Genomic DNA, 103,455 nt, shown 5'->3' with positions numbered 1-103,455 from the left:
AGCACTGTTCTGAGCGCTGGGAGGGGATACAATGTGATCAAGTTGTCCCACGGGGGGCTCAAAGTCTTAATCCCCATTTTTACAGATGAGGGAACTGAGGCTCAGAGAAGTGAAGTGACTTGCCCAAGGTCACACAGCAGACTTGTGGTGGGGCCAGGATTCAAACCCACATCCTCTGACTCCAATAAATGCCATCATTAAGTGGTGGAGCCAGAATTAGAACCCAGGTCCTCCTGATTCCCAGCCTCCTTGAGGGCTGGGATCATGTCTACCAAGTCTGGCTCAGTGGAAAGAGCATGGGCTTGGGAGTCAGAGGTCATGGGTTCGAATCCCGGCTCTGCTACTCGTCAGCTGTGTGACTTTGGGCAAGTCACTTCACTTCTCTGGGCCTCAGTTACCTCATCTGTAAAATGGGGATGAAGACTGTGAGCCCCCCATGGGACAACCTGATCACCTTGTATCCTCTCCAGCGCTTAGAACAGTGCTTTGCACATAGTAAGCGCTTAACAAATGCCATTATTATCCAGCGCTTAGAACAGTACTTTGCAAGTAGTAAGCGCGTAATAAATGCCATTATTATTATATAGTACTCCCCCAAGCACTTACTGATAATTGTGGCATTTGTCAAGCGCTTACTCTGTGCCAGGCACTGTACTAAGCGCTGGGGTGGATACAAGCAAATTGGGTTGGACGCGGTCCCTGCCCTACACTGAGAAAGCGCTCAATAAATATTGATTGATTAAAGTCAAGTGACTTGCCCAAAGTCACACAGCAGGAAGTGGCGGAGCTGGATTAGAACCCAAGCCTCCCGACTCCCATCCCTGTGCTCAGCTCGTGGGCAGGGAATGTGTCTGTTTACTGTCAATAAATACGATTGATTGATTGATTGATTGATTGTTATACCGTACTCTCCCGAGCGCTTGGTCCAGCGCTCTGCACACAGTAAGCGCTCGGTAAATTCATTCATTCATTCATTCATTCATTCAATCGTATTTATTGAGCGCTTACTGTGTGCACAGCGCTGTACTAAGCGCTTGGGAAGTCCAAGTTGGCAACATCTAGAGACGGTCCCTACCCAACAGCGGGCTCACAGTCTAGAAGGGGGAGACAGAGAACGAAACAAAACGTATTAACAAAAGAAAATAAGTGGAATAAATATGTACAAGTAAAATAAATAGAGTAATAAATACGTATAAACATATATCAATCCATCAATCAATCAATCAATCGTATTTATTGAGCGCTTACTGTGTGCAGAGCACTGTACTAAGCGCTTGGGAAGTACAAGTTGGCAACATATAGAGACGGTCCCTACCCAACAGTGGGCTCACAGTCTAAAATATATACATATTTACGATTAACTGACTGACTGACGCTTTCTACTAGGCCATGCTGCCTCTCATGGGAGCCGGGTGACCCCAAGGCTTGTTGGTCAGAGGCGGGAAGTCTTCCGTGTGGACCCAGGCGGGAAGCCCTGACGGGAAAAAACAGAAGATCAATCAATCGTATTTATTGAGCGCTTACTGTGTGCAGAGCACTGTACTAAGCGCTTGGGAAGTACAAGCTGGCAACAAGAAGATGAAACGGCGGCTTCCAAATTCCTCCTCTCGAGCACCAAGGAGCGAGTTCAGGCCCAGAATTTCTTCCGCTCCCCGAGACCTCAGCTCCGGTCAATCAATCAATCGTATTTATTGAGCGCTTACTGCGTGCAGAGCACTGTACTGAGCGCTTGGGAAGTACAAGCTGGCAACAAGAAGATGAAACGTCGGCTTCCGAATTCCTCCTCTCGAGCGCCAAGGAGCGAGTTCAGGCCCAGAATTTCTTCCGCTCCCCGAGACCTCAGCTCCGGTCAATCAATCAATCGTATTTATTGAGCGCTTACTGCGTGCAGAGCACTGTACTAAGCGCTTGGGAAGTCCAAGTTGGCAACATATAGAGACGGTCCCTACCCAACAGTGGGCTCACTGTCTAAATCAATCAATCAATCAATTGGCTCCGGCGGCTGTTGGCTCCGGTGCCAACAGCCGCCTTCCTCCGGGAGCCGGAGGGGACCGGCGGTGACACGAAAAGGGAAAAATATCCCAGGAAAGGATGTGCCAGATTTTATCCCCAAGCCAAAAGTGTGCTGCCCTGGGGTGTGAGATCGACAGTGGTCGAAGTGCGGAGATAATAATAATAATTATGGTATTTGTTAAGCGCTTACTTAGAACAGTGCTCGGCACATAGTAAGCGCTTAACAAATGCCATCATCATTATTATTATGATTACTATGTGCCGGGCACTGTGCTAGCTGCTGGACTGTGAGCCCGTTGTTGTGTACGGACCGTCTCTCTATGTTGCCGATTTGTACTTCCCAAGCGCTTAGTCCAGTGCTCTGCACACAGTAAGCGCTCAATAAATACGATTGAATAATAATAATAATGTTGGCATTTGTTAAGCGCTTACTATGTGCAAAGCACTGTTCTAAGCGCTGGGGGGGATACAAAGTGATCAGGTGGTCCCACGTGGGGTTCACAGTCTTAATCCCCATTTTACAGATGAGGTAACTGAGGCTCAGAGAAGTTAAGTGACTTGCCCAAGGTCACACAGCAGACATGTGGCGGAGCCGGGATTTGAACCCATGACCTCTGACTCCAAAGCCCGGGCTCTTTCCACTGAGCCACGCTGCTTCTGGAATGGATACAAGCAAATTGTGGGGCTCACAGTCTTAATCCCCATTCTACAGATGAGGTAACCGAGGCACAGAGGGTGTGCGTGGATGTGTGCACTGTCAATGTGGCTCAGTGGAAATCAATCAATCAATCAATCAATCAATCGTATTTATTGAGCGCTTACTGTGTGCAGAGCACTGTACTAAGCGCTTGGGAAGTACAAGTTGGCAACATATAGAGACGGTCCCTACCTAACAGTGGGCTCTAGAAGGGGGAAAGAGCCTGGGCTTTGGAGTCAGAGGTCATGGGTTCAAATCCCAGCTCTGCCAATTGTCAGCTGTGTGACTTTGGGCGGGTCACTTTACTTCTCTGTGCCTCAGTTCCCTCAACTGTAAAATGGGGATGAAGACTGTGAGACCCCCGTGGGACCACCTGATCACCTTGTGACCTCCCCAGCGCTTAGAACAGCGCTTTGCACCTAGTAAGCGCTTAATAAATGCCATCATTATTATCCAGGCCCGGGTAGAATTCATTCATTCATTCATTCAATCATATTTATTGAGCGTTTACTATGTGCAGAGCACTGTACTAAGCACTTGGGCAGACACATTCCCTGCCCGCAATGAGCTTACAGTCTGGATGGGGAGACAGACATGATTATAAATGAATAAAATGACAGAAACGGATAAAAAGTGCCGAGGGGCTGGGAAGGGGGAGGAAGAAAGGGAGGAAGTCAGGGTGATGCAGAAGGGAGTGGGAGAAGAGGAAAGGAGGGCTTAGTCAGGGAAGGCCTCCTGGAGGAGATGAGCCTTCAATAAGGCTTTGATGGTCGTATTTATTGAGCTCTTACTGTGTGCAGAGCACTGTACTAAGCACTTGGGCGTGGACAATATAACAATAAACACATTCCCTGCCACAACAAGCATCTCCTTTCCTCTCCTCCCTCTCCTTTCTGCATTGCTCCGACTCGTTCCCTTCATTCAGCCCCCCTTCCCAGTCCCACGGCACTTAGTCCTTCATTCGTTCAATCGTATTTATTGAGCGCTTACTGTGTGCAGAGCACTGGACTAAGCGCTTGGGAAGTACAAGTCGGCAACATATGGAGACGGTCCCTCTCCGACAACGGGCTCACAGTCTAGAAGGGGGAGGCAGACAACAAAACAAAACAGGTAGGCAGGTGTCAAGTCATCAGAACAAAGCCGTCAGAACGCTTATAATAATAATAATAATAATAATAATGGCATTTGTTAAGCGCTTACTATGTACAGAGCACTGTTCTAAGCGCTGGGTACCAGGTGATCAAGTTGTCCCACATGGGGCTCACAGTCTTAATCCCCATTTTACAGATGAGGTAACTGAGGCTCAGAGAAGTTTAGTGAGTTGCCCAAGGTCACACAGCAGACATGTGGCAGAGCCGGGATTCGAACCCATGCCCTCTGACTCCAAAGCCCGTGCTCTTCTCCACTGAGCCACGCTGCTCCTCTATGCCCATATCTGTCATTCATTTTATTGATTTCTATTAATGTCTGTCTCCCCCCCTCTAGACTGTAAGCTCAGTATGGACAGGGAATACATCTGTTTATTAGTCAATCAATCAATCAATCGTATTTATTGAGCGCTTACTGTGTGCAGAGCACCGTACTAAGCGCTTGGGAAGTCCAAGTTGGCAAACATATCATCATCATCATCAATCGTATTCGTTGAGCGCTTACTGTGTGCAGAGCACCGTACTAAGCGCTTGGGAAGTCCAAGTTGGCAGCATATCATCATCATCATTAATCGTATTTATTGGGCGCTTACTGTGTGCAGAGCACTGTACTAAGCGCTTGGGAAGTACAAGTTGGCAACATATCATCATCATCATTAATCGTATTTATTGAGCGCTTACTGTGTGCAGAGCACTGTACTAAGCGCTTGGGAAGTCCAAGTTGGCAACACATCATCATCATCATCAATTGTATTCATTAAGCGCTTACTGTGTGCAGAGCACTGTACTAAGCGCTTGGGAAGTCCAAGTTGGCAACACATAGAGACAGTCCCTACCCAACAGCGGGCTCACAGTCTAAAAGGGGGAGACAGAGCACAAAACCAAGCATACTAACAAAATAAAATAAATAGAATAGATATGTACAGTGCTCTGCACATAGTAAGTGCTCAATAAATACAATTGATGATATGTACAAATAAAATAAGTAAATAAATAGAGTAATAAATCTGTACAAACATATATACATATATACAGGTGCTGTGGGGAAGGGAAGGAGGTAAGATGAGGGCGATGGAGAGGGGGACGAGGGGGACATATAGAGACAGTCCCTTATTATTGTATTGCGCTGAGGCACAGAGAAGTGACTTGTCCAAGGTCACACGGCAGACAAACGGCGGAGCTGGGATTCGAAATCCTGACCTCTGACTCCCAAGCCCGGGCTCTTTCCACTGAGCCACGTTGTATTGCACTCTCTCAACCGCTTAGTCCAGTGCTCTGCACACAGTAAGCGCCCAATAAATACGACTGAATGAATGAGGGATTGGATCTCCTTTGCCGGCCGGCCTGACTCCCTCTTCCCTCTTTTAAGACGTGAGCGTCGAGAAGCGGCGTGGCTCAGTGGGAGGAGCCCGGGCTTTGGAGTCAGAGGTCATGGGTTCGAATCCCGGCTCTGCCAATTGTCAGCCGTGCGACTTTGGGCGAGTCACTTCACTTCTCTGAGCCTCAGCGACCTCATCTGGAAAATGGGGATGAAGACTGTGAGCCCCACGTGGGACAACCTGATCCCCTTGTAACCTCCCCAGCGCTTAGAACAGTGCTTTGCACATAGTAAGCGCTCAATAAATACGATTGAATGAATGAATTTAGGGGCCTGTGTTTTTCCATGTGCACCATGAACATAGACAACACCCTTAAACAGCATCTTCACCCTGTCCCACCCCGTGAAGCGGGATGGCGAAGAGCCTTGGCTCAGTGGTGAGGAGCTGACTTTATTTCAGGACCTCACTGCTGCTCACTCTCTCTTGCTACTTAATCATTCTTCTTGATATAAATGCCATATATATATATATATATATACATATATACATATAAGTCCCACTGAGATGGAATCAGTGCTATATATATATATATATAGCACTGATAGCACTGATTCCATCTCAGTGGGACTTATATAAAGAGTGTTTGGAAAAGAGATCATCATCAATCGTATTTATTGAGCGCTTACTACGTGCAGAGCACTGTACTAAGCGCTCGGGAAGTACAAATTGGCAACATACAGAGACGGTCCCTACCCAACAGCGGGCTCACAGTCTAAAAGGGGGAGACGGAGAACAAAACCGAACATACTAACAAAATAAAAGAAATAGAATAGATATGTACAAGTAAAATAAATAAATAAATAAATAAATAAATAGAGTAATAAATATGTACAAATATATATACATATATATAGATAGATATACATACATATAGATGCTTCAAGGCTCTGCTGAGAGCTCACCTCCTCCAGGAGGCCTTCCCAGACTGAGCCCCTTCCTTCCTCTCCCCCTCGTCTCCCTCTCCATCCCCCCCATCTTACCTCCTTCCCTTCCCCACAGCACCTGTATATATGGATATATGTTTATACAGATTTATTACTCTATTTATTCATTTATTAATTTTACTTGTACATATCTATCCTATTTATTTTATTTTGTTAGTATGTTTGGTTTTGTTCTCTGTCTCCCCCTTTTAGACTGTGAGCCCACTGTTGGGTAGGGACTGTCTCTAATATGTGGCCAACTTGTACTTCCCAAGCGCTTAGTACAGTGCTCTGCACATCGTAAGCGCTCAATAAATCCGATTGATGATGATGATGATGATGATGATGCTTAAGAATAAAATAGTAGGACTTCTCTTTTTTTTTCCCCCCATCCTTACCTGGATACTGAAGCTCCTGCAGATCAATGTGGATGTTTTCAAACACCCTTCTTCTGCTCCCCGCTTCCTCTCATTCCCCAGCTTCACCGACCTGCTCAACTCTACGTCATCCACTCATCAACTGTTGCCGAGTTGTACTTTCCAAGCGCTTAGTACAGTGCTCTGCACACAGTAAGCGCTCAATAAGGCCTCAGAAGGCCTCAGGAGGCCTTCCCAGGCTGAGCCCCTTCCTTCCTCTCCCCCTCGTCTCCCTCTCCATCCCCCCCATCTTACCTCCTTCCCTTCCCCACAGCACCTGTATATATGTATATATGTTTGTACATATTTATTACTCTATTTATTTATTTTATTTGTACATATCTATCCTATTTATTTTATTTTGTTAGTATGTTTGGTTTTATTCTCTGTCTCCCCCCTTTTAGACTGCGAGCCCACTGTTGGGTAGGGGCTGTCTCTATATGTTGCCAACTTGGACTTCCCAAGCACTTAGTCCAGTGCTCTGCACATCGTAAGCGCTCAATAAATACGATTGATGATGATGATGATAATAAATACGATTGAATGAATGAATGAGCTTACTAGGCGGAGAACCCTGCACTAAGCGCTGGGGAGAATACAATACGACAGAAGTCAGTAGACAAGCTCTCCGCCTACAAGAAGTTTTCAGCGGAGATTAACTTGCATCTATGTCAACGCTTAGTGCTATGCCTGCCACTGGAGCGTTTAACAAATACCATTAAAAAAAGAGTAAGTGCTCAATAATAATAATAATAATAATGATGACATTTGTTAAGCGCTTGCTATGTGCAAAAGCACTGTTCTAAGCGCTGGGGAGGATACAAGGTGATCAGGTTGTCCCACGGGGGGCTCACCGTCTTCATCCCCATCTTACAGATGCGGTAACTGAGGCCCAGAAAAGTTGAAAGTGACTTGCCCGAAGTCACACAGCTGACGGGTGGCAGAGCTGGGATTCTATGTGCAGAGCACTGTACTAAGCACTTAGGAGAGTACAGTGCAACAGACGTGTTTCCTGCCTTCAGGGAGCTTATAGTCTAGACGGGGAGACAGACATTAATATACATTTATTTATTTTATTTATTTCTTTATTTTACTTGTACATATCTATTCTATTTATTTTATTTTGTTAGTATGTTTGGTTTTGTTCTCTTGTCTTCCCCTTTTAGACTGTGAGCCCGCTGTTGGGTAGGGACTGTCTCTCTATGTTGCCAATTTGTACTTCCCAAGCGCTTAGTACAGTGCTCTGCACATAGTAAGCACTCAATAAATACGATTGATGATGATGATGATTCGAACCCATGACCTCTGACTCTTAAGCCCAGGCTCTTTCCACTGAGCCACGCAATAAACACCTCCGATGGATGGATCCATTTACAGCCGATGTGAGCCCAGCGTTTGTCCTGGCCAGGCTCATGGAACTCTATTTATGTATTTATTATATTTGCACGTATTTATTCTATTTATTTTATTTTGTTAATATGTTTTGTTTTGTTGTCCGTCTCCCCCTTCTAGACTGTGAGCCCGCTGTTGGGTAGGGACCGTCTCTAGATGTTGCCGACTTGTACTTCCCAAGCGCTTAGTACAGTGCTCTGCACACAGTAAGCGCTCAATAAATACAATTGAATGAATGAATGAACTGCAGTCCAGCAGGTGAAAGCTCTGGAAAAACCGCTGAAGCATTTGCTGTCCCTGTGAGGGAGACAAAAAGGTAGGAAATTCATTGATTGGTAACGATATTTATTATGTGCTGCGTGGCTCAGTGGGAAAAGCCCGGGCTTTGGAGTCAGAGGTCATGGGTTCGAATCCCAGCTCTGCCACGTGTCTGCTGTGTGACCTTGGGCAAGTCACTTCGCTTCTCTGAGCCTCAGTTCCCTCATCTGGAAAATGGGGATGAAGACTGTGAGCCCCTCGTGGGACAATCTGATGAGCTTGTGTCTACCCCAGCGCTTAGAACAGTGCTTTGCACATAGTAAGCGCTTAACAAATACCAACATTATTATTATTATTATTCTCTGAGCCTCAGTTCCCTCATCTGGAAAATGGGGATGAAGACTGTGAGCCCCTCGTGGGACAATCTGATGAGCTTGTGTCTACCCCAGCGCTTAGAACAGTGCTTTGCACATAGTAAGCGCTTAACAAATACCAACATTATTATTATTATTAGTCTCTGAGCCTCAGTTCCCTCATCTGTAAAATGGGGATTAAGACTGCGAGTCTCACGTGGGACAACCTGATCACCTTGTATCCCCCTCAGCGCTTAGAACAGTGCTTTGCACATAGTAAGCGCTTAACAAATACCAATATTATTATTATTATTATTCTCTGAGCCTCAGTTCCCTCATCTGTAAAATGGGGATTAAGACTGCGAGTCTCACGTGGGACAACCTGATCACCTTGTATCCCCCTCAGCGCTTAGAACAGTGCTTTGCACATAGTAAGCGCTTAACAAATGCCATCATCATCATCATCATCACTGTATTAAGCACTGGAGTAGATACAAGATAATCAGGCTGGACGGAATCCCTGTCCAACAGAGGGCTCACAATCTTAATGCCCATTTTACAGATGACTTCACTGAGCCTTAGAAAAGTGAAGTGACTTGCCCAGGGTCACACAGCAGACAAGAGGAGGACCGGGATTAGAACCCAGGTCCTTCTGATTCCCAGGCCTGGGCTCTAGCCACTAAGTCACGCTGCTTCGTGTCGACCATTACTGGACAGCCAACAAATAGAAGCAGCGTGGCTCAGTGGAAAGAGCCCGGGCTTTGGAGTCAGAGGTCATGGGTTCAAATCCTGGCTCTGCCAATTGTCAGCTGGGTGACCTTGGGCAAGTCACTTCACTTCTCTGGGCCTCAGTTCCCTCATCTGGAAAATGGGGGTTGACTGTGAGCCCCCCGTGGGACAACCTGATCACCTTGTAACCCCCCAGCGCTTAGGACAGTGCTTTGCACATAGTAAGTGCTTAATAAATGCCATCATTATTATTATTATTATTCTCTGGGCCTCAGTTCCCTCATCTGTAAAATGGGGATGAAGACTGTGAGCCCCACGCGGAACAACCTGATCACCCTGTATCCTCCCCAGCACCTAGAACAGTGCTTTGCACACAGTAAGCGCTTAACAAATGCCATCATCGTTATTATGTTGCCGAACTGTACTTTCCAAGCGCTTAGTACAGTGCTCTGCACACAGTGAGTGCTCAATAAATACGATCGAATGAACAAATGAATAACTAATACTGCCTAGCTAGCAGAATCTTTTTTAAATAGTATTTGTTAGGTGTTATGTTGTGCTAGACATTGTAATAAGAGGTAAGTTAGGTAACTTGCCCAAAGTCACTTCTGAGTTTGTCAACAAAAATTTTGGTTGAAGACAGGGTCCCCTAAAGCAGACCGTTCATAATAATCTTGGCCTTTTGTGGCAATAATAATAATAATAATAATAATAATAATAATAATAATAATGGCATTTGTTAGACTGTAAGCCCACTGTTGGGTAGGGACTGTCTCTATATGTTACCAGCTTGTACTTCCCAAGTGCTTAGTCCAGTGCTCTGCACACAGTAAGTGCTCAATAAATACGATTGATTGATTGATTTGTTAAGCACTTATCATATGCGAAGCCACTGCGCCGTACTGTCATATGTATCCGTTTGTTGAAATACTTTTGGAAAGTGATTCACAATCCTTTATATAGCCTCTTGTGTGTGACTCAAGGACTTTCAAAGATGCTCCCAGCCCCTTGAGTGTTTTTCCAAGGAAGTCAGAATCACATCCTGACACCAGCTTTAAGATCCTTTGTGGTGATTTCACAAAGGGCAGCGTAAAATAGATTTTTAAAACGGGTATCTAGGATACACTCCTGTCTTGGTTGGTGAAAGGGAAAGAGTCAGCAGGAAGGAAGGGATGATGGATTTCCTTTCAGTCCCGGGGTGATGTATAAGCATCTATCTTTGTTGCTGCATTGGTAGTCTCCGAGGTGCTTAGCACAGTGCTCTGCACACAGTAAGCGCTCAATAAATACCACTGACTGACTGGCTGACTTTGCCACTGTCCTGTGAATCCTGTGAGTAGTGTAGCTGTGGTGAATGGCATTCGCACATTCATTCATTCATTCAATCATATTTATTGAGCACTTACTGTGTGCAGAGCACTGTACTAAGTGCTAGGGAAGTACAAGTTGGACATAGTAAGCGCTTAATAAATGCCATTATTTATTATTATTATTATTATTCCATGGTCCCTTTCCCTTTTACCTATCCACTCTCTTCTCCCACACACCCCAGCTAGTGCTCTTCATTTCTCTCAACCTAATCAATCAATCAGTGGTATTTATTGAGGGCTCACTATGTGCAGAGCGCTGTATGAGCACTTAATAATAATAATCATGATGGCATTTGTTAAGAGCTTACGGTGTGTCAAGCACTGTTCATCATCATCATCATCATCAATCGTATTTATTGAGCGCTTACTATGTGCAGAGCACTGTACTAAGCGCTTGGGAAGTACAAATTGGCAACATCTAGAGACAGTCCCTACCCTACAGTGGGCTCACAGTCTAAAAGGGGGAGACAGAGAACAAAACCAAACATACTGACAAAATAAAATAGAATAGATATGTACAAATAAAATAATAGAGTAAAAAATATGTACAAACATATATACATATATACAGGTATATATACATATATACAGGTGTTCATCGTGCTGTTCTAAGCACAAACTAATCAGGTTGGACACGGTCCCTGTCCCACATGGGACTCACAGTCTTAATCCCTATTTTACAGATGAAGGAACTGAGGCCCAGAGAAATGAAGTGACTTGTCCAAGGTCACACAGCAAACAAGTAGCTTTCTTCCTCCCTTCAAAGCCCTACTGAGAGCTCACCTCCTCCAGGAGGCCTTCCCACACTGAGCCCCCTTTTTCCTCAGCCTCCCCATCGCCCTAACCCTTTCTCTATCCCCCCCGCCTTCCCACAACACTTGTGTACATATGTATATATCTGTAATTCTATTTATTTATACTGAGGCCTGTTAACTTGTTTTGATGTGTCTATATCTATAATTTAATTTCTAATGATGCTATTGATGCCCGTTGACTTGTTTTGTTGTCTGCCTCCCCCCTTCTAGACTGTGAGCCCGTTGTGGGCAGGGATTATCTCCCTTTGTTGCCGAACTGTACTTCCCAAGGGCTTAGTCCAGTGCTCTGCACACAGTAAGTGCTCAATAAATACGATTTATTGAAAGAATGAATGATCATGAAGAGAGCAGAGAATGGATAAATGTAATTTTGTCTCTGACAACCAAATAGACGGAATTCTGCTGCCACCTCGTGGTGCAACGAAGCCACCACTCATTGAGCGCAAGCCTGTCCAATTTATTATTAGTAGTAGTATTACTAGCTTAATAATTAATTGATTAATCATTATATCTTACATTATAATATCTAATATAGCACATTATAATAGAATATACACTATATAGAAAATAATATTATAATATACTATATTAGATATTATATCTCACATTATAATAGCTAATATAGTATATTATAATGAAATCATCATCATCATCATCATCAATCGTATTTATTGAGCGCTTACTACGTGCAGAGCACTGTACTAAGCGCTTGGGAAGTACAAATTGGCAACATATAGAGACAGTCCCTACCCAACAGTGGGCTCACTATACACACAAATACACACTATATAATATATAATATTATTATACAATATATTAGATATTATATCTTACGTCATAATATCCAATATAGCATATTATAATATAATATGCACTATATAATATTATAATATACTATATTATATATTATATTGGATAATATATTAGATATTATAATGTAATATATAATTAATCATTATATATTATACAATATAAAGTATATTGGGGCGCGGTGACGGGCGGTGATTATCTGGTGGCCGTGGAGACGGAGTTTGATTGGCTTGGGGCGTGGGGGCGGGCAGTGATTGTCATTGGGCGTGAGGGGGGCGGTGATTGGCTGGGTGTCCTGGGGGCGGGCGGTGATTGGCTGGAGCGTGGGCGGCGGGCGGTGATTGGCTGGGGGCGCGGGGACGGGCGGTGATAATCTGTGGGAGAGGCCGTTGATTGGCTGGGGCCTTGGGGACGGGCAGTGATTGGCTGGGTGTTTTGGAGGCGGGCGTTGATTGGCTGGGGGCGCGTGGACGGGAGGTGATTATCAGGGGGGCGTGGGGGCGGGCGGTGATTGGCTGGGGCGAGGGGACGGGCGGTGATTGGCTGGGGGCGCGAGGACGGGCGGTTATTATCTAGGGAGCGTGGAGGCGGGCGGTGATTATCGGGGGGCGTGGCGGCGGGCGGTGATTGGCTGGGGGCGCGGGGACGGGAGGTGATTATCGGGGGGGTGGGGGCGGGCGGTGATTGGCTGGGGCGAGCAGACGGGCGGTGATTGGCTGGGGGCGCGGGGACGGGAGGTGTCTGGGGCGTGGGGGCGGGCGGTGATTGGCTGAAGGCGCGGGGACGGGAGGTGATTATCTGTGGGGGCGGGCGTTGATTGGCTGGGGCCGTGGGGGCGGGCAGTGATTGGCTGGGTGTTTTGGACAGGCGTTGATTGGCTGGGGGCGCGTGGACGGGAGGTGATTATCGTGGGGGCGTGGGGGCGGGCGGTGATTGGCTGGGGGCGCGGGGACGGGCGGTTATTATCTAGGGGGCGTGGGGGGCGCGCGGTGATTATCTGGGGGGCGTGGCGGCGGGTGGTGATTGGCTGGGGGCGCGAGGACGGGCGGTTATTACCTCGGGGGCGTGGCTCTGGCGGTGATTGGCTGGTGTCTGGAGGGGCAGGCGCTGATTGGCTGGGGCTGTGTGGGCGGGCGGTGACCGTCGCGGGGCGAGACGGGCGCTGATTGGCTGGGTGTGTCGGGGGCGGGCGCCGATTGGGCGGGGGGCGCGGGGGCGGGCGCTGATTGGGCGGGGGTTCCCGCGCGTTCCCGGCGGCGCGGGGAGGAGGTGTCGGGCGCCATGGCGGAGCAGCTCTACCTGGACAACATCGACGAGTTCGTCGTGGACCAGAACAGGATCGTGAGCACTCGGGGACGGACGGACTTCTATAATAATAATAATAATAATAATAATAATAATAATAATAATTATGATGGCATTTATTAAGCGCCTGCTATGTGCAAAGCACTGTTCTGTATATATATATATATATACATATATATATATACATATATATATATGTTTGTACATATTTTTCACTCTATTTATTTATTTATTTTATTTGTACCTATCTATTCTATTTATTTTATTTTGTTAGTATGTTTGGTTTCGTTCTCTGTCTCCCCCTTTTAGACTTGAGCCCCCTGTTGGGTAGGGACCGTCTCTAGATGTTGCCAACTTGTACTTCCCAAGCGCTTAGTCCAGTGCTCTGCACACAGTAAGCGCTCAATAAATACGATTGATGATGATGATGATGATGTTCTAAGCGCTGGGGAAGTCATCATCATCATCATCAATCGTATTTATTGAGCGCTTACTGTGTGCAGAGCACTGTGCTAAGCGCTGGGGAAGTCCAAGTTGGCAACATCTAGAGACGGTCCCCACCCAACAGCGGGCTCCCAGTCTAGAAGGGGGAGACAGACAACAAAACACGTTAACCAAATGAAATAGATTAAATATGTACAAATAAAATATTGTTCTATTTATATTATAATTATAATTTATAATGTTATCACTATTATTCTCTGGGCCTCAGTTCGCTCATCTGTACTAGGGGAAGGAAGACTGTGAGCCCTGGTTCCCTTGTATTTCCCCCCCCCCAGCGCTTAGTACAGTGCTTGGCACATAGAATCTAGACTGTGAGCCCGCTGTTGGGTAGGGACTGTCTCTACATGTTGCCAACTTGTACTTCCCAAGCGCTTAGTCCAGTGCTCTGCACACAGTAAGCGCTCAATAAATACGATTGACTGATGGACGGGCAGAGGGAGACAGACACACCCGGCAGCCGCCGCCTCCTCCTCCTTCCCAGCCATTTACTCCTATTAATTGAGCGCTTACTATAATAATAACAATAATGATGATGATGACGGTATTTGTTAAGCGCTTACTATGTGCAAAGCACTGTTCTAAGCGCTGGGGAGGTTACAAGGTGATAAGGCCTTACTGAGAGCTCACCTCCTCCAGGAGGCCTTCCCAGACTGAGCCCCCTCCTTCCTCTCCCCCTCCTCCCCCTCTCCATCCCCCCCATCTTACCTCCTTCCCTTCCCCACAGCACCTGTATATATGTTTGCACATATTTATTACTCTATTTATTTTACTTGTACATATCTATTCTATTTATTTTCTTTTGTTAGTACGTTTGGTTTTGTTCTCTGTCTCCCCCTTTTAGACTGTGAGCCCACTGTTGGGTAGGGACTGTCTCTATATGTTGCCAGTTTGTACTTCCCAAGCGCTTAGTACAGTGCTCTGCACACAGTAAGCGCTCAATAAATACGATTGATGATGACGATGATGACTGTCTCTCTATGTTGCCAACTTGTACTTCCCAAGCGCTTAGTACAGTGCTCTGCACACAGTAAGCGCTCAATAAATGCGATTGATGATGATGATGATGAAGGTGATCAGGTTGTCCCACGGGGGGCTCACAGTCTTCATCCCCATTTTGCAGATGAGGTCACTGAGGCCCAGAGAAGTGAAGCGACTTGCCCCAAGTCACACAGCTGACAGTTGGCGGAGCCGGGATTTGAGCCCATGACCTCTGACCCCAAAGCCTCTGTTCTTTCCACTGAACCATGCTGCTTCTCCAATCAATCAATCAATCAATCGTATTTATTAAGCGCTTACTGTGTGCAGAGCACTGGACTAAGCGCTTGGGAAGTACAAGTTGGCAACATATAGAGACGGTCCCTACCCAACGGTGGGCTCACAGTCTAGATTCTACTATGTGCCAAGCACTGTACTAAGCGCTGGGGGGGGGGGGGGAAATACAAGGGAACCAGGTTGTCCCCCGTGGGGCTCACAGTCTTCCTTCCCCTCGTACAGATAAGCGAACTGAGGCCCAGAGAATAATAGTAATAATATTATAAATTATAATTATAATATTATAAATATAATAATATTTTATTTGTACATATTTAATCTATTTACTTTATTTTGTTGATGTGTTTTGTTGTCTTTCTGCCCCTTCTAGACTGTGAGCCCGCTGTTGGGTAGGGACCGTCTCTAGATGTTGCCAACTTGGACTTCCCAAGCGCTTAGTACAGTGCTCTGCACATGGTAAGCGCTCAATAAATACGATTGATGGACGGAAGGACGGACGGACAGAGAGACAGACACCCACACACACACCTGGCAGCCTCCTCCTCCTCCTTCCCAGTCATTCACTCCTATTAATTGAGCGCTTACTATAATAATAACAATAATAATGGCATTTGTTTAGCGCTTACTATGTGCAAAGCACTGTTCTAAGCGCTGGGGAGGTTACAAGGTGATCAGGTTGTCCCACGGGGGAGCTCACAGTCTTAATCCCCATTTTACAGACGAGGGAACTGAGGCACAGAGAAGTGAAGTGATTTGCCCAGGGTCACACAGCTGACAGCTGGCGGAGCAGGGATTTGAACCCATGACTCCAAAGCCCAGGCTCTTTCCACTGAGCCACACTGCTTCTCCTACAATGCTCTGCATACAGTAAGCGCTCAATAAGTACGATTGAATGAATGAATAATGGTAGTGAGCGCTTACTGTAATAATGATGGCATTTATTAAGCGCTTACTGTGTGCCAAGCACTGTTCTAAGCGCTGGGGGGATACAAGGTGATCAGGTTGTCCCACGGGGGGCTCACAGTCTTCATCCCCATTTTACAGATGAGGGAACTGAGGCTCAGAGAAGTCAAGTGACTTGCCCAGAGTCACACATCTGACACGTGGCGGAGCCGGGATTTGAACCCATGACCTCTGACTCCAAAGCCCGGGCTCTTTCCACTGAGCCACGCTGCTTCTCTATGTGCCAAGCACTGTTCCAAGCGCTGGGGGAAATACAGGGTAACCAGGTTGTCCCACGTGGGGCCCACAGTCTTAATCCCCATTTTACAGATGAGGGAACTGAGGCCCAGAGAATAATCATAATAATAATGGCATTAAACGCTTACTATGTGCCAAACACTGTACTAAGCGCTTGGGGTGGGCACTCACAGTCTCCATCTCCGTTTGACAGGTGAGGGAACTGAGGCACAGAGAATAATAATGAGGATGGTTTTTGTTAAGCGCCTATGATGTGCGAAGCACTGTTCTAAGCGCTGGGGGAGATACAGGGTAATCAGGTTGCCCCACGTGAGGCTCACAGTCTTAATCCCCATTTTGCAGATGAGGTAACTGAGGCACAGAGAAGTTAATAATTTTGGTATTTGTTAATCAATCAATCGTATTTATTGAGCGCTTACTATGTGCAGAGCACTGTACTAAGCGCTTGGGAAGTCCAAGTTGGCAACATAGAGAGACAGTCCCTACCCAACAGTGGGCTCACAGTCTAGAACAGCGCTAGTTCAGCGCTTACTACGTGCCAAGCACTGTTCTAAGCGCTGGATAGATACAAGGTAATCAAGTTGTCCCACGAGGGGCTCACCGTCTCCATCCCCATTTGACAGATGAGCGAACTGAGGCACAGGGAATAATAATAATATAATAATGATGGTATTTGTTAAGCGCTTACTACGTGCCAAGCACTGTTCTAAGCGCTGGGGGAGATACAAGGTGATCAGGTTGTCCCCCGTGGGGCTCACAGGCTTAATCCCCATTTTGCAGATGAGATAACTGAGGCACGGGGAAGTTAAGCGACTTGCATTCATTGCCATCATTATTATTATCTCTGGTGTTTATTGAGGGCTTGCTGGGTGCGGGACACTGTGCTAAGCGTTGGGAAAAGTCCAGCACAACCGTTCTGCCCGCCGGGAATTTAGCGGAGAGGCTAGTGGGGGCGAGGCAGGGTAACATTTCCCTTCTAATCAATCATATTTATTGGGCGCCTACCGTGTGCAGAGCACTGAACTAAGCGCTGGGGAGAGCGTACGCTGTATCCAAGTTGGCGGCGTGCCTCAATGGAAAGAGCCCGGGCTTTGGAGCCAGAGGTCATGGGTTCAAATCCCGGCTCCGCCAATTGTCAGCTGGGTGACTTTGGGCAAGCCACTTCACTTCTCTGGGCCTCAGTTCCCTCGTCTGTAAAATGGGGATGAAGACTGTGAGCCCCCCGTGGGACAACCTGGTCACCTTGTAACCTCCCCAGCGCTTAGAGCAGTGCTTGGCACATAGTAAGCGCTTAATAAATGCCGCCATTATTATTATTATTATTCCCTGCCCACAAAGAGCTTACAATCTCTGGTATTTATGGAGCACTTATCAATCAGTCAGTCGTATTTATTGAGCGCTTACTGTGTGCAGAGCACTGTACTAAGCGCTTGGGAAGTCCAAGTTGGCAACATATAGAGATGGTCCCTACCCAACAGTGGGCTCACAGTCTAAAAGATCGGGGTGCAGAGCGCTGTACTAAGCGCTTGGGAGACAGTACAATATAGCGGAGTCGGTAGACGCGTTTCCTACCCACAACGAGCTTACGTGACTCAGTGGAAAGAGCCCGGGCTTCAGAGGTCATGGGTTCTAATCCCACCTCCGCTGCTTGCCAGCTGTGTGACCTTGGGCAAGTCACTTGGCTTCTCTGTGCCTCAGTGACCTCACCTGTAAAATGGGGATTAAGACTGTGAGCCCCACGTGGGACAACTTGATTACCTTATATGTACCCCAGCGCTTAGAAGTGCTTAATACATACCAACGTTATTATTAATCTCTGGCGTTTATTGATTTAGTGATTTTTGCCAGTGAAAAATTAATTTTAATAATTAAATTCTGGTATTCTGACTTGGTTTATCATTGCCCAATGTTTGGTTTTGATCAGCAGCTGCATGGCTCAGTGGAAAGAGCCCGGGCTTTGGAGTCAGAGGTCATGGGTTCAAATCCCGGCTCCGCCAATCGTCTGCTGTGTGACTTTGGGCAAGTCACTTCACTTCCCCCTTCTAGACTGTGAACCCACTGTTGGGTAGGGACCGTCTCTATATGTGGCCAACTTGGACTTCCCAAGCGCTTAGTACAGTACTCTGCACACAGTAAGCGCTCAATAAATATGAATGATTGATTCTCTGGGCCTCAGTTACTGCGCTCACCTGTAAAATGGGGATGAACACTGTGAGCCCCCCGTGGGACAACTTGATCACCTTGTAACCTCCCCAGAGCTTAGAACAGTGCTTTGCACATAGTAAGCGCTTAATAAATGCTATTATCCCAGCGCTTAGAACAGTGCTTTGCAAATAGTAAGCACTTAACAAATGCCATTATTATTATTATTTATTATTATTTTTTAATGGCATTTATTAAGCGCTTTATTACATCCCATGTGGGATGTAGATTGTGTCCAACCTGACTAGCTTGTATCTACCCCTTAATAATCATAATAACGATGGCATTTATTCAGCGCTTACTATGTGCAAAGCACTGTTCTAAGCGCAGGGGAGGTTACAAGGTGATCAGGTTGTCCCGCGGGGGGCTCCCAGTCTTCATCCCCATTTTCCAGATGAGGGAACCGAGGCCCAGAGAAGTGAAGTGACTTGCCCAAGGTCACCCAGCTGACAAGTGGCGGAGCCGGGATTTGAACCCATGGCCTCCGACTCCAAAGCCTGGGCCCTTTTCCACTGAGCCACGCTGCTTCTCTAATTCTTCTAATGCTTCTCTGATAATTATTATTATCGAGCACTTATCGTGGTGCCCAGCACTGTAGTAAAAGCTTGGGAGAGAGTTCAGAAAGCAGAATCAATCAATCAATCAGTCAATCGTATTTATTGAGCGCTTACTGTGTGCAGAGCACTGGACTAAGCGCTTGGGAAGTCCAAGCTGGCAACATCTAGAGACGGTCCCTACCCAACAGTGGGCTCACAGTCTAGAAGGGGGAGACAGACAACAAAACCAAACATACTAACAAAATAAAATAAATAGAATAGATAGGTACAAGTAAAATAAATAAATCAGTAGAAGTGGTAGCCGTTTCCTGCCCACCGCCAGCTTACAACCAATCTCTGGTGTTTCTGGAACCCTTCCTGTGGTGCCGAGCACTGTACTAAGCGCTTGGGAGGGTGCAATATAACAGATTTAAGTAGATAAGTTCCCCGCCAACAACGAGCTTACGGTCTAGAGGGAGAAATTCAGCCAGAAACCAAAGAAGAGAGTGGCACCCCTTGTCTGGAGGCGGAACGTGCCCCTTGGCGAGTTTCCGGGAAGGCTAGTTGGTGCCCACGAGGTTGGCAAACCACGCGATTTTGAAAAATTGTCTTTTGCCGCAGGTGACGTACAAATGGCTGAGCCACACGTTGGGGGTGCACGTCAACCAGGCCAAGCAGTAAGTAATCCCCCAACCCGCTGTTTCCTTTACTCTTGGATAATAATTCTATTTATTTATTTATCTTACTTGTACCTATCTATTCTCTTTATTTTACTTTGTTAATATGTTTGGTTTTGTTCTCTGTCTCCCCTTTCTAGACTGTGAGCCCGCTGTTGGGTAGGGACTGTCTCTAGGTGTTGCCAACTTGAACTTCCCAATCAATCAATCAATCAATCAATTGTATTTATTGAGCGCTTACTGTGTGCAGAGCACTGGACTAAGCGCTTGGGAAGTACAAGTTGGCAACATCTAGAGACGGTCCCTACCCAACAGTGGGCTCACAGTCTAAAAGGGGGAGACGGAGAACAAAACCAAACATACTAACAAAATAAAATAAATAGAATAGATAGGTACAATTAAAAGAAATAAATAAATAGAGTAATAAATATGTACAAACATATATACCGGTGCTGTGGGGAAGGGAAGGAGGTAAGATGGGAGGGATGGAGAGGGGGATGAAGGGGAGAGGAAGGAAGGGGCTCAGTCTCTGCACACAGTAAGCGCTCAATAAATACGATTGATTGATTGATTAATAATTCTGGTCCTTGTTAAGCGCTTACTGTGTGCACCGTTCTTAGCGCTGGGGTAGATACACAATAATTGGATTGGACACAGCCCCTGTCATTCATTCATTCATTCATTCGTATTTATTGAGCGCTTACTGTGTGCAGAGCACTGGACTAAGCGCTTGGGAAGTCCAAGTTGGCAACATATAGAGACGGTCCCTACCCAACAGCGGGCTTACAGTCAATTATTGATTGATTGATTGATTTTATTTTTTATTATTTATTTATTTTGTTTGTAATATTTATTCTATTTATTTTATTTTGTTAATATGTTTTGTTATGTTGTCTGTCTCCCCCTTCTAGACTGTGAGCCCACCGTTGGGTAGGGATAGTCTCTATATGTTGCCAACTTGTACTTTCCAAGTGCTTAGTCCAGTGCTCTGCACACAGTAAGCGCTCAATAAATACGATTGTTTGATTGATTGTTTTACAGAGGAGGGAACTGAGGCCCAGAGAAGTCCCCCCCGCCTTACCTCCTTCCCTTCCCCACAGTACCTGTATATATGTTTTTACGTATTTATTACTCTATTTATTTTACTTGTACATATTCTATTTTGTTAATATGTTTTGTTTTGTTCTCTGTCTCCCCCTTCTAGACTGTGAGCCCGCTGTTGGGTAGGGACCGTCTCTATATGTTGCCAGCTTGTACTTCCGAAGCGCTTAGTACAGTGCTCTGCACACAGTAAGCGCTCAATAAATACGATTGAATGAATGAATGAATGGAAGTGACTTACCCAAGATCACACAGTGGACAAGTGACCTTCTGATTCCCAGGGCCGGGCTCTATCCACTAGGCCGTGCCACTTCTCCGAAATGAACTCCCACATCCCTTTCTTGCCAAGAAATAAGTTTTGGGCATAGGGCAAGTAACAGCTTATTTGGATCAAGTGGAAAAGAATATCCGTCCGATAAAGCGGGCTGCATCAATTTTGTCGTAGGTGGTGGAAGATTGGGAAAAGAGAGACTTTTTTTAGACTGTGAGCCCACTGTTGGGTAGGGACTTTCTCTATATGTTGCCAATTTGTACTTCCCAAGCGCTTAGTACAGTGCTCTGCACATAGTAAGCGCGCAATAAATGCGATTGATGATGATGAAGAGAGACAGAAGCCAGTGATTATTTTGGACACATTTGCCGCGTTGTCCTAAGTGGGTCCTGGAGTATTCTGGTGGGAAGCAGCTTGGCCTGTCGGGAAGAGCACAGGCTCGGGAGTCAGAAGATCTGGGTTCTAATCCCCGCTCCGCCACTTGTCTGCTGTGTGACCTTGGGCAAATGTCGCCCGTCGTCCGGGGACGGGCTTGTTTGGGAATCGGCATGGTGAGAGAGAGAGGCCGGGAACAGAAAGCCTGAGTTTTATTTAAAACTTATTTCGCGAGGTGAATTGAATTATTTAATTGCAATGGTTTAATTGCAATTATTTAATTGCAATTGGTTTAGGTGCAATGAATTGAACCCCTGTCAGGAGGAATGTGATCGATTAGTAATGTTAGAGCTTCCGAAACGGGAGGAACACACTTTTTAGGTCCCACCCAGGCCGAATTACCTGACAGTTTGCACGCGGTGGGGCGGCCCCCCCATAGCTCTCACCCACGTGCAGTTCATTCATTCATTCATTCAGTCGTATTCATTGAGCGCTTACTGTGTGCAGAGCACTGTACTAAGCGCTCGGGAAGTCCAAGTCGGCAACATATAGAGACGGTCCCTACCCATCAACGGGCTCACAGTCTAGAAGGGGGAGGCAATCAATCAATCAATCAATCGTATTTGTTGAGCGCTTACTATGTGCAGAGCACTGTACTAAGCGCTTGGGAAGTACAAATTGGCATCACATAGAGACAGTCCCTACCCGATAGTGGGCTCACAGTCTAAAAGGGGGAGACAGAGAACAGAACCAAACATACCAACAAAATAAAATAAGTAGGATAGAAATGTACAAGTAAAATAAATAAATAAATAAATAAACAGAGTAATAAATATGTACAACCATATATACATATATACAGGTGCTGTGGGGAGGGGAAGGCGGTAAGGCGGGGGGGATGGAGAGGGGGACGAGGGGGAGAGGAAAGAAGGGGCTCAATCCGAGAAGGCCTCCTGGAGGCAGACAACAAAACATGTGGACAGGTGTCAAGTCTGAACAAATAGATGGTCTATCCTTAACGGTTGGAGATAGAGCAAGGAAACCAACCATCACACACTTTCATTCAATCGTATTTATTGAGCGCTTACTGTGTGCAGAGCACTGTACTAAGCGCTTGGGAAGTCCAAGTCGGCAGCATATAGAGACGGTCCCTACCCTACAGTGGGCTCACAGTCTAGAAGGGGGAGACAGACAGCAAAACAAAACATGTGGACAGGTGTCAAGTCTGAACAAATAGATGGTCTATCCTTAACGGTTGGAGATAGAGCAATCAATCAATCAATTGTATTTATTGAGCGCTTACTGTGTGCAGAGCACTGTACTAAGCACTTGGGAAGTCCAAGTTGGCAACATATAGAGACAGTCCCTACCCAACAGCGGGCTCACAGTCTAAAAGGGGGAGACAGAGAACAAAACCAAACATACTAACAAAATAAAATAAATAGAATAGATAGGTACAAGTAAAATAAATAAATAAATAGAGTAATAAATATGTACAAACATATATACAGGTATATAAAGCACTGTTCTAAGCACTGGGGAGGTTACAAGGTGAAGGTGAAGCTAGTTTGGGGCAAAGGGGGTAACAACACATGGTGTAACGGCTAGAGCCCGGGCCTGGGAGTTAGAAGGTCATGGGTTCTAATCCTGGCTCCGCCACTTGTCAGCTGCGTCACCATGTGCGAGTCACTTCACTTCTCTGGGCTTCAGTTCCCTCATCTGGAAAGTGGAGGTTAACACTGAGCTCCACAGGTGACAGAGACTGTCCAACCGCTTGGATCCACCCCAGTGCCTGGCACAAAATAAGCACCTAACCAATATTATTATTATTATTATTATTATCATCATCATTATTATTATCATCATTATCATCATCACCATCATCATCATCATTATTATTATTATTATTATTTCATTATCATTATCATCATTATTATTATTATTATTATATTGGGGGCACCTGTATAAGTCAGGGGGTGTCTGGCAAAGACTCCAATTTGGGTGATGGGGATATTTTTTAAATGGTATTTATTAAGCGCTTACTATTCGTTCATTCATTCAGTCGTATTTATTGAGCGCTTACTGTGTGCAGAGCACTGGGCTAAGCGCTTGGGAAGTCCAAGTTGGCAACATAGAAAGACGGTCCCTACCCAACAGTGGGCTCACAGTCTAGAAGGGGGAGACAGAGAACAAAACAAAACATATTAACAAAATTAAATAGAATAAATATGTACATGTAAAATAAATAGAGTAATAAATATGTACAAACATATATACAGGTATATACTATGTGCCGGGACTGTACTGAGCACTGGGGTGGATACAAACAAATCAGACTGGACACAGTCCCTATCCCACGTGGGGCTCACAGTCTTAATCCCCATTTGACAGATGAGGTAACTGAGGCCTAGTGGAGTGAATAATAACAATGATAGCATTTATTAAGCGCTTACTATGTGCAAAGCACTGTTCTAGGTGCTGGGGAGGTTACAAGGTGATCAGGTTGTCCCACGGTGGGTGGGGGGGGGGCTCAGAGTCTTAATCCCCATTTGACAGATGAGATAACTGAGGCGCAGAGAAGGTAAGTGACTTGTGCGGTAACTCAGGCCCAGTGGAGTGAAGTGACCTGCCCAAGGTCACACAGAAGAAAAGTGGCAGAGCCCAGGATTAGAACCCGGGTCCTTCTGACTCCCAGGCCAGGCTGCTTCTCTGCTTAGTGGACTCTGCTTCCAGTCTATCCCCTCTTCAGTGTATTCATTCATTCAGTCGCATTTATTGAGCGCTTACTATGTGCCAAGCACTGTACTAAGCGCTTGGGAGAGTACGGTACAACAATAAACAGGCCACATTACCCGCCCACAACGAGTTTACAGTGTATAATAATAATGATGGTATTTGTTAAGCGCTTCCTATGTGCCAAGCACTGTTCTAAGCACTGGGGTAGATAGAAGGTGATCAGGTGGTCCCACGTGGGGCTCACAGTCTTAATCCCCATTTGACAGATGAGGGAACTGAGGCCCAGTGGAGTGAAGTGACTTGTGAGGTCGCTCAGTCCCAGTGGGGTGAAGTGACTTGCCCAAGGTCACACAGAAGAAAAGTGGCAGAGCCCGGGATTAGAACCCAGGTCCTTCCGACTGCCAGGCCATGCTGCTTCTCTGCCTAGTGGACTCTGCCTCCAGTCTATCCCCTCCTCAGTGTATTCAATCAATCAATCAATCAATTGTATTTATTGAGCGCCTACTGTGTGCAGAGCACTGTACTAAGCGCTTGGGAAGTCCAAGTTGGCAACATACAGAGACGGTCCCTACCCAACAGTGGGTCAATCAATCAATTGTATTTATTGAGTGCTTACTGTGTGCAGAGCACTGTACTAAGCGCTTGGGAAGTCCAAGTTGGCAACATATAGAGACGGTCCCTACCCAACAGTGGGCTCACAGTCTAGGAGGGGGAGACAGGGATCAAAACCAAACATATTAACAAAATAAAATAAATAGAATAGATATGTACAAGTAACATAAATAAAGTAATAAATACGTACAGGCATATATACATATATACAGGTGCTGTGGGGAAGGGAAGGAGGTAAGACGGGGGGATGGAGAGGGGGACAAGGGACATTGTCACATTTATTGAGCACTTACTGTGTACTAAGCACTTGGGAGAGTACAGTACAACAATAAACAGGCCACATTACCCGCCCACAACGAGTTTACAGTGTATTATAATAATGATGGCATTTGTTAAGCGCTTCCTATGCGCCAAACACTGTTCTAAGCACTGGAGTAGATACAAGGTCATCAGTTTGTCCCTCGTGGGGCTCACAGTCTTAATCCCCATTTTCCCGATGAGGGAACTGAGGCCCAGAGCAGTGAAGTGACTTGCCCGGGGTCATACAGCGGACAGGCGGCGGAGCTGGGATTAGAACCCGCGACTTCCGACTGCCAAGCCAGAGCTCTTGCCACTAAGAGAAGCGGCGTGGCTCAGTGGAAAGAGCCCGAGCTTTGGAGTCAGAGGTCATGGGTTCAAATCCCAGCTCCGCCCGTTGTCAGCTGTGTGACTTGGGGCAAGTCACTTCACTTCACGTCATCTGTAAAATGGGGATTGACTGTGAGCCCCCCCGTGGGACAACCTGATCACCTGGTAACCTCCCCAGCGCTTAGAACAGTGCTTGGCACATAGTAAGCGCTTAATAAATGCTATTATTATTATTATTATTATTATTATTACTACTAAGCCACACTGCTTCTCACTGCGTGCAGAGCTCTGGACTAAGCGCTTGGGAGAGGACAGTGCAACAGAGTTGGTAGCCCCGTTCCTCATTCAATCGTATTTATTGAGCGCTTACTGTGTGCAGAGCACTGTGAGCTGATAGTCTAGAGGAGGAGCTCTCTTTCTCCCTTCAAAGCCCTACTGAGAGGTCACCTCCTCCAGGAGGCCTTCCCAGACTGAGCCCCCTCCTCCCCCTCCCCATCCCCCCCGCCTTACCCCCTTCCCCTCCCCACAGCACCTGTATATCTGTTTGTACAGATTGATTACTCCAGTTTACTTGTACATATTTACTATTCTATTTATTTTATTTTGTTAATGTGTTTTGTTGTCCGTCTCCTCCTTCTAGACTGTGAGCCCGCTGTTGGGTAGGGACCGTCTCTATATGTTGCCAACTTGGACTTCCCAAGCGCTCAGTACAGTGCTGTGCCCACAGTAAGCGCTCAATAAATACCATTGAATGAATGAATGAATGAATGAATGAATGAATGAGGAGATAATAGCTGGCCATAAGTGGACGGTAACAAAGAGACGTGGCCGAATAAAATCCAGATCTTCTGAACACCGGTCTAACCGCTCAGGGAGGGCCGGGATGAACTGGACTCCTAACCAGATGATCGGCCGCCTCGGCAAGTTGTCACTCACGACGATGACGGTTTTTGTCCCGTGTGCCGAGCACTGTACTGAGCGTGAGGACGATAGAAGACCCTCAGGTCAGATGTGACCTCGGCCCCTCAGCCGGCGCACGGTCTTAGGGAGAGCGCGTGCTGAATCCCCGTTTGGCAGTTGAGGAAACCGAGGCCCAGAGAAGTGAAGTGACTTGCCCGAGGTCACACAGCCGGCAGTTGGCGGAGCCGGGGCGAGGAACCAGGTCCCCTGACCCCCGGGCCGGGCGAATAACCATCAGTTGGCAAAAGGCATCTGAAAAAATCACTTTGAAGTGGTGGGGGAGATCGTTCATTCAGTCAGTCTTATTTATTGAGCGCTTACTGGGTGCAGAGCACTGTACTAAGCGCTTGGGAAGTAAAGAGTTGGCAACATATAAGGACGGTCCCTACCCAACCACAGGCTCACAGTCTAGAAAGGTGTTTAGCGTAATAATAACTATAATGATAATAATAAAAATGCTAATTGTGGCATTTGTTAAGCACTCTCTGTATGCCACCCGCTGTATTAAGCTCTGGGGTAATAATAATAAATAACAACAATTGTATTTATTAAGCACTTACTATGTGCCAAGCACTGTTGGGGTTTAGTATAATAACAACAATAATGATAATAATAAAAATGCTAATTGTGGCATTTGTTAAGCACTCTTTATATGCCATCCGCTGTATTAAGCTCTGGGGTAATAATAATAAATAACAACAATTGTATTTATTAAGCACTTACTATGTGCCAAGCACTGTTGGGGTTTAGTATAATAACAACAATAATGATAATAATAAAAATGCTAATTGTGGCATTTGTTAAGCACTCTTTATATGCCATCCGCTGTATTAAGCTCTGGGGTAATAATAATAAATAACAACAATTGTATTTATTAAGCACTTACTATGTGCCAAGCACTGTTGGGGTTTAGTATAATAACAACAATAATGATAATAATAAAAATGCTAATTGTGGCATTTGTTAAGCACTCTTTATATGCCATCCGCTGTATTAAGCTCTGGGGTAATAATAATAAATAACAATAATTGTATTTATTAAGCGCTTACTATGTGCCAAGCACTGTTGGGGTTTAGTATAATAACAACAATAATGATAATAATAAAAATGCTAATTGTGGCATTTGTTGAGCACTCTCTATATGCCATCCGCTGTATTAAGCTCTGGGGTAATAATAACAAATAACAATAATTGTATTTATTAAGCGCTTACTATGTGCCAAGCACTGTTGGGGTTTAGTATAATAACAACAATAATGATAATAATAAAAATGCTAATTGTGGCATTTGTTAAGCACTCTCTATGTGCCATCCGCTGTATTAAGCTCTGGGGTAATAATGATAAATAACAATAATTGTATTTATTAAGCACTTACTATGTGCCAAGCACTGTTGGGGTTTAGTATAATAATAACAGTAATGATAATAATAAAAATGCTAATTGTGGCATTTGTTAAGCACTCTCTATATGCCATCCACTGTATTAAGCTCTGGGGTAATAATGATAAATAACAATAATTGTATTTATTAAGCACTTACTATGTGCCAAGCACTGTTGGGGTTTAGTATAATAATAACAATAATGATAATAATAAAAATGCTAATTGTGGCATTTGTTAAGCACTCTCTATATGCCACCCGCTGTATTAAGCTCTGGGGTAATAAGAATAAATAACAATAATTGTATTTATTAAGCACTTACTATGTGCCAAGCACTGTTGGGGTTTAGTATAATAATAACAATAATGATAATAATAAAAATGCTAATTGTGGCATTTGTTGAGCACTCTCTATATGCCATCCGCTGTATTAAGCTCTGGGGTAATAAGAATAAATAACAATAATTGTGTTTATTAAGCACTTACTATGTGCCAAGCACTGTTGGGGCTTAGTATAATAATAACAATGATAATAAAAATGCTAATTGTGGCATTTGTTAAGCACTCTCTATATGCCACCCGCTGTATTAAGCTCTGGGGTAATAAGAATAAATAACAATAATTGTATTTATTAAGCACTTACTATGTGCCAAGCACTGTTGGGGTTTAGTATAATAATAACAATAATGATAATAATAAAAATGCTAATTGTGGCATTTGTTGAGCACTCTCTATATGCCATCCGCTGTATTAAGCTCTGGGGTAATAAGAATAAATAACAATAATTGTGTTTATTAAGCACTTACTATGTGCCAAGCACTGTTGGGGCTTAGTATAATAATAACAATGATAATAAAAATGCTAATTGTGGCATTTGTTAAGCACTCTCTATATGCTATCCGCTGTATTAAGCTCTGGGGTAATAATAATAAATAACAATAATTGTATTAAGCGCTTACTGTGTGCCAAGCACTGTTGGGGTTTAGTATAATAACAACAATAATGATAATAATAAAAATGCTAATTGTGGCATTTGTTAAGCACTCTCTGTATGCCATCCGCTGTATTAAGCTCTGGGGTAATAATAACAAATAACAATAATTGTATTTATTAAGCGCTTACTATGTGCCAAGCACTGTTGGGGTTTAGTATAATAACAACAATAATGATAATAATAAAAATGCTAATTGTGGCATTTGTTAAGCACTCTCTATGTGCCATCCGCTGTATTAAGCTCTGGGGTAATAATGATAAATAACAATAATTGTATTTATTAAGCACTTACTATGTGCCAAGCACTGTTGGGGTTTAGTATAATAATAACAATAATGATAATAATAAAAATGCTAATTGTGGCATTTGTTAAGCACTCTCTGTATGCCATCTGCTGTATTAAGCTCTGGGGTAATAATAATAATAAATAACAATAATTGTATTTATTAAGCACTTACTATGTGCCAAGCACTGTTGGGGTTTAGTATAATAATGACAATAATGATAATAATAAAAATGCTAATTGTGGCATTTGTTAAGCACTCTCTGTATGCCATCCGTTGTATTAAGCTCTGGGGTAATAATAATAAATAACAATAATTGTATTTATTAGGCGCTTACTATGGGCCAAGCACTGTTCTAAGCACTGGGCTAGATACAAGGTAATCAGGTCGTCCCACATGGGGCTCACAGTCTTAATCCCCATTTTCCAGATGAGGTAACTGAGGCCCAGAGAAGTGAAGCGGCTTGCCCAAGGTCACACAGCAGACAAGTGGTGGAGCCGGGATTAGAACCCACGACCTCTGACTCCCAAGCCCGGGCTCTGTCCAAGATAATCAGGCCTCCCATGGGGCTCACAGTCTAAGCAGGAGGGGGACCAGGTTGGAATCCCCATTTTGCAGATGAGGGAACTGAGGGCCAGAGAAGTGAAGTGACTCGCCCAAGGTCACCCAACAGGTAAGTGGTGGAGCCGGGATTAGAACCCAGGCCCGGGCTGTTTCCAATAGGCCACGCTGCGAGGTAACAAGGAAATCGGAAAAATCATCCATTTGGACTCCCGTTAGTGACGGAGCGTTGGCCTTGCAATGGGAAATGGTGAGGGAAATGGGTTGTGTGTCTCCCTGCTCCCTTGTAATTAAAAATAATAATAATTAATAGCATTTGTTAAGCGCTTACTATGTGCCAGAACACTGTACTGAGTGCTGGGGCGGATACCCGCAAATCAGGCTGAACATAGTCCCTGTCCCATGTGGGGCTCACAGTCTCAATCCCCATTTTACAGTTGAGGTAACTGAGGCCCCGAGAAGTGAAGTGAGCCCGCTGTTGGGTAGGGACCGTCTCTATATGTTGCCAACTTGTAGTAATAATAATAATGAGGGCATTTATTAAGCGCTTACTCTGTGCAAAGCACTGTTCTAAGCGCTGGGGTAGATGCAAGGTAATCAAGTTGTCCCACTTGGGGCTCACAGACTTAATCCCCATTTTCCAGATGAGGGAACTGAGTCCCAGAGAAGTGAAGTGGCTTGCCCAAAGTCACCCAGCTGACAAGTGGCGGAGCTGGGATTTGAACCCATGACTTCGGACTCCAAAGCCCGAGCTCTTTCCACTGAGCCACGCTGCTTCTCTGCTTGTACTTCCCAAGCGCTTAGCGCAGTGCTCTGCACACAGTAAGCGCTCGATAAATACGATTTTATGAATGACAGTGACTTGCCCAAGGTCCCACAGCGGGGCTGGGGTTAGAACCCCTTTACCTTCTGACTCCCAAACCCGGGCTGTATCCACCAGGCCATGCTATTTCTCTAATCTAGTCTTGGTTTTCTTGTTCGGAACGGGATGTTGTATCCACAGGCCATGCCACTTCTCTAAATTTACTGTTGTTATGTTCAGGGAAAGAACTTGGTTTTGTAAAACTCACTTTTTACGTCACTGGCACCGGTGCAATTTCACATTATTTAACTGTTGAGTCCCAGTAGGCGAGCTGGTGTGTGTCGGGTTGCGAAGAGGCATTTTCTCTCTGAGAATGCCCAAGTCCAAGAGCCCGGTGGGAAAAGGAGTGAGAGATCTAGTCTTGGTTTTCTTTTTCGGAACGGGATGTTGTATCCACCAGGCCATGCCACTTCTCTAATCTAGTCTTGGTTTTCTTGTTCGGGAACAGGATGTTGTATCCACCAGGCCATGCCACTTCTCTAATCTAGTCTTGGTTTTCTTGTTCGGAACAGGATGTTGTATCCACCAGGCCATGCCACTTCCCTAATCTAGTCTTGGTTTTCTTGTTCGGAACAGGATGCTGTATCCACCAGGCCATGCCACTTCTCTAATCTAGTCTTTGTTTTCTTGTTTAGAACGGGATGTTGTATCCACCAGGCCATGCCACTTCTCTAATCTAGTCTTGGTTTTCTTGTTCGGGAACAGGATGTTGTATCCACCAGGCCATGCCACTTCTCTAATCTAGTCTTGGTTTTCTTGTTCGGAACAGGATGTTGTATCCACCAGGCCATGCTACTTCTCTAAATTTACTGTTATTTTGTTCAGGGAAAGAACTTGGTTTTGTAAAACTCACTTTTTATTTCACTGGCACAGGTGCAATTTCACATTATTTATCTGTTAAGTCCCAATAGCCGAGCTGGTGTGTGTCGGGTTGCGAAGAGGCATTTTCTCTCTGAGAATGCCCAAGTCCAAGAGCCCGGTCGAAAAAGGAGTGAGAGATCTAGTCTTGGTTTTCTTGTTCGGAACAGGATGTTGTATCCACCAGGCCATTCCACTTCTCTAGTCTAGTCTTGGTTTTCTTGTTCGGAACGGGATGTTGTATCCACCAGGCCATGCCACTTCTCTAATCTGGTCTTGGTTTTCTTGTTCGGAACGGGATGTTGTATCCACCAGGCCATGCCACTTCTCTAAATTTACTGTTTATTATGTTCAGGGAAAGAACTTGGTTTTGTAAAACTCACTTTTTACGTCACTGGCACCGGTGCAATTTCACATTCTTTAACTGTTGAGTCCCAATAGCCGAGCTGGTGTGTGTCGGGTTGCGAAGAGGCATTTTCTCTCTGAGAATGCCCAAGTCCAAGAGCTCGGTGGGAAGAGGAGTGAGAGATCTAGTCTTGGTTTTCTTGTTTGGAACGGGATGTTGTATCCACCAGGCCATACCACTTCTCTAATCTAGTCTTGGTTTTCTTGTTCGGGAGCAGGATGTTGTATCCACCAGGCCATGCTACTTCTCTAATCTAGTCTTGGTTTTCTTGTTCAGAAGCAGGATGTTGTATCCACCAGGCCATGCCACTTCTCTAATCTAGGTTTTCTTGTTCGGGAACAGGATGTTGTATCCACCAGGCCATGCTACTTCTCTAATCTAGTCTTGGTTTTCTTGTTCAGAACAGGACGTTGTATCCACCAGGCCATGCCACTTCTCTAATCTAGTCTCTGTTTTCTTGTTCAGGAACAGGATGTTGTATCCACCAGGCCATGCCACTTCTCTAAATTTACTGTTATTATGTTCAGGGAAAGAACTTGGATTTGTAAAACTCACTTTTTACGTCACTGGCACCAGTGCAATTTCACTTTATTTAACTGTTGAGTCCCAATAGCCGAGCTGGTGTGTGTCGGGTTGCAAAGAGGCATTTTCTCTCTGAGAATGGCCAAGTCCAAGAGCCCGGTGGGAAAAGGAGTGAGAGATCTAGTCTTGGTTTTCTTGTTCGGAACGGGATGTTGTATCCACCAGGCCATGCCACTTCTCTAATCTAGTCTTGGTTTTCTTGTTCGGGAACAGGATGTTGTATCCACCAGGCCGTGCCACTTCTCTAATCTAGTCTTGGTTTTCTTGTTCGGAACAGGATGTTCTATCCACCAGGCCATGCTACTTCTCTAATCTAGTCTTGGTTTTCTTGTTCGGAACAGGATGGTATATCCACCAGGCCATGCCACTTCTCTAATCTAGTCTTGGTTTTCTTGTTTGGAACAGGATGTTGTAACCACCAGGCCATGCCACTTCTCTAATCTAGTCTTGGTTTTCTTGTACGGGAACAGGATGTTGTATCCACCAGGCCATGCCACTTCTCTAATCTAGTCTTGGTTTTTTGTTCAGAACAGGGTGTCATATCCACCAGGCCATGCCACTTCTCTAATCTAGTCTTGGTTTTCTTGTTCGGAACAGGATGTTGTATCCACAGGCCATGCCACTTCTCTAAATTTACTGTTGTTATGTTCAGGGAAAGAACTTGGTTTTGTAAAACTCACTTTTTATGTCATTGGCACTGGTGCAATTTCACATTATTTAACTGTTAAGTCCCAATAGCCGAGCTGGTGTGTGTCGGGTTGCGAAGAGGCATTTTCTCTCTGAGAATGGCCAAGTCCAAGAGCCCGGTGGGAAAAGGAGTGAGAGATCTAGTCTTGGTTTTCTTGTAAGGGAACAGGATGTTGTATCCACCAGGCCATGCCACTTCTCTATCTAGTCTTGGTTTTCTTGTTCGGAACGGGATGTTGTATCCACCAGGCCATGCCACTTCTCTAACCTAGTCTTGGTTTTCTTGTTCAGGAACAGCATGTTGTATCCACCAGGCCATGCCACTTCTCTAATCTAGTCTTGGTTTACTTGTTCAGAACAGGATGTCGTATCCACCAGGCCATGCTACTTCTCTAATCTAGTCTTGGTTTTCTTGTTTTTAACAGGATGTTATATCCACCAGGCCATGCCACTTCTCTTATCTAGTCTTGGTTTTCTTGTTCGGAACTGGATGCTGTATCCACCAGGCCATGCCACTTCTCTAATCTAGTCTTGGTTTTCTTGTTCGGGAACAGGATGTTGTATCCACCAGGCCATGCCACTTCTCTAATCTAGGCTTTCTTGTTCGGGAACAGGATGTTGTATCCACCAGGCCATGCTACTTCTCTAATCTAGTCTTGGTTTTCTTGTTCGGGAACAGGATGTCGTATCCACCAGGCCATGCCACTTCTCTAAATTTACTGTTTATTATGTTCAGGGAAAGAACTTGGTTTTGTAAAACTCACTTTTTACGTCACTGGCACCGGTGCAATTTCACATTCTTTAACTGCTAAGTCCCAATAGCCGAGCTGGTGTGTGTCGGGTTGTGAAGAGGCATTTTCTCTCTGAGAATGCCCAAGTCCAAGAGCTCGGTGGGAAAAGGAGTGAGAGATCTAGTCTTGGTTTTCTTGTAAGGGAACAGGATGTTGTATCCACCAGACCATGCCACTTCTCTAATCTAGTCTTAGTTTTCTTGTTCGGGAACAGGATGTTGTATCCACCAGGCCATGCCACTTCTCTAATCTAGTCTTGGTTTCCTTGTTCGGAACGGGATGTTGTATCCACCAGGCCATGCCACTTCTCTAATCTAGTCTTAGTTTTCTTGTTCGGGAACAGGCTGTTGTATCCACCAGGCCATGCTACTTCTCTAATCTAGTCTTGGTTTTCTTATTTGTAACAGCATGTTGTATCCACCAGGCCATGCTACTTCTCTAATCTAGTCTTGGTTTTCTTGTTTGGAACAGGATGTTGTATCCACCAGGCCATGCCACTTCTCTAATCTAGTCTTGGTTTTCTTGTTCGGAACAGGATGTATCCACCAGGCCATGCTACTTCTCTAATCTAGTCTTGGTTTTCTTGTTCGGGAGCAGGACGTTGTATCCACCAGGCCGTGCCACTTCTCTAATCTAGTCTTGGTTTTCTTTTTCGGAACAGGATGTTGTATCCACCAGGCCATGCCACTTCTCTAATCTAGTCTTGGTTTTCTTTTTCGGAACGGGATGTTGTATCCACCAGGCCATGCTACTTCTCTAATCTAGTCTTGGTTTTCTTGTTCGGAATAGGATGTTGTATCCACCAGGCCATGCTACTTCTCTAATCTAGTCTTGGTTTTCTTGTTCAAAACAGGATGTTGTATCCACCAGGCCATGCCACTTCTCTAATCTAGTCTTGGTTTTCTTGTTCGGAACAGGATGTTGTATCCACCAGGCCATGCCACTTCTCTAATCTAGTCTTGGTTTTCTTGTTTGGAACAGGATGTTGTATCCACCAGGCCATGCCACTTCTCTAATCTAGTCTTGGTTTTTTGTTCGGAACAGGATGTTGTATCCACCAGGCCATGCCACTTCTCTAATCTAGTCTTGGTTTTTTGTTCGGAACAGGATGTCGTATCCACCAGGCCATGCCACTTCTCTAATCTAGTTTTGGTTTTCTTGTTCAGAACAGGGTGTTGTATCCACCAGGCCATGCCACTTCTCTAATCTAGTCTTGGTTTTCTTGTTCGGAACAGGATGTTGTATCCACCAGGCCATGCTACTTCTCTAATCTAGTCTTGGTTTTCTTGTACCGGAACAGGATGTTGTATCCACTAGGCCATGCCACTTCTCTTATCTAGTCTTGGTTTTCTTGTTCGGAACAGGATGTCGTATCCACCAGGCCATGCCACTTCTCTTATCTAGTCTTAGTTTTCTTGTTCGGAACAGGATGTTGTATCCACCAGGCCATGCTACTTCTCTAATCTAGTCTTGGTTTTCTTGTTCGGAACAGGGTGTTGTATCCACCAGGCCATGCCACTTCTCTAATCTAGTCTTGGTTTTCTTGTACGGGAACAGGATGTTGTATCCACCAGGCCATGCCACTTCTCTTATCTAGTCTTGGTTTTCTTGTTCGGAACAGGATGTTGTATCCACCAGGCCATGCTACTTCTCTAAATTTACTGTTATTATGTTCAGGAAAAGAACTTGGTTTTGTAAAACTCACTTTTTACGTCACTGGCACCGGTGCAATTTCACATTGTTTAACTGTTGAGTCCCAATAGCCGAGCTGGTGTGTGTCGGGTTGCGAAGAAGCATTTTCTCTCTGAGAATGCCCAAGTCCAAGAGCCCGGTGGGAAAAGGAGTGAGAGATCTAGTCTTGGTTTTCTTGTTTGGAACAGGATGTTGTATCCACCAGGCCATGCCACTTCTCTAATCTAGTCTTGGTTTTCTTGTTCGGAGCAGGATGTTCTATCCACCAGGCCATGCCACTTCTCTAACCTAGTCTTGGTTTTCTTGTTCGGAACAGGATGTTATATCCACCAGGCCATGCTACTTCTCTAATCTAGTCTTGGTTTTTCTTGTTCGGGAACAGGATGTTGTATCCAGCAGGCCAATGCTACTTCTCTAATCTAGTCTTGGTTTTCTTGTTCGGAGCAGGATGTTGCATCCACCAGGCCATGCCACTTCTCTAATCTAGTCTTGGTTTTCTTGTTCGGAACAGGATGTTGTATCCACCAGGCCATGCTACTTCTCTAATCTAGTCTTGGTTTTCTTGTTCGGGAACAGGATGTCGTATCCACCAGGCCATGCTACTTCTCTAATCTAGTCTTGGTTTTCTTGTTCGGAACAGGATGTCGTATCCACCAGGCCATGCCACTTCTCTAATCTAGTCCTGGTTTTCTTGTTAGGAACAGGATGTTGTATCCACTGGGCCATGCTACTTCTCTAATCTAGTCTTGGTTTTCTTGTTCGGGACAGGATGTTGTATCCACCAGGCCATGCCACTTCTCTAATCTAGTCTTGGTTTTCTTGTTCGGGACAGGATGTTGTATCTACCAGGCCATGCCACTTCTCTAATCTAGTCTTGGTTTTCTTGTTCGGAACAGGATGTTGTATCCACCAGGCCATGCCACTTCTCTAATCTAGTCTTGGTTTTCTTGTTCGGAACGGGATGTCGTATCCACCAGGCCATGCTACTTTTCTAATCTAGTCTTGGTTTTCTTGTTCGGGAACAGGATGTTGTATCCACCAGGCCATGCCACTTCTCTAATCTAGTCTTGGTTTTCTTTTTCGGAACAGGATGTCGTATCCACCAGGCCATGCTACTTCTCTAATCTAGTCTTAGTTTTGTCGTTCGGAACAGGATGTCATATCCACCAGGCCATGCCACTTCTCTAATCTAGTCTTGGTTTTCTTGTTCGGAACAGGATGTTGTACGAGTACGTTGAAAGGAAACGGAAGGAGAATTCAGGAGCCCAGCTACACGTCACGTATTTGGTGTCCGGCAATCTCATTCAGAACGGGAGCGCTGTAAGTCTTCCTGTTTGCCGCTTGGCAGGGATTGAAGTCAGGTCTGTGGATACTCTTCACCCCGTGGGGGGGTGAATTCATTCATTCATTCAATCGTATTTATTGAGCGCTTACTGTGGGCAGAGCACTGGACTAAGCACCTGGGAAGTCCAAGTCGGCAACATATAGAGACGGTCCTGACCCAAGAGCGGGCTCACAGTCTAGAGGGGGGAGACAGAGAACAAAACATGTGGACAGGTGTAAACATGTGGACAGGTGTTCATTCATTCAGTCGTATTTATTGAGCACTTACTGTGTGCAGGGCGCTGTACTAAGCGCTTGGGAAGTCCAAGTTGGCAACATATAGAGACGGTCCCTACCCAACAACGGGCTCACAGTCTGGGGGGGAGACAGACAACAAAACAAAACGTGGACAGGTGTAAACATGTGGACAGGTGTTCATTCATTCAGTCGTATTTATTGACCGCTTATTGTGTGCACAGCACTGTACTAAGCGCTTGGGAAGTACAAGTCGGCAACATATAGAGACGGTCCCGACCCAACAGCGGGCTCACAGTCTAGAGGGGGGAGACAGACAACAAAAGAAAACATGTGGACAGGTGTTCATTCATTCAATCGTATTTATTGAGCGCTTACTGTGTGCAGAGCACTGTACTAAGCACTTGGGAAGTACAAGTTGGGAACATATAGAGACAGTCCCGACCCAACAACGGGCTCACAGTCTAGAAGGGGGAGACAGACAACAAAACAAAACATGTGGACAGATGTTAACATGTGGACAGGTGTTCATTCATTCAGTCGTATTTACTGAGCACTTACCGTGTGCAGAGCACTGTACTAAGTGCTTGGGAAGTACAAGTCGGCAACATATAATAATAATAATGATGGCATTTGTTAAGCCCTTACTATGTGCAGAGCACTGTTCTAAGCGCTGGGGGGGATACAAGGTGATCAAGTTGTCCCATGTGGGGCTCACAGTCTTAATCCCCATTTTACAGATGAGGTAACTGAGGCTCAGAGAAGTGACTTGCCCAGGGTCCCACAGCAGACTTGTGGTGGAGTCGGGATCCGAACCCATGACCTCTGACTCCAAAGCCCATGCTCCTTCCACTGAGCCACGCTGCGGGCGGTCCCTACCCAGCAACGGGCTCACAGTCTAGAGGGGGGAGACAGACAACAAAACAGAACATGTGGACAGGTGTTCATTCCTTCAGTCGTATTTATTGAGCGCTCGCTGTGTGCAGAGCACTGTACTAAGCACTTGGGAAGTCCAAGTTGGGAACATCTAGAGACGGTCCCGACCCAACAACGGGCTCACAGTCTAGAAGGGGGAGACGGACAACAAAACCGAACACGTGAATGAGTCCGGGGGCGGCGGGAAACCCATTCAGATCCTCCGCTTTGGAGATGCAGCGGAAATGATTCCGGATTGTCACCGTGACAGACCGGCCAAAGTTTGTAGAAGGTAGAAAACTCCCCGGATCCGCTACCGGAAGAATGGTGGAGGTGGAGTGTTCTGGGAGAGGGATACCCGCGGCTGAGGGATAGTCACCGTCTCCCGGCCTTTGCCACCAGTGGGTCATTTACCCCCGTCATAAAATCAATCAATCGTATTTATCGAGCGCTTACTGTGCGCAGAGCACTGGACTAAGCGCTTGGGAAGCACAAGTCGGCAACATAGAGAGACGGTCCCTACCCAACGTAAAACCCTACGTTGCACCGATTGTTCCGGGAAGGAGAAGCAGCCTGGCTCAGTGGAACGAGCTCGGGCTTTGGAGTCAGAGGTCATGGGTTCAAATCCCGGCTCCGCCAACTGTCAGCTGGGTGACTCTGGGCAAGTCACTTCACTTCTCTGGGCCTCAGTTACCTCATCTGGAAAATGGGGATTAAAACTGTGAGCCCCCCATGGGACAACCTGATCACCTTGTAACCTCCCCAGCGCTTAGAACAGTGCCTTGCACATAGTAAGCGCTTAACAAATACCATCATCATCATTTACTGAGCACTTGCTGCGTGCAGAGCACTGTACTAAGCGCTTGGAAAGTACAATTCGGCAACAGATAGAGACGGTCCCTACCCAACAACGGGCTCACAGTCTAGAGAAGCAGCGTGGCTCGGTAGAAAGAGCCCGGGCTTTGGAGTCAGAGGTCATGGGTTCAAATCCCGACTCTGCCAATTGTCAGCTGGGTGACTGTGGGCAAGTCACTTCACTTCTCTGCGCCTCAGTTCCCTCATCTGTAAAATGGGGATGAAGACTGTGAGCCCCCCGGGGGACAACCTGATCACCTTGTAACCTCCCCAGCGCTTAGAACAGTGCTTTGCACATAGTAAACGCTTAATAAATGCCATCATTATTATTACTAGTAGAGAGATGCGTCTACGGAGTCGCTGTGGGTCGGTTACGACTCGACGGCAAAAGACAGATTCTTTCTAGACTGTGAGCCCGCTGTTGGGTAAGGACTGTCTCTCTGTGTTGCCGACTTGTACTTCCCAAGCGCTTAGTACAGTGCTCTGCACACAGTAAGCGCTCAATAATACGATTGATTAATTGATTGATTGATTCTAGCTCTTCCTTTGCCATTTTATCTGCTAGAGAAGGTGGTCAAACAGCTGCCTCTCTTAGTTTCCGCTTGTCTCTGCCCAGCCAGGGCTACTCTCCTAAGCTAACACAATTGTGGTGAAGCAAAGGGTGGTTCGTCCATGTGTCAGAAGGGAAGCAATAATAATTGTCGTATTGGTTAAGCGCTTATTATGTGGCAGGCACTGTATTACGTGCCGGGGTAGACACAAGCAAATCGGGTTGGACCCGATCCCCGTCCCACATGGAGCTCCCAGCGTGGTTCAGTGGAAAAGAGCCCGGGCTTTGGAGTCAGAGGTCATGGGTTCAAATCCCGGCTCCTCCAGCTGTCAGCTGTGTGACTTTGGGCAAGTCGCTTCCCTTCCCCGGGCCTCAGTTCCCTCACCTGTAAAATGGGGATCAATCAATCGTATTTATTGAGCGCTTACTGTGTGCAGAGCACTGGACTAAGCGCTTGGGAAGTCCAAATTGGCAACATATAGCGACGGTCCCGACCCAACAGCGGGCTCACAGTCTAGAAGGGGGAGACGGACAACAAAACAAAACACGTGAATGAGTACGGGGGCGGTGGGAAACCCATTCAGATCCTCCGTTTTGGAGATGCAGCTGAAATGATTCCGGGACGAAAACTGAGGGATGAAAACTGTGAGCCCCCCGTGGGACAACCGGATCACCTTGTAACCTCCCCAGCGCTTAGAACAGTGCTTTGCACATAATAAGCGCTTAATAAATGCCATTATTTTGATTAATAATAATCCCCATTTTATAGATGAGGTAACTGCAGCCCAGATAAGTGAAGCGACTTGCCCAAAGTCACGCAGCAGACAAGTGGCAGAGCCGGGATTAGAACCCAGGTCCTTTCGACTCCCGGGCTCGGACTCTAGCCTCTAGGCCATGCTGCTTCTCAAGTTTGGGTTTGTACCAGCACACGGATCTATTTCTTCACAGTCCTGTAGGAATCGGGTTCAGTTTGTACCTTACAAGCGCTCAGTACAGTGCTCTGCATGTAGCAAGTGCTCAATAAATGTGATTGAATGAATGAATAATAATAATAATAATAGCGTGGCTCAGTGGAAAGAGCCCGGGCTTTGGAGTCAGTGGTCATGGGTTCGAATCTTGGCTCCGCCACATGTCTGCTGTGTGACCTTGGGCAGGTCACTTAACTTCTCTGAGCCTCAGTTACCTCATCTGTAAAATGGGGATTAAGACCGTGAGCCCCAACGTGGGATGACTTGATCACCTTGTATCCCCCCCAGTGCTTAGAACAGTGCTCTGCACATAGTAAGCGCTTAATAAATGCCATTATTATTATTATTATTATTATAATGGCATTTATTAAGCGCTTACTATGCGCTTAATATATGTCATAGTATGTCATATATGTATATATATGCGTACTAATGCTATATTACATAGTATATACACATCAATCAATCAATCGTATTTATTGAGCGCTTACTGTGTGCAGAGCACTGTACTAAGCGCTTGGGAAGTACAAGTTGGCAACATATAGAGACAGTCTCTACCCAGCAGTGGGCTCACAGTCTAAAAGACTGCATAGTATATACAGTATAGTACAGTATTAGTATAATAATAATAATGGCATTTATTAAGCGCTTACTATGTGCAAAGCACTGTTCTAAGTGCTGGGGAGGTTACAAGGTGATCAGGTTGTCCCACGGGGGGCTCACAGTCTTAATCCCCATTTTACAGATGAGGTAACTGAGGCACAGAGAACTTAAGTGACTTGCCCAAAGTCACACAGCTGACAATTGGCGGAGCTGGGATTTGAACCCATGACCTCTGACTTCAAAGCCCGGGCTCTTTCCACTGAGACACGCTGCTTCTCTACCTACTCTGTGCAGTAGTATGTCTAATATATATGTGTGTATATATGAGACTTACTAATACTATACTATATAGTGTATATATACATACACCCCCCCATATATATACATACACACACACATGATAATAATAATAATGATGGCATTTGTTAAGCGCTTACTATGTGCAAAGCACTGTTCTAAGCGCTGGGGGGGATACAGTGTGATCAAGTTGTCCCACCTGGGGCTCCCAGTCTTAATCCCCATTTTTACAGATGAGGGAACTGAGGCTCAGAGAAGTGAAGTGACTTGCCCAAGGTCACACAGCCGACTTGTGGTGGAGCCGGGATTCGAACCCATGACCCCCTGACTCCAGAGCCCGGGCTGTTTCCACCGAGCCACGCTGCTTCTCTGACAATTGGCGGAGCCAGGATTTGAACCCCTGACCTCTGACTGACCTCTGGGTTGGACCCTCTCCCTCTCCCCCGTGGGGCTCACGGTCTCCACCCCCATTTTGCAGGTGAGGAAACTGAGGCACAGAGGAGTGAAGTGACTGGCCCAAGGTCACGCAGCGGACAAATGGCAGCAAACCTCGTGACTCCGAGGCCCCTGCCCCAACCCCATGCCATACCGCTTCTCTATCCACGGTTATCGATTGATCTCTGCTATGTACTGAGCGCTCGCTCGCTCTGCGGAGAGCCCCGTACCAAACGCTCGGGAGGGTACACCCCAACAGAGCCGGTCGATGGGACCCCTGCCCGCAAGGAGTTTCGAGGAGGAGTTGGGCCTTAAAAACAGATTATTGGATCGGTTTCATCCCACCCCACAGACAAACGTTTGAAGTCAATGCTTGCCGATGACAGAGGAAGAAACCAATCAATCAATCAATCATATTTATTGAGCGCTTACTGTGTGCAGAGCACTGTACTAAGCGCTTGGGAAATACCAGTTGGCAACATATAGACATGGCAACATGTCTCCCCCTTTTAGACTGTGAGCCCGCTGTTGGGTAGGGACTGTCTCTATAGGTTGCCAACTTGTACTTCCCAAGCGCTTAGTACAGTGCTCTGCACACAGTAAGCGCTCAATAAATATGATTGATGATGATGATGATATAGACACAGTCCCAACCCAACGGTGGGCTCACAGTCTAGAAGGGGAAGACAGACAACAAAACAAAACATATTAACAAAATAAAATAAATAGAATATGTACAAGTAAAATAAATATATAGAGTAATAAATACATAAAAAGATATATACAGATATACAGGTGCTGTGGGGAAGGGAAGGAGGTAAGGCGGGGGGGACTTCTCTGGGCCTCAGTTCCCTCCTCTGTAAAACAATCAATCAATCAATCGTATTTATTGAGCACTTACTGTGTGCAGAGCACTGTACTAAGCGCTTGGGAAATACAGGTTGGCAACATATAGACACGGTCCCTACCAAGCGGTGGGCTCACCGTCTAGAAGGGGGAGACAGACAACAAAACATATTAACAAAATAAAATAAATGGAATATGTACAAGTAAAATAAATATATAGAGTAATAAATACGTAAAAAGATATATACATATTTACAGGTGCTGTGGGGAAGGGAAGGAGGTAAGGCGGCGGGGGACTGCTCTGGGCCTCAGTTCCCTACTCTGTAAATCAATCAATCGATCAATCAATCGTATTTATTGAGCACTTACTGTGTGCAGAGCACTGCACCAAGCGCTTGATCTTTAGGAGGCGTGAAGATGGAGCCATCTAGTCTCGGCTGGCTACTGCTTCAGCAGAACCCTGTAACTTTGGCCTCATGAAGCAGCTTCTCCCCCTCGTCCCCCTCTCCATCCCCCTCACCTTACCTCCTTCCCTTCCCCACGGCACCTGTATAGATGGATATATGTTGGTACCTATTTATTACTCTGTTTATTTTACTTGTACATATCTATTCTATTTATTTTATTTTGTTAGTATGTTTGGTTTTGTTCTCTGTCACCCCCTTGACAGAGAACTTGATCACATTGTATCCCCCCAGCGCTTAGAACAGTGCTTTGCACATAGTAAGCGCTTAACAAATGCCATCACTATTATTATTATTATTATTATTACAAGTTGGCAACATATAGAGACGGTCCCTACCCAACAGCGGGCTCACAGTCTAGGAGGGGGAGACAGACAACAAAACAAAACATGTGGACAGGTGTCAAGTCGTCAGAACAAATAGAATAAAGCTAAATGCAACGTGGGTTAATGGAAAGAGCCCAGGCTTCGGAGTCAGAGGACATGAGTTCCAATCCCGGCTCCACCACTTGTCTGCTGTTGATCCTGGGCGGGTCACTTAACTGCTTTGTGCCTCAGTTATGTCATCTGTCAATTGGGGAGTAGACTGTGAGCCCACTGTTGGGTAGGGACCATCTCTATATGTTGCCAACTTGCCCCAAGCGCTTAGTACAGTGCCCTGCACACAGTGAGTGCTCAATAAATACGATTGAGTGAATGAATGAAAAGTAAGACTGTGAGCCCCACGTGGGGCAACCTGATTACCCCAGTGCTTAGAACAGTGCTTGACACACAGTAAGCGCTTAACGGATACCATCATTGTCATTCTATCTGTATATCTATCTGTCTTTAAGACTGTGAGCCCACTGATGGGTAGGGACCGTCTTTATATGTTACCAACTTGCCCCAAGCGCTTAGTACAGTGCCCTGCACACAGTGAGCGCTCAATAAATACAATTGAATGAAAAGTAAGACTGTGAACCCCACGTGGGGCAACCTGATTACCCCAGCGCTTAGAACAGTGCTTGACACACAGTAAGCGCTTAACGGATACCATCTTTGTCATTCTATCTGTATATATATCTGTGTTTTAGACTGTGAGCCCACTGTTGGGTAGGGACCGTCTCTAGATGTTGCCAATTTGTACTTCCCAAGCGCTTAGTCCAGCGCTCTGCACACAGTAAGTGCTCAATAAATACGATTGATGATATGTCTGCGGGGGTCCAGCGAACTAATGTCAGCGAACTAATCCGAAGAGTTCGATGAAGACGGCCCACTGTTGGGTAGGGGACCGTCTCTATACGTTGCCGACTTGGACTTCCCAAGCGCTTAATACAGTGCTCTGCACACAGTAAGCGCTCAATAAATACGATTGATTGATTGATTGATTGACGGCAGGTCCGTCGTTAAGCGTTCTAATGAAAATCTACTGCTGTTTCCTTCCAGTGCCACAAGGTCGCAGTCGTTAGAGAAGATAAATTGGAGGGTAAGTATCTCCCTCTTGGCGGATTTTTCTCCCTCTTAAGGCCCTGAAACGTAGCCGCCGCTCGCAGTCATCATCATCATCATCATCAATCGTATTTATTGAGCGCTTACTATGTGCAGAGCACTGTACTAAGCGCTTGGGAAGTACAAATTGGCAACATATAGAGACAGTCCCTACCCAACAGTGGGCTCACAGTCTAAAAGGGGGAGACAGAGAACAAAGCCAAACATACTAACAAAATAAAATAAATAGAATAGATATGTACAAGTAAAATAAATAGATAAATAAATAGAGAAATAGAGTCTCTATTTTTAACTATAAATAGTTTTATATGCAGTCGCATATAAAACACCGAGCTCTTTAACCGGAGCGTTTTCCTTTTAATGAGCATTGCTCAAACCCTTTAAAAACCCGCCCCCGCCGCCCCCCCCAGATTTACAACCGTGGAAGCGAGCGACAGCCGGCCGCTAATTACGCGGCATCGGATCCCCAACTACCGTTGGCTTTTGGAGGCCTTTTAGGAGATGTGGGAAGCCGGCTGCCGTTTGACCGAACGCCGCGTTACGGAGTAGTTCACGCAGGGAGGAAGTGTCCAGACTTCTTTTGGTTAAGGAACCGTCAGCCAACCGGTGGTGTTTATCGAGGGTTTACCGTGTACGGAACAGCACGTCCCAAGTCCGTCGGAGAGGGTACAACCGAGTCAGTTGGCAGACACAATTTCCACCCTCTAGGTCGCTCTCATTCAACCCACACGTTCAGCTGCGAGCCCACTGTTGGGTAGGGACCGTCTCTATATGTTGCCAACTTGGACTTCCCAAGCGCTTAGTACAGTGCTCTGCACACAGTAAGCGCTCAATAAATACGACTGATTGATTGATTGATAGCACCTGTATATATGTATATATGGTTGTACATATTTATTACTCTATTTATTTATTTTACTTGTACATTTCTATCCTATTTATTTTATTTTGTTGGTATGTTTGGTTCTGTTCTCTGTCTCCCCCTTTTAGACTGTGAGCCCACTGTTGGTTAGGGACTGTCTCTATGTGTTGCCAATTTGTACTTCCCAAGCGCTTAGTACAGTGCTCTGCACATAGTAAGCGCTCAATAAATACGATTGATTGATTGATTGATCCTGTCGGCTCAACCGTCCCAACGTGGCTACAACCCGCCCTTTCCTCTCCCTGCAGACTGCCCCCACTTCAGAGAAGCAGCGTGGCTCAGTGGAAAGAGCCCGGGCTTTGGAGTCAGAGGTCATGGGTTCAAATCCCAGCTCCGCCACATGCCTGCTGGGTGACCTTGGGCAAGTCACTTCACTTCTCTGACCCTCAGTTCCCTCATCTGTAAAATGGGGATTAAGTCTGTGAGCCCCAGGTGGGACAACCTGATCACCCTGTATCCTCCCCAGCGCTTAGAACAGTGCTTTGCACATAGTAAGCGCTTAACAAATACCGTTAAAAAAAAAGAAGTCACTTAACTTCTCTGAGCCTCAGTTCCCTCATCTGTAAAATGGGGATTAAGACTGTGAGCCCCAGGTGGGACAACCTGATTACCCTGTATCCTCCCCAGCGCTTAGAACAGTGCTTTGCACATAGTAAGTACTTAACAAATGCCAATTATTATTGTTATTATTATTTAATCGAAGCACTGCTCCTCTCCCGCCTTGATTACTGTTTCAGGCTCCCTGCCTCCTGTCTCTCCCCACTCCAGTCCGTACTTCATTTTCCCGCCGGGATCATTTCTCTACAAAAAACCCTTCGGTCCGTGTTTCCCATCTCCTCAAAACCCTCCAGTGGTTGCCCATCCACCTCCGCATCAAACAGAAACTCCTCACCGTTGGCTTGAAAAGAGTCAATTCCCCTTGCCCCCTCTGACCTCACCTCGCTACTCTCCTACTCCAACGCAGCCCACACGCCAACCTTCTCGCTGTATGTCCGTCTCATCTGTCTCGCCTCTGACTTGTCTCCCACATCCTGCTTCTGGCCTGGAAAGCCGTCTCTCCTCCTAACCGACAGACAGTTACCCTCTCCATCTTCGAAGCCTCCAAGAGGTCTTCCCTGACTAAGCCCTCCTTTCCTCTTCTCCCCCTCCCCTTCCACATCACCCCAATTTGCTGCCATTATTCACTCCTCCCTCAGCCCCACAGCACTTACATCCAGAACCATTATTTATTTATAATCATTCACCCCGATTGGCTCCCATTATTCACCCCTCCCTCAACCCCACAGCATTTACATACAGAACCATTATTTATTTATAATCATTCACCCCGATTTGCTGCCATTATTCACCCCTTCCTCAGCCCCGCAGCACTTACATCCAGAACCATTATTTATTTATAATCATTCACCCCGATTGGCTCCCATTATTCACCCCTCCCTCAGCCCCACAGCACTTGCATACAGAACCATTATGTATTTATAATCATTCACCCCGATTTGCTGCCATTATTCACTCCTCCCTCAGCCCCACAGCACTTACATACGGAACTATTATTTATTTATAATCATTCACCCCGATTGGCTCCCATTATTCACCGCTCCCTCAGCCCCACAGCACTTACATACAGAACCATTATGTATTTATAATCATTCACCCTGATTTGCTCCCATTATTCACCCCTCCCTCAGCCCCGCAGCACTTACATACAGAACCGTTATTTATTTATAATCATTCACCCCGATTTGCTGCCATTATTCACCCCTCCCTCAACCCCACAGCACTTACATACAGAACCATTATTTATAATCATTCACCCCAATTTGCTGCCATTATTCACCCCTCCCTCAGCCCCGCAGCACTTGCATTCAGAACCATTATTTATTTATAATCATTCACCCCGATTGGCTGCCATTATTCACCCCCCCTCAGCCCCACAGCACTTACATACAGAACCATTATTTATTTATAATCATTCACCCCGATTTGCTGCCATTATTCACCCCCCCCCCCAGCCCCGCAGCACTTACATCCAGAACCATTATTTATTTATAATCATTCACCCCGATTTGCTGCCATTATTCACCCCTCCTTCAGCCCTATAGTGCATACATACAGAACCATTATTTATTTATAATCATTCACCCCGATTGGCTCCCATTATTCACCCCTCCTTCAGCCCCGCAGCACTTACATACTGAACCATTATTTATTTATAATCATTCACCCCGATTTGCTGCCATTATTCACCCCTCCCTCAACCCCGCAGCACTTACATACAGAACCATTATTTATTTATAATCATTCACCCCAATTTGCTGCCATTATTCACCCCTCCCTCAGCCCCATAGCACTTACATACAGAACCATTATTTATTTATAATCATTCACCCCGATTGGCTCCCATTATTCACCCCTCCTTCAGCCCCACAGCACTTACATACAGAACCATTATTTATTTATAATCATTTACCCCGATTTGCTGCCATTATTCACCCCTCCCTCAGCCCCACAGCACTTACATACAGAACCATTATTTATTTATAATCACTCACCCTGATTTGCTGCCATTATTCACCCCGCCCTCAGCCCCACAGCACTTACATACAGAACCATTATTTATTTATAATCATTCCCATCTCCACCTCTAGAATGTAAACTCATGGGCTGGGAACATTTCTACCAACTCCATTCTATTATAATAATAATAATGATGATGGCATTCATTCATTCAGTCGTATTTATTGAGCGCCTACTGTGTGCAGAGCACTGTACTAAGCGCTTGGGAAGTACAAGTTGGCAACATATAGAGACGGTCCCGACCCAACAGTGGGCTCACAGTCTAGAATTTATTAAGCGCTTACTATGTGCAAAGCACTGTTCTAAGCGCTATTGTACCCTCCCAAGCGTTAGTACAGAGCTCTGCACACAGTAAGCGCTCAACAAATGCAATCGATTGGTTGATTAATAATAATGATGATGGTATTTGTGAAGCGCTTACTATGTGCAAAGCACTGTTCTAAGTGCTGGGGGGGATACGGAGCGATTAGGTTGTCCCACGTGGGGCTCACAGTCTTAATCCCCATTTTACAGATGAGGGAACTGAGGCACAGAGAAGTTAAGTGACTTGCCTAAAGTCACACAGCTGACATGGTGGAGCCAGGATTAGAACCCAGGACCTCTGACTCCCAAGCCCGGGCTCTTTCCACTGAGCCACGCTGCTTACTTGGGGGAGACAGACATTAAAATACATTCCGGATCGGGGGATGAAAAGTAGAATGAAAAATGGCGAAGCGGTGTGGCGTAAGGTTTGGGAGTCACAGGACAGAGCTCTAATCCCCGCTCTGCTGTGTGACTTTGGGCAAGTCACTTGACTTCTCTGGGCCTCAGTTTCCTCACCTGTAAAATGTGGATTCCATAGCTGTTTCCCCTCCTTCGATTATGAGCCCCCTGTGGGAACAGGGCCCGTTGTTGGGTAGGGACCGTCTCTATATGTTGCCGATTTGTACTTCCCAAGCGCTTAGTACAGTGCTCTGCACACAGTAAGCGCTAAATAAGTGCAATTGATTGATTGAATGAATGAACGAACAGGGACTGTGTCCGACCTGATTAACTCATATCTTCCTCGGCGCTTAGAACAGCGCCCGACTTAACAGGTACAATAATAACAATCATTTTTTAAAAAGTCCAATTTAAACTCAGCCGCCATATAAAGGCCATATGTTAAGTGACTGTAGAAATTCAAGAACACCTTTTTATTCCCAAGAACAGTTGAGGGTGTTTACATCCGTGTTCCTTCAGAAAGCGTGCCGGCCGGGATGTGCTTCGTATTTAAAAACACCTGCCGCTCCTGGCAATGTTTTCCACGGCACAGTTCCAATCAGTGGATCGTGGTATTTACTGAGCGCTTACGTGCAGAGCCCTGTACTAAGCGCTTGGGAGAGTACAGTCCAACAGGGTTGGTAGTCATATCCCCTGCCCACAACGAGAGGGGAAGACAGACGTTAAATAAATAAATTATGGGTATATCATCATCATCAATCGTATTTATTGAGCGCTTACTATGTGCAGAGCACTGTACTAAGCGCTTGGGAAGTACAAATTGGCAACATATAGAGACAGTCCCTACCCAACAGTGGGCTCACAGTCTAAAACCGTGTATATGTATGTAAGCGTTGGGGATGGGGCGAATATCAAATGTTCAAAGGTCACAGATCTACGTGACATCATTATTTCCCATCACTGTCATCAGCAACAGCGCTTAGTGGTGTTTTCTTCAGTGATAAATGCATCGCCTGGATACTTGGGCCTGATTAATCAGTCAATCAGTGGTATTTATTGAGCACACACGATGTGCAGAGCACTGTACTGAGCACTGGAGAGAGTACGATGCAACAGAATAAGCCCTTGAACCTCACCCAACCCTCAGCCCCACAGAAGTTATAATAATAATAATGATAATAATAATGGTATTTGTTAAGCACTTACTATGAGCCAAGCACTGTTCTAAGCGCTGGGGGAAATACAAGGTTATCAAGTTGTTCCGCGTGGGGCTCCCAGTCTTAATCCCCGTTTTCCAGATGAGGTAACTGAGGCACAGAGAAGTCCCCTTCTAGATTGTGAGCCCACTGTTGGGTAGGGACTGTCTCTATATGTTGCCAACTTGGACTTCCCAAGCGCTTAGTACAGTGCTGTGCACACAGTAAGCGCTCAATAAATACGATGGATTGATTATGTGACTTGCCCAAAATCACGCAGCTGACAAGTGGTGGAGCCGGGATTAGAACCCATGACCTCTGACTCCCAAGCCTGGGCTCTTTCCGCTAAACCATGCTGCAGTTCATTCATTCATTCATTCAATGGTATTTATTGAGCGCTTACTGTGTGCAGAGCACTCTACTAAGCGCTTGGGAAGTACAGGTTGGCAACATCTAGAGACGGTCCCTACCCAACAGTGGGCTCACAGTCTAGAAGGGGGTGACAGAGAACAAAACAAAACATATTAACAAAATACAATAAATAGAATAAATATGTACAAATTAAATAAATAGAGTAATAAATACATACAAATCAATCAATCAATCGTATTTATTGAGCGCTTACTGTGTGCAGAGCACTGTACTAAGCGCTTGGGAAGTACAAGTTGGCAACATAGAAAGACGGTCCCTACCCAACAGTGGGCTCACAGTCTAGAAGGGGAAGACATCATCATCATCAATCATATATATTGAGCACTTACTGTGTGCAGAGCACTGTGTGCAGAGCACTGTACTAAGCGCTTGGGAAGTCCAAGTTGGCAACATATAGAGACAGTCCCTACCCAACAGTGGGCTCACAGTCTAAAAGGGGGAGACAGAGAACAAAACCAAACATACTAACAAAATAAAATAAATAGAATAGATATGCACAAGCAAAATAAATAAATAGAGTAACAAATATGTACAAACATATATATATATATATACACACACACACATATATATACAGGTGCTGTGGGGAAGGGAAGGAGGTAAGATGGGGGAGATCCAGAGGGGGACGAGGGGGAGAGGAAGGAAGGGGCTCAGTCTGGGAAGGCCTCCTGGAGGAGGTGAGCTCTCAGTAGGGCCTTGAAGGGAGGAAGAGAGCCGGATGTCCCGCGGGTTAATAATTATAGTAATAATAATGATGGCATTTGTTAAGTGCTTACTATGTGCGAAGCGCTGTTCTAAGCGCTGGGGAGGTTACAAGGTGATCAGGATGTCCCGCGGGTTAATAATAATAATAATAATAATAATAATAGCATTTGTTAAGTGCTTACTATGTGCGAAGCGCTGTTCTAAATGCTGGGGAGGTTACAAGGTGATCAGGATGTCCCATGTGGGGGGGCGGGTCACAGTCTTCATCCCCATTTTATAAGGGAGGGAACTGAGGCACAGAGGAGTTAATAATGATAATAATAATGATGGCATTTGTTAAGTGCTTACGATGTGCGAAGCGCTGTTCTAAGCGCTGGGGAGGTTACAAGGCAGAGAACAAAACAAAACATATTAACAAAATAAATAGAATAAATATGTACCAATAAAATAGAGTAATAAATACATACAAATCAATCAATCAATCAATTGTATTTATTGAGCGCTTACTGTGTGCAGAGCACTGTACTAAGTGCTTGGGAAGTCCAAGTTGGCAACATATGGAGGTGGTCCCTACCCAACAGTGGGCTCACAGTCTAGAAGGGGGAGACAGAGAACAAAACAGAACATATTAACAAAATAAAATAAATAGAATAGATAGGTACAAGTAAGATAAATACATAAATAGAGTAATAAATCCGTACAAACATATATGCATATATACAGGTGCTGTGGGGAGGGGAAGGAGGTAAGGCGGGGGGGATGGAGAGGGGAAAGAGGGCGAGAGGAAGGAGGGGGCTCAGTCTGGGAAGGCCTGCAGTTATGTACATATCCTTTCTACTCTGAGAAGTGGCATGGTTTAGTGGAAATAATAATTATAGTAATAGTATATATAATAATAATAATGGTGGAATTTGTTAAGCACTTAGTACAGTGCTCTGCACACAGCAAGCGCTCAGTAAATGCAATTGAATGAATGAAAGAGCATGGGCTTGGGAATCAGAGTTCATGGGTTCTAATCCCAGCTCCCTCACATATCAGCTGTGTGACTTTGGGCAAGGCACTTCACTTCTCTGTGCCTCAGTTCCCTCATCTGTAAATGGGGATTAAGACTTTGAGCTGCACGGGGGACAACCTGATCACCTTGTATCTACCCCAGCGTTTAGAATGGTGCTTGGCACATAGTAAGTGCTTAACAAATACTGTCATCATCATTATTATTATTATTATTTCCCCTATCTGTAATTGAGATCCATGTCTGCCTCCCAGTCAGTCAGTCAGTGAATGGTATTTATTGAGCGCTCTCTGTATGCAGAGCACTGTACTAAGCGCTTGGGAGAGAACCACATAGCAATAAACCGACACATTCCCTGCCCACCGTGAGCTTACAGCCTAGAGAAGCAGAAGCAACATGGCTCAGTGGAAAGAGCACGGGCCTTGGAGTTGGAGGTCATGGGTTCAAATCCTGACTCCGCCAGTTGTCAGCTGGGTGATTTTGGGCAAGTCACTTAACTTCTCTGGGCCTCAGTTACCTTATCTGTAAAACGGGGATTGACTGTGAACCTCTGTGGGACAACCTGATCACCTTGTAACCTCCCCAGCGCTTAGAACTGTGCTTTGCACATAGTAAGTGCTTAATAAATGCCGTTATTATTGTAGGGGGGAGACAGATATTAATATGACATTAGACAGACATTATATAAGCAGCATGGCCTAGTGGATAGGGTACAGGCCTGGGAATCAAAAGATCAATCAATCAGTCAATCGTATTTATTGAGCGCTTACTGTGTGCAGAGCACTGTACTAAGCGCTTGGGAAGTGCAAGTTGGCAACATATAAAGACGGTCCCGACCCAATAACGGGCTCGCAGATGCTGCGGCAGCACCAAGGAGACTGCAGAAAAGCAGCGTGGTCCGGAGTCAGAGGCCGTGGGTTCTAATTCTGGCTCGGCCACTTGTCTGCTGGGTGACCTTGGGCAATCAATCAATCAATCAATCGTATTTATTGAGCACTTACTGTGTGCAGAGCACTGTACTAAGCGCTTGGGAAGTACAAGTTGGCAACATATAGAGACAGTCCCTACCCAACAGTGGGCTCACGGTCTAAAAGGGGGAGACAGAGAACAAAACCAAACATACTAACAAGATAAAATAAATAGGATAGGTATGTACAAGTTAAATAGAGCAATAAATACTCTATTCAGTGGCAAGCCAATTCCCTTCTGTGCCTCAGTTACCCCATCTGTAAAAGGAGGATTGAGACCGTGAGCCCCAAGTGGGACAGGGACTGGGTCCAACTCAACTTGTCTCTATCCACCCCTGTGCTTAGTACAGTGCACGGCGCACAGTAAGCATTTAGCAAATACCCTTATTATTATTATTATAGTTAATGGTATTTGCTAAGCACTTACTATGTGCCAACCACTGTTCTAGCGCTGGGGTACATTGCTGATGATGATTGTGTTTTTTAATCAATCAATCAATCAATCGTATTTATTGAGCGCTTACTATGTGCAGAGCACTGTACTAAGCGCTTAGGAAGTACAAATTGGCAACACATAGAGACAGTCCCTACCCAACAGTGGGCTCACAGTCTAAAAGGGGGAGACAGAGAACAGAACCAAACATACCAACAAAATAAAATAAATAGGATAGAAATGTGTTCGGTGCTGTACTAAGCGCTGGGCTGGATACAGTCTAATGAGGTTGGACACACACGGGCTCACAGTTCATTCATTCATTCGTATTTATTGAGTGCTTACTGTGTGTAGAGCACTGTACTAAGCGCTTGGGAAGTACAAGTTGGTAGCATAACTCAGCCATAGCATAACACAGTCTCAGTCTAGCCTAGACTATAAGCTTCTTTGGGGCAGGGGACATGTGTCTACCAGCTCCGTGCTCTCCTAGTGCTTGGCAGTGCCCTGCGTGCCGTAAATGCCCAATAAATACCAGCCGATTGATTGACAGCAGCTCATCTCCCTAGTGGCACAGTCTTACCCCGCCTCTCTGTGGTATTATAATAATGATAGCATTTATTAAGCGCTTACTATGTGCAGAGCACTGTTCTAAGTGCTGGGGGTATACAAGGTGATCAGGTTGTCCCACGTGGGGCTCACGCTCTTTATCCCCATTTGACAGATGAGGGAACTGAGGCACAGAGAAGTTGTGACGTGCCCAAAATTACACAGCCGATAAGTGGCGGAGCCGGGATTGGAACCCGTAGCCACCCATGCGGATTTTCACTTTCGGAGTCGGCAGTCAGGTCGGCTGTATATCTCCGTACTTGCCCTCTCGGAATTAAACACGTCCCTCCGCCCCAGCTGAGGTTTGTAGATTCTCTGGAAGGATATTTTTTTTCTTTTAGGGTATTTGTTAAACGCTTAACTAGGTGCCAGGCACCGTTCTAAGCGCTGGGGTGGATACGAGCGAACCAGTCCATGTCCCACCCGAGGCTCTAAATTGTCATCCCCATTTTCCAGATGAGGGAACTGAGGCCCAGAGAAGTGAAGTAGACTGTGAGCCCGCCGTTGGGTAGGGACCGTCTCTATATGTTGCCAACTTGTACTTCCCAAGTGCTTAGTCCAGTGCTCTGCACACAGTAAGCGCTCAATAAATACGACTGCGTGAATGAAGTAGTAATAATAACGATGGTATCTGTTAAGCGCTTACTATGTGCCGAGCACGGTTCTAAGCACTGGGGTAGATACTAGGTAATGGGGTTGTCCCACTGGGGGCTCACAGTTTCAGTCCCCATTTTCCAGATGAGGGAACTGAGGCCCAGAGAAGTGAAGTAGACTGTGAGCCCGCCGTTGGGTAGGGACCGTCTCTATATGTTGCCAACTTGGACTTCCCAAGCACTTAGTACGGTGCCCTGCACACAGTAAGCGCTCAAGAAATACGACTGCATGAATGAATGAAGTGGTAATAATAACAATGGTATCCGTTAAGCGCTTACTATGCGCCGAGCACCGTTCTAAGCACTGGGGTAGATGCAAGGTAATGGGGTTGTCCCAGTGGGGGCTCACAGTTTCAATCCCCATTTTCCAGATGAGGGAACTGAGGCCCAGAGAAGTGAAGCAGACTGTGAGCCCGCTGTTGGGTAGGGACCGTCTCTATATGTTGCCAACTTGGACTTCCCAAGCGCTTAGTACAGTGCCCTGCACACAGTAAGCACTCAATGAATACGACTGCATGAATGAATGAAGTGGTAATAATAACAATGGTATCCGTTAAGCGCTTACTATGCGCCGAGCCCCGTTCTAAGCACTGGGGTAGATACAAGGTAATGGGGTTGTCCCACTGGGGGCTTACGGTTTCAATCCCCATTTTCCAGATGAGGGAACTGAGGCCCAGAGAAGTGGACTGTGAGCCCGCCGTTGGGTAGGGACCATCTCTATATGTTGCCAACTTGTACTTCCCAAGCGCTTAGTCCAGTGCCCTGCACACAGTAAGCGCTCAATAAATACGACTGCATGAATGAATGAAGTAGTAATAATAACGATGGTATCTGTTAAGCGCTTACCATGCGCCGAGCACCGTTCTAAGCACTGGGGTAGATACAAGGTAATGGGGTTGTCCCACTGGGGGCTCACAGTTTCAATCCCCATTTTCCAGATGAGGCCACTGAGGCACAGAGAAGTAGAGTGACCCGCCCAAGGTCACAGCCGGGACTAGAACTGGCCGCCCGCTGGTGAGGGGACTTTATTAAGCCGGGGAAAAAGAGCTACTTAAATCATCCTAACGATCAATTAATAATTAGCGGGCGTCCGCTGAGGTGTGGACCGTACTACGTGCTAACCCCACTGACTCCCCCTCCCTCCTCCCCCCGCCGATTTCTCTCCAACTATCCGCCTTTCCAGACGGATGATCCGGGTGGGATTAAATGAGCGGCTGTTCATCCTTTTTGAACCGGCAGGCCCCGCCGACTGCAAGCGGTCGGGCTGCAGGAGGGTTTCTTGTTGGCACTGTCCTCCCCTCCGCGAGGTCTGTGTTTTAACAGAAGGCTCTCCCTGTTGACTCGCAGCGGCGAAGTCCAAGCTCGCCGTGACTGCCAGCATCCATGTCTACAGCATCCAGAGAGCCGCGCTCAAGGACAGTGGGCCTCTGTTCAATACCGACTACGACATCCTGAAAAGCAATCTGCACAACTGCAGCAAGTGAGTTGGGACGAGACTGGCCATCGTGTCACGGCGGCGGGGGGGGAGGGCGAGGGGTCCGTCCTTCGCCCGCGCGCCCCGGGACTTGCCCGGAGCCTGGTCCCGGCAAGATGCGGATTTGTGGATCGTCTTCCCGGCGTAAAAGCCCCGCCCGATTCCCGAGGGATCACCGTCCGACCGTCGATCGTATTTACTGGGCGCTTACTGTGTGCGGATTGAAGAGACACGTTCCCTGCCCGCCCCGAGTTTACAGTCTAGGGGGGAGACAGACATTAATGAAAAAGAAATAAGTTACAGGTGCAGACGTAAATGCCGGGGGGCCGGGGGTGGAGGCGGGGAGTAAAGGGAACAAGGCAAGGTGACGCGGAAAGGAGCGGGAAGAGCGGAGGCGAGGCCTGAGGGAAGGCTTCTTGGAGGAGTTGGGCCTTCAATACGGCTTTGAACTGGGGGAGAGAGGATGAACTCTTCTCCCAGACTAGCACTGGAAACAGCTGGGATTCAGTTGGTGTAGTTTATGAATTGTAGCAGCCTCCCTAAAAGGTTTTCAGCGCAGTAATATTGTTCTGAGTATCCGAAACCCCCTTGTAGCTAAGCAAAGGGGTGTAAAATAAAATCCAGTTAGAAAACGAACGCTTTCCCTTCCCCAGACGATTCCAAGGCTTCAGAAAGTAATAATAATAATAATGATGGCATTTATTAAGCACTTACTATGTGCAAAGCACTGTTCTAAGCGCTGGGGAGGTTACAAAGTGATCAGGTTGTCCCACGGGGGGCTCACAGTCTTCATCCCCATTTTACAGATGAGGTAACTGAGGCCCAGAGAAGTGAAGTGACGTGCCCAAAGTCACCCAGCTGACAATCGGTGGAGCCGGGATTTGAACCCATGACCTCTGACTCCAAAGCCCGGGCTCTTTCCACTGAGCCACGCTGCTTCTCTAAGTGAACACTTAACGGATACCGTGAAAATAAAGCAAATAAAAATAAAACCTCCAGTCAGCTGTCACCAGGAACCCTCTGATGGGAGCCAGGAGTGCATAGTGATGAGAAATGAACTATTTTTTTTTTGAGATATTTGTATTTGTTAAGCACTTACTATGTTTCAAACACTGTTCTAAGCGCTGGGGTATCTACAAGTGAATCAAGTTGGATGCAGTCCCTGTCCCGCATGGGACTCACAGTCTGAGAAGGAGGGAGAACGGGAGAACTGAGGCACAGGATAATTCCCTTCCCCACAGCATCTGTAAATATGTATATATGTTTGTACATATTTATTACTCTATTTATTTTACTTGTACATATCTAGTCTATTTTATTTTGTTAATATGTTTGGTTTTGTTCTCTGTCTCCCCCTTCTCGACTGTGAGCCCACTGTTGGGTAGGGACTGTCTCTATATGTTGCCAACTTGTGCTTCCCAAGGGCTTAGTATAGTGTTCTGCACACAGTAAGCACTCAATAAATACGATTGATTGATTGATTAATAATAATAGTATTTGTTAACTGCTTAATATGTGCCAGGCACTGTACTAAAGAAGACACGAGCCCCTTGTGGGACAGGGACTACGTCTAATCTGTATACTGCTGCATCTGCACCAGTGGTTAGTATGGTTCCTGGTACAGAGTGGGCGCTTAATACATAATTATTATTGTTGTTGTTATGACAAAGGATTAGAAAGAGGAACCAACGTGACAGTGGGAAAAACACAGGCTTGGGAGTTAAAGGACCTGTTTCTGATCCCCGTTCTGCCACTTGTCTTCTGTTTGACCCCTGGGCAAGTCGCTTAATTTCTCTGCGCTTCAGTTACTTCATCAGTAAAATGGGGATTATTATGTTCTGTTTTGTTGTCTGTCTCCCCCTCCTCGACTGTGAGCCCACTGTTGGGTAGGGACCGTCTCTAGATGTTGCCAACTTGGACTTCCCAAGCGCTTAGTACAGTGCTCTGCACGCAGTAAGCGCTCAGTAAATACGATTGATTGATTAAAAGTACGAGCCTTATGTGGGACGGGGACCGTCCGACCCGATTATCTTGCGTCTGTTCCAGCACTTAGCGAAGTGCCTGGCACTTAGTACAGTGCTCTGCACACAGTAAGCGCTCAATAAATGCGATTGATGATGATAGTAAATACTTAACAAATACCATTTAAAAAAAAAAAAGAAGAAAATATCCAGCCCGTCCCATTCTGATGTAGGCTATTTCTCTGATCAGATGGTTATCCTAGATTGGCCTCTTCCCTGGGACGCCATCAAGCTCTCCTGCTTTGAGAGTCAGCATGGTCCAGTAGTTAGAGCTCGGGCCTGCGAGTCAGAAGGACCTGGGTTCTAATCCCAGCTCTGCCACTTTAATAATAATAATAATAATAATAATAATAATATTTGTTAAGCACTTACTATGTGCAAAGCACTGTTCTAAGCGCTGGGGGAGATACAAGGTGATCAGGTTGTCCCCACATGGGGCTCACAGTCTTAATCCCCATTTTCCAGATGAGGTAACTGAAGCCCAGAGAAGTTAAGTGACTTGCTCAAAGTCACACAGCTGACAAGTGGCGGAGCAGGGATTAGAACCCATGACCTCCGACTCCCAAGCCTGTGCTCTTTCCACTAAGTCACGCTGTCTGCTGTGCGACCTGGGGCAAGTCACTTCACTTTCCTGGGCCTCAGTGACCTCATCTGTGAAAAGGGAATTAAGACTGAGAGCCCTCTGGATTGAGTCCAACCCCATGATCTTGTATAATAACGATGGTACTTGTTAAGCACTTACTATGTGCCAGGCACTGTTCTAAGCACCGCGGTAGGTATAAGGTAATCAGGTTGTCCCACGTGAAGCTCACAGTCTTCATCCCCATTTTACAGATGAGGTCACTGAGGCGCAGAGAAGTGAAGTGACTTGCCCAGAGTCACACAGCTGATAAGTGGCGGAGCTGGGATTAGAACCTACGACCTCGAACTCCCAAGCTCATTCATTCATTCATTCATTCAATCGTATTTATTGAGTGCTTACTGTGTGCAGAGCACTGTACTAAGCGCTTGGGAAGTACAAGTTGGCAACATATAGAGACAGTCCCTACCCAACGGTGGGCTCACAGTCTACTTGCGCTCAGAACGGTGCCTGGCACATAGTAAGCACTTAATACCACTATTATTATTATTATTATTATTGTGATTTCTCTGTTTGTCTGCTTTCAGTCCAGCCAAAGACTCAGGCAGGATTCCTGTGTCTCAACCCTTTCTCTAGTCCCAATCCCAGAGCAAAACGTTATAATAATAATAATAATAATAATAATTGGCATTTGTTAAGCGCTTACTATATGCAAAGCACTGTTCTAAGCGCTGGGGAGGATACAGGGTGATCAGGTTGCCCCACGGCGGGCTCACAGTCTTAATCCCCATTTTACAGATGAGGGAACTGAGGCCCAGAGAAGTTAAGTGACTTGCCCAAGATCACACAGCAGACATGTGGTGGAGTCGGGATTAGAACCCATGACCTCTGCCTCCAAAGCCCGGGCTCTTTCCACTGAGCCACGCTGCTTCCCTATGCCGGGCCTGGTTTAGTCACGTCCACGTTGATTCAGGTGTGTGCTACGGCCAGCTGTCTTTTCTTGTCTGGAGAAGCAGCGGGGCTCAGTGGAAAGAGCCCGGGCTTTGGAGTCAGAGGTCATGGGTTCAAATCCCAGCTCCGCCACCTGTCAGCTGTGTGACTTGGTCAAGTCACTTAACTTCTCAGTTACCTCATCTGGAAAATGGGGATTAAGACTGGGAACCCCCCATGGGACAACCTGATAACCTTGTAACCTCCCCAGCGCTTAGAACAGTGCTTTGCATGCAGTAAGCGCTTAATAAATGTCATTATTATTATTATTATTTTTCTGCTAGCCCTTTCTGGAAACAGGCTGTGGTTTGGAGCGTGTGTAATTACCAAATTACTCTTACTTGGCCAGTTCTTGATATGACAGTTCTTGATATCACAGTTCTTTTGGACTGTGAGCCCACTGTTGGGTAGGGACTGTCTCTATATGTTGCCAATTTGTATTTCCCAAGCGCTTAGTACAGTGCTCTGCACATAGTAAGCGCTCAATAAATACGATTGATGATGATGATGACCCTGTTTCTACCTCGGGATAACAGTCGTGAATGCAAACACATCCTCCCACCAGCCCAAATCACCCAGTAATTTAATAATAGTAATTGTGGCATTCGTTAAGCGCTTACTGTATGCCAGGCACTGTACTAAACACTGGGGCGGATACAAGCAAATTAGGTTGGACACAGCCCCTGTCCGCCATGGGGCTTCCACTCTTAATCCTCATTTTACAGCCGAGGTAACTGAGGCCCAGAGAAGTGAAGTGACTTGCCTAAGGTTACTCAGCAGTGGCAGTGGATTAGAACCCAGGTCTTTCTGACTACCAGGGCCAAGCTGTCTCCGCTAGGCCACGCTGCTTTTGAGAAGCTTATACGTTGTGGAGAAAACACTCATTTTTAACAGCATGTTCGTTGTGGCGTCTATATGAATTGCGAATTGTAGGTGGGCGGCAGAGACTTCAGAGTAGATGTTTGATTTTAGGAGATGGAGTTTGTCCTTCCGGAATAGGTGAGCCCGCTGTTGGGTAGGGACCGTCTCTAGATGTTGCCAACTTGTACTTCCCAAGTGCTTAGTACAGTGCTCTGCACACAGTAAGCGCTCAATAAATACGATTGAATGAATGAATCGTTCTGGCCCGTTAGCCTGTCCCCTCCCAGGCCTCATCTCCCCAACAATCCCCGTGCCCGGACTGGAAAACCGACACCTCTGCCTTGCAGGAAATCATGTCCCTAATCTATTTCAGTGCATTTCACTCCTATAATCCTCCATCCTTGAAGCTCCAGAAAGGGATATTTCTCTGAAATTGTACTCTGATGTTGGCGTATAGTGGTACTTTTACATTAAATGGCATCCCAAAGGCAGAAAGGTTCAAGAAACAATTTCCACCTCCGGAAGACCCATCGGGTGTAAGTGGATCCCCGGTTTCGAAGAACCTTCTGGGGATAATCCGGGACTGATGGAGCAGATGCTGAAGAATTTAGTGCGACCGCCGTGTCGCATGTAGAGAATCGATAACACAAAAATGGATACTTAGAACTCCGAGAGTGAAGCTTACACTTACCGAGGGAGCTCAAAATAGGGGACGTGGAAATCTTGGTTGTATCAGTCAATCAGTGGTACCTACTGAGTGCTACTATGGGTAGAATACTGTGCTAAGCACTTGGGAGAGTACTTTGCAACCGAATTAGCAGACACGTTCCCTGCCCATAACGAGCTTACAGTCTAGAAGTTTAGAAAGCATGAAGATAAGATAAGTACAGACTAAGATTGAGGAAGTAATCTCCTTGCGTCTAATATCACGCTTCCTGCAGTGTTGTGGTGTCTCCAAGTTTGCGTTGTGGCACCTCTTAAGATTTTGCCGTTGCTCTGCTGGCTGATGCTTCTTGTTTGGAATTGGGGTGCATTTTCCCGCCAAAGACCAGAAGAAATGGGAATTTCCAAGCGGGCATCTGGGGTGGGAGTGGGGTTGGGCATTAAAGCCGAAGGCGGTTAAGATGCCGTCTCGAAATGAATGGAAAACGTCTCCCCCCCAGGTTTAGCGCCATTCAGTGCGCGGCTGCCGTCCCCCGGGCCCGGGCTGAGAATTCTCCCGAAAAGCTCGACCAGACGACCCCGCGGACGTCCAGCGAAGCACTTCCCGTCAACGGGCTCCCCTCCAACGGCCACGGCCCGGCTGTGGCTAAGCCCACTTCCCACCCGCCTAGAGGGATCATGGGAATGTTTGCCAACAAACCGGTTTCCAAACCCCAGGACTCTCATAAGGAAACCAAAACAGAAGCGAAAGAAGCCGCAAATGTAAGTCTCTCGGGGCGGGGTTTGTCGGGGGTTCGCCCTCGCACCTAGGGAAAGAGGAGTAACTAGGATGGGAAGTCATTCGTGAACATCATTTAAATCCCTCCTACTGAGGCCTGGTGACGTTAGGGTCGTGACCCCTTAGCTTATTGCGTCGGGATGACCTTTATGCCGTCATTATTATTATTATCATCAGAATTTAATTATAGCGATATGCAAGTCAGACTCAGTGGAAAGAGCCCGGGCTTTGGAGGCAGAGGCCATGGGTTCAAGTCCCTGCTCCTCCACTTGTCAGCTGTGTGACTTTGGGCAGGTCGCTTCGCTTCTCGGGGCCTCAGTGACCTCATCTGTACAGTGGGGATCATCATCAATCGTATTTATTGAGCGCTTACTATGCGCAGAGCACTGTACTAAGCGCTTGGGAAGTACAAATTGGCAACATATAGAGACAGTCCCTACCCGACAGTGGGCTCACAGTCTAAAAGATAGGGGATGAAGACTGTGCGCCCCAAATGGGACAACCTGATCACCTTGTATCCTCCCCAGCGCTTAGAACAGTGCTTTGCACATAGTAAGCGCTTAATAAATGCCATTGTTCTTCTTCTTCTTCTTTAGAAGGTGGCTTCTGAGGCCTCCCTCTCCTCGTATTTTGAATGCTGCTGTACGACGGGAAAGAAGTCTGTTCGCCCCAGCTCGTGATCACTTTCCCTTTTCACCTAATACGAGTAACTGATCTCTTGCCTTTTTATAGTCTGTCCCTTCCCGCATCCCTGGAGTTAGCGGTCGCGAGGCCCTTTGGACACCTTGTCTCCAAATACGTCTTGTTCTCTTGGCTTTGCCTTATAAGCCCAGTTTCCAAATTTAGAGAAAGGCTCTGCCCTTCCTTAAATTCTGCCCGTCCGTAAATTCGCTTTGGTTGCCCTCTCCCCCTCTCTGTTTTGTTTAGTCTCTCTCTGTTTTTTTTTTTTTTTTTTTTTTGGTAGTGAAAAGCGATGGCAGCGAGTTAAGGAAATATCTTGCAGGTGAATCAGATCTCAGAAACCGAAACTCCCCAGTCCCCAAGGATCGTTTTCTTTTCAGAATTCTGAGGAAAAGATCTTTCAAAGCGAAAGTTGAAATCGGTGGGCTTTTTTTTTTTTTAATGTTTTTTTACAACATCTGTGAAATCTTCACTTCATCTTTACTGTCTAATTGTGCCGCATGGAGGTCTAATCTAATTCCCCACCACTGCAGTGAAAGGAGTCTGCTTTGGGATCATCTGGACCGTCCCGAGATCAAGCTATCCGATGATGATGATGATGGTGGTATTTGTTAAGCCTTACTATGTGCGAAGCACTACTGATGAACGAACCATGCGTTTTTCTCCCTTTTTCTCCCTTCTCTGCTTTCAGGCGTCTTCAACAACCAGCAAGCCACCAGGGAAAGGGAGTGTGATGAGCAACTTTTTTGGAAAAGCTGCAATGAGTAAGCATGCCCCCATCTTGCCTTCTCAGATTCTTCTGCTGATGTACAATGATGATAACAGTCTTCTAGACTGTGAGCCCACTGTTGGGTAGGGACCGTCTCTCTATGTTGCCAACTTGGACTTCCCAAGCGCTTAGTACAGTGCTCTGCACACAGTAAGCGCTCAATAAATGCAATTGAATGAATGAAGGAATGAATAACAATATTGTCCTAGCATCGTAGTATGAGGCTGTCCTCCAAGGACGTCAGTTTAAGGTCATGGGTGCTAATCCCGGCCCCGCCACGTGTCTGCTGTGTGACCTTGGGCAAGTTACTTCACTTCTCTGGGCCTCAGTTCCCTCATCTGTAAAATGGGGATTGAGACTGTGAGCCCAAAGTGGGACAGGGACTGGGTCCAACCCGATTTGCTTGCGTCCACCCCAGCGCTTAGTACGGCGTGTGGCTCAGTGGAAAGAGGACGGGCTTTGGAGTCAGAGGTCAGGGGTTCAAATCCCGGCCCCGCCAATTGTCAACTGTGTGACTTTGGGCAAGTCACTTCTCTGGGCCTCATTTCCTTCATCTGTAAAATGGGGATTAAGACCGTGAGCCCCCTGTGGGACAACCTGATCACCTTGTAACCTCCCCAGCGCTTAGAACAGTGCTTTGGTCACAGTAACTGCTTAATAAATGCCATTATTATTATTATTATTATTATTATTATTATTATTATTAGCATATCGAGCACAGGCCCAAGAGTCAGAAGGTCATAGGTTCTAATCCCAGCTCTGCCACTTAATAATAATGATGGTATTTGATAAGTGCTTACTATGTGCCAAGCACTGTTCTAAGCACTGGGGTTGATACAAGATTATCAGGCTGTCCCACGTGGGGCTCACAGTCTTAACCCCATTTTACAGTTGAGATGACTGAGGCACAGAGAAGTTAAGTCACAGAACCCATGACCTCTGACTTCCAAGCCTGGACTCTTTCCATTAAGCCACGCTGCTTCTCTTGTCTGCTGTGTGGCCTTGGGAAAGTTGCTTCACTTCTCTGTGTCTCCCTTACCTCACCTGTAAAATGGGGATGGAGACTATGAGCCCCAAGTGGAACAGGGACTGTGTCCAACCCAATTTGCTTGTACTTACCCCGGCGCCTAGTATAGTGCCTGGCACATAGCAAGCATTCAACAAATACCATAATAATAACAACATATTTATATTTACATATTATTATTTAAAATAATTATTTATTATTATTTTTATTATTCTATTTTATTTATTTTATTATTATTTACTTATTTCATTTTACATAATTATAAATTATATAATATATTATAATTATAGTAATTATAATCATCATAACAATTATTTATTTATATATTTATGTCTATAATAATATAATAATAATTATCATTATAAGAGTTGTCCCACTGGGACTAAAATAGGGCCCTGAAAAGGGATGATAAAGGAAGACATGAGAGAGAAGGAGACTTTTCCTTGCATCCTTGCTTTGTGCTGAGCAATCAATCCATCAATCGTATTTATTGAGCGCTTACTGTGTGCAGAGCACTGTACTAAGCACTTGGGAAGTCCAAGTTGGCAGCAGAGACAGTCAGTCAATCAATCAATCAATCGTATTTATTGAGCGCTTACTATGTGCAGAGCACTGTACTAAGCGCTTGGGAAGTACAAATTGGCAACACATAGAGACAGTCCCTACCCAACAGTGGGCTCACAGTCTAAAAGGGGGAGACAGAGAACAGAACCAAACATACCAACAAAATAAAATAAATAGGATAGAAATGTACAAGTAAAATAAATAAATAAATAAATAAATAGAGTAAAAAATATGTACAACCATATGTACATATATACAGGTGCTGTGGGGAAGGGAAGGAGGTAAGATGGGGGGATGGAGAGGGGGACGAGGGGGAGAGGAGGGAAGGGGCTCAGTCTGGGAAGGCCTCCTGGAGGAGGTGAGCTCTCAGCAGGGCCTTGAAGGGAGGAAGACAGCTAGCTTGGCGGATGGGCAGAGGGATTGGGGGCATTCCGGGCCCGGGGGAGGACGTGGGCCGGGGGTCAACGGCGGGACAGGCGAGAATGAGGTACGGTGAGGAGATTAGCGGTGGAGGAGCGGAGGTTGCGGGCTGGGCTGGAGAAGGAGAGAAGGGAGGGGAGGGAGGAGGGGGCGAGGGGATGGATGGACAGCCTTGAAGGCAGGGTGAGGAGTTTCTGCCTGATGCGCAGGTTGATTGGTAGCTACTGGAACTGGCTCCACTGGAGATGGAGATGGTAGACAGTCCCTACCCAACAGTGGGCTCACAATCAATCAATCAATCAATCATATTTATTGAGCGCTTACTGTGTGCAGAGCACTGTACTAAGCGCTTGGGAAGGCCAAGTTGGCAACATATAGAGACGGTCCCTACCCAACACTGTTCTAATCGCCAAGGTGATTACAAAATAAGCCAATTCAGACACAATCCCATCGCCCCAAGGAGCTTCCAGTCTAGTTCAGGGAAGGCAGCGTCTTAGAAAAAGACGGGGCGTTGATATAACCCGCAGCATGGCTTAGTGGAAAGAACTCCGGCCTGGGAGGACCTGCCTTCCAATCTTGGCTCCGCCAAGGCGTTCCTTCATACATTCGGTTTTTGTATTTATTGAGCGCTTACTGTGTGCAGAGTAATAATAATAATAATGGAATTTGTTAAGCGCTTACTACATGCCCAGCACTGTTCTAAGCACCAGGGGAGATACAAGGTAATCAGGTTGTCCCACATGGGTCTCACCAGTTTACAGATGAGGTAACTGAGGCCCAGAGAAGTGAAGTGACTCACCCAGAGTCACACAGCTGACGAGTGGCAGAGCCGGGATTAGAACCCACGACCTCCGACTCCCAAGCCCGTGATCTTTCCCCTGAGCCACGCTGCTTCTATTTATTTTATTTTGTTAGTATGTTTGGTTTTGTTCTCCGTCTCCCCCTTTTAGACTGTGAGCCCACTGGTGGGTAGGGACTGTCTCTATATGTTGCCAACTTGTACTTCCCAAGCGCTTAGTACAGTGCTCTGCACACAGTAAGCGCTCAATAAATACGATTGATTGATTGATTCTCACTGTACTAAGCACTTGGGAAAGTACAGCCGTCCACATGTTTTGTTTTGTTGTCTGTCTCCCCCCTTCTAGACTGTGAGCCCGTTGTTGGGTAGGGACCGTCTCTATATGTTGCCGACTTGGACTTCCCAAGCGCTTAGTACAGTGCTCTGCACACAGTAAGTGCTCAATAAATATGATTGATTGATTGATTCTCACTGTACTAAGCACTTGGGAAAGTACAGCTGTCCACATGTTTTGTTCCCTGTCTCCCCCTTCTAGACTGTGAGCCCGTTGTTGGGTAGGGACCGTCTCTATATGTTGCCGACTTGGACTTCCCAAGCGCTTAGTACATCATCAATCGTATTTATTGAGCGCTTACTATGTGCAGAGCACTGTACTAAGCGCTTGGGAAGTACAAATTGGCAACACATAGAGACAGTCCCTACCCAACAGTGGGCTCACAGTCTAGTACAGTGCTCTGCACACAGTAAGCGCTCAATAAATGCGATTGAATGAATTGAATGAATTACAACCATAAACAGGGACATTCACTGCCCACAGCAAGCTTACAGGGCTTGCTGTGTGACCTTGGGCTAGTCACTTCACTTCTCTGGCCTGTTTCCTCTGGATACCGGTTCTCCCTCCTACTTAGATTGCGAACCTCATGCGGGACAGGGACCGTGTCCACGCTAATTAACTTGTACCCACCCCAGTCCTTAGAAGACTGTTTGATACGTAGTAAGCACTTAACAGGCACCATACGAAAATAATACTTCACTCAATAAATAATAATAATAAATAACTCAATCCAAGGTTGCTTTTATGCCTTGGATGCCATTACCTATAAATGGAGGTGGGTGAAGTTGCAGGACACAGAGAGTAGGAGTGTAGACTATCACACCGAGTCAGGAGTGATTGAGCAGAGATCAAAATGTCGAGAGCAGTTGCTGAGATCCCTCTCATCACGTCTGCTCTGAAACTCATGCCTTAATAATTAGTAATCATCGTGGTATTTGTTAAGCGCTTCTTTTATGCCGTTCTAAGCGCTGGGATGGATACAAGCTAATCGGGTTGGACACAATCCGTGTCCCTCATGGGTCTCACAGTCTTAATCCCCATTTTCGCGTAACTAGTTACGCTAGTTAGTTCCCCCTCCTTCCTCTCCCCCTCATCCCCCTCTCCATTCCCCCCGCCTTACCTCCTTCCCTTCCCCACAGCACCTGTATATATGTGCGTATGTTTGTACATATTTATTACTCTATTTTACTTGTACATATCTATTCTGTTTTAGTTTGTTAGTATGTTTGGTTTTGTTCTCTGTCTCCCCCTTCTAGTCTGTGAGCCCGCTGTTGGGTAGGGACTGTCTCTGTGTGTTGCCAACTTGGACTTCCCAAGCGCTTAGTACAGTGCTCTGCACAAAGTAAGCGCTCAATAAATACAATTGATTGATTGATTGATTGACCCCCCCCGAGCCTGGAATGCCTCTCTCCACACACCCATCAAGCTAGCTCTCGTCCTCCCTTCAAAGCCCTCCTGAGAGCTCACCTCCTCCAGGAGGCCTTCCCACACTGAGCCCCCTTTTTCCTCTCCTCCTCCCCATCCCCCCCGAGCCCTACCTCCTTCCCCTCCCCACAGCACCTGTATATATTTGTACAGATTTATTACTGTTTATTTTACTTGTACATACTTACTGCTCTATTTTGTTAATGATGTGCATGTAGCCATAATTCTATTTATTCTGATGGCATTGACACCCATCCACATGTTCTGTTTTGTTGTCTGTCTCCCCCTTCTAGACTGTGAGCCCGTTGTCGGGTAGGGACCGTCCCTCTATGTTGCCGACGCTGTGTGCTCTGCACTCAATAAATACGGGTTGAGTGAACGAATGAATGAATTTTCCAGATGAGGTAACCGAGGCCCAGAGAAGTGAAGCGACTTGCCCGAGGTCACACAGCAGACAGGTGGCGGAGCCGGGATTAGGACCCCGATCCTTCCAACTCCCAGGCCAGTGCTCTGTCCATTAGGCCACACTGCTTCTTGGGTGATGCCCTTGCTCGGACGGCCAGGCAATAGTAACAGCCCCCAGGACAGCCGTGTTATCCGGTCTGATCGTTTGGTCCACATTTCTACGTTTCCAGAAAAGCTTAAAGTCAACGCGGAGTTAGACCAGAAGGGGAAGGAAGACAAAACAACAGCCCAGCCCCCCGTTGTCGAACCTGAAGTCAAACGTCCCCCCGGTACTGGCCCAGAGAAACCCTGCTTGAAAACCGAACCCGTTAAAACACAGCAAAAGGAGAAAAAGAGGTAAGGCAGCGTCACGAAGCTTCCGACGGGGAAAGTTTCTCCGCTGGGGGTGGATAAGGCGTGATCCCGGGGACGATGACTTAAGTATTTTTATTTATTTTTTTATTGATTTTTGTTTTTCATAACGAAAATCCCCCTTCTAGACTGTGAGCCCACTGTTGGGTAGGGACCGTCTCTATATGTTGCCAACTTGGACTTCCCAAGCGCTTAGTACAGTGCTCTGCACACAGTAAGCGCTCAATAAATACAATTGATTGATTGATAATGGTATTTGTTAAGCGCTTCTTATTGTGCCAAGTGGTTTTCTAAGCACTGGGGTAGATCCAAAGCAGCAGAGAAGCAGCGTGGCGCAGTAGATAGAGCCCGGGCCTGGGAATCAGGGGGTCATGGGTTCTAATTCTGGCTCTGCCACTTGCCTGCTGTGTGAACTTGGGCAAGTCACTTCACTCTGCCTCAGTTCCCTCAGCCGTAAAACGGAGGTTAAGACTGCGAGCCCCGTATGGGACGGGGACTGTGCCAACCTAATTATCTTGTGCCTACCCCAATGCTTAGAACAGTGCCTGGCACGTAGTAAGCGCTTACCCAATACCGCAATAATAATAACGATCCAAGCTAATCAGGTTGGACACCGTCCCCGCCCCACACGGGGCTCACAGTCTTCCTCCCCATTGGACAGGTGAGGGACCCGAGGTCCAGAGAAGTGAAGCGACTTGCCCAAGGTCACACAGGAGCCGGGATCAGAACCCAGGTCCGTCTGACTCCCGGGCCAGATTGCTGCGGACAGAGAACGTGTCCGTTCTGTGGTTCTCCGCACACTGTGAGCGCTCAGTAAGCTCGCTTGACGACAAATCCCCGCAGACAGCTGCCCCTCTTCCCGGTTCCCCGAGACCGTCGGGGGGAAAGGAAAATCCATCTCGGGGACGGACCCCCTCCGAAAAATCATAAGCCAAATTGGTCAACTTTCCGCGCCGACCGGCCCACTTGGAGCGAGAGCCTCCGGCCCCGCGTTCACGCCCGTGTACCGTTCTCAGTCGGGCTTAAGAGAGGACTCTCTGTGTTGACTTTTTCTATCAAGGAGTTTATTTTTCAAGTGGTCAGAGGTAATTAGAAAAGAAAATAAGAGGCCCCCGCAGGCCGTGAAAAACGAGTTCCAGGAGTCGGAGACGCTACCTCATAGTCGGTAGCAGCAAGTCTGCGGAGAGACTCCCCGCGGGGGTCCCCGCCGGCCCGGCCGACCCCCGGGGGAGGGATGACTTGGCCGGGGGGGCCGGGAGAGCATCTCCCCCACCGCGTCGGGGGGCCGGGGCCAGCACGGCGTGGGGCTTAGAGCCCTGTCTGGGCCACCAGCTGGCAACCGGTGAGGTGGATAATGATGATGATGATGGTGGTGGTATTTGGTATGCACTTACTATGCATCGGGCACTGTACTAAGCGTTGGGAGTAGATACGAGCTAATTGCGTTGGACGCGATCTCTCCCACGTAATAATGGTGGTAGTATTTGTTAGGGGATTACTATGTGCCAGGCACTGTACTTAATGATGATGATGATGATGGTATTTATTAAGAGCTTACTATGTGCAAAGCACTGTTCTAAGCGCTGGGGAATTTACAAGGTGACCAGGTTGTCCCACGTGGGGCTCACAGTCTTAAACCCCATTTTGCAGAGGAGGTAAGTGAGGCCCAGAGAAGTGAAGTGACTTGCCCAAAGTCACACAGCTGACAAGTGGCAGAGCCGGGATTCGAACCCGTGACCTCTGACTCCAAAGCCCGGGCTCTTTCCGCTGAGCCATGCTGCTTCCCAATGATGGGGAAGCATCATTAATGATGGGGCAGATGCAGAGTAATTGAGTTGGCTGCAGTCCTCATCCCAGGTAATGATGTGCTTCCCAAGCGCTTGGTACAGTGCTCTGCACAAAGTAAGCGCTCAATAAATACAATTGATTGATTGGTATTTGTTAAGCATTTACTATATGCCAGGCACTATACGAAGCGGTGGAGTGGATGGAAGGTAATTTGGTTGGGCTTAATCCCTGTTCCAAATAATAATAGTAATATTTGTTATGCACTTACTATGCACCAGGCACTGTACTAAGCGTCGGGAGTAGATATGAGGTAATCGCGTTGGACGCGATCTCTCCCACATAATAATGGTGGTAGTATTTGTTAGGGGATTACTATGTGCCAGGCACTGTACTTAATGATGGGGCAGATGCAGAGTAATTGAGTTGGATACAGTCCTCGTCCCAGGTAATGATGTACTTCCCAAGCGCTTGGTACAGTGCTCTGCACAAAGTAAGCGCTCAATAAATACGATTGATTGATTGATTGGTATTTGGTAAGCATTTACTATATGCCAGGCACTGTATGAAGCGGTGGGGTGGATGGAAGGTAATTTGGTTGGGCTCAATCCCTGTTCCAAATAATAATAGTAATATTTGTTATGCACTTACTATGCACCAGGCACTGTGCTAAGCGTTGGGAGTAGATACGAGGTAATTGCGTTGGATGCGATCTCTCCCACATAATAATGATAATGGTGGTAGTATTTGTTAGGTGATTACTATGTGCCAGGCACTGTACTTAATGATGGGGCAGAGGCAAAGTAATTGAGTTGGATACAGTCCTCATCCCAGATAATGATGTACTTCCCAAGCGCTTAGTACAATGCTCTGAGCAAAGTAAGCGCTCAATAAATACGATTGAATGAATGATGATAGTTGTGGTATTTGTTAAGCATTTACTATATGCCTGGCACTGTACGAAGCGGTGGGGTTGATGGAAGGTAATTTGGTTGGACTCAATCCCTGTTCCAAATAATAATAATAATAGTAATATGTGCTATGCACTTACTATGCACCAGGCACTGTGCTAAGCGTTGGGAGTAGATACGAGGTAATTGCGTTGGATGCGATCTCTCCCACATAATAATGATAATGGTGGTAGTATTTGTTAGGTGATTACTATGTGCCAGGCACTGTACTTAATGATGAGACAGATGCAAAGCAATTGAGTTGGATACAGTCCTCGTCCCAGATAATGATGTACTTCCCAAGCGCTCGGTACAGTGCTCTGCACAAAGTAAGCGCTCAATAAATACGATTGATTGATTGATTGGTATTTGTTAAGCATTTACTATATGCCAGGCACTGTACGAAGCGGTGGGGTGGATGGAAGGTAATTTGGTTGGGCTCAATCCCTGTTCCAAATAATAATAATAGTTGTAATATTTGTTGCGCACTTACTATGTGCTAGGAACTGTACTAAGCACTGAGGTAGCGACGAGGTAATTGGGTTGGACATGATCTCTTATTGTGCCAAGTGGTTTTCTAAGCACTGGGGTAGATCCAAAGCAGCAGAGAAGCAGCATGGCGCAGTAGATCAAGCCCGGGCCTGGGAATCAGGGGGTCATGGGTTCTAATTCTGCCTCTGCCACTTGCCTGCTGTGTGAACTTGGGCAAGTCACTCCCCTCTGCCTCAGTTCCCCCAGCTGTAAAATGGAGGTTAAGACTGTGAGCCCCGTATGGGACGGGGACTCACTGAGGTAGATACAAAGCAGGTGGGTTGGACGTGGTCTCTGTCCCACAATAATAACAATAATCATAATAGTTGTGGTATTTGTTGAGCGCTTACTTTATCAATCAATCAATCGTATTTATTGAGCGCTTACTATGTGCAGAGCACTGTACTAAGCGCTTGGGAAGTACAAATTGGCAACACACTGGCATTACTTTATGCCAGGCACTGTACTAAGTGCTGGGGTAGATGCACGGTAATTTGGTCAAACTCAGTCCCTGTCCCAAATAATAAGAATAAGAATTATTACTAATATTATTACTCTATTTATTCATTTTACTTGTACATATCTATTGTATTTGTTTTATTTTGTTAATATGTTTGGTTTTGTTCTCTGTCTCCCCCTCCTAGACTGTGAGCCCACTGTTGGGTGGAGACCGTCTCTATATGTTGCCAACTTGTACTTCCCAAGCGCTTAGTACAGTGCTCTGCACACAGTAAGTGCTCAATAAATACGATTGATTGATAAGAAGAAGAAGAATTGTAATCACTATGTGTTAGGAACTCTACTAAGCACTGAGGTAGATACAAGGTAATTGGATTGGATGTGGTCTCTGTCCCGCAATAATAGTAGGAGTCATAATAATTGTGGTATTTGTTGAGCGCTCACTATGCGCTGTGCGCTGGGGTAGATACGAGGTAATTGGGTTAGACACAGTCCCCGTCCCTCCTGAGGCTCACGCTGTCATCGTCATCATCAATTGTATTTATTGAGCGCTTACTGTGTGCAGAGCACTGTACTAAGCGCTTGGGAAGTACAAATTGGCAACACATAGAGACAGCCCCTACCCAACAGTGGGCTCACAGTCTAAAAGGGGGAGATGGAGAACAAAACCAAACATACTGACAAAATAGAATAGAATAGATATCATCATCAATCGTATTTATTGAGCGCTTACTACGTGCAGAGCACTGTACTAAGCGCTTGGGAAGTACAAATTGGCAACATATAGAGACAGTCCCTACCCAACAGTGGGCTCACAGTCTAATGCTCCGCACACGGTAAGCGCTCAGTAAATACGATTGATTGATTGTTGGGTAGGGACCGTCTCTATGTGTTGCCAATTTGTACTTGCCAAGCGCTTAGTCCAGTGCTCTGCACACAGTAAGCGCTCAATAAATACGATTCATTGATTGATCTTATTAAAATCAACCGGCCTCCTTCCTCTCCCCCTCCCCATCCCCCCGCCTTACCTCCTTCCCCTCCCCACAGCACCTGTATATATGTATATATGTTCGCTTGTATTTATTACTCTATTTATTTTATTTGTACATATTTATTCTATTTATTTTATTTTGTTAGTATGTTTGGTTTTGTTCTCTGTCTCCCCCTTTTAGACTGTGAGCCCACTGTTGGGTAGGGACTGTCTCTATATGTTGCCAATTTGTACTTCCCAAGCGCTTAGTCCAGTGCTCTGCACATAGTAAACGCTCAATAAATATGATTGATGATGATGATGATAATAGATATGTACCAGTAAAATGAATAAATAAATAGAGTAATAAATAAATATGTACAAACATATATACAGGTGCTCCATTTGACAGATGAGGGAACTGAGGCCCAGTGAAGTGACTCGTCCAAGGTCACAAGTGGCAGAGCCGGGTTTCGAACCCAAGTCCTTCGGATTCCCAGGCCCGTGCGCTATCCGCTAGGCCACAGTGCTTCTCTAGTGCAGTGCCCAATAGCCCTCTCTGTGCCACAAGCTACGAACGGGTCAGTCGGGAGGGCGGATTTATTGAGGGCTCACTGAGTGCGGAACCCTGTTCTAAGCACTTGGGAGAGTACAGTATAGACGCATTCCTTGCCCACAGCGAGCTTACGGTCCGGAGGGGGAGATAGACGGGTTAAAACCACGCCGAACCGCGCGTCCGTCGTCGTGGCCGGCGAAACGTGGCCTGTCGGGCATCACTTGGGGTGTGTCTGTCCGGCTGAATCGTCATCATCATCATCAACCGTATTTATTGAGCGCTTACTGTGTGCAGAGCACTGTACTAAGCGCTTGGGAAGTACAAATTGGCAACATATAGAGACAGTCCCTACCCCACAGTGGGCTCACAGTCTTAAAAGGGGGAGACAGAGAACAAAACCAAACATACTAACAAAATAAAATAAATAGAATAGATAGGTACAAGTAAAATAAATAAATAGAGTAATGAATATGTACAATGCTTTCTTCACGTTAGTATCCATTCATTCAGTGGTATTTATTGAGCGCTTACTGTGGGCAGAGCACTGCACTAAGCGCTTGGGAAGTACAAGTTGGCAACATGGAGCGACGGTACCTACCCAACAACGGGCTCACAGTCTAGAAGAGGGAGAATATCCGCCTCCCTCTTTAGTCTCTAAGTTCGTTGTGGGCAGGAAACGCGTCTGCTAATTTTGTTGTATCGCGCTCTCCCAAGTGCTTAGAACAGTGCTCTGCACATAGTAAGCGCTCAATAAATACCCCTGATTGCCCCAAACCAGCCCCTGAGCCCCCTTGTTGATCTCTGCATCCGCAGTTAATAAATACCATAAAAAACCCAACTAATCAGTAAGTTCATTGTGGGCAGGGAACTTGTCTATCAATTCTGTGATATCGTACCCTCTCGCAAGTGCTTAGTACAGTGCCCTGTCCACAGGAAACGCTCAGTAAGACTGTAAGTTCATTGTGGGCAGGGAATGGGTCTGTTTATTGTATTGTACTCTCCCAAGCGCTTAGTACAGTGCTCAGCTGTCTCCCCCCTTCTAGACTGTGAGCCCGTTCTGGGCAGGGTTAATCTCTATATCCTCTCCCAAGCGTTTAGTACAGTGCCCTGTCCGCAGGAAACGCTCAGTAAGACTGTAAATTCATTGTGGGCAGGGAATGGGTCTGTTTATTGTATTGTACTCTCCCAAGCGCCTAGTACAGTGCTCTGCTGTCTCCCCCCCCCTTCTAGACTATGAGCCCATTTTGGGCAGGGATTGTCTCTATATCCTTTCCCAAGCGCTTGGTACAGTGCCCTGTCCATAGGAAACGCTCAGTAAAACTGTACGTTCATTGTGGGCAGGGAATGGGTCTGTTTTTTGTATTGTACTCTCCCAAGCGCTTAGTACAGTGCTCTGCTGTCTTCCCCCCTTCTAGACTGTGAGCCCGTTCTGGGCAGGGGTTGTCTCTATATCCTCTCCCAAGCGCTTAGTACAGTGCCCTGTCCACAGGAAACGCTCAGTAAGACTGTAAGTTCATTGTGGGCAGGGAATGGGTCTGTTTATTGTATTGTACTCTCCCAAGCGCCTAGTACAGTGCTCTGCTGTCTCCCCCCCCCTTCTAGACTATGAGCCCATTTTGGGCAGGGACTGTCTCTATATCCTTTCCCAAGCGCTTAGTACAGTGCCCTGTCCATAGGAAACGCTCAGTAAAACTGTACTTTCATTGTGGGCAGGGAATGGGTCCGTTTTTTGTATTGTACTCTCCCAAGCGCTTAGTACAGTGCTCTGCTGTCTCCCCCTCCTTCTAGACTATGAGCCCATTTTGGGCAGGGATTGTCTCCATATCCTCTCCCAAGCGCTTAGTACAGTGCCCTGTCCATAGGAAATGCTCAGTAAGACTGTATGTTCATTGTGGGCAGGGAATGGGTCTGTTTATTGCGTTGTACCCCCCCAAGCGCTTAGTACAGTGCTCTGCTGTCTCCCCCCTTCTAGACTGTGAGCCCGTTCTGGGCAGGGGCTGTCTCTATGTCCTCTCCAAAGCGCTTAGTACAGTGCCCTGTCCATAGGAAATGCTCAGTAAGACTGTATGTTCATTGTGGGCAGGGAATGGGTCTGTTTATTGCGTTGTACCCCCCCAAGCGCTTAGTACAGTGCTCTGCTGTCTCCCCCCTTCTAGACCGTGAGCCCGTTGCGGGCAGGGATTGTCTCTATTTGTTGCTGAATTGTATTTCCCAAGAGCTTAATACAGTGCTCTGCAATCAATCGTATTTATTTATCGAGCGCTTACTGTGCGCAGAGCACTGTACTAAGCGCTTGGGAAGCACACACACAGTACACACCCAGTAAGCGCTCAATAAATAGGATTGAATGAATGAACAGGACCAGTTGATTGGTTTCGAATTCCACCTTGCCGTGGATAATGTGCAACTTTTGTTTCGGGGTAGCGCTCGAGAGAAACGGCCCCAAATTTCGGAGGCGGGGGCTAAAGACGATGCAAACAAGAAGAAAAAGAGACGGAGAATTAAACTTCCCGAGTCTGACAGCAGTGAAGATGAGGGTAAGAATTAGTGATTTTTCTGTTAAATATCAATGAGTATTTGCCGCCTTATGTTTATCTACCCATAGCTGTTGTTTTTATTATTGTTATTATTATTATTATTGTATTTGCTAAGCACTTACTATCTGTCAAGCATTGTTTTAAACACTGCGATTGACGCAAACTAATCAGGTTGGACCCAGTTTCCCCGTCTCACACGGGGTTCACAGAAGCAGCGTGGCCTAGTGGGTCGAGCACTGGCTTGGGAATCAGAAAGTCATGGGTTCTAATCCTGGCTCCCCCACTTGTCTGCTGTGTGACCTTGGGCGAGGCAGTTCACTTCTCTGGGCCTCAGTTCCCTCGTCTGTCAAATGGGGATTGAGACTGTGAGCCTTATGTGGGACAGAGACTGTGTCCAACCCAATTATCTTATATCTTATATCTACCTCAGTGCTTAGAACATAGTAGGTGCTTCACAAATGCCATCATTATCATTATTATTATTATTATGTAGGAAGGAAACAGTGTATGTTGAAGCTCTTTGCCTGTAATTTATTTTAATGATGATGATGATGATGATGATGATTATGTAGGAAGGAAACAGTGTATGTTGAAGCTCTTTGCCTGTAATTTATTTTCCCCTGTAGACTGTAAGGCAGGAATATTGTCTACCAATTCTATTATATTGGACTCTCCCAAACACTTAGTACAGTGCCCCCTCCTCCCCCCCAAGTAAACGTTTAATAAATACCATCGATTGATTAGGCGCTACAAGTAATTAAGAAGCAGCATGGCTTAGTGGCTAGAGCCCGGGCCTAGGAGTCGGAAGGTCATGGGTTCTAATCCCGGCTCAGACACTTGTCTGCTGTGTGACCTTGGGCGAGGCAGTTCACTTCTCTGGGCCTCAGTTCCCTCATCTGTCAAATGGGGATTGAGACCGTGAGCCTCATGTGGGACAGAGACTGTGTCCAACCCAATTATCTTATATCTTATATCTACCTCAGTGCTTAGAACATAGTAGGTGCTTCACAAATACCATCATTATCATTATTATTATTATTATGTAGGAAGGAAACAGTGTATGTTGAAGCTCTTTGCCTGTAATTTATTTTAATGATTATTATTATTATTATTATTATTATTATTATTATTATGTAGGAAGGAAACAGTGTATGTTGAAGCTCTTTGCCTGTAATTTATTTTCCCCTGTAGACTGTAAGGCAGGAATATTGTCTGCCAACTCTATTATATTGGACTCTCCCAAACACTTAGTACAGTACCCCCTCCTCCCCCCAAGTAAGCGGTTAATAAATACCATTGATTGATTAGGCACTACAAGTAATTAAGAAGCAGCATGGCTTAATGGCTAGAGCCCGGGCCTAGGAGTCGGAAGGTCATGGGTTCTGATCCCGGCTCAGACACATGGCTGCTGTGTGACCTTGGGCAGGTCACTTCTCTGGGCCTCAGTTCCCTCATCTGTAAAATGGAGATTGAGACTGTGAGCCCCACGTGGGACAGGGACTGTGTCCAACCCGATTTGCTTGTATCCACCCCAGCACTTAGTACGGTGCCTGGCACACTCTACGTGCTTTACAAATGCCATTATTTTTTGTTTTTAATTGAAGTGTTAATTAAGGATAGTTGCTAAATCAAAGGCCAAAACTGTGGCCCCGGGGCTGTTGACGAGCACTAACTTCATCAGAAGTTAGATTTCTGATGTGAGCCCGCTGTTGGGAAGGGACTGTTTCTATATGTTGCCAACTTGTACGTCCCAAGCGCTTAGTACAGTGCTCTGCACACAGTAAGTGCTCAATAAATACGATTGAATGAATGAATCAATCAGGAGAGGTGTGACTACCACCATCACTGTGGCTGGTAATAACAATAATAATGGTGGTGTTTGTTAAGCGCTTACTATGTGCCAAGCACTGTTCTAAGCGCTGGGGCGGGGGGATACAAGGTAATCAGGTTGTCCCACGTGGGGCTCACAGTCTTAATCCCCATTTTACAGATGAGGGAACTGAGGCCCAGAGAAGTGAAGTGACTTGCCCAAAGTCACCCAGCTGACAATTGGGGGAGGCGGGATTAGAACCCATGACGTCTGACGCCCAAGCCCGGGCTCTTTCCACCGAGCCGTGCTGTGGCAGTTGTATTTCCCCTGTTGTAGAAGCCGCGTGGGTTAATGGATAGAGCATGGGTCTGGGAATCCGAAGGACCTGGGTTCTAATCCCGGCTCCGCCACGTGTCTGCTGGGTGACCTTGGGCAAGTCACTTTACTTCTGTGTGCTGACTGTGGGTCAGGCACTGTACTAAACGCTGAATACAAGCAAATGGGGTTGGACAGAGTCCCTGTCCCACGTGGGGCTCACAGTCGCAATCCCCGTTAATCCCCCAGGGATTGTTAATCGATTTGATGATAGGGATTGTGGATCGTTCCCCCAAATTTCATGGCAGGCTTCCTTTTTGGAATTTGTCTAAATTTGCAGCCCCCTTTACATTTTAATCCCTCGGAATCTGCCCCTCGGGAGGGAAGGGGATTTAGGTAATCCAAGCTAGCCCGGTGAAGGACTTTTAGACTGTGAGCCCACTGTTGGGTAGGGACTGTCTCTATATGTTGCCAATTTGTACTTCCCAAGCACTTAGTACAGTGCTCTGCACATAGTAAGCGCTCAATAAATATGATTGATGATGATGATGATGACTTTGGACCGGCTCCAAAGTGCAATGAGAAGTGAAGCAAGAGGCGGGTGGAGTGGTCAAAGAACCGGGCAAAGACGACAGCTTTGACATTAACGGTCAGCAGAAAAAGAAAAACGGTCAGCTGAAAAAGGCGAGTCAAGTGATGATAAAATCCAAATTTCCCCGGCTCAGGAGATTTTGGAAAGCGCCTGCTCTGCGTCAAGCACCGTTGTGAGTGCGGGGATAGAAGCAGCTTCATCAGGTCAGCCCGGTCCCTGTCCCACGTGGGGCCCACACTCTGAGCAGCTGGGAGAGAAGGGATCGAATCCCCATTTCGGAGCTGAGGAAACTGAAGCCCAGAGAAGCGACGTGGCGGCTCAAGGTCACACAGCGAGCAAGTGGCGGCGCTGGAATTAGAACCCAGGATCTCTGACTCTCAAGCTGCTTCCAGCAAGAGCCACCCTCTCTTCGTCTTCAGACGCCAAAATCAGTCCCTCACCTGGGTCTCTTTTTCACCTTTCGTCATGGGGAAGCAGCGTGGCTCAGTGGAAAGAGCGCCGGCTTGGGAGCCAGAGGTCATGGGTTCGAATCCTGGCTCCGCCACTTGTCAGCAAGCCACCTAACTTCTCTGGGCCTCAGTTCCCCTCATCTGTAAAATGGGGGTTAAGACTGTGACCGGATCACCTGTCCCCCTTCTAGACTGTAAGCCCACTGTTGGGTAGGGACTGTCTCTATATGTTGCCAACTTGGACTTCCCAAGCGCTTAGTACAGTGCTCTGCACACAGTAAGCGCTCAATAAATACGATTGATTGTATCCCCCCTGCAGCACTTAGAACAGTGTTTTGCACATAGTAAGCGCTTAACAAATACCACCATTACTATTATTATTATTATCTCTACCGAATCCCCCATTCCAGCCCACTCATTTTCTTTCTCCCCACCTCTTCCCTTTCTCCTCTCTTCCCTCCCTGTCCTCTCGGATGCGTTCTATATGGGAGTCTATATGTTGCCAATTTGTACTTCCCAAGCGCTTAGTACAGTGCTCTGCACATAGTAAGCGCTCAATAAATATGATTGATGATGATGATGATGCCAATGCGTTCTCCGTGCCGGTTTCTGCCCAGGACATTCCTAAGCGAAGGCATCTGACCCCAAGGGATGTCAAATGCAAGGCATTATGATACAGTCAATCAATCAATCGTATTTATTGAGCGCTTGCTGTGTGCAGAGCACTGTACTAAACACCTGCACACAATGTGGGGACGAGAGTTTAATAGTCGAGGATTCATCGTGGGCAGGGAACCTATCCGTTTATTGTTACAGTGTACTCTCCCCAGCGCTTAGTACAGAAGCAGCATGGCTTAGCACACATCTGGGAGTGACAAAGTCGTAGGTTCTAATCCCGGCGGCACGACTAGGGCAAATCACGTTTCTTCTCCGGGCCTCAGTTCCCTCATCTGTAAAATGGGAGTAAGACTGGGAGCCCCAAGTGGGACAGGGACTGTGTCTAAGCGCTATGTCCTACCCCAGCGCTTAGAACAGCGCCTGGCTTATAGTAAGCACTTAACAAACACCGTAATGATAATAATAATAATTTTGAATGAGTAATAAGCACTCAATAAATATGATTAAATGAATGAATGGAGAGGCCATAAAGGCTTCATTTTTTTAAAAAAAAAAAAGCTTAAATTTTGTGGCCCCAGAAGAGGCCCTTGGCAAGGGAGAGCGGCCTAGGTAAAAGCACACAGGCCTGAAAGTCAAGAGCTCTGAATTTTAGTTCATTCATTCAGTCAGTCAGTCATATTTATTGAGTGCTTACTGTGTGCTGAGCACTGTACTAAGCGCTTGGGAAGTCCAAGTCAGCAACATATAGAGACGGTCCCTACCCAAAAACGGGCTCACAGTCTAGAAGGGGGAGACAGACAACAAAACAAAACATGCTTTGGAGTCAGAGGCCACGGGTTCAAATCCCGGCCCCCCCCAATTGTCAGCTGTGTGACTTTGGGCAAGTCACTTCACTTCTCTGGGCCTCAGTTCCCTCATCTGGAAAATGGGGATTAAGATTGAGCTCCCCCGTAGGACAACCTGATCACCTTGTAACCTCCCCAGCGCTTAGTACAGTGCTTTGCACACAGTAAGCGCTTCATAAATGCTATCATTGTTATTATGTAGACAGGTGTCAAAATCGTCAGAACAAATAGAATTATAGCTATAACAAATAGAATTATAGGGGTTGGTCGCAATCCCCGTCCCACATGGGGCTCAAAATCTTAATCCTCATTTTACAGATGAAGGAACTGAGGCACAGAGAAGTAAAGTGACTTACCCAAGGTCACACAGCAGACAAGTAGTGGAGTAAGGATTAGAACCCAGCTTCTTCTGTCTCCCAAGCTCATGCTTTATCCGCAAAGCCACGATTTGGTACCATTCTCCCAGTCACTCAGGACATCCCCTAATAAATGAATTCATTCAATGTCGTACTTATTGAGCGCTTACTGTATGCAGAGCACTGTACTAAGCGCCATCTGCACCCCTTCAGCCAATCGACTGAGCGGTTTCTGTGTGCAGAGCACCGTACCAAGTGCTGAGGAGAGTAATGGTAGACACATTCCCTGCCCACACCGAGCTTATGATCTAGAGCAGGAGACAGGGGTTAATCTAAATAAATTACGGATATGCCCGGGCCTGCTGTGAGACCTTGGGTAAGTCATTTCTCTCTGCCCCACTTGCCTCATCTGTAAAATGGGGATGAAAATACCTGTTCTTCCTCCGTCTTGTATTTTGAGCCCCGAGTGGGACGGCAAACGAGTCTGATCTGATTCTGTCACCTACTCCAGAGCTCAGCACATAGTACGTGCTTAACGAATTACATTATTATTATTACTCTTTAAGGATTTAAACGATCCCAGGGCCTGCAGGTTTAGGCGTACGTTTAAAAGGAATTTCCCAGTTTCCCCGGGCAAATTGGTTCATTGCCCTTGTAGCCTAACTGTTGCCTTTGGATCTTCCTCCGTGTGTCAGCGTGTTCTTAGAATACCTGTATTTTTTTCCCCATATCCTTGCCCCGAACTCCGCAAAGCCTTCCCCTTCCTACATTCCAACAGCCTTTTAGATCCAGCTGCTTTCAAGCCCCGTCTAAAATGAAAAGTTTGCAAGTATCCCAGTGTCCTGCCTCGTAACTTCCTCCGTCCCGAAAGCTGGCCATTTCGCCCCTTTTGATCGCATGAGATTTTCATCCTATTTAGCCGTAGTATTAATAGCGTTCATGACACGCTTGCAACGTAGAGAGCACTGTATTCATAAAAATAATGATAATGGTGTCTGTTAAGCCCCTATATGTTTGTACGCATTTATTACTCTATTTATTTATTTATTTTACTTGTACATATCTATTCTATTTATTTTACTTTGTTAGTATGTTTGGTTTTGTTCTCTGTCTTCCCCTTTTAGACTGTGAGCCCACTGTTGGGTAGGGACTGTCTCTATATGTTGCCAATTTGTACTTCCCAAGCGCTTAGTACAGTGCTCTGCACATAGTAAGCGCTCAATAAATACAATTGATGATGATGATGATGAGAGGTATCGTGGCCTAGTGGCTAGACCACGAGCCTGGGAGTCAAAAGGACCGGGGTTCCAATTCCAGCTTCTCTACTTGCCTGCTGTATGACCTTGGACAAGTCACTTCTCTTCTCTGGGCCTCAGTTACCTCATCTGGAAAATGGCGATTGAGACTTTGAGCCCCACGTGGGGCAGGGACTGTGTCCAACCCGATTTGCTCGGATCCACCCCAGCGCTTAGTACAGTGCCTGATCCACAGTAAGTGCTTAACAAATGCCACAGTCCTTCGGACCCCCAAGCCTGGGCTGTAGCCCCCAGGTCACACTGCTCCTCTAAGAAAGACAAGATAGTTGGGAAATAGACATGGTCCTGTATATATATGCAGTATATGGCCAGTTGTCTTAATAATAATAATGGCATTTACTAAGCGCTTACTATGTGCAAAGCACTGTTCTAAGCGCTGGGGAGGTTACAAGCTGATCAGGTTGTCCCACGTGGGGCTCACAGTCTTTTAATCCCCATTTTACAGATGAGGGAGCTGAAGCGCAGAGAAGTGAACTGACTTGTCCAAAGTCACACAGCTGACAATTGGCGGAGCCGGGGTTTGAACCCGTGACCTCCGACTCCAAAGCCCAGGCTCTTTCCACTGAGCCACGCTGCTTCTCTGATATCTGTCCTTTTTTTTTTTTAGCTATTCACCGTGGAGAGTTGATCTTAAACCGAAAGTCCTCAAACGGAGCAGGGCCACGTTCTGTTTAATCTGGGCATCATCATCATCAATCGTATTTATTGAGCGCTTACTATGTGCAGAGCACTGTACTAAGCGCTTGGGAAGTACAAATTGGCAACATAATTGTCAAAATTGTCATAATTGTCAAAAGAAGCTGTGCAAATTGGGCACAGCTTCTAACCCCGGGACACAAATAGAGCCGTGATTTCCGAGGGCGGGTGGCGATGGGTTGAGCGTCGCGCACAAACTATTTAAGGAAAACGCGTTCCAGGATCAGAAATAGAATGCAGATCTCCAGAAACCGTAGCTTTTGTTACTAAGTAATTCCAGGCGCGGCTTTTTTTTTTTTATTCCTTCTCTTCGCCCCCCCCTTGGTAACGTTTCAGCCGTCTTCAGAGCCGCAGTCCATCGCTGTAGTTTGTCTAGCTTAACACCTTGACCTTCCAGAAAGTGGACGCGTTGGCCGGTCTCTCTGCCCTGTTTTCCAACTCGGGCTCCGCGTTACGGACTAGCCGTCCGGAGCCCGGCGGAGAGGCCGGACGAATCCCTCCTTCGGTGTCGACGGCCCTGCGTTTTGTCCGGAGGTCTTGTCCGTGTTGGAAACGGCTCATCCGTTGTCTTGCCGTGATTTCTCCCCCGCTTCACCTCCGCAGGTCACTTGGCTGTGCGGTCAAGCCCTATTTTTAACAGTGACCTAATCATCTGGGGGTAGTTTCGCAGCCAGGATTTAGTCTTAACGGCCTGAGCCCAGCCAACCGACGATGGAGGGACCAGGGGAACGTAAAAAACGCCTCAGTCCCTCACCGGACAGATTCGGCGAAGCCCTCGGGCGGTAGGTCCCGTGAGAATTCTTCAGCTTTTGCCCGTCACAACCTTTTGTGGGCCTTCCTTGGCCGGCACCAGGCTCTAGAGCGGTTTCGGTACATCGGCAAGATGAGGCGGCCACCTGTTCTCCGAGCCGGAGGGCGAGCCGCGGAAACCGGCTCCTCTCCGGCCTCCCGTTGTCAGCTCCAGAGTCGTCTCGCGACGCGGCAGGCGTGTCGATCGATTCCCTCGGTCGGGAGCCTGGGAGACAATTCGGCTCTTTCAGTTAACTCGGAGTAGAGAAAACCGCTATTTCCCTGGCAGTCTTGAGCCCCGGAGGGGATTTTTTTGGAGACGAAGAGCACAGCTCTGGAGGAAGCCAGCGAGTTAAGCTCCTTTTAAAATAGCAGCTCTTTGGTGGGGTGGGGGGGAGAAATCAAGCCCTGTCACGATTTTACTTGCTAATTTGTAGTTTGTTTTATGCTTTAGCCGTGCCAGACTCTCCAGGGGCTTATGAAGCTGAATTACCACCTGCACCCCCTCCTCCTCTGCCTCTGAAGAGCGAACCAGAACCTCTTTGCGTCAAGGTAAAAATCAGAATAAGTGGCATTGTAGGTCGTTACTAAGCACCGGAGGGGGAGATACAGTACGCTCAGATCAGATACGGTCCCTGACCAGACTCGCAGTCTAAAGGGCACGGAGAGCGGCTGTTGGATCCCCATTTTACAGATGAGGAAACTGAGGCCCGGTGAAGTTAAGTGACTCACCCAAGGCCACGCAGTAGATAAGTGGCAGAGCGGATTAGATTACAGCTCTCCTGACTCCCAAAGCTCTTTGTTAGGGCACACCCCACTATAGCAGCGTGGCTCAGTGGAAAGAGCCCGGGCTTTGGAGTCAGAGGTCATGGGCTCAAATCCCGGCTCCGCCAATTGTCAGCTGTGTGACTTTGGGCAAGTCACTTCACTTCTCTGTGCCTCAGTTCCCTCATCTGTAAAATGGGGATTAAGACGGTGAGCCCCCCGTGGGACAACCTCATCACCTTGTATCCCCCCAGCGCTTAGAACAGTGCTTTGCACATAGTAAGCACTTCACAAATACAATCATTATTATTATTATTATTATCCTCTGTGCCTCAGTTCCCTCATCTTTAAAATGAGGATTAAGACCATGAGCCCCCTGTGGGACAACCTGGTCACCTTGTAACCTCCCCAACGCTTAGAACAGTGCTTTGCACATAGCAAGTGCTTAATAAATGCCATCATTATTATTATAGAAGCAGCGTGGCCCAGTGGAAAGAGCCCGGGCTTTAGAGTCAGAGGTCATGGGTTCAAATCCCGGCTCCGCCAATTGTCAGCTATGTGACTTTGGGCAAGTCACTTATCTTCTCTGGGCCTCAGTTACCTCATCTGTAAAATGGGGATTAAGAATGTGAGCGCCCCCCGTGGGACAACCTGATCACCTTGTAACCTCCCCAGCACTTAGAACAGTGCTTTGCACATAGTAAGCACTTAACAAATGCAATCATTATTATTATTATCCTCTGTGCCTTAGTTCCCTCATCTGTAAAATGGGGATTAAGGCCATGAGCCCCCTGTGGGACAACCTGATCACCTTGTAACGCTTAGAACAACGCTTAGAACAGTGCTTTGCACATAGTAAGTGCTTAATAAATGCCATCGTCATTATTATTATTATTCAAGGTCCAAAAGCACTCTGGGAATATTCATAAAGTACGGCAAGTGGAGATGGTTTTTAAATTTCCTCCCCACCACGTGACCCACCTTCCACTAAAAAAATGAGTCACACTAGGGCACGTCCACCATTCACAGATGCAGAAGCTGCTCAAGGTTAACTCAGTTCCCGAGACAGTTGGCAGTGGCGTGAATGACCGTGGGGTACTAAAGCAACAGCCGATTGGAGGGCTGAATAACGATAATAATCACAGGATCTGTGAAGTGCCTGCTGTGTGCCAGGCACTGAACTGGAGTAGATACAAGGTAATCAGGTGGAATGCCCTCCCTCTGCCCATCCGCCAAGCTAGCTCTCTTCCTCCCTTCAAGGCCCTGCTGAGAGCTCACCTCCTCCAGGAGGCCTTCCCAGACTGAGCCCCTTCTTTCCTCTCCCCCTCGTCCCCCTCTCCATTCCCCCCATCTTACCTCCTTCCCTTCCCCACAGCACCTGTATATATGTATATATGTTTGTACATATTTTTTTTTACTCTATTTTATTTGTACATATCTATTCTATTTATTTTATTTTGTTAGTATGTTTGGTTTTGTTCTCTGTCTCCCCCTTTTAGACTGTGAGCCCACTGTTGGGTAGGGACTGTCTCTATATGTTGCCAATTTGTACTTCCCAAGCACTTAGTACAGTGCTCTGCACATAGTAAGCGCTCAATAAATACGATTGATGATGATGATGATGATGACAGTCCCTGTCCCACGTAGGGCTCGTGGTGTCAATCCCTGTTTTACAAAGGAGGTATCTGAGGCCCAGAGAAGCGAAGCGACCCAAGGTCACACAGCAGACGGGTGGCAGAGCCAAATACCATTATTATTATTATTATTATTATTATTATTATTATTATTATTATGATCATCATCATCATCATCATCATTATTATTACTATCATTATCATTATTATTATTATTGAAGGAAACAGTGTATGTTGAAGCTCTTTGCCTGTAATTCATTTTCCCCTGTAGACTGTAAGGCAGGAATATTGTCTACCAATTCTATTGTATTGGACTCTCCCAAACACTTAGTACAGTGCCCCCTCCTCCCCCCCCAAATAAACGTTTAATAAATACCATTGGTTGATTAGGCGCTACAAGTAATTAAGAAGCAGCATGGCTTAGTGGCTAGAGCCCGGGCCTGTGAGTCGGAAGGTCATGGGTTCCAATCCTGGCTCAGGCACTTAGCTGCTGTGTGACCTTGGGCAGGTCGCTTTTCTGGGCCTCAGTTCCCTCATCTGTAAAGTGGAGATTGAAACTGTGAGCCCCACGTGGGACAGGGACTGTGTCCAACCCGATTTGCTTGTATCCACCCCAGCGCTTAGTACGGCACCTGGCACACTCTAAGTGCTTTACAAATGCCATCATATTTTTTGTTTTTAATTGAAGCGTTAATTAAGGATAGTTGCCAAATCAGAGGCCAAAACTGTGGCCCCGGGGCTGTTGACGAGCGCTAACTTCATCAGAAGTTGGATTTCTGATGTGAGCCCGCTGTTGGGTAGGGACCGTCTCTATATGTTGCCAACTTGTACGTCCCAAGCGCTTAGTACAGCGCTCTGCACACAGTAAGCGCTCAATAAATACGATTGAATGAATGAATGAATGATTAGAACCCAGCTCCTTGTGATCCCGAGGCCCGGGCTCCATTTCCTAGGCCTCCATTGCTTCTCAGGCCGAAGCGGGGAGACCTCAGACAGATCCTCATCTGTAAAATAGGGATTAAGACTGTGAGCCCGACGTGGGACAGCTTGATCACCTTGTATCCCCCCCAGCGCTTAGAACAGTGCTCTGCACATAGTAAGCACTTAACAAATGCCATCATCATCATCTGGACGATGAAATGCTGGAGCTGACCGAAGCCTAGCAGGCGGTGGGGACGCGCTTTCTCGGCCAAGGTGTCGTGTGGCCCGAGGTGAAGTCAGAGCCGGGAGAGCGATGGGCTCCGAAAGCAGCCGCCGTGGCCGTAGGACAAACTCGACGAGGGTGGCCGCGTGGAAAAAAGTGCTGGCATGCCTCAGTCTTTCCAACCACATTGCACGCATGGAAAATATCATCACTTTTTAGTAGCATCATCTTTGAAAGAGGGCAGCAATGTCTGTAATTGAATGTTAAAGGGATGAGAATGGTGAATTAATAATAATGATGGCATTTATTAAGCGCTTACTATGTGCCAAGCACTGTTCTAAGCACAGGGGAGGTTGCAGGGTCATCAGGTTGTCCCACAAGGGGCTCACAGTCTTCATCCCCATTTTACAGATGAGGGAACTGAGGCCCAGAGAAGTGAAGTGACTTGCCCAAAGTCACACAGCTGACAATTGGCGGAGCCGGGATTTGAACCCACAACCTCTGACTCCAAAGCCCGGGCTCTTTCCACTGAGCCACGCTGCTTCAGGTGACTCGGTTCTCTCTAAAACCAGGCCCCCGCGGCCCCTTCTAAGTCACCGAGACCGAGGTGTTTGGCCTCCGACGTAGTTCCGTTGAATTGGAGCACCTCAGGAATGGCGAAACGGAGGGCGTGCCGAGCTCGGTGTGGGTCAAAGAATCGTTAAAGTACCTAAGGTCTTACTCACTTTGTGCTAAGCACTGTTCTCAGCACTGGGGCAGGTACAAGTGAAGCAAGTTGGATACGGTCCCCGACCCACACGGGGCTCACAGCCCAAGTAGGAGGGAGGAGCGTTCAATCTCCATTTTCCAGGTAACCGGGACCCAGAGAAACGACTTGCCCAAGGTCACCCAGCGGACAAGCAGCGGAGCCGGGGTTAGAACCCAGGCCTTCTGACTCCCAGACGGGGGTGTTTTCCACTTAGGCCACGCTGCTTCGCTTTGATCACGTTTCTCCGATATATCAGGTACGTCACTACTGTCTCTTGTGATCCTCCAGACCTCGAGTGGGGAGAAGAAACGAAAACGGAAGCGGGTGCTGAAATCCAGAATGTTTACGGATGAGGAAGGCTGCATGGGTAAGAGAGGTTTGGGGGGCGGGGGGGGGGTCTTAATAATAATGATGGTATCTGTTAAGCGCTTACTATGTTCCAAGCGCTGGGGTAAATACAGGTTATCAGGTTGTCCCAGTCTTAAATGTAGTATCTGTTCAGCACTTACAAAGTGCCAGGCACTGTACTAAGCGCTGAAGTAGATACAAGGTGTTGGTCAAAGTCCCTGTCCCACACAGGGCTCCCAGACTTAATCTCCACTGGGCAGATGAAGCAACTGAGGCACAGAGAAGGGAAGTGACTTGCCCGAGGTCACACAGCAGGCAAACAGCAGAGACGGGACTAGAAGCCGGGTCCTTCTGTGGTATTTGTTTTTGCGCTTAGTATGTGCCAGGCACTTTACTAAGCGCTAGGCTGGATACAAGCAAGCTGGGTTGGACACAGACCCTGGCCCATTTTACAGATGAGGAAGCTGAGGCCCAGAGAAGGGAAGTGACTTGCCCCAGGCCACACAGCCGACAAGGGGCAGAGCCGGGATTAGAACCCATGCCCTTCTGAATCCCAGGCTTGTGATCTACCCACTTCTCCATGCTGCTTTGAAGAGTCAGGTCCTTCTGACTCCAAAGGCCCATGCTCTGACCACTTGACCACACTCCTCCTCTAAAATTCAGAAACCAGGCATCGCACAAAATAATCCGCCCTCTCGGCTTGTTTGGTAAATTCCGGAGCGCATCTCAAAACTTTCCGGTGGTCAGCTCCATTTATCAAGCTCCTATTTTGCACGTGGGTGACTCCGGTAGAGACAAAAGACCCAATCCTTGCCCTCCAAATGAGTTTTCAGAGTGACGAAGATGACCGAAACGAGTTAAGGTATAGAGAGAAGGGAAGGGAAGGAATAAATAGATGGTTTAAATAGACTACGGAAATCAATATCTCCATAAATGCTTCACGTAGTTAATGGGTACATGCTAAGATCAATGGACATTGGAAGCATATGACTCGGGAGCAGAAAATCTAATGCCTGTTGTGAGGAGGTGGGATTTCTGGAGGGCTTTGAAGAAAGGGAGAGCTGTCCTGTGGCCGATTTGGAAGGCAGAAGGTGTCCCAAATGGGCTGCTGAAGACAGACACGTCCTTTTTTCTGTTCTCTTGCCTCTGTCTGTCCTCCTGAGTAGTTTAAAGCTTCTCAAACAATTTTGTCCTATGGTAAAAGGACAGCATCTTCATTAGCAAAGTAGAAAGGAGTTAGGCTGACATGGAACTAGGACCCATGGCTCCTGCATAAAATAATAATAATAATAATAATAATAATAATAATAATAATAATAATAAAAGTATTTGTTAAGCGCCTTCTACATGTCAAACACTATTCAGAACACTGGCATAGATACAAGTGAATCAGGCCTGGCATGATCCCTGTCCCACACGGGACTCAGGCTAAGTAGTGGAGGAAGACAAAGAGAATTATGATTATGACAGGATGGACAGTCAATCCTCATTTCATAGATAAAGAAATTGAGGCATCGAGAAGTGAAACAGCAGAATCAGGATGAAAACCCGGGTTGTCCTTTCCCCTAGGCCGTGCTGCTTCTGCGCTCATTCCACTAGAACGACAGCAGTCTTATCTTGAAGACGGTCTAACTTCCTTGGGTGGTCTATCACCCAGAAAGTCAAGAAATTATTTTCTTGTGGTCTTTCAAAGACTCACCTGCTTCGTGTTAACCAAAATTCCCCGCATTTGATCTTCCCAGTTCTAGGGGTCAGCACCCCACCAATAAAGCAATCAAATCCTCAGAGACTGTTTTTCAGACTCTTACTCTGTTCTCAACAACTCCAATTCCTTTAGCCTTGCATTATACTATATTTCCCATATGTCGAATCATTTTACCACACTTCTCCAAATCCTTCTAATTTTTTCTAACATCCTTTTTAAAGTGCAGGGCTCCAAAGTGGACACAACATTAAGCGTCTAACAGTGCAGATTATAGTGGAGAAATTACTTGAGGATTTTGAAGTGTCATGACATTGTAAACTCCTTGAGGGTAGAAACTGTCTTTTCATTTTACTGCATGCTCCCAAGAACACTGCCTTCAGAGATGCTCAATTAAGACATGATTATTTTTTTTTAATGGTATTTGTTAAGCACTCACTATATGCCAGGTAATGAACTAAGTGCTGGGTTAGATTCATTCATTAAATCGTATTTATTGAGTGCTTACTGTGTGCAGGGCACTAATACTAAGCCCTTGGAAAGTACAGTAAAGCAATAGAGACAATCCTTGTGCACAATGGGCTTAGAGTCTAGAGGAGGGGAGACACATATCAAAGCAAGTTAATAGGCATCAATATAAATAAATAGAATTATAGATAAATGCATATATTTAAGTGCTTTGGGGTGGGGAGAGGGGAGCAAGGGAGCAGGTCGAGGTGACACGGAAGGGAAGGGGAGCTGAAGAAAAGGGGGCTTAATCTGGGAAGGCCTTTTGGAGGAGGTGAGCCTTTAGTAAGACTTTGAAGTGGGGGAAGAGAGCTAGTTTAGCAGATGTGTGGAGGGAGGGCATTCCAGGCCCGGGAGAGGACATGGGCCGGGGGTCGATGGCGGGACAGGCGAGAACGAGGCCCGGTGAGGAGGTTAACGGCACTGGAGGAGCAGAGCGTTCGGGCTGGGCTGGAGAAAGAGAGAAGGGAGGTGAGGTAGGAGGGGGCGAGGGGATGGAGAGCTGTAAAGCTAGTAGTGAGGAGTTTTTGTTTGATATGGAGGCTGATAAGCAGCCACTGGAGATTTTTGAGGAGGGAGGTGACATGCCCTGAATGTTTCTGGAGAAAGATACAAGCTAAGCATGTTGGACACAGTCCATGTCCCACTTGGGACCCACAGACTTAATCTCCATTTTACAGATGAGGGAACTGAGGCACAGAGAAGTGAAGCGATTTGCCAAGGTCGCACCGCAGACAAATGGCAGAGCCGGGATTAGAACTCGGTCTGCGACGCCGAGGTCCGTGCTCTTTCCACTAGGCCACACTGCTTCTGGTGATTGACAGTCCATTGTTTTAAAAGTGGCACTACATTACTAGGTCATTGATAATGACTCCCTTATCTTTTTTTTTCTGCTCCGTTTATTCCTAGCCAGCCTTTCTCCTCCTTTTATTTGAGTGGGTGGGAGGTTGTCCCTGCATACCTCTTTGCGTTTGTCTCTGTTGAATTTTCTGGGGCTCTTTTTCCAGGGTCTGTCAAGGAAATTTTCCTACCTTCGACAACGTTAACGACCCCACTCAAATGAGCGAGCTTTCGATTTCCTTCTTTCCGGCCTGATTATTCAGGTTTTGAATAGAACTCATCCTAGCACTGATCCACATGAGGAAACCACATAAAAGATGCCTCCGCATTGGCGAGTCTCCTTTGGGCGAGACCTTTGAGCCAATTATTCGCTCACTTTACAATGACTTGGTCGACACGGTGCTCTCTTGGCTCGTCGATAAAAAAAAATTTTGCACCAAGCCGCTGTCGTGGGACCGAAATAAATCCATCAGGAAGATTTGCCCTTCAATGAACCGTGTGGATTACTTATCGTGTAGTCTCCTAGGTGGCTATAAAATTAATTAATGTGAGAACATGCTATAGACCTGTTTTTCCAATCACACCCATCCTTTTTTTTTGCCTTTCCAAAGATGAAAAGGACATTGTCTCCCTTCTAGTTCTACAAGAGAATTCCCCATCCTCCATAAGATCTTAAGATTAAAGACGGAGGACTTTTAGAATCATCCACCGATTCTGGAGGAACTCTGGGATCATCATTCCAAATCAAACGATAAAAAGTAGCAGGGCATTGTCATTTGGAGAGGGAGCCCCTGAGATCTCCCTACTTGAGGCAGGACTTTCTGTTCTCGAGAAAATCAGCACAGCCGATCCAACCTCCATCAGACAGTAGTATTTATTGAAATACCACACGTTCCGAATGCTGTGGTCCGTGCCATCTGCCCTTGTTGTTATTCTGGATTCTCGTTTCTTTGATTTCTTTCAGAGACTTTAAATTCTTCGTCTTTGAGTTGAGTGTTACAACTTGCCATTACAAATGAGATTTACCTGGTGAACCGCTTATATTTGTTTTGGTGGAGACAAAGAGAATTATGATTAAAACGCCTCTGCGTTTTCAGTTATGTATTTCCAGCCTTCTCCTCTTGTCCACTGGAGTTGGGAGGGAACAGTTTTTATTATTATTACTATTATTATTATTATTTATTTGTTTTTACTTCGAGTGCTAGAGAAGCAGCGTGGCTCAGTGGAAAGAGCCCGGGCTTTGGAGTCAGAGGTCATGGGTTCGAATCCCGGCTCCGCCACATGTCTGCTGTGTGACCTTGGGCAAGTCACTTAACTTCTCTGAGCCTCAGTTACCTCATCTGTAAAATGGGGATTAAGACTGTGAGCCCCCCCATGGGATAACCTGATCACTTTGTATCCCCCCAGCACTTAGAACAGTGCTTTGCACATAGTAAGCGCTTAACAAATGCCAACATTATTATTATTATTATTATTATAATTCTGACTCCAACCCGACTCTTGCTTTTCTAATCTTTTCATTTTATCATCATTCACTGATTCATTCAGTTGTATTTATTGAGCGCTTACTGTGTGCAGAGCTTTGTACTAAGCGCTTGGGAAGTAAAATTTGGCAACATGTTATTTACTTGGATTAATTCATTCATTCATTGTATTTATTAAGCACTTACTGGGTGCAGAACACCGTGCTAAGTGCTTGGGAGAGTACAGTGCAGCAATAAACAGACACATTCCCTGACCACATCGAGCTTACAGTCTGGGGATAATGGGGGTAGCAGACATTAATATAAATAAATCCTTTTTAGAGAGCTGGCCTAATTTCAATTTTGCAGTTTTTCCTTCATGGTCTTTGTAGAATTCTGAATTTGGGGTCTTTGTAGAATTCTGAATTTGGGGTCTTTGTAGAATTCTGAATTTGGGGTCTTTGTAGAATTCTGAATTTGGGGTATCTTGTTTAATAATGATGGCCTTTGTTAAGCGCTATGTGCCATGCACTGTTCTAAGCGCTGGGGGGGATACAAGGTAATGAGTTTGTCCCACATGGGGCTCACAGTCTTAATCCCCATTTTACAGATAAGGTAACTGAGGCACAGAGAAGTGAAGTGAGTTGCCCAATTGCAGACAATTGGCAGAGCCGGGATTAGAACCCATGACCTCTAACTCCTAAGCCCGGGCTCTTTCCACTGAGCCACACTACTTCACTCTTACCTTTCTATACATTGGTATTATTTAGTCTTGAGCCTCCAGAACTGTCTTAATGAAGACTCACCAGCTCTCTTAGATTCCGTGGCTTTGTAGCCTTTCTTTTCTTCATGTCCTTCCTATTAATGTTCTAGTGCATTTTCAACGTACTGTCAAGTGTGTTCAAGTGAGTTTTCTTTCCTTTGCCACATTTTCTTCTCCCTTCCTTTTGCATCTGGAATACAGTTGCCTTCTGATCACTTTAACCTTGAGATTCATGACTAAAACGCTCTCATTTACGGGTCAACAGGTTTGCCGAGTGAAAGAGCACAGTCCTGGGAGTCCGAAAACCTGGGTTTTAATCCCGGTCTGCCACTTTCCTGCTGTGTGACTTGGGGCAAGTCGCTCAACTTTTGTGGCTCAAGTTCCTCAACTGTAAAAATGGGGATTCAGTACCTCGTCTCCCTCCTGTGAGCCTCACGTGGGACTGGGACTGTGTCTGACCTGATTTGATTTGTATCTACCCCAGTCCTAAGAACAGTGCTTGATACATAGTAGACAGTCAGCTCATTGTGGGCAGGAAAATCATCAGCCGTATGGTTATAGTGTACTCTCCCCAGTGCTCTGCACATAGTAAGTGCTCAGTATGTACAGTTGATTGACAGACTTACATAATGCTTAATAAATACCATTTAAAAAAAAAAAGCTGGCACTTTGAAGAGTACAGCCCAAAAGAGTTGGTGACACCTCCCCTACCCACAGGCTTACCATTCAGCCCAACACAACTCCATTTGAGAAATTTCCCTGCTTCATTTTCCTACTCCAGCCCAGAACCCTGGTTAGAAATTAAACTGTTTTTGCAAGAATGGAGTGGTGACAGACATTTCTCCCAAGGAAAGGTACCCAATTAGAAGCGTCGAGGCATTTGATGTTTTAATGACCTCGCTCTGTGAAGCCGGGACTCAGAATAATCCCCATTATGATTTTAATCTTCTAAATGCCCTTTTTCCCCTCCCGCAAGTCTCTTGGTTTGGCCTTCAGAAAAAAACGTACACACTTTGCTTTAAGACTTCCTGGCCCTAAGTATTTGAGGGGAGAGAGGCCCGAGAGCATGTTCTGCAGTTTTCCCTCCCGCATTCTCTTTTACTCCGTAGTGCCAAAAAGAAAGAAGCAAAATATGTCTGAGGGAATGAATTCATTGGGGGCTTGAAGTTAATTGTTTGTTGCCGTGTTCAAAATTCGGCTCTCAGATTTTGGCCGGGCCTCTTGCACTCGTGTCTCCAGACGGGACTGTTAAGAGCCTTGGACGCAACAATGAAAACTGTGTTCCCCGAATAGAGGATTTTTTTTTTATGAAAGGTCTGGGTCTGGGGCTCAACCTAATGAATCTTGGCTCTGGCGACCAGCGGAGGGGAGTTGTGCTTTGCTTTCTCCCATCCAGTCAGTTCCAAGTGTACTGGGGCAGAGGAGCTGGCCCTTTTCTGGATGGATTCAGAATTGTTCTAATCTTCTTAAATGGCACCCCGTTCCTTTTTCACCAGCCGCCAGGGAAATGAAAACCCCCTCCCTCCCTCCCCTTCCCACGCCAGATAATTTTCCAACAGGCCCCCTGTCAGACAAGGACCGCGTGGATGTCTCACAGCAAAACATCAAATTTAGAAGCCGTTCGAGGCTTCTCATGTGGCGTGAAGGTCACACACGCCTCAGAAACGTACCCTCCACCATAATGATCATACTACTAATTATGGTATTTGTTTAATGCTTACTATGTCTCCCCCTCTAGACTGTGAGCTCGTTGTGGGCAGGGAATGGGTCTGTTTATTGTTATATCATACTCTCCCAAGCACTCAGTACAGTGCTTTGCACACAGTAAGCACTCAATAAATATGAAACTTCCCTTCCCCACAGCACCTGTATATATGTATATTTGTTTGTACATATTTATTACTCTATTTTACTTGTACATATCTATTCTATTTATTTTATTTTGTTAGTATGTTTGGTTGTGTTCTCTGTCTCCCCCTTTTAGACTGTGAGCCCACTGTTGGGTAGGGACTGTCTCTATATGTTGCCAACTTGCACTTCCCAAGCGCTTAGTACAGTGCTTTGCACACAGTAAGCACTCAATAAATACGATTGATGATGATGATGCTCAGGCTTTGGAGTCAAGAGGTCCGTGGGTTCAAATCCCGGCTCCGCCAATTGTCAGCTGTGTGACTTTGGGCAAGTCACGTCACTTCTCTGGGCCTTAGTTCCCTCATCTGTAAAATGGGGATGAAGACTGTGAGCCCCCCGTGGGGCAACCTGATCACCTTGTAACCTCCCCAGCACTTAGAACAGTGCTTTGCACATAGTAAGCACTTAATGCCATCATTACTATTATTATTATTATGTGCCGGGCACTGTAGTAAGTGCCGGGGTAGATACAAGCAAATCAGGTTGGACAGAGTCCCTGTCCCACGTGGGGCTTACCTTCTTAATCCCTATTTTACAGATGAGGGAACTGAGGCCCAGAGAAGTGAAGCGACTTGCCCTGGGTCACAGCAGACAAGTGGCAGAGCCGGGATTAGAACCAGGTCCTTCCGACCCTAGCCACTCTAGACTGTAAGCCCGTTGTGGGCAGGGATTGTCTCTAGTGCTGTACTGTACTTTCTGGGTGCTTAGTACACAGTACTGTGTGCACACAGTAAGCGCTCAATAAATACGATTAAATGAATGAATGCGTGAATGAATGAAAGGACCGTGCTGCCTCTCAACTCGTTACCAACTCTGGAAAGCCAAGAAGCACGTTTGTAGCTTTAAAGCCGTCAATCATCCTGCCCCCTCTTGTCTCACTTTGCTACTTTCCTACTCCAACTCCTTCTAGACTGTGAGCCCATTGTTGGGTAGGGACCGTCTCTATATGTTGCCAACTTGGACTTCCCAAGCGCTCAGTACAGTGCTCTGCACACAGTAAGTGCTCAATAAATACGATTGAGCGAATGACCCCAGCCCACATACTTCACTCCTCTATTGCTAACCTTCTCACTGTACCTCCAGCTCGTCGATCTCACTGCCGACCCCTCGCCCACGTCCGGCCGGTGGCGTGGAACGCCCTCTCTCCTCCTTAGTACAGTGCTCTGCACACAGTAAGCGCTCAATAAATACGATTGATTGATTGATTGACAGGCCATGACTCTTCCCCCCACCTTCGAAGTCTTATCAAAGGCCCATCTCCTCCAAGAGGCCTTCCCTGACTAAGCCCCCCACTTTCCTCTTCTCCCTCTCCCTTCTGCATCACTCTGACGGATTCCCTTTATTCATCTCCCCTCCCAGCCCCACGGCCCTTACGTCCGTATCTGTCATTTTATTTATTTATTTGAATGTCTGTCCCCCTCTAGACTGTAAACTCTTTACGAGCAGGGAATGTGTTCATGATACTGTCTTCTCCCAGGCCCTTAGTACAGCACCTTGCACACAGTAAGCGCTCAATAAATGCGATCAACTGACTGACTGGAAGCAGTGTAGCTTAGTGGCTAGAGCCCAGGCCTGGGAGTAAGAAGGGCCTTGGTTCTAATCCCGGCTCCGCCACGTGTCTCCTGGGTGGCCTTGACCGAGTCATTTCACTTCTCTGTGCCGCAGTTACCTCTTCTGTAAAATGGGGATTAAGACCCTGAGCCCCATGAGAAGCAGCATGTCTCAGTGGAAAGAGCACGGGCTTTGAAGTCAGAGGTCATGGGTTCAAATCCCGGCTCTGCCAGTTGTCAGCTGTGTGACTTTGGGCAAGTCACTTCTCTGGGCCTCAGTTCCCTCATCTGTAAAATGGGGATGAAGACTGTGAGCCCCCCGTGGGACAACCTGATCACCTTGTAACCGCCCCAGCGCTTAGAACAGTGCTTTGCACATAGTAAGCGCTTAGTAAATGCCATCATCATCGTCATGTGGGACGGGGCGGCGTCTAACCTGATGAACTTGTATCTACCCCGTGCTTAGAAAAGTTCTTGGCACATAGTAAGTGCTTAACACGTACCATAATAATAATAAATATACTTACTAATTATATATATAATTATTGTTGTTGTTATTCCTGGGGATCATAACCTGCCGCCCCTTAGTAGTTTCTGAAATAGTTCTCGTAGAATGCGGTAGGGCCGACTTCTTAGTACGTATTAATTGAGAATGAGGTCGCTGTCATGGAAAGGAAAGTTGTCAGCGCCGTCGCCGTACCTTAGTTTGCCCAAACCGAGGCAAAGCATCGGACGGCCCGTGGCCGAGGTGGGCCCGGGAGGTAGCCAGAAATAAACAAGGTCTTTAAAGCCAAGTACTGATGAGCTAATTGGCTCTAAAGAGTAATGAGTATTTGTGTAGCGTTTCCATTTGATTACCAAAGTCACATCACCTCATGGAAGATCAAAACTCCACAGCCCAGAGCCTGCTTCTAAAAGGTTTCATTTTTCTTCCCCCGTGGAATGTGCGGAGGGACCTCCCCAGCTCGGGGTCGAGTTAGGAAAAATCAGTCCTAGTCATTTTCCAGGAGTGGAGGGGGGTAAGTGGCTCGGCACAGAGATCTGCTTCTCTCGGACATTCCCGGGCCGTGCCTCGGAGGGCAGCGAATGCCTGTTTACCCGGAGCCGGTTCCCGGCCCCGTAGTTGGCAGGGGCCGGCGGAACGGCCTCCAGGTCCTTAAACCGTGTGCCATTCCACGCAAACAAACGGTCTCACACCTCCGGGGGCTCGTTTTCCCGGGCACCCGGCGGGGAGGTCGAGAGGGGAACGGTGGGGCCGGGCTGGAAGGACGCAGAAAGCGGCGGGAGCCAGGAGGCTTCCGATCCAGCTGGAAGGGAGGGACCGGCCCGCAGAGCACCTTATCTGTTCGGAAGCAACGAGGTACAGTTAAGGTCTATCGGGGAATCCGTCCCCGGTATTTATTGAGCATCCCTGGGTGCAGTGCACTGTACTACACCTTTCGGGAGAAGCGGCGTGGCTCAGTGGAAAGAGCCCGGGCTTTGGAGTCAGAGGTCATGGATTCAAATCCCAGCTCCGCCAATTGTCAGCTGGGTGACTTTGGGCAAGTCACTTCACTTCTCTGTGCCTCAGTTCCCTCATCCGTAAAATGGGGATTAGGACTGTGAGCCCCCGTGGGACAACCTGATCACCTTCTGACCTCCCCAGTGCTTAGAACAGTACCTTGCACATAGTAAGCGCTTAATAAATGACATCATTATTATTAGCTATCCCAGCACTTAGTACAGTGTCTGGCTTGGAGTAAGCGCTTAGCAAACACCATAAAAAAATAAAAGAGCGGGAGACCGAAGATACCCCACCCTTTGTGTTCCCCTGGGAGGTCCCGGAAGCGAGGTGAAATTGGTGATTTTTGTTGCGGCCTAAAGGGACGTTTGGCTAGCGTTGTAAAGTTGCAGTGACTTGGAGTGAAAGTCCTAAAGTGACAAATTCCCCAAAGTCCTCTTTTTCTTAAGACCCCGTTCACTTGAAGGGGGTCTTGTTGAAGGAGAGTTCCTACTCACCTATTATTTTTGACAGTGATTAAGTGAAAGATCGTCAACTCGTCTGTTGAATATCCCCTATCAATTCGATGGCCATCTCTAGCACGTCTATATTTGATTTACTTATGCCCACTCTTGGCTCTGTGTATAATTTCATTAAACGCTCAAATATTTATTCTTAATACTGTATTTCTCAAAATTTGGACGTCTCTTCCTGTTTCCAAGTGTAAAGTCTTTTCGGACAGAGCTCATGTCATTTGTTTTGTTGTTCTTTCCCAAACGTTAAGTGCAGTGCATTGCACCTTCTAGGTGCTCAAATTATTACCAATATAATTATTGTGTATTACTATTATTACTCTATTAAGCGCTTATGGCCCTTGACTATCAGAGAGTTTAGGGGGATTCAGTGTCTTTTTTCATATCCCCTGCCCTCTTTAAATGTCTTTCTCTCTCTCTCCTTCACCGTCTGCAATCTTTTAAAGAGGTTCGTAGTAGGTCTGTAGTTCCACTTTCTAGTAAGGAGTTTTTCAGTGCCCGGCACGTAGTAAGCGCTTAACAAATACCGGTAAAGAGAGAGAACTGTTTGAGTTGACAATCTTTGACAATCTTGACCCAACCGAGAACTGAAATTGCTCATTCAACTGAGCTGTCTTATCAGAGTGGGTTTCTACCTCTTTCCTGAGAAGTAGTAGACCTGGTGGATAGAGACAGGAATGGGAGTCAAAAGGACCTGGGTTCTAATCCCCGCTCTGCTACCTGCCTGCCGTGTGACCTCGGGCAAGTCACTTCAACTTCTCCGAGCCTCGGTGACCTCATCTGCAAAATGGGGATGAAGACCGTGAGCCCCATGTGGGACATGGACTGTGTCCAACCTGATTAGCTTGCACTTAACCCAGCGCTCAGTACAGTGCCTGGCACATAGTAAGCACTTGATACCTTAAAAAAAAGGCACTCACCCGTTTCCGATGTCTGTTGTGTTTATCCCCAGTGACCGAAAAAGTTTACGAGAGCGAGTCCTGCACGGATAGCGAAGAAGAAGCGTGTAAGTCCAAAGCAGCGGCCGTGAAGGAGGAGCCCAAGGAAGAACGGAAGAACGTCAAGAGGGGGCCGACCGCCCCGGGGAAAGCCAACAGACAAGCGTCCATCATAGGCTTCTTCCAGAAGAAATGAGGGGGCCAGAAATCCATTTTCATTTGAGGAGGCGGCCAAAGGAGCCTACTGGGAATTTTTACTTACTGTGTAAGTAAGTTCCCGGGTCCCTCGCCCTTTCTTTCCATTCAGAGACCGGTCTTTCAGTGTGGGGAGATTTATGCCGTTCCTTGCACTGGAAACGAAGCCAACTGGACACAAAACAATTCTGTTACCTTCTGAGCACACCTTTTTTACTTGATTTTGTTCTTTAAGCTTTATCACTGTCCTGAGAGTAGTTTCAACAGCAGCCAGGAATCTAGAATTAAAGAGCTATTGAGTGGTAGGTGTGAGCACCCTCCCGATCTCTCCATCCTCCGATCCCCCCCACTCCCAATTCCACGTTGAGGTGCAAGCTCACATCAGCTGAGCATTGTCCTCTCGCGTGGCCCTGGCAAACCCTCCACACCCACCTCTTCTTCATCGCTTCCTTGGAAAGGTCATGTCGATTTAGCCCTCCGTGTCCCGATCCTCTTTGCTCGACAACACGCGGCAACTCCTGTCGGAACAGAAAAGCGATCCTATCCTCGGTCCCTTTCAGCGGGGAAGCCTTCTAGGTCTTCCCTTGTAATCTGTGACGAAGCAGGTGAAGCGCCTAAAGGGGGGCGAGGGGTGCCCTCGTTTCGTAAGAAATTCGATGTCGATCCTCAGGGCAGATGGGTTAGCGTGTGGCTGAGTCACCTTTCTGAAGGCGATTATTAGCCGGAATCGGGAAGATTGGGAAAGGAACGCTTTCTTGTGTTGAACCCAGAAAAGCCGTTGGTTCGGAAGCAACGGGAAACTAACCCTCTGGTAGCCCCCCGAGAACGCGAGAGCACTCAAAGTCAAATGAAAGGTGAGAGGTGAAGGTCAAAATCGACCCTTTTAACTCACTTTAATTGTATCGTCAAAGACACCCCCTTCCATGAGGTAAATAAAGGACACTGATTCCGCCGGGCTTGTCGGGAGCCACACTCTTTGCGCCTCACCCCCGTGAAGGAAGCCAGGCCGCGGGCTAAGCAACCCGTCCCGTCCACGGCAGCCGTCTCACACAGCTCCAGAAGCGGAAGCCGTCCGAGGCGGTCCGGTTTGCTGCCGGCTTCCTAGGAGGATCGATCCTGAAGTCAGCTGTCTACCAGTGAGAGGCTCAGAACTCATCCCTGGCTCAGAAATGAGCTTCGCTCATTGCCGTCCCCCAGGATTCCCGGTCAGATTGGGTCCGGCCTGGGGGTAATAATAATAATAATAATGATGGCATTTGTTAAGCACTTACTATGTGCAAAGCAGTGTTCTAAGCGCTGGGGGGATACAAGGTGATGTAATGGTGTTCCCACACCATCAGCCGAGAGGAGGTAAGATGGAATTGGAGAAGGGAAATTAGCGGAGGTGATTGAGGAAGGGTGAGCTGTGAATGTTCATGTTTCTTATTTAGCAAAAGCTAGCTAGAAAGGGGAGACAGACAACAAAACACGTGGACAGGTGTCAAGTCATCAGAACGACTAGAGGTAAAGCTAGATGCACATCCTTAACATGGGGAAAATGTTTCAAAAGAGGTGGGCGACGGGAACTCTGTCTCCTAAAAAGAAAAGGAACCCCATTTGCCTGGACCATGTTGAATTTTCTTCACCTTGCTGGAAGTCTGTCCTGAATTGTCCTGAAACGTTTAATTTTTCACACAGAGATGGAGTGTTTTGCATTATCACCTTTGAAGCTGATCCTGAACAGGGTTACAGCCACCCTACAAAAGTAGGCATCCCCAAGGATACACTCTGCACCTTGTTGACATCCCTCACTATCTGTAATTGCCTCACCCTAGATTAACGTCCAGTCACTGCGGGCAAGTCGGTTGCCTCCCCACCCCTTCCTCTCCCCATTTTTCTTCCCTTCCCGATTTCCTCTGCCAGCAGTTTTCTCCCCTTCCCCTTCCCAATCCCTGCACCCTTTTTGCTCCCACCATCCCATGTGCCAACTTTTTCTTTTTGAGGTTAGCCACACATGTGGCATGTTCCTTGTGGGCAGGGAATGTGTCTGCCAACTCCCTCCTACTCTTCAAAGTGCTCCCCACACATACAGTCGTTTTCATTGAGCGCTTACTATTCATTCATTCCGTCGTATTTATTGAGCGCTTACTGTGTGCAGAACACTGTGCTAAGCGCTTGGGAAGTACAAGTCGGCAACCTA

At 46.5% G+C, this 103,455-nt stretch overlaps 1 protein-coding gene across 1 annotated transcript; it reads left to right on the top strand.

Moving 5' to 3' along the window:
• Positions 1–13,576: 13,576 nt before the first annotated feature.
• Positions 13,577–102,231, top strand: POLD3 (DNA polymerase delta 3, accessory subunit). The gene is made up of 12 exons (XM_038742138.1): positions 13,577–13,644; positions 19,944–19,999; positions 36,993–37,095; positions 44,711–44,750; positions 56,327–56,459; positions 62,069–62,330; positions 63,719–63,791; positions 69,001–69,166; positions 76,857–76,969; positions 85,210–85,307; positions 89,335–89,413; positions 101,096–102,231. The coding sequence occupies exons 1-12, from the start codon at positions 13,585–13,587 to the stop codon at positions 101,275–101,277; spliced, it is 1,365 nt and encodes a 454-aa protein (XP_038598066.1). The 5' UTR covers positions 13,577–13,584; the 3' UTR covers positions 101,278–102,231.
• The last annotated feature ends 1,224 nt before the right edge of the window (positions 102,232–103,455 follow it).

Source organism: Tachyglossus aculeatus, chromosome 2 (genome assembly GCF_015852505.1).
Source record: "Tachyglossus aculeatus isolate mTacAcu1 chromosome 2, mTacAcu1.pri, whole genome shotgun sequence".
Taxonomy (NCBI): Eukaryota; Metazoa; Chordata; class Mammalia; order Monotremata; family Tachyglossidae; genus Tachyglossus; species Tachyglossus aculeatus.
This window is presented reverse-complemented; position numbering and strand designations above follow the sequence as displayed.

Bases quoted from the DNA above. Each gene is read 5' to 3' on its own strand.
- POLD3 (XM_038742138.1), top strand. From the start codon at position 13,585: ATGGCGGAGCAGCTCTACCTGGACAACATCGACGAGTTCGTCGTGGAC. The intron at 37,096-44,710 runs GTAAGTCTTCCT...GTTTCCTTCCAG, and splicing joins TCATTCAGAACGGGAGCGCT to TGCCACAAGGTCGCAGTCGT. The intron at 44,751-56,326 runs GTAAGTATCTCC...GTTGACTCGCAG, and splicing joins TAGAGAAGATAAATTGGAGG to CGGCGAAGTCCAAGCTCGCC.